This window comes from Indicator indicator, chromosome Z (genome assembly GCF_027791375.1).
Source record: "Indicator indicator isolate 239-I01 chromosome Z, UM_Iind_1.1, whole genome shotgun sequence".
Taxonomy (NCBI): Eukaryota; Metazoa; Chordata; class Aves; order Piciformes; family Indicatoridae; genus Indicator; species Indicator indicator.
Window position 1 is genome coordinate 58,920,367 of NC_072053.1, and position 129,464 is coordinate 59,049,830.

At 39.9% G+C, this 129,464-nt stretch overlaps 1 protein-coding gene across 2 annotated transcripts; it reads right to left on the bottom strand.

The window, feature by feature from the left end:
* Nucleotides 1–14,844: 14,844 nt before the first annotated feature.
* Nucleotides 14,845–108,812, bottom strand: CDC42SE2 (CDC42 small effector 2). Of its 2 annotated transcripts, none has more exons than XM_054397434.1 (5): nt 108,768–108,812; nt 52,110–52,423; nt 22,285–22,386; nt 17,857–17,974; nt 14,845–17,439 (listed from the first exon to the last, which is right to left on the bottom strand). In XM_054397434.1, the coding sequence occupies exons 2-4, from the start codon at nt 52,161–52,163 to the stop codon at nt 17,876–17,878; spliced, it is 255 nt and encodes an 84-aa protein (XP_054253409.1). In that variant the 5' UTR covers nt 52,164–52,423; nt 108,768–108,812; the 3' UTR covers nt 14,845–17,439; nt 17,857–17,875. The 2 variants fall into 2 exon arrangements, with proteins under 2 accessions (XP_054253409.1, XP_054253410.1); XM_054397435.1 differs by lacking the exon at nt 108,768–108,812 and adding an exon at nt 60,651–60,684.
* Between the last annotated feature and the right edge of the window lie 20,652 nt (nt 108,813–129,464).

Genomic DNA, 129,464 nt, shown 5'->3' on the forward strand with positions numbered 1-129,464 from the left:
AGGAGAGTGCATGTGAGTTGCAGAGATGCTCAGAAGCCACTAAGAGAGTGATCTATAACAAAAGAGAGAACCGAACAGAAGGGGGGTTTCTTGGGCAGACAACTGTTCTTGTTGCTTTCATCTTTCTGCTGCTACTGCTGTTCTGTGCAAACCAACAGGTTCCTCCTTCACTGTGATTTGCTGCTCCTGTAGCTATCACAGCACGTAATTCCTTGTTTCTGGCACAACTTCTTCAGCTGTTTCCTGGCAAGAGCCTTCCTCTGGCACTGCTCGTGGCTCAGTTTGTAGTGGAATGATTGAAACGTGTGCTCTTGGAAAGGCTCTGTAACGATCCTTCAGGTCTCTCACTGGTTGCTTTAGGCAAAAAAAGGACAGTGTGTGACCAAGACCCAGTTCACATTTTGTGCTCTTGCTATACCACAGATCACAGTAGCGTTTACAAATTTTCCATAAATGAAAAATACTTCAAGCACGTAAGGTGGTTTTTATGAAACTTTACAATATATTTTAACTTTTTCTTTAAAATCTTCATCTTTATTCTATATGGATTATTAACTTTGGTTGTCTTTAACACTGTGAGGAAGATACTATAAATTGTTTGGGGACTAAACACATTCATGTTGAGATGTAAAGTTCTCTGCTACCAAGCTTTCTGCCTCATGCTAGGCCAAATTTTTTAATCATGAAGTTCAAAGCACTTTTCATGTGGTGCGTGCAAACACAAACTGATGTTGTAAGACGCTTTTTAAATCTGCATTTGTATTTGCTTTAAAGCTCTACCCAATTTTCTGTCTGTAACATTTCTGTGTTTTAGAGCACTAGCCACATGGGAAAATGTTTCCAGTGCATGTTGCATGCTGTGGCATACCTTATTTTTCAATAACTGGACATGGAAAAAAATGTAATTCTTGATACCTGCTGAGCTTGCTCTGTAGCTTTTGGCTGTTTTGGAGTAAGTCCTCTGCTTAATGTTTCATAAAATCAGCTGTTTCTGCTAATTCAGATTTTTTGTGTCAGATTTTATTAGCAAAAAGGAAAACAGATTTAATTATGTTGAATGATATTTTCTCTGATAAGCTCTGTGCAAAGAGAAAAAGAATCTGCTGCTTTCACTGTCAGAAACCTCTCTTCTATTAAAAAGCTTACTGTCAAAAATCATCTCTCAGTTCATGGAAAACAGTATATGCTGGGTGACAAGAGTGAATTGCTGTTGGGCTAAAACATACTTAATATCCCCATTTTTATCTTTCATGATGAAAATAAATGCTCAACTTTTTACAGGGCTGCAGGGAATTCACAATGAGAAGAGATTTTTTTTGGTGAAAACATCACTGCTCTTCACATTTATGCATGATTTTACCCAGAATGTTGATATCTTCATCCAGTAAGACAAATAACTGCATTGTTGCTTAGATTCTCCGGCCTATTCTCTTTTTATTGTTCTGTTGCCACATAGGAACCTGACACCCAGACAACTGATTTTTCAGGAATTCTATCTTCAGAATGCCACAGGGTCATTTCTTGCCAACACGAAAATAAATGTTAAACTACTTTAATTAAAATAATGCTAATATAAAAATAAATTTTATACAGATAGATGCAAATCAAATATTGAACCAAATCCTCCTGATGGCAATTACATCACTGTCACAACTGATACTGTAGCAGAAGTTGGAGACTGGACTCAGTGGCAGATAGGAACCAGATTCAAGAGCTGAATTCTGGAACTGGATTCAGGAACACCTGAGTCAGGATTGAAGGCAGAATGGAAAAAGCCCTCTTTGGAAACCAGCTATTGAACAAGAGATGACCCTCGTGATCCCTCAGCTTTGTGCTGAATATGACATATGTGGAATGAATTACCTCATTGGCCAGTTTAGGGCCAAATACGGGCATGTGGTACATGAAGCATCTCATCAGCTACTGGCCAATGAGTTTACATTGTTCACCAAACTGCTCAGTCCTGGCTCCTGTTGACAAAAGTATTTGTATATGAACAGTTCATCCATATATGAATTATAGAAAAGGACTTTTAGAAGCCTGACTGTGCCTGATGTCATGGTAGGGCCATGACATGGTCCAGTATAAACCCAGACAGGACTTAAGATGTCTAGACAGGGTCCCTTCTCTCCCCTCCTTCCTGTAGAAAAACAGGGCAACATGAGAAAAAGAACAAAGGGGACATGACTCCTGCCTGTCTGGGAAACAAGATGTTTACCTGGGGTGAAAGCATGTAAGCTGACACTACTCCCCCTGATAAAAGGTCCTTGCTTCTGCCTTTTATGGTTATAGCCTGGCAGAAGGCCTTTCCATTGGGCAGCTACACGTTAGCTTCAGTGGCAATTTGTATATATACAAGTGACTGGGTAGTCTGCCTTGCCTCGCCTTGCCTCGCCTTGCCTCGCCTTGCCTTGCTTCAAATCTTGCTTCACATGTGTTGTCCATATGCTTATTCATTATTCCCTGCAGAGAGGCAAGGCATAAAGAGGGTAAGGCAGCTCAGATCTGCTGTTCAGACCTCAACAGAGATTATAAAATACTCCTCTTCTGGTGCCTTCATTCAAGCCTCTTCAGTCATGTTTTGTGCAGTGCAGCTCAAGAGGAAGACTGGCCTGGTTTTACCAGTGTAGGAGGAGTATGGGAGCAAGTAGAAGGCTAAGAGAGAAACCATTTTTTGCATAAATACCTTGAAGTACCTAAAGACTGGCACAAGAAGACAAGTTTTATAGTTAGATTAAATGCATACGTGATTTTTTTTTTTATCCCCTGTATCTTCAGCATACACTGCTCTGCTTTTTATTTTACTGTGCATGATCTTTATTTTCTCTTTGCTGCAGGGAGCAGAGACCTCACTGGGTAATAAATGTGCCTGGAACCTTCTAACAGTCTGAGGCATGCGGACAGGTGTGCATGTTTAACAGGGAGTGGAAAACTGGGTGGTGCAGAGATTGATGGGTCAGTTGCACCCAGCAGTGGCACTGCTACCATATTCTGTGTGAGGGAAACTGAGAAGGCAGTAGAACTGGATGAAGCACAGGGCAGCTATTCCCTTTGTAAGGAGAGTATCCATAAGGGAAATGTCTTCATCAAGAATCACAGCAGTTATTGCCCTGTATATTGGGCAGGCAGCTTTTGCATCTATTTTCAAAATAACTGTTGAGCTTGCAGAGCAGATTTCTCATCCTAGATGACAATTTGGGAAAGTGTGCCTGTGAATTTGACTGTCGTACAAAATGTACATTGTCAGGGCTGCATGATGGGGAAGTTTCTTTCCCCAGTGTTGATAAGGAGATACAGACATAGCTTGTCCTTCTGGGAGAGCAGCGCAAAGCAAAGCAAGTGCAACACCTGAGAGTGGGAAAGGCACATTTCCTCTGAAGGAAATGAGAAATGGCCCAGTGTCAGAGCAGAGTGAGGCCCTTGGGCTACTGTCTCCCAGGCAACCAGCAGCAGAACGAGGGGACACAGTCTCAGGTTGTGCCAGGGGAGGTATAGGCTGGATATTAGGAGGAAGTTCTTCACAGAGAGAGTGATTGCCCATTGGAATGGGCTGCCCAGGGAAGTGGTGGAGTCGCCATCCCTGGAGATGTTCAAGGGAAGACTGGATGGGGCACTTAGTGCCATGGTCTAGTTGATTGGATAGGGCTGGATGATCGGTTGGACTGGATGATTTTGGAGATCTCTTCCAATCGAGTTGATTCTATGATTCTATGTGATGCGTTCCACACGGCACTCACTTCACAGCTTTGGGCTGTTCATGTCATTCTGCTACTGTGTACACTACACTGTTAGGATCTGCTTTGGAGCAAGAAAGTTGGGAGTTGGATATGAGAACAAAGCACTACAGGAAGACCTGTGCTAAGACTGCAAGCTAGTCATGCCCTCTAACAACTTGGTATCATCTCATGTAACCTCTCTCACAAGCAGCTCAGTGCCGGTGAATGATTTGAAAACCAATACCAAGCTGGAGCATGACCTGAGAACCAGGCATGCTTACACATGTACTGTTCTGTGCTATGTACACTCTTCTTGAGCAGCATAGTTGAAATCCAGTACATTTCCTCTCTAGTTCAGAAGAGCCTCTTCTTCCACTAGTCAGAATAAAGGTGTTTGCATATAACAGCTCTTTGAATTTATTTACAGGGACGTAACAGAGATGGAAGGTGTCCAAGACTAACAGTGGTTCTCAACAAGTCAGCTGCTTGCCAGATTTGAAAGGAAGCAAGAGAAGGAGATGCAGAATTTAGCCACAACAGTTAATGAAAGAGAACAGCATGGTAGTCTGAATTATGCATTTTCTTCTCCCACCCCCATATTTTTGTGCTAACTAGTCCTTATTTCTGAGTGACAAATGCAGGAGAAAACATGTGGCTTTTTTTTTTTTTCCCTACTGTTTATGTGTTTGTCAGAACTTGTTACTGTATTGCTTGGGGGTGGGGTGGGGGGGTGGGGAGAAGCACAATCTTTAGTTATGTACTTGATTTGATCTTCAGAGATTTAGGACTCTCTTAAGGGACACACAGAACAGGTTTTGATTTTCTTCTTCTCAGTGTGTCTGGTGGTAAATGGGAAGGTCGTGGGCTCTGGCTGGATCTGGAGCTAAAACTGAAGGCTCACAGCTAGAAGCAAAGCAGCACCATGCATCAGAAGGTAGGCTTGCCAGCAGAAACCTATGGGCACCACCAGCTAGAATTTTTAGTTTCAGCTGATGCGGAAGAGTACAGCAGACAGTAATACGGCACGTATGGCACTGTGTCAAACAGCAACCTTGGTTAACCTTTAGGGAGGACGATGCTTTTTGCTGCCTTTTTTTGCTTGTCTTGTGGGCACCAACAGCATCATCACAGAACTAGCTATAGTAGGTTGCTAAAATCTAGCTTCTCTGCTGAAAGGTGTAACCCAGGAGGAAGAGGGGCTCAGTGCAGATGGAAGCACAGAGTCCTGATTCTTTCAGCTCAAAATGAGACAACCGTCTTAAGTTGATTTGTAGCAGAGAGGAGTTTAAAGAGTATTGAGGATCTAGTGAATAAACAATATTACACTGTTTTTTTTCAAATACATGATTTTTCAGGGCTGTAGACCTTTTAAAGACTGAACGCCAAATGCTCAATGGGAAATAGGGTTGCTGTGAGTTTGGCACCTGAGACAACCTTTACTGAAGCTGCAGAGTATTCTGCAATAGCAAGGAAGGGGGCTGAGAGTGGTGAGGGAGTTGGGGATGGAAAACATACACAGTTTTGTTAATTTTGTCCAGATTCATGTTTGTTTGTTTGTTTGTTCATTTGTTTCTTTCTTTCTTCCTTCCTTCCTTTCTTCCTTCCTTTCTTCCTTCCTTTCTTTCCTTCCTTTCTTCCTTCCTTTATTTCCTTTTTCTTTCTTCCTTTTCTTTCTTCCTTCCTTTCTTCCTTCCTTCCTTCCTTTCTTCCTTTCCTTCCTTCCTTTCCTTCTTCCTTTCCTTCTTCCTTTCCTTCTTCCTTTCCTTCTTCCTTTCCTTCCTTCCTTCCTTTCCTTCTTCCTTTCCTTCCTTCCTTTCCTTCCTTCCTTTCCTTCTTCCTTTCTTCCTTCTTTTCTTCCTTCCTTTCTTCCTTCCTTCTTCCTTCCTTCTTCCTTTCCTTCTTCCTTCCTTCCTTTCATTCCTTCCTTCCTTTCTTTCCTTCCTTCCTTTCTTCCTTCCCTCTTCCTTTCCTTCCTTCCTTCCTTTCCTTCCTTTCCTTCTTCCTTCCTTCCTCTCTTTCCTTCCTTTCCTTCTTCCTTCCTTCCTCCCTTTCTTTCTTTCTTTCTTTCTTTCTTTCTTTCTTTCTTTCTTTCTTTCTTTCTTTCTTTCTTTCTTTCTTTCTTTCTTTCTTTCTTTCTTTCTTTCTTTCTTTCTTTCTTTCTTTCTTTCTTTCTTTCTTTCTTTCTTTCTTTTTCTTTCTTTTTCTTTCTTTCTTTCTTGGAACAAGAAAACTATACACCACACTGGTGTGCCTCTCACTAGTCTGTCACACTGACCCAGGGACTTGTGTAGAGGACTAAGGGCAGCAGCACACCACAGAGACTTACACTGTGACTCACATCACCACTCAGAGTATGCTGGGTGACCTCTGAACCCACGTATGCTGCCTTGCTAGGTAAAATCACCACCACTCGGAGGGAAGACAGCTGTTAGCCAGTATGAATGGGACTAGCTGACATCTTACAGCACCTGTTCTATGCAGTGTCTTTAAAAAAGAAAGCTTAGCACCCACCAGTCCACCTTGTGTGAAAGGGGATAATGTCTGCCCACCACATATTTTAAAAAAGCCTCTCAGGCATAGGGGAGGGAGTAATGCCAGGGATGTACTGGTCTGTTTGGTTTATGTAGCAAAGTTTTGAAGGTGGGGTCTGGAGGGGTGGCTTCTGTGAGAAGATGTCAGAACCTATCCCCAGACAGATGGACCTGCTGCTGGCCAAAGCTGAGCCCTTAAAACAACAGTGGTAGCATCACTGTGATAAAATATTTAAGAAAGGATTAAAAAAAGAAACCCTACTATGCAACAGTTATCTACCAGCTTAGGGTTTGCACACTGCCATGTGTTCATAGTCCAAAAGGACTAGGTGTCTGCCCCAAAAGTGTTCATTCCTCCAGGGATCAGCTGTGGGCCTACTCCAAAGACATTTCCTGTTTTTCTCTGTCTAAGCATGTTTACTTGACCAGTGAAAGCTATGGAGCCTGCAAGTGCAGAAGCTGCTGAATTTTCCTTTTCTTACTCCCAAAAATTGCTGCTGAAGCCTGCTTATATTTGTGGGCTTTTATACTGAGCCTTTTGTTGTTCCTAAGTGCAGACACTGTGAGTCTGGCTTTTAAGAGAACCACTGATCCTGCAGCACACATTTTCACCTCCACACAGGCTGGGATTTTTCTATTGCTCCAAATAACCCATGAATGCAAACATCAAACCCACTTGCTGATTGAAGAACCACAAACAAAATCAATATTCACTTTGCATTTAACTGTAACAGCAAAATGGCAGGACCTGAAGCACTGAGCTCTAACACAGACATGTTCCCTATAGCATTCCTCCATTAATCACCCTGTCTGTAAAGAAAATTTGTATGATTTTGACACCTCTGTTCTCACAGATAAGGGCTCAAGATAGTATTATAGGAGTGACAATGCTGCATCATTGGGGGTGATGAAGGGAACATCTTACTGTCATAAACAGCCTCTGAAAATCACAGACAGACACACTCACAAAGGCATATTTGTTGAAACCATGCAGTGTTGCACAGTCAGAGCTCTCTCAGTTACAGCAGGTATGACTGTGACACCCCCTCTTCCACTCTCCTCCCCACTTTCACAGAATCACAGAACATTAGGGGTTGCAAGGGACCTTAAAGAATCAAGTCCAAATCCCCTGCCAGAGCAGGATCACCTAGAATAGGTCACACAGGAACATGTCCAGGTGGGTTTTGAAAGTGTTCAGAGAAGGAGACACCACAACCTCTCTGGGCAGCCTTTTTCAGTGTTTTGTCACCCACCCATAGTAAAGAAGTTTTTCATTATGTTCACAAGGAACCTTGTCCTGTCACTGGGCACCACTATGAAGAGCCTGGATTTTCCTCCTGATGCTTGCCCTTCACATATTTATAAACATTAATGAGATCACCTCCCAGTCTCCTCCAAGCTAAAGAGACCAAGCTCCCTCAGCCTTTCCTCATAAGGGAGATGTTCCACTCCCTTAATCATCTTTGTGGCTCTGCACTGGACTCTTTGAAGCAGTTTCATTGGAGGTGTGGCATGTAGGAACTAGAGAAAAAATTATCCAGTCTGTGCAAGTTTCTTTGTCTTTGCTTTCTTCCATCATGTCAAGGTGTTGGTAACAGGACTGTCTCTCTGCAATACCTTGGCAAAGGACAGATCTTGTTCCTATGGCCCATCAAATGATCATTTATGATAAGAAGTGGCTAAAAGCTGTATCTAAAGCTCTACTAGCTCTACTAGAAGTGAGAGATCCTCTCTCTGTTCACCCAAGTGACACTTTATGGACATAAATTAGCAAAGTACAAGTAAATTGCAAACACCTCTAATGAAACAAGTTGTCCTATCCTGGCTTAGTTCCTGCAGTCTTTGTTCAAATACATTCTTTGATTAAAACATATGAGGTTTTTTGACAAGAGTGCAACCTTACTTTTTACTTTTCTCAGATCTGTATTTTGTTACCTTGTGGTAATTACTTGAAGCAGTAGAGAATTCTCTTGTTACCCTGCTGCTTCTGAAGCAGTCTTATCTTTCTGCTTAAAGACACAGGCAAGGGACAGGGCAATTTTATATATATACACACACACACTAGCTGATCTATGTAATTATTACTAAAAAATAATTCAGTTTTTAATTTTCATAGTGTCTCTTGTACCCTGTGTGCTTGTGCACTCCCTAGAAAGCTCTAAAATGACCTTTCAGTAAGTATTACTGACTGAAGTGGGGATGAGGCCTAGGATGGCATCTGATGCTATGCTACAAAAGAAAATGTCACTGCTGTTATCCTTTAGAAGATATTAGGACTCTGACCAAAATCAGAAAACTGCTAATGCTATTTCAGTAGTTTTCCAGAAGATTTTAGGGACAATTTTCCTAGGCTTGTTATTTCAAGTCTTACTTAAATTCATTATTTCCTGCTGCATACTTCTCATACTGCTCCTAAATGTAACTATAATGCTATCTGTGATGGAAGGATTAAGACTGACCTAAAGTAGGGAACAAACAAAATCAGTAACCTATAAAGTCTTAGGAAATAGTTCCTAGAAGCAAAAACCCTTAAATAGCACACTGTGAGGGAATAAAAATGAAGGTATGTGGTGTACCAAAAATTTGTGCAAAGGGCTGTGCAGAGTTAAATGCAAGGCAATAAAATTCTGAACCATGCAACAGTATTTTTAGTTTTGTAAAATTCTTTAAACTCTTTGAAGGCTTCTGATTTTGGAACTTCTTGGCCTGATCAGAAAAGGCTGTTCTCCTTTGGAGGTTCATTTATGCTCAGAGGGTCAGACTGTAGAGAAATATTCCAGTGAGCTGTGAAACTGATTTTACCTTGGAACAATGAGCTATCTAAAGCAAGTGCCCAGCCAGGGAGGCCACTGCCCAGTTTCCATTATCCATAATTTAACTTTTTAAACATCTCATAATGTGAACATCAAGACTGATAATAATGGATGTGGGGGTTATATGCCCTGTGGCAGGGTTTATTGTACTGTGGTCAGTTACAGAGAAGCTTAAATTTAGAAGGCATGTCAGTCTTGTGGAAGAGTTTAGTTCATGGGTGTGGAAGCCTTCACACTGAGGAAAGCTATCCAAGGGAGCAGCTGCACATATTTGATCACAGTTTTCCAAGCAGTGACAGCACTGACTATTGTATTGATAATAACCAGCTCCAGTTGCCCTTCCATTAAGTGATTGGACTGCCATAATCCAACTGAATGTGGGCAGGGAGAAGAAGGATCTGACTTAACTTTGCACAGTTAGCTAAGCATCTCAGAAGATGTGAGAAAGGTTTTCTTAACACAGTGCAACGCCATGGAGATTTGCACTTGGGAAAGAAGCAGTGCTGCCCAGCAATGTGATGCAAACAACTCATTTAATTTAGGGTGAGGCTGGGGCTGTCTTAGCTGCCCTGCAGTTGCACACGTTTGAGGGAGTCTTACTCTGGCGACCTTACTGGCTCAGACAACAGCTGACCTGGGGCATGGTGCTTGCATCAATTTCCCTGCTGGTGGCTGCAATGCCTGTAAGGCCTGATAAAAACAGTGTCAAATCCCTTGTGCCAAATGGCTTTGGCACTTCGGGCTGTCCTAACAGCCCTGTGCTGCCCTCTGCATTGTTGCCAGGTGGATCTGTGACGTGCTGCTGTGCAGGAGGCAAGGGGATGTCTTGCACAGCAGCTAAGAATTGCCTTGTACCCCAGAAGCAGTTAAACATTCATTCTTTAAGAAGAAATCATTATGCCTTCTTTTAGAATGTGCACTGGGTACAGTATGGGCTACTTCGTCTACGTAAGTCATCTCAGTTTCATTTTGCTCTGTTTGGCTATGCAAGTGTGTTTTATGAGGCTGATAATCACCTTTAAAATTGTTTTAGTAAGAAGTCATCATGATGTAACTTCACAGTTCTAAGTTTTACAAAGCCGTTGCACGAGCCATAGCATTTCCTTCTGTCATACATTTCCAGTGCCCTGGTTGTGATTCAAAGAATGGCTGAGGAAGCTTTTAACCAAAGCATGGCATTGCAAATCAGTTCGCATCCAAAGACTGGGCTGGGTGCGTTTTGGCAGTCACTTAGGAAAACAGCATCTCTGCAATTGTGGACAGATGTAAGCAGATAGAGGTGGGTGGTTCTAGTCAACAGAAAGTAGCAGCAATACCATCCTCATGATGCCCAGCTCCAGTGAATAGGTTTAGGAACAGACTCCTTAATGCCTTTTAAGAGATATGGAGCTGCATGGGCATGCATCACACCATCCTATGTGTTTGTGCATTAATACAGTCTTCAAGAATTCTCAAAACCGAGTCACGCTTCCCAGCTTTGTTCCCTCTGCAGCTCTGTTTCCCCAGGCTGCTCCTATCCTGCCTGTTATGATGGATCTTGCTTATGCCAGCTGGAAACCACATGTCTGCTGCAACTTACAGAAAGAGTAATTGGTTTGGAACCCACTAACTAAAACAGTGAAAAACAAAAAAGCCTTGCTGAACTGGGCTCTGTTTTTCTGGCTGTTGCCAATAGCTCCCTCTTGAAAAGAGTACCAGGGAAAATTGGCCTAGGTACAGTACTTGGAGACCTATGAAAGCTACCCTCCTCCCCCACTAACCCTCCTTTCTTTTCACTCACTCACCATTAATATCTGCCCTTCCCACAGACCTCCATCATTCCAAACCAAGAGTGCTGCTTGCTGAAGTATGATTGTTGGTTCCTTATTTCCACCCAAAACGTTTTTCTCCTTTATGGACACGTATCAAAATGCTGCATAAAGCTCCCACATCTATGCATTACACTGCTGCTTTGTGTATACACCATACATGAGATAATTGTTACTGTTCCAGGAGGTAAAATTGTGACAAGTGGAAAAAGCTGCAGAGTGCCAAAATGTACATTAGCATTAACCACCTGGAAAGTGTGGTCCTCCGCAAGGACTATGATTCTTCATGTATTTTATTGCTACTGTAAAGACCCAAGGAAAACTGTGTCAGAATAGCAGTTCTTTCATGTTGCCATATTTAATGAAATCTGAGGACTTCACAATCAATTCCACGTAATACTCCTCTTCCTCTTAGAGGAACTGGCCTCTTACATTTGGTTAGTGATCACAGTGACTGACAACAGGTGCAAGACAAACCTTAGCTCATGTGTGGTGCATGAGGGATCCTCATACCATTGCTGTATCAACAGGAGTCATTCATCCAAACTTCCCACCAGGAAAAGCACAAATACAAACCTAATTTATAGTGCCTAGAAAATACTTCAAATCAGTTATAAACTACAAATGGTGACAGAACAGTGAGAGACTTGAAAACAAAACAAAACAAGCGAACAGCCCCTTCGTGGCACTCCAGGCACAGCATGGACAAACAAAACACATTCCTGGGAAACAACTGCCCATGACTGATAATGCAGAGCACTAGTAGGAGACCAACACTCCCTGAATACTGACATCTATACATGAAATTTTCTCAGTGCTTGGCATTTTGAGGAGAAAATTATGTGTATCCACAGTAGGTGGCTCACTCAGCATGTTGAAACATCTCCTACCTTCAAAGTCATTGCTCAACTAATAAAGCTTATCGTGACTCTTTCATATACCAACACCTTCTTGAACTGCTGGAAAATCAGAGTAAGCTAATTTCAGTGTTATCTGCCAGATCTCCAGCCCTGCTTTGCACATGTGTCATGGCATATCAGGAGTGTCTTCTACTACAATCCAAGTCCAAAAGTGAAGCATACACTTCACTTGAAGAAGCTAATAAATCAAACACAACACTGTGTGTATTTTCTGCTAGCAGGCTCTGTATCTAAAAACCAGACAACCCATGCTATGCAAAGTTCCCACAGATGCTTAAATAGCTATGTTATAACAAATGAATGTGCCTTTTGCATGACAGCTCATTCATTCATAGATGCAGTTATACCATTCTGCATCACGTTAAGTAAGCAAGGTTGCATGCACCAGCACTCTTGTGTCTTCTGGGCTTAACAGGAAACCTGATTGAAGTCTGAATTTATAATTTCTATTAGCTTGCTTGAAGGCAGAAAGTCATGTCTCATGCAGTGGTGATAGATGGAATTAGCACTGAAGGCAGAAATGAATCATGTTGCCTGAGGTTGTCTGACTCTTGGTGATGATGTAGTTGGCCATTTTGCAATGTGTTCAACATGTTCTGCACTCTAAGCCAGCACAATTAACTTAGACAAAGCTGATGAGCTCAATTCATGAAAATACAGCTCCCCAACAGCAGAATTAGCTTTTCAGTAGATACATTCACAGCCCCAGCTATGGCTAAGCTTTGCTACTAAGTTGAAGTTCTGTGGTTTGTGTTTTAATTCAGAAAGCCTGATGCTTTTCCACAGTCAGGTTAAGCTACCAATATTCCTCATAACAGAGCATTTCTAATGCCATTGCTACTCATCCCATACTTACTGTGGACAAGCATTAAGAAACTGATTTGGGTTAAAACAAAACAGTTTTGCCCCCAAACCACCTATACGTCAGTACGGTCAGCTGAGAAGCCAAACCAATGTCAGTGCTAATATGGAGGATTGTGAGAGTAAGTAGATGGGACCAGTGCCCACTACTTTTACTGGTACACCTTTCAAGTACTTTTACTAATCATTGGCAGAAGCAGCACACTACTTCCAATAAAGCTTTAATGTCACAATCACTTGGTATATATGGATCTACAATCAGGAATATATAATTATAATTTAGGATATTAAATACAATTAAGCATTAATTGGTGATTTAATAATGTTATGTGATGAGGCACAGATGCATGAGCACTTTGGTTCCTGCCATGAATACAGTGGGATAAAGGGTTCTCTTCTTCTGAAATACTGAAGAGCAGATTCAGTTCTTCTCCCTTGCACAAACTTTCAAATATGCTCACCACAATACCATTTTATCATCTGCCAATACTGCATAAGGTAGGACATCTATCAAGAGTGAGAAGGATGTTTTATTGTGCTGTGTCTCGTCAAGTATTTTGCTGATCTTCAAGGAATCAAGCTGGAGCTATGCATTTAGTGATGATTCAAGAAACATGGCTTGCACTTAGTATTATTTGATGAAGTTCTCTTCGATTTCTGCTGGCTAGGCACAGAGGTAACTCTTAATCACCTAAGAGCAAACTTTAAAGATCCATCTAAAATTTACCTATTGCAGGTAATTTAAAATTTACCTTGAATGCACAGATTTTTACCAGCAGGAGATGTTTACGTTTTCATTACACCTCATTCTGGGGAATCTTGTTCACTGCTCAGCAATTCCCCCACTCCATAGTGTTTAGCTTCCCAATTGCATATGTCGTCAGTGACAGGCAGGTGGATATCTTCAAAAATATGGCAGTGTTTACGTGTTGATGATCATTTTCACCCCTTCATACTGTCAATAAAATAGTTTTATAGGGAAGCTGAAGCCTGCGGCTGCAACCAGCATCTATTTACTGACTTACTACAAAATAAGCCACAAACTGTTACCCCAGATACTAAGCCTACGTCTTTTACTCTGAAAGTGTTTTGTGACCTGATGTAACTGTTTGTTCTCATGGAACTGCATTATACCACTAAATCTGTAATTAAGTCCAGGTGGCACCATTCTATCACCAATTAATTTTTTTAAAGGAATAAGTAAATGGTAAGGAGTAAATAATAATAATAATAATAAGTTGTGTACAGTCTTTTGTGATTATCTGTGATCATGGAAAAAGGTATATGGAATAAGGACTGGAAATTTTGCTGTTGCAATGCAGTACTCCCAAACTACAAAATCCAAGATCACGACCTGTGTGAAATGTTCACCAAAACCTATGGATATGTGTGAATATGTACTACCTGAAGCCTCTTCCATTAAACTGTTTTCACAAATATAAAAACCTAAGACACTTTCCTTAGGAAACTCTATTCTACTTCCTACTAGTTTCAGAAGAGGTTACAGTAATTTTTTTAAAGGCATATAAAGGTGACATGACATTTTTTGAGTGGCATGCAGAGATCTTCATAGACAGAGATCAGGAACTACATTATAGCAGCAAAGATCTATAGAATCCTTAAAAAACCCATCACTTTCCACTAGGATGGGGCCTTATTCACATCCACACAGAGGAAAAAGCAGTAGCTTTAAAATGAGACTTTGAAAATCATTATTGTATTTAATCGACTCTCTTCCCCTGCAGCGAAAAAATAAAGAACACTGAATTTAGAATAACTATGTTGTGATGAAACATGTATAGTAAGAATGTGTCATTATGTAGATAGGAAATCTTGCCCTAATAATTTAATTTCCTGGATCTGAAGGGTGGGGTTCTCTTCGGTATATGAAATCATGGCAGAGAGCACTGCTACTTGAGACTAAGGCTATGTTCAGAGACTTGGCTGTTAATGCAGCACCTTCTCACTTATAAAAGCCACAAAAGGGATTAACAGACTCATGCAACTGCTTTGGGCAGAGTAAAGACTAGGTGAAACAAAGCTAGCTCTTTCTTTAAGAGGTCAAACCCCTTTATTTTTGTAGATGTTTTTATTAAAACATATGCTTTTCAAGAGACACTTTTGTAAACAGTATAAGGTTCTATAACCTCAACAATTAAAGAAAATAACTCTTTAGATGATTGATATATCATGGCATTATCTTTCTTTTCACGTAGAACTAACTTTTTACCTCAACTGGCAATTTCAAGAATTTGTCATGAGCAGAAGAGTTCTTTATCAGTCTTTTGAACAAATTGTCATGCAGTTTAAAGTAGCAAATCCATGCTTAATGATTTAACTTTTGAGAATGTCAAATATAAAAACTAAGCCAAATACAGAGTAGACAATATTGTGCCTTACAGGTATATTTAATGCAGATGTGCATATTACAATGATTAGTCATACAAATTTGCATCACAATCAAGAAAGTAACACACATATCCGTCACAGTGAAAAGGACAGAAATCCTGTACATGAAGGTTTCAAATTTATTTTTCAAGAACTCTTCCTTTGAAGAATCCTTGCAGAATCCCCAAGTATACATGCTAAAATCAATGCAAAAGAACTGCCAGTAAAATTACAGCTTAATCCTCTTGGCAACAAAAGAGTCAAGGGCATGAAAAAACCTCAAGCCTGCAAATTCCTTATTGACACTAGGAGGTTACTCTTCAGAGAATTTTGACCACAAATTTATCTGTAGACTGCAAATGTTTTTCTAATGCAAATGTAATTTATGAAAAAGAAAAAGGGTAGGCCACCAACTGAAAGAAACATTTACTGAATCAAAGTCAACGCTTTCCTTTCAATATCTACAACCCAATACCAAACTGGCTTTATTCAAGAATGAACACAATGTAAAAAAAAAATGTATGTCATAAAAATACGTTAATTTCTTTTTCCTGGCTATTGAGCTGAAAACATTTTGACAAGATCGAGATAGGTTTGGCAAGCAGGTTTACGCTGCTATTACCAATGACAAAGTTCAAATAATTTTGTAACCATAGTATATTTAAGACTCATTGATAAAGTGGCATTGGAAACGTTGACCCTAAAAAAAAAAATTAAAAATGTATCACTGCACTGCTATGTGTTTATGCATCCAGAAAACTGAATGTCTTCATGTTCTGTTGTCATAAATCAGTACCTTTATTGGTGAAGACTATCCAACCTAATTTGAACTATTTAACCAGATAATTGACACCCACCACTGGAATAAAAATTAGGGAAGGCAAACTACCTCCATGGCCCTGTATTTTCTATGTTGTTCACAAACAGAGAGAAAAGTAGGTAGGTTCATACATGTTTAAATTGATAAGACAGCTTTTGCAGTAAGAAATCAGGGAAAGGATGGAAAAAGAATAAAGAATCATTTATGACTATGATCTGTATTTATGAACGCATGCTGTAACACGTAAGTAAACATAAGTGTTTACATATAAAAATGGATCTGACTAGGCTCAGTCATGCCTCTTTTGTTTGGATGTTAGTTTTGGGGGGAGGGTTTTGTTTTTGTTTTGTTTTTTAAACATAAGAACTTAATGAGGACTAAAATCATTTACTTCTCTCAAAGGATCAAGAGGGAAGGGAAAAAAGGGATCTGAAAACAGTGCAATATTAAAACACAGTTTCTCAAAGTATGAAAGAAACATGCTTTGGAACCTGAGCTAAAGGCATTTTACTGACTTAGTTAAAAAGTCACCCTGTATGTTGTTTTCATTGGCATCAGTTCAGCCAGATTAGTATGTTCCTCTTAGCAACTTCCACGGCCCCAAAATAATTAGTACACAGGAACTGCCAACTACTCAGAGAGGTCTACAAAGCCTTTTCAGCTAATGTTGCAGACAGTCTGACATGCTGCTATTGGGAATGACCATACAGCCTAAAATTAAGAAAAACTGTAGAAAGTAAGAATAGCAGGCAAACATGATGCTTTTCTTTTTTAAATAGACTAAATCGCTTCCACAACATCTAGATAGAGTACTACACTGGTTTACAGTCTCAAGGTCAGCTCTTTTAAAATAAATATACTAAAAATTTACAACAAATGCCTCATAAATGCAAGCTCTCTCTATTATTTCAAGACCAGTTAGATAAAAACTAAAATAACAACGTAACTCCAAAATAGATAAACTGAAAGTCCTTTTTCAGAAACAGGCACGACTCAGTGCCAACAGCAAAAATTTTCACCAGTCTGCATTAAGCAATTTTAATTTTTCCTCTTCTAGCACCAAGCAGGCCACCATACAATATAACCTCACAAAGCATGCAGTCGTCTGCTTTGCTGATTTCCTATGAAATAATCATTTGTGCTTGCAGGTCCCAGAACCTGCAAAATTCGGTATGAATGATAGATGATTGAAGACAGTAACGTAAACTCACTCATTTCTAGATTACTTGAGTGGATAAAAGATGTAAAAGATTAAAGAGCAACACAATGTTGCGCATTAGTATTTGTGAAGGATGAGGAAAGCTAAGGTTGGTGCTTTAATTTAAAACAAACAAAAAGCTAAACCCGATTCTAAACAGTCCTATGACCATGATTCTGGTAAAGGCCAATGTGTGCATGCCACTGAAAGGCACAGTTGGACCAATCTGATAAATGGCATCATCAGAGCAGAACAGCAACTTTGAACTGGAGTAATCACAACAGGTGAACAACGAGCCATCATTTCTCTCATCATGAGCACAGAAAGCAGTCACCAAGGCAAAAAAGGGCACACAGGAAAGAAGATACAGGAACTCATGTAAACCTGGAAGACAGAAAACACATTGAGTTCTGAACATTCTGAGTGACCATCTTCTTCCTGTAACATTGGTATTCGCTAATTTCACACCATACATATTATTATTAAATGGATAGAGCTGTCATAAATATGTACCCAAATCACATAAATTTCAGAAGAACGTTGTGATACAACTTTGGAAGACTTCCTTACAATATCATTCATCTTAGGTATAAAAGGAGCCTGCAGACAGATTGATGCAGTCAGGACAATCTCTTGTTCACTGCATAAAAAAGTCACATGCTTGTATGATATTGATTTTTTTTACTCCAAAATGCATTTTAGAATTGGGCATCACTGAGACACATCCAAGTAAGTATGAAGTATTATGATTGCTCTCACAAGTACTCCAACAGTGCCTAAAAAGTGGAGCACAGTACTTACTGGAAAAGTATCCCCAAGGTTATCCTGCTTTTGTATCTACAAGCTGCATTTGAACGTTTGCAGACATCCCACCTCCATATCCTCCCTTGGACTGCATTTGGTTCTGAATTGAGCTGACCTGGAGACAGAATAAACAAAGGCAGTTAGTGAGCTACAGCGTCTTCTCGCTTCCAATTTTATTCTTGTTCAGGTTTGGTTCTCAAACGCTCCTTTACTGTTAAAGCTACACTACTTTTGCAGGAAGACGTGCAGTGTAAGCTTGATGGAATTTTCACTTCTGCAGGCAGTTCAGCAGGAAAGATGAGAACTGATACTGAGGCTGGAATCGTTCCTCTCTCCCAAAGGTAACTGACTGATGCAGGCTTTCACTGATGCGTTTGATGACTAAAAAAAAATTAATCAAATCTCTTACTGCTATCCAATTATACTCCCTAAGGCAACTTATCTTGTTATGTGCAAAATGTTCTTTGCCAAATGTGATAAAACCAGAGAAGTTGACAGCACTACATTAAAAATATAATAGACAACTCACAGAATACCTGGATAGTTTCTGCAGTATATGGCTAACTTCAGATAACTAAAGGACTTTCTGAAACATGAAAAAACAAAACTTTTGGTTTGTGGAAGATTTTTTATTTGTCTATGTAACAGTAAACACTGCTTTCTTTATTTGCTGCTATTCCTTTAAGTGGCAGGGCATTCACTGTTTAAGTGACCACCCATCAACTTCCCTGGAAACAGCTTATTTGAAGGTATTTTTAGCATGATGCAAATAAATACATCACAAACCCCCATACACATACACAAAGACATGCACATCCGTCTGTGGCTTCTATTGCATTTATGAACAAAAAGGAAGGGAATTCATAGTTCTTTCCTGCTTGTGTTGAATAAGTCAGGCTAATAATCTCCAAGTGCCTGGAGGAAGACAACTCCAACCTTCAAGGTTTGGTCTTTTTCTCTCCGTACACCAGAGCATACATAACAAATAAACAACAAGCATACAATAGAATCTATTCAAGGTTTGTAGCAAAGCCTATGCCTGCAGGGCTATCACTTGCAATTATTATATGTATGCTCCTTCGTGAAGACCTCAAAACACCACTAGAAAGTTGTATTAAAACAGCACTGGAGAAGTATTTCCAAGTAGCTTGCATGATATCTTCCCTGTCTACAGGGAAATTCTTTTGCACAGCAAAGCAAAACACAATCAATCAGCACAATTCTTTCTTAGACACTTTCTCATACCAGGATGAAAAAACGAACCTGTTTATGGATCTTTTGTCTTCAGCTCCATGGCATATTGCAGTGTTGTGCAAGAGATATGATTTTTATGTATTTAAGCCATGTCATGTAAAATCACTTCCTACCTTGGTGCTTTGCTCACAGAAGTGATACAGCTGCAGGAAAGAAATGCTGTATTCACATTTTTCTTTAGGGAAAAGTGTTCAAAGCCAATATTCTGGTGGGTCTGACATCAGAGACTATAAACACAGTGAAGCAGTGTGGAGAGGTTCATCCACATTCATGTGGTAGTGTTTAAGAACATTCACATTTCACCAAGCTGGTTTTCTTCTTTACCAAACATCTTCTGTTGCTCATTGGAACAAAAGAAGATGGAATTAAATCTTTTTTCCCTTTAAAAAAAAAAAAAATAATCGACATGTACGCATAACACTGACTTGAGGATAGAATTAATTTCGTTTGAACGAGCCCTGCCTCTAATGAAAAAGAGCTTGAAAAACATCTCCAGGTCATGTCACCTTCCAGCCTGACAACTTGCCTACATGAAATTCTTGAGGAAAAAGGAAACAAACACAAATTTTGAGGCAAAATATTTCTGCTACAGTTTAGAGTAATTTCTCTGGTACTGAAGTCACACATATAGATGTTCATGTTAGTGGGGAAGGAAAAATCAGTTTAAAATGCAGAGGGTATTTATTACATCTAAGGTGAAGAGAAGACAGAAAATTAAATGCAACTTTATAAACAGTTCAGTAGTCATTTTGTATATGAAAACTTATACAGGAGACATACAATATTGAAAACACTAAGCAAAAAGCAAGCCTAACAATTATAGGCTTATAGGGTGGTATTCTTTCTGAAGCATCCTCCTTCTGAGGCAGGCTGAGCTACAAGAGCAATATCCATGAAACATTTTTTTTTTTCTTTCTCAAAGGTGTCATTGTCTTCCTTTGATGACACATAACAGGAAGATTCCTCTCTCATGTCCAATTTAGATAGGAAAAAGTTTTAAAGATTTTGGAAGAGAAAGAAGATTGCACCAGTTAAAGATCGTGCAATCTGTTCTGCTTATCTGTCTCATTAATTTTCTCCTTTCCTTTTCTTCCCCTGTTTTAAAACTAGGAAATACCACAGATGGTCCTTGAGAAAGAAAACAAGGGAAACTAATCAAAGACTAGAATGAGGAATATGAAGTAGAAAAACAAGACATTTTACCATGTAATAGGAAGGTAAAATAAAAATTAATGAGGAAGAAATATTACATAGAAGGCTCCTACTCTTTAAGCATACCTTTGACAAAAAAGCAAAGGGCTCTCTACAGAGGTGTCAGTCAAAAAAGCAAAATATTTCAGTACTCAGAATGCTACTGTACTCAGAATCATAAAGCTATATAATGAAGACAACCCTGATGAAAGAAAGCACAAGGCAGGTAGTGGATGAAGAACTAAATATTTATGGGAAAACCTAATGAAATCACAGGAGGTCTTCACGTATTCAGAAGAGAGAAGGCACAAGAAGGTTCATGAAGGAATGTAATGTTCATACCATAAAGGAAATTAAACAGCAGAAAAACATGTGGACGTTAATGCTATCATCTTGGTGTTTACACTGAAGAAATCAACAAGGAGACCACAGTATTACCACAGAAGTAGCAGGATATAAGTAGTAGGAAAGAGATTTATGCTTCTGAGAGTGAGAAGAAAGGAAGGATTATTTTTTGCATACAGATCCCTTCCTATCTGGGATCAGAAAGGCATCAAAATGATACCTGCTATCTGGAGATGAATTGGATATTAAGCAAGACAAAGGTGAGGGTAAACAGGGGCAAAGTCTGAGGTGAAAGACCAATGCTTCAGGCAATCACCACAAACCTCACACAGGGCAGTTCAGGCATGAGAATGAGGAAGGGTCTTACAGGAGAGAAAACAAACACTTAAAGTAAAAAGATATGCTTTAAAAAATAAACAAACTGCTCACTTTATTATGACAGTATTATTTCAATTTATAATGGCTTTAAATATTAACGTAATATATTATATTAAATAATTAATTTTAACTGAATTTTACGAAGTGAAAGCTGTGTTTGTCCCTTTAATGTGATTACAGATGTTTCAGTTCCAATCCATTGTTGTTGTTTCTGGGAAAATGTAGTACATTGTTTGTCATGTCAGATTTTCTGTCTTTGCCCTTCTCCAATACATACCGAGTTACAAAAGTTTGTGTTTGATCTAAGTAAGCTGTAAGCTACTTGGAACTAAAATAACCTCACTTGCTTACATTAAAACTATCTCATTTACAGCTCTGCTCTCTATTCTGATACCTCCAACAAAATACTTCCTTCTACTTTGTGAAGAAGTGATTTTCATCATTTTCCTCCCCAAACATTTTTTTTTCTTTTAAAGATAATTACTAAGATGAAGAAGTACTTTTTTTCATCGATATCCACATACAATCCTTTCCTAGACTGCATCTAAGTGACCCTAAAAACATGCCGACATTTCACATCAATACAAAGTTGCAGAAAAGAAATCTGTCCACATAAGCTGATTTTCACTATCTGTCTTATCCTCTGTTATGCAGTTTCAGAGAGATAAAAATATTTATTGATCCCATCATATATAGGAAGCTACAAGGACCTCACCTGTGACATCATTGTTCGCTCTGGAAATTGTTCACACTGCAAATAGGGCTATAAGAGTACAGAAAAACCTCAACAAGGACACACAAAAATATTCGTGTGCCTCACAAACCAGAGTTTACAGAGTTTAACACCTATGGAGTTCAAAGTTCCATGTGAATTATATTTAAAATAGCTTAAAGCATTTCAGTATGGAACCTACTCAATTTCAATGTACTTTTCGAAGTCCTCTCGAAAATATTCTGGTATTTTTTCAAATATACCCCTATTTTACTTCATACATGCCATCAAAATAAATTTTTTTAAAAGGGTTTTATACATAACCTGTACAATATATACAGTATATACTATGTACTGCCAGTAAATATAGGAATTAAAATAATCAGATTCCATAATACTAAGGACAAAACTGTTAGGACTTGGAATTTTGATGCTAACAAGTTGTTCCTCGGTTTCAATCCCATAAAGATTCATTGCCTCATCCACAATACTCATACACAGTGTTCCTTATTCTGTCTAAGTATTCTTCCTCTGCTCAGGCTTACCGAATTCATTCCACTGAACAGGTCTCCCGATCCTACATGAGCTGTGTGAACAAAGTTTGTAGGCTCACCAATCATGCTTCGGTCAATCCGCCGTCGTCTTTTCTGAAAGGAAGGCAAAGAAGCTATCTGAGAGCTTGGCAGTGGCAAAACCTACATCTGTCATAAATGTAAGAGTTAACTCTATAAAGAATATTTCACAGAGTCAAAAAGCAGAGTACAGATTCCCAGGTTAACAAAGACATTGGTAATGCTGTTCTTTTGTGTTTTCACTGGGAGGATCTAGAGCACATCACTAGACCAGCGCTGACACCACTCCTAACATTTAGGATAACAACACATTTCTAAATAACCTTAGTACATTCCATCGTTTACTAAGCAACATTTGCAACATTCCATACAGTAACTTTGGCCTATATTTGTGTTTTAAACATGATGTGACAGATTAAATTTGACATTTAGTCACTCAAAACAAGAAGTAAGGGTTAAAGAGCATTAGTATAGACTATGAAACCACTAACTTAACAGAACTTATGATTTGCATGGACTTATGTCACTATTTGCAATATACTTCAGTGGTGCTCAGAACAATGGTTTGAGTTTGATCAAATTTACTTACAGACGTATATTTATTGAACCCCATATACTCTGTTAACTTCCAATTCCTGTGCCAGAAGACAGAAGCCAGAGTTGGGTAACCTCTGCCTCCCCTGAGTCACAGCTTCATTTTTTATTAACGTAATAACACACAAATAAAGAATGGAGGCAGGAAAGACTGGCTCTGCTTTAGTTGCCTGCCTCCAGCTAAGCTTTGCATCTAAAAGAATAAAACAAGAAAACTTCATTCTTGTTACTTAGGCCATTTCTTAGAAGCTTGCACAGACTAAATCATGCAGTATGTAGTCACCACATGTCCCCATCCTGGATTTGAAAAAAAACAATAACCATGAAGGCACAGTACGAATTTCTCAATTCAAGATGTGCCATAAAAAAATATAGCATAATAACTTAAGAAACTCACTCATAATAACTTAAGAAGCTCACTTAAATGCTTCCCATTATCCTAAAGTTCACTCACTCTCCTTTTTAAAAAGATCTCCACTTTTAACCTGCAATGAAATAGTAAAGACCACCCAGACTTAAGACATGAAAGCACATGCCTCATGAGTGGACTAGCTGCTGTTGAAACACAGCTGCAGATTAAATCTTCATGAATCAGAGTCCACAACTATGAGAATACATCATGGTGCTTAGCTAGCAAGTACAAACCACATTGACTAAAACTAAAACCAGGTTTCAGTAGGTTTCAATACCCTAATGCATCATATTAACAGCTGGGCTGAGGAGAAAGATGACAAACTCCCATAGAGACAGCCAACTAAAAAGACCCAATCTATTCCAAAACTGTTAGTGAATTCTCTACTCCCAACAAAGCTGACAAGATCAGCTAAAGAAAATAATCATAGCTATAATATCATTACATAGTTTAAGGGATTTTACAAAGAAAATGCTTATGGAAATTACCCAAGATTCCTTAGTTACAGAAAATGTTAGTAGAGTTCATAGAGCCATAAACAGTCATCAGAGAATTTATTACCATGTACCACCAATGCATTCATATTTCAAACCAAGCTCACTTATATGTACTGCAAACACTAAGTAATGCATACATGACTAACTTGGGAGGAGGGACCCCACACTAGCTTTATGCTTTCAGTGGATAAGAACTGCTAATCTGATTCAGGAAGACGAACATCTCCACCAGGTGTGATGATTATTTTAAATGCACATTGCTGTGTTTATACAATATAGTATTGTGATACGCTGTGACTCTGGCACAGAAAGAAGCTTTAGAGAACTGTACAAAACAACTACTCCATTTAAAACACTTAAAATTGTTTCAAGTCTGCTTCAACTTGCCTCTCTCCCCCTTTTAAAGAAGTAATAGCAATTGAAATTCATTTTTTGTGTCTAAACAATACAGCCATGATTTCTTGGTTTTAGTAGAGCTTTGAAAAGCAGAGTTTTGATGCAGAGGAGATGCAGACAATCTCAAATCTTTGGGATTTTTTAAATAAATTTTGCAAAAAGCCAAACTCTTCTTTGGGCAACTCAGCTTATTTTTCTCCATTTGCTAAGATCATGGCATACCTGTAACAGAACTGGAGTCCTGGATCTTGTGAACTGTAAATGTTTCACTGCTAATAATCAGCTTTTTCCTAGCACAAGTAATGTACCTGAGTTGACTGAGCCCAGCAAAAATGAATTCCCACTAGCCTGCACTCATACCCCAAACTCCACTTGATAACATACCATAATTAATCAGCCTTGGGATAGACAAACACCACCAACCACTGCAACTAACAAGATCTGACTATAAAGCAGATGTGTAAAACAACTGCATGTTTATGATGCCAGTGTTAAAGAATTCAGCATACACACACTTGAAAATCTGTGTCATTGAAAGGATTCTTTTAAAGGTGTTTCTGATGGAGCACATATATGTACCAGGTCTATCAGCCCAACTACAGTGAGGCCCCGTGTCCTGTGCCTGTTTCTTGTGGATGTTTCCTCAGTGGGGTGGGGAAGTAGAAGCAAGCTCACTTTATGGTTAATGAACCTATCTGTTACATTTCTTGCTAGTTTGGGTCAAGATACAATACATTTTTCTATCAACAACCAAAAAAGTTTGAAATATGAATAGCAGTATTTGCCTTCCTCCTCCCACTCCTCCCCTACCCTTGCTTTGTCCTAAGGCACTTCTCCCTTTATTGTGGGGGAAAGAAGTGCCAAGGAGCTTATAAAAGGTGAGATGAAAGAAAAAGACCTGTAGAGGAATCCCAGAGTGGAATATGAAGCATCACCATTTAGTAGCTTTACTCAGCTTGTTCCTGTAACAAGAATCTGCAGCATAGGGATTGCAAAGAACAAACCAGGTAATCTTTACACTATGAAAAAAAAATCTTCAAAGAAAAGAGATGGAAGCAGTCTGGAGACCCATTTCAGAAGCTTTGCTTTTAACATACAGTTGATGAAATGAAACTGGACCACATTTCAGTTACCATAGTAATGAAGTAAATTGATGTCTCTATTCTTAATCTGTGGGTGGTGTTTGGCACCCACAGCGAGTAGCACCTCTTTCAAAGTATCAGATCAGAATACTGAAAGCCACCAATAATCCTATCACATAGAATTTATTTTAACCCTACATAATTCTTGAACCTTTTGATAATCAGTTTTAAACTTCTGTTTAAAAAAAGATATATACAATATACTCTACCTGGGGAGATCATAGAGCAGATTCTCCAAGGTCTGATAAGGCACATGGAAACAGGAAGGTGATTAAAGACAGCCAGCATGACTTCACTGAGGGCAAATCCTGCCTTACCAACCTGGTGTCTTTCTATAACAGAGTGACAGCATAAGCGGACAAGGGACGACCTATGGATGCGACCTGTCTGGACTTCTGCAAGGCCTCTGACATGGTGTCCCACAACACCCTACTCACCAAGTTGGAGAGATACGGATTTGATGCATGGACTGTTCAGCGGATAAGGAATTGACTGTATTGTTACATCCTCAGGGTAGTGCTCAAAGGCTTGAAGTCCAGATGGAGTGCGGTGCCAAGTGGTGTCCCTCAGGGGTCTGTACTGGACCCTGTGCTGTTTAATGTTTTTATAAATGATATAGAGAGTGGGACTGAGTGCATCATCAGTGAGTTTGCAAACGACACCTAACTGAGTTGTGCTGTTGATAAGCTGAAAGGACAGGACGTCATCCAGAGGGATCTGGACAGATCAGAGAGGTGGGTCCAGGTGAACCTCATGAGGTTCAACAAGACCAAGTGCAGGGTCCTGAAGCCAGGTCAGAACAACTCTCACTATCAGTACTGGCTAGGGAAGGAGGTGATAGAAAGCAGCCCTGCAGAAAAGGACTTGGGGTGCTGATGGATGAGAAGCTGAACATGAGCAGGCAGTGTGTGCTTGCAGCCCAGAAGGCAAATCACATCCTGGGCTGCATCAAAAGAAGTGTTGGCAGCAGTTTGAGTGAGACGATTCTGCCACTTTGCTCTGTTGAGACCTCACCTGCAGTACTATGTCCAGCTCTGGAGCCCTCAACACAGGAAGGACATGGACCTGTTGGAGCAGGTCCAGAGGAGGGTCACAAAAATGATCAGGGGGTTAGAACACCTCTCCTATGACAGGCTGAGGGAGATGGGGATGTTTAGCCTGAAGAAAAGGTGTCTCCGGGGAGACTAATAGTAGCCTTCCAGTACCTGAAGGGGGCCTACAAGAAGGATGGAGAGAGACTGTTTTACAAAGGTCTGTTGTGATAGGACAAGGAACAACGATTTGAAATTAGAGAAGAATAGATTTAGATTGGATGTTCGGAAAAAGTTCTTTACAATAAGGGTGGTTGAGCACTGAACAGGTTGCCCAGATAGGTGGTTGGGGCCCCATCCCTGGGGTGAGGCTTGACAGGGCTCCAGGCAACCCAATCTAGTGGAGGATGTCCCTGCTCACTTCAGGAGGCTTGGACTAGATGGGCTTTAGAAGTCCCTTCCAACCCAGGTGATTCTACGATTTTCAGCATAGCCACAAGCACTTTAATTGAAACACTACTTTCATAGTTCAAAAACATACTTATTGCAAGAAATAATTGCCAGTGATTGGTCCAGGGACATGAAAAACTTTCTTTTTACTCTCTTCTAGTTTTGGCTTGCAGTAAGATGTGATCTTTTTTGACTGTCTCCAAATTTTGTCCAGAGGCTGGGGTGTACTTCTCTAGCTCAAGTGTACTCACAAGTGACAGTGCAGTTCTGAATTAGGCAAGTTCTCTGTCTCTGTACACATAAAATGAAAAGTCTTGAAAATTTTTTTCTCATGGGTTGGCTATGCATCCTTTTCTGCCCTTCAAGATAGCGGCACTGTGGGTGCAGGCGAGGAACGTGCTTTCTGAGCATAAAGTGATACATTGTGGAAGCTGAAAAAATTCAGAGGGGATGATAGGTTATTGCCACATTGTGAACATGTAGAGTTTCTGGAAACAATGCTTCTTTCCTAATATTCCTGCATATGGCACTTTTCTCCTACCACCTACCATTTAATTTATTTTCACTTCAGACAGGAAAAGCTGCCAACTCTTTCTCTATATAGCAACGCTCTTTACCCAGCTGTATGTTGTCCTGGTTTTTTATGTATTAGGATCTCAGTTAAGTAGACTGCAATAAATGAGGCAGCATAACACCCACTGCCCTCAATGTGAGCCTACTGAAGGGAACAGAACATGTCTATCTAGCAACAAATTAGTGGCAGGGGCAGACTGGAACTTTGCATCTCTCATTAACAAACATCAGTAAATCTTTGTTTTGCTCATTCTTCTCTAAACTAATGCAGACAGTTACTTTTTTTTTTTTTTTTTACTGATGAGAACATTACTATTATTTATTAATATCATGCTATCACAAGGCAAGGATAACACTTTTCTAATACTGACTTTGCAACATTTACCAAAATGTTACAAGTGTAATTATCCATCACTGTATGTTCAGAAATACAGTTTTGTCTTATGTGCAGTAAAAATATGTTGCACATAATGATATATATTGAAATATCAAACACTATTTCAAGGCATTATTTTGTCCCTTGATATTTATCTGTGCTTGAAACAATCTAGGGCACAGCAAACTAAATTAGGAAGGAAAGAGCATTCTGATCTACGTAGTTTAATGTTGTGAAACAAGTTTCCAACTAGATCCAAATCAATATAAAGAGATCCATATCTAAAATGGCAAGTGAGGCACCTTCTTCTTTGGCACAGCTCTTTGTCTTCCATTGTAACTACCTGTAGAGGAAGACCATCTGTTGGAATTTATCATCATTTCTCCTTATTCTGCAAGACTCTCTTGATTATTTTTCATCACAAGTTATTTTGGCACTTCAGTGATTTCAATACAAATTTTGTAAGCTTACCATAAGGACTCACATGCTGAAGATCTAAAAAGTGACATTTATTAAGGCATAATTCTAATGCTTTATAGTCTCCCTTTCTGAATGAAATGATAAGAACCATAGAATGGGTTGGGTTGGGTTGGAAGGGGCCTCCAAAGGTCATCTAGTCCAACCCCCTTGCAGTGACCAGGGACATCCTCCATTAGATCAGGTGGCTCTGAGCCCTATCAAGCCTGACCTTGAATATCTCTAGGGATGGGGCCTCACCTACCCTCCTGGGCAACTTATTCCAGTGTTTCACCATCCTCATAGTAAAGAACTTGTTCTTCATACCCAATCTAAATTTACTCTTCTCTGATTTTAAACCACTGTCCTATCATCCTATCACTCCAGGCCTTTGCAAACAGTCCCCTCTCCAGCCTTCTTGTAGGCTCCCATCAGGTACTGGAACGCTGCTATTGATCTCCCCAAGCTTTCTCTGCTCCAGGCTTAACAACCCCAGCTCCCTCAGCCTGTCCTCTTAGCAGAGCTGTTCCAGTCCCACCATCATTTTTCTGGCCTTCCTCTGGACCTGCTCCATCAGGTCCATATCCTTCCTGTGCTGAGGGCTCCAGAGCTGAATGCAATATTTCAGGTGAGGTCTTTCCAGAGCAGAGAGGCAGAATCACCTCTCTTGATCTGCTGACCCAACTTCTTTTGATTCAGCCTAGGATGCAATTGGCCTCCTGGGCTGCAAGCACACACTTGCCTCATGTCCAGCTTCTCATCCACATGCACCACAAAGTCCTTTTCTGTAGGGCTGCTCTCAATTTCATCATCCTCCAGCCTGTATCGATATGGAGAATTTCCCCTACATAGGTACACTTTCCGTTGTTGAACCTCATGAGATTCTCCTTAGCCCATTCCCCATGGATGGCATCCCATCCTTTGGGCTTACCACCACAGCACTCAGCACCTGCAGATTTATCTGAGGGTACATTCAATCTCACTGTTAATATAATTTATGAAGATATTGAACAGTACTGTTGATATAATTTATGAAGATATTGAACAGACGCCTGAAGGGCAATAGTTGTCACCAGTCTCCATCTAGATGTCAAGCTGTTGACCACTACCCTTTGGATGTTATCATCCATCCAATTTCTTATCCACTGGACAGTCCAGCCATCAAATCTATATCTCTCCAGATTAGAAAGCAGGATGTTGTGGGGGACTGTGTCAAAGGCTTTACAGAAATTGAGACAGACAACAATCTTTTGTATTTCAACTTCAGAACAGCATTGATACATTATCAGTGAAAAGCAAACCACCACACCACACTTTGGCACCTCAGCTGATACACAGTTAAAGGAAGAGATTCCTGAGACTCATTTTCTAGTATCGATCTCTTCAAACTATTTTTAAAACCCCCTATTTCTCTAAAAGGAGTGCAGACTGTATAAATCAAGGTATTAATAATATTCCACATTATGGGCTATAGTGGGCAGCAGCATTTCAGGCTTTAGTGGGCCCCATTCACCAGCCAGGATTGCCTTCATTGTCAGCAGTGCTTACTGCTGGATTACAGGCTCAGTAGCCTAGCCAAGACAAAAAGTAGTTTCTCTCCTTTTCTTAAAGGATTGCTGTCATAAAACAGGCTTATCTGTCTTGGCAAGATGATAAGTAAAGAACATTTAATTCCTCTCTGAAGCCTGCCTCAAAACTTAACAAATTTACTTGCTAACTCCCTACTGCAGAACTCTCCCTGATGAAGAAAGTGAACAATCCCTCTGTATGCTATAAAGAGCCACTTTGCAGACTGAGCATCTGTGGTCAGAGAATTACATTTATTACATAAAAAATATTTGCTCTTTTGAAAGCAGAAAGACCACTAGAAACTTACTTGGCTTTTAAACTTGTCTCCATAACATGAGGATTGTTTTTTTCAGACTGCTCAGTCACTGCTGCCTCAGTCAGTAAAATTGCATCAAATACAGCAAAATGCAATCTACTCTGTACAACAGCTCCTTGCAAGCTTGACTTTTAATAATCGTCAGGGTAATTTGAACATAACGAGGTATAATAACTTTTAACCACACTCAGAGATCTAGATTTAACACATCTTTCCATAAGAAAACAATACAATCACAAAATCTCCTCAAATAAAATGAATCCCAGAAGAGCTACCACAGCTGCTGTCCTTACAGTAGATAGGACAACTGCGAACACTGAATACATTCTTGGTTCTCCTCTGTACCTGCCTAGTGCATTTGTTCTCATGATTTAGAGCTACTACTCTGCTCATACATTCAACACTGTATGGATGCATTATCAAGACGATGACAGGTAAGTACATGATTTCCCCTTTAAAAAAAAAAAAAGAATTATTAGATTAATATGGAGTCTCACAGACCTTTTTTCACAAATAATCCTCAAGCTCTGACCCTTTTTTGGTGAACGCCTTTCTGTAACCATTCATTCTAGTGCAAATTCCAAGATAACCTAATGATAGACTTGCTTTTTGCAGTCTGCTGATTTATTCCCTGCATTCTTTGCCACCAATCAAGATAGGTCTTTCATAACTTTTTACTGAGAACGAAATAATCTGTTAAGCTCTTCAATGACAGAACTCCCTGTTGAAACACAGCTGTTTGATAGCTTTGTATTCAAGGACTCAGCTGAAGCTTCAAAAGCAGTACAGGATAAAGATAAAACTAAGATAGAAATCTAAGGAAAGGATTTAATCAAAGTCAAGACAGCCTTTGACTATTTCAAGATGGGGGATTTGGACGGTTACAAGAGAAAATGAAAGACAGAATAACATCCTTCATGTTACTTTACTTCTTTGATCTCTCCTGCCTTTTGTATCTGCTTTGGAAAGAGAACCAGCAGGAAAGTCCCAGTGCTGTGTGACGCAGCTGATCCTCCACAGGCCTTCACACAGGAAGAGCCAGGCATTTGCTCAGAATAGGAAGTATCAGCTCACTCTATGGAGATGGCTTTCTGTCCTCCCACATACATGCTGTTCTGCTCCTAAAATGGTCTGATGTGCACAGAATGGCTGACTATCTCTCAAGAAAAGCTGTGGTCTGAGTGACATATCTGGGTTTCCAATATAGGCCTATCAAAATTTTTGTAACACTGAGCATATTGAATTGCAGGAGACCAAAAATTCTGAAGTAAGGATGAAGAACTTCAAGTTTCAAATGCTTTATGTCAAGAGGTCTACCTTCTACAGAAGATATACAGAGAAGCACAATTAAGATAATATGCAAGAAAAATTAAAACACTAGCCACTCCCCAGAAACCACCATATTTCAGTGGCAGATATATTCTAAAAAAGTAACATCTGAGCCCAGGGTAAAGACGTCCTGACAAGCACTGTGATCTTTTTTAACTGTGAAACACCGAAGCTGCTACCACTCCTAATGCATTTCTCCAAGTCCCTTACACAGTGGGCAGTTTCTAGGGGATTGCTTAAGTCTTCACTGCTTATGGATTTTACTATTACAGGAGAAGCAGGAGAAAAGTAGCACAAGTTTTCACGACAGCTCTTATGCAACACATCTAAGTAGCAAGCCTCTAGTACACTCAGCTTCCATTAAAGTCTCCAAATATACAGGATGCTATTTCCGTAGCTGCAGGAGAGTTAGGAAATTGAGACAAAGGACTGAAAAGACCTAAGTTTTATAATAATGTAAACTAACTTAAGTGTACAACTGGTTTTAGCCTTTAGGCAAAATCACTTGGCGTTTACTGGCTGACAAGTGGCAAGAAAAAGAAGCAGCAAATCTGATCACTTTCTGAACTCCTGAGCAAAGGAACTGTCAGTTCCATTCATATTTAGAAAAAGACAAAAGGGAAAAAGAATCTACAAAGGTAAAGAAACTGACTTCATCAAATCTTCCAGCTTGATTTTAAGTACAACTTCACATCTAATTAATCTATTTTTTAAATATCTTATATTGGATTGCATATTATCTCCAACAGTTCCTTTGCTTTTAGCAAACTCAGCACCTTCTTGAATCTTTTGAAGTGTAAGCTTTTTGACCTGTTTACACAGTATTCTATTCTGTCATGGTGTTACTCATCACATGACGAATCTGGCAATTGAAGCCTATGTTTTCTAAATAAATAGGAAAACTTGCCAGATGAGGTCAAATGACTGAAAGACAAAAGGTCTTTTAAGAAGACACAAATTGAATGGAATTTATTCTATTCCAGATGCTTAAACCAACTTTAAGCTACATAGTAAATCAGAATCCATTTCCTGGTATAACTAGTCCTTTTCAAAATACACATTAGCGCATTTTTTTGATATTTACAACTAGTAACTCGTCTGTCACATCACACCAAACCTCAACCCCTCTTTCCAATAAGTTAGTTTTCATTACTTTTGGTAATTAATGCCTCTTTAATGTGTTTTTTTCGTTGCTTTATTTTTAAAAAAAGTAATCTAAGAATATTACTAGGTTTTTACTATAGAAGCCATACTTCTTCGATGTCTCTAGATAGACTATGCAGTGTAATTATAGAGTAAGAGGTGATTCACTGATGATTAGGACAGCAGGGAGTGATGAAAGGGGCAAGTCTGTGTGATACAGGTTTTTGGTACCACAGTTTAGCACATCAGTTTTTAAAGTGATCTCAAGAAGGGATTTCAAGCACTACAGCTTACTAAATCTGACTTCTGTGGGGCAAGCTATTACATACTGTAATAAATAGCAGAGCTAGTGAATGCCTGTAACACTGTGGAGAGCTCTTTGAAGCACGTAAGAACAACACGAAAGAGAAGAACATATCTGGATTTCCAAAAAGTTTATGAAAAGGCATTTCAGGAAGTAATTACTCTAAAAACTGATCTTCTTGGAGCAAAAGGGAAATTTGCCTTGTATTCTAACAGGTTAGATGTGGGACTGACCTGCCTAGGAATTGTCAGAGTTCAGATTTCTCCAGTAGGAACTTACAGGTACCTAATCTATTAATAAACTGCTTGCAGAAGAGACAAAGTGTGTTGATGATAAAAAAAAATTATTCAGGATAGTTTCAAAAAAAAGCTGCCTATAAAGGGAAGCAGCACAATCTTGCAATACTCAGTGACCAAGTAATAAAATGGCAAATGAAACTCACTGTTAATAAATGCAAAGTGATGTATTTGGGGAAACTCACCCTAACTATACATACATATGAACAGGTCCAAATTTGCTATTGTCATCCACTGACAAGACCTTGCAGTTCCAGCTGATAGTTTTATGGAGGTGTCAGCTGAGTGCACAGAAGCTGTTAAAAACCAAATATTACATTAGGAAGAAAGTAATGGAGAACCAAACAGTTGCCACACTACCTAACTTTCAGCACACTCATCAGCTATTGCTTGGAACACATGCTTATGACCAGTCCACACTGCTGGAAACAAAGCTTATCACTGCACCACTTGCAGTAAACCCACATCTGTAACACAGTTATGGGACAAAAACTGATGCACAGTGTATAGACAGAGAGACTGAAAGAGTGGTCGTCTACTATCTAACTTGAGTGTACAGAAGACAGACTTGGAAGTCTGTGATGGTATGAGATCACACTGTCAGTGATAGTAAGAGAAGCTACAACCTGAATCTGCAACATAGAAAACAATGATTAAACTTAAAAAGTAATTATGCAGGTGGCTGAATACTGGACCACGAACCCAGTGATTCTGAATGTTCATCTTTGCTGAGATCTCTATTCTTTCACTTGACATGCTCCAACAAGAACACAGGAAATACTTGAAAGGTCACCTGGCATGACGAGAGCTGCAGTTCTCTTTAAAGGACGTGTCAGGATGACAACATGTTAGCCAAATGACCTGCTGGAGAGCAGTGAAGGGGCAAACATCATGGGGGTCCTAATGGATGGAAGGTTGACCATGAGCCAGCAATGTGCTCCTGTGGCCAAAGCGGCTAATGGTGCTCTGGGTTGTATTAGAAGGGGTGTGGTCAGTAGGTCAAGAGGCGTTCTCCTGCCTCTCTATTCTGCCCTGGTGAGGCCACATTTGGAATACTGTGTCCAGTTCTGGGCCCCTCAGTTCAAGGACAGGGAACTGCTTGAAAGAGTCCAGCGCAGAGCCATTAAAATGATTAAGGGTGTGGAACATCTTCCTTATGAGGAGAAACTTAGAGAGCTGGGGCTCTTTAGCTTGGAGAAGAAGAGACTAAAGGGTGACCTCATTTGTGTTTATAAATATGTAAAGGGCGAGTGCCAAGAGGATAAAACCAGGCTCTTCTTGGTGATGTCCAAAGACAGGACAAGGGGCAATGGGTGCAAGTTGAGGCATAGGAAGTTCCATGGAAACAGGAGGGAGAATCATTTCACTGTGAGAGTGACAGAACACTGGAACAGGCTGCCCAGGGGGTTTGTAGAGTCTTCCTCTTAGCAGATATTCCCATCTGGATCAGTGTGATCTGGTATAAGTGATTCTGCTTTGGCAGGGGTGTTGGATTAGATGATCTCTTGAGGTTCCCTCCAGCCCCTAACATTCCATGATTCTGTGATATGAATGTTCCACCCTCACCCCCCCAGTTACAACACAAACAACAGCTTCAGATGTCTTTAAATACAGTCTTGAATTTTGCATTTGAATTTTTTTTTTTAACTGAAATTATTGAAATCACATTTCATGATTGCAAATCCTGTAGTAAAACATCCTAGAGGCAGCTGGCTAATACAAACAGGTTTGTTAGGTGCTGCGTATGCAGGCATGTGCACATCTTTGCATCTCTATGGAAGCATATATGATGCATAAAGTACACTCTATATAACCCTTCTGTACTCCTATGTACACTCTGTATAATTTTCTAAATCCAAGTAATATGCAAAATGTCAAACTCTATTACAGACAAGAACAGAAAATAAACTAAAATATTACCTCTGAACAGGTAATAAATAGACTCCCACAATGTTAGGGCTTGGAGGGGAGCTCAAAAGATGATCCAATCCAACCCCAGTACCAGAGCAGGATCACCTACAGTAGGTCACACAGGAATGCATCAGATTTTGACTGTCTACGGAAGAAACTCCACAATCTCTCTGAGCAGCTTGTTCCAGTGTTCTGTCACTCTCACAGTGAAAAAGTTTTTCCTTATGTTTACATGGCATCTCTTATGCTCCAGCTTGCACCCATTGCCCCTTGTCCTGTCTTTGGACGTCACTGAGAAGAGCCTGGCTCCATCCTCCTCACATTTACCTTCACATATTTATGAACATAACAAGGTCACCATTCAGTCTCTTCTGGAAGTTAAAAGAGACCTAGCTCCCTCAGTGTTTCCTCATAAGGGAGATGTTCCACTCCCTCAATCATCTTTGTGGCTCTGTGCTGGACTCAAACAGTTCCCTGAAGTCCTTCCAGTTCTGGGGGGTCCAGAACTGGACACAATATTCCAGATGCAGCCTCACCAGGGTAGAATAGAGGGGGAGGACAACCATTCTCAATCTACTGACCACACTCCTTCTAATACACCCCAGGATGCCATCGATATTGAGTACTTTGCTGGCTCATGGTTGTCCTTCTCTCCACCAGGATCCCCAGGTCAGTTTCCCCTATGCTGTTCTCTAACAGGTCTGTCCCCAAGCTACATTGATATATAGGGCTGTTCTTTCCCAGATGCAAGACTTTGCACTTGTCCTTGTTGTATTTCATTAAATTTCTCTGCTAACTCTGCACCTGGTCTAGGTCTCACTGAATGGCAGCACAGCCTGCCAGATGCAGGATCCTCAGTCACACTTACCATACAAAAATCATAGAATCATAGAATCAAGAAGGCTGGAAGAGACCTCAAAGATCATCGAGTCCAACCTGTCACCCTAAACCTCATGACTACCTAAACCATGGCACCAAGTGCCACGTCCAATCCCCTCTTGAACACCTCCAGGGATGGTGACTCCACCACCTCCCTGGGCAGCACATTCCAATGGCCAACCACTCTCTCTGTGAAGAACTTTCTCCTCACCTCCAGCCTAAACCTCCCCTGGCGCAGCTTGAGACTGTGTCCTCTTGTTCTGGTGCTGGTTGCCTGGGAGAAGAGACCAAACCCCTCCTGGCTACAACCTCCCTTCAGGTAGTTGTAGACAGCAATGAGGTCTCCCCTGAGCCTCCTCTTCTCCAGGCTAAACAGTCCCAGCTCCCTCAGCCTCTCCTCATAGGGCTTGTGCTCAAGGCCTCTCCCCAGCCTTGTTGCCCTTCTCTGGACATGCTCCAGCAATTCAACATCTTTCCTAAACCGAGGGGTCCAGAACTGGACACAGTACTCAAGGTGTGGCCTAACCAGTGCCGTGTACAGGGGTACAATGACCTCCTTGCTCCTGCTGGCCACACTATGTCTGATGCAGGCCAGGATGCCATTGGCTCTCTTGGCCACCTGGGCACACTGCTGGCTCATGTTCAGGCGCCTGTCAACCAGTACCCCCAGGTCCCTTTCCACCTGGCTGCTCTCCTCTGACCCCAGCCTGTAGCTCTGCATGGGGTTGTTGTGGCCAAAGTGGAGCACCCGGCACTTGGATTTGTTGAATGCCATCCTGTTGGACTCTGCCCATCTGTCCAGCCTGTCAAGGTCCCTCTGCAGAGCCCTTCTACCTTCTAACAGATCAACACCTGCTCCCAGCTTGGTGTCATCTGCAAATTTACTGATGATGGACTCAATCCCCTCATCCAGATCATCAGTAAAGATATTGAACAGGATGGGGCCCAGCACTGATCCCTAGGGGACACCACTAGTGACAGGCTGCCAGCTGGATGTGGCACCATTCACCACCACTCTCTGGGCTCGGCCCTCCAGCCAGTTCCTAACCCAGCGCAGAGTGCTCCTGTCCAAGCCACAGGCTGCCAGCTTGGCCAGGAGTTTGCTGTGGGGGACGGTGTCAAAGGCCTTGCTGAAGTCCAGGTAGACTACATCCACAGCCTTTCCTACGTCCACCAGGCTGGGCACCTGATCATAGAAGGAGATCAGGTTGGTGAGGCAGGACCTGCCCTTCCTAAATCCATGTTGGCTGGGCCTGATTCCTTGGCCATCGTTCAGGTGCGCAGTGATTGCCCCAAGACAATCTGCTCCATGATTTTCCCTGGCACTGAGGTCAGGCTGACAGGCCTGTAGTTCCCAGGTTCTTCTGTCCATCCCTTCTTGTGGATGGATCACTTAAGTCTCACACTTTCTCTGGATCATCCAGTTAAAACATCTACACTGCTCTGAAAATTAATAGCTCTAGACACATGGTCATCCGTGCTCACAAGCAGCGGTTTGGTACTGCATGTTGTGATTCATCTCCAACTATGAGGACAAATCAGGGCACACGTGGTATTTTGAGAAAACCTCTGCATGCAGATCGTAGTAGTGCCTTTACTGGGAGAAGATAGATCTTCAGGTGTTGTGGTGTTGAATTGTTTTTTTTTTGTTTTTTTTTTTTTTTTTTTTTTTTTTTTTTTTTTTTTTGGCAGTAGGTTTCATGGTTGGAAGCTCTAGCACTTGAACTACAGGTGAAAAAAATGCCATAATATTTAATAATATCCTCAACAGTCAAAAAGTGAATTCATCAGTTTATAAATACTTCTGTGATTACCACCTTAAAAGGCTGACATTAGCTTGCAGCACTTTCTTGTTTGTTTATGTACACACACAATGAAACACCTAAATACTCAGCTGGTTTTCCAGTGGTGCATTGTAGTGCTTCTCAGTGAAGTTCTGTCAAAATGAACTTGCTCTGAATGAAGATACTGCCCTTGAGTACAACTCCTTTTAAGGGAAGTAACCGCATTACAGTTTTGTTCATCCATAAGACACACTCCTCTCTGCTGACTTTTACCAGTCTTTCCATTGATATTTTCTTGCTAAGTAATTTGTCATCTATGTGAACTCACCAATATCTCTGGATTCTTCTTGTTGCTCCAAAGGTATTCTGACCACTCATACCATCAACATATGATCACTGTCACATGGCCTCAAGTATTTTGCAGTGGGGAGAAGCATACATGAATATGTAATCATGAATTTCCTTCAATTGCCATCCCACTTTTCCCTCCTGTGAAAAGTTCTGCAAAGGTCCCAAATCTGTCTGTCAGCATTGGAAATCTGTTCATCCAATTCAACTTCAGTAAGTCACTGGAATAAATGCATCAAACTACATTGTGATATAGTCTGTCTTGAAACATCAAAGTAAAAACACAAACTATGCAAAAGAAGCAGGAGCTCCTCTCCCATATTCTTCGCATATTACGAAAAATAGCCACAGATTTGAAATGTGATCCCACTAGAGGAATTGGAAATGATGGCATTATACACACACACACAAAAAAGAGACAATACAACAAGTATCCAGTACAATTCAGTAAAAGATGGCCAGGTAGTTATTTTAAGAATGCTTAGATGTTGATCCCATACACAGCATGGCTAGAAACATGTCTGGAAGAGTACCATTAAGAAGTGTTCAAATCAACAGCTGCACTTGGTCTTAAAAATAGCTTTCTACTCAGCTTTTGACATCCTCAGAAGAGTATCTGACAGAGTGCAGCAGCACAAAAGCCTGTACCCAAAGTGTGGCAAATACCCCCAAGATACTGAAGGTATAAGAAGATAAATTGTTCAGGAGCTAATTAAGAAGTCCCAAGCAAAGCATGGGGGCAAAGCAAGAGTAACATGGTGTGCAATGCAAACCTGTAGGCTTGAAAGAGCCAACGAAGAAAAAAAGGCAATTGAAATTTCTAGTCAAGCACTGTATTTGTACCTATTCAGTTCAAGAAGGAAAATATATTTCTTTCCCTGGCAAGAAAAAGCAATCCTTGCTGCCTTGTGCAGCCTCCTATCAAAATGAAAACACCAGGCACTTTTGCAAAGTCTAGCTGAGGCATGTCACATTGCAACACAGAGCACTATAGAGATCTCTCAGGCTCCTCCAGGTTCTTGCATTATTGGAAACATCAGGGCAACTGCTTCCCAGTTCCACAAGTGTAGTCAGCTTCTATCAAAACCAAGATACAGCCAAAATCAGCTGTTGATTACATATCTGTAGTCACTGGCAGTTTAAAAACAAACAAACAAAAACAAAATAACAACAACCAAAAAAGCCCCCAAAACCAAATCAAACCCAAAACAAGAGAGTCAAAAAGGAAGAGAAGAAAAAGCAGTAAACATACAGGACAAAACCAAGTTTTCTAAAGAGCCACAGGCTGGGAATTTCTCAACTGGGTGCACAACAGTAAGTGTAGACTATTTGCAGCAAGTATTTTTCCTTCAGAAATGGACTCATATGATACCTAAGATGACAGGTGTACAACTCCATCTTCCCAAAATCTAGAGCTATGAACACAGAGATGAATTGTAATTTTTGGTAGAAAAATACCTATTGTTTCTAAATTACAGAAAAAATCCACCAACTAAGCTAAAAAACCCACTCCCGCCAGTATGTTTCATAACCTGAGTGTCAGGTACCTTTTAGCAAAACTCATTTCCAGTAGACTCTGGCAGCTATGCTAATAAAAGAGTTGGCTTTGAATAGCTGCCTCACCAGTGTAACAACTATCAAATTCCAATTGTACCATATTATTTCAAGAGCTCACTATGCTACACCACTGAGAAACAGGCTTCCATGTTCATGGCACAGAATTTACAAGAAGCTTTCTTCCCAGATTTCCTGCATGGCTTCTATGCCTTGCTTTGCCATTTCACCACATTTCCCTGAAAGCCTATGAAGATGTACAGGCCACTAGTAAGTGGCCTACAACTGCCACTCTAAACAGACATTGCCACTTAGGACCTTCTCAATAGCTTCCAAGTTGTACACTAAGAGCTTCCTTCCCTCTGGCAGATACTTGCTACTGCTTCTGCCGGCTTTGCCGAACTCAGCTGTGTTCTTTGTTGTGGTTAAGTACTAACAGCAACTGTTTCTCTCCTTTACAGGGTGGGGAAGGGAGCAGGGAGGGGGAAGCTATCAGTAGCCCCCTGTTTTTTGTCCAGGGGGGATCTTATGTTGTTCATAAATTGTAAATATATGTTAATATTCTATATTTTGTACATACTCATTGCATTTCATATTTCTAGATGGTAGTTCTGCTTATAAATACAGCTTCATTTGCTTTCAACTCAGCTGGTCTGGCAATTTTATGCTGGGGGGAATTTCAACCCACCACACTACCCTTCTCTAGTTTAAAACCATTGCCCTCTGATCATTTTCCTGTCCCTCCTCTGGGCCTGCTCCATCAGGCCCAAAATTCTTGAAATGCATCATTAGGAAAAGTCTCACTTTTAAACTGGCAGAATCTGAGTTCTCTATCATGGAACTGGTAAAACACCTGTTGTCACACCCTATGGAATTTCTCTGGCCCTCTTCATTTACTTTTCAATTCAGATGTCTAGAAATCGTGCATTAGAAATCAGAAGGTTGTGGTAGTCCTGTTTGTCCCTCTGTTGTTTTCTCCACATGCCCTTTCTTCACTGCCTGCTGGAATGAACACATGCTCAGGCATGGACAGTCAAAAATTCCATCCTTTCAGGTGTCTGGCATTTACAGCCCACCTTGCCTCTGATCCTTCTCTTTGCTATTACGGTAGCTTGAACTGGTTCCCCAAACCTATCAGTTAACTTTGTTATTTGACTGTCATCCAGGCAGGAATTTTACTTACTGGAAAGAACAACTGATTCACAAGTTACCATGACAAAGGATGGCAAAGGCTGCGCTCTGGAAGACGATAGGGAAGTATTAAGAAATCCTGACACTTTAGACTTCTGGCTATTCCATCACATTTCTTTGCCCTAGACCATCTGTAGCAGTTACATTAAAGTCCCTCCTGAAATGAATTGCTATAGCTCTTCAGAAGCTTACAAATCTTGTCCTCCTAAAAAGCAATGTATACTTTGTTTAGCTCCAGTTGCTTCTATACAAGCATTACAGCTTCAGAAGTGACATTAGTTCTGTCATCATTCTAAACTATTTTAAACATAACTTCTTAAGTTTTAAAGTACTAATTTTAGCATCATTTGTGTTTTCAGTGTAAGAACACTTTATTAATCTAATATTCTTTAAAACCCAAGAGCAAACATAAATTTCTTTACCAAGAACAGCATGAAGGGGGTTTGTTTCACAGCTGCAAAGCTAAAAAAAGCCAGAAAGTAGAAAGATGTATTAATTACCAAGACATTCAACATTCCTTCCTTGGGATGACCAAGTTAAAATCTGAGAAAGCCAAACCTTTCTGTTCTTCCCAATTGTTTGCCTGCAGGCTTCATTTTCAGAATGCCCTTCTGTGTTCTGAGATTGTATAGTTACAGTTCATTTTTGTTTAAGAAACTAAATTAAGTAGAACAACTAAAATACAAAGCAAAACCTAAAAAATAGGTGTGGCTATTTGGAAAAAAACCACAGTACGAACCAGTTAGTGCACCCTGCAGCATTTCTTGTCTTACATACTGCAATCTTAAGTGTCTGCTATGTTTGGTCATAAAAAATTGTCAGTGATACTCACTCCTGCAATGCCTGCAGAGCCAACATCGTTAAGAGCCTAAGTTGAATTCTATTCCTTCTTGGGCATGACCAAATTATTTACTAAATTCCAGTGAGCTGAAGCAAAGGGATTACTTGCAGAAAATTGACTGTACCAGTGTGGGAAAAAGATCTGGCTTGATTCTCTGAACACAGAGAATGTAGACCTGGCAGTTAGTAGATGTGGAAGTTTTACTAATTTTCAAAAGTGCTTCCTTGTAAGAGTTGATCACTTGGTGTAAATTTTATTGACCGATGAACAACTATAGAATAAAACAGGGTTTAGAGATGCATTTCAGAGATGTGCTGCAAAGGGAAAACTTTGTCTGTCCTTTTGGATAAAAAAAAAAAATACAAGGACATCAAAACCAAATAAAATCCTCATGCCCTGTATCAGTTTTCTTTCCTTTTCACTGTGTAATAACGCAAGCTGACTAATTCTGGAACACTAAATTACAGGGTATGCCATGTAAGACACTTCAGAGTACCTGATCACTTTTCTTATTTTACAAAGTAGAGACAGATCAGATTGACGTAAGGTCTTCTTTTCACTGATTGAACAGAAATTAGTGTTTACACTGGTGTAAAGTTCAGAGATACTGAGCAAAAGACAAAGATGTTGCAGAAAATCATTTTGGTGACACGAAGCATGCTACTAATACCATGCAGGACAACTAACCTTACTGTCTTCAAAAGATGATCAAGATGCCGTCACATTTGTAAAACATCAAATCAGCAGATATTACAAAGCAGTTATTTCACATGAGTATTGCACACTTCATTCAGAAACTTCTCTTACCTTTTAATCTTTTTAGATAAGGAAAAGGTGTTTACAATGAACATCAATTAAGTAGCTAAGCCTAAAACATTAATACACAAGGAACATCAACTGTTTTAAAAACTAATTGGAATAATTTTTTTGCCTTAACATTGAAACTTGTGTAAGTATCACACTTCTTTAAGTCCCATAAAAGAATGGCATTTTAAAAAACTATCTAGGGACAGGATCATACAAAGAATTCTTGATTACATGATTTCTGCTCTTCCAGCACTCAGTTTAATCCACACTGCTTTTACTTTAATCACATCGCCTTCTTCATATTCACTACTGCTGTCAAGTCTAGCATTGGTGGCAGTGTTTTAAAGATTTGCACTGTCTTTGTAACTAGCTTACAGAAAAGGTAACACATATAGCATAAAGAGCTTAGAAATCTTTCATAGGTTTAAAAATAGATTGAAAAGGCAGTAATTAAGTAGCCCCAGTTCTTTTCTCTCACATAAATCTACTTTATTTTCTTAAGTACACATATTGAAGTTATTTTCTTTCCTCCCCCATATCTTCCTTTCTTTGCAATACAAATTTCATTTTCAAAGCTTAATTCTGACATTAAAAAGGCAAGAACATATGCATTTGATATTTTCCCAAGGGCTGGTAGGCTCTTTTGTTTGCTATTCTGTTCATCGGCATGCCTGTTCTTGTGTTGGCATTTCTTCTCTTTACAAGTTCAGCAGTGCCAAGCTGCTACCACAAACACAAGCAATGCAGTGTGTTACATGCACATACACACGTGCATCTGCATATCCTAGCATCTTTCTGTGGAGTATGTGCTTAGGAGGATTTATTGTCCTGATCTAAAGGCAATGTATTTTTGCCATCGTCACAGCCTGCAGTAAAGCAAGCTGTATTTAAAGTAGTATTTTTGTTTCACAGCTAGGCAACATATTTTCCTGTATTAATTTTACTCAAATCTATCGCAAGTGGATTTGGCTTGAAAGCCCTCTACATCTAAAGGAACTTGAGGAATCATAAGAGTAATTTCCTTTCATAAATAATACGCTCCTCTGACACACAACTTTATTTTCCAGTTCAACATAGCCAAGTGTGCTTTCTTTAGATAATTTAATTCCTCAAAGCATCAATTTTGCAGTTCATAAAACTGAAAGCACACCAAAAGGCAAGTTTTATGCAAATATAGACAGTGAAATAAAAATTAGTAACTACAATTTATGCAACTGTATTTTTGAGAACCCTGATACGACATCTTAAATTCTATCATTCTGGAATAATCCCCAAGGGAAATCTACTCAGTCCTGTTGAAGTCTTTTCCTCCAGTTTTCTCTACCTACAACATCATCCTGTATACTCCAGGCTACTTCTTCATTTAAGGGCAGAGGCTCTGATGCCACCATACAGCTCTCCAAGTAACCTGCCTGACATTTTCCAGCTGTAAAACAAAGATAGTAATGGTAAATTCCCAAATGAGTCAGGCCTAAGCTGCAAGAAAACTGAACTCAGTTACATAACTCAGAGGTTTCTGTGAAGGCGTCACTTTAACTTGTTCTTAAATCAGTCTGAGGCCACAATAAGAGACTGCCACAAATTTCCAGAGTGTTTTCCTGTGCTCACCAGTTATTGCCTATCAGAAATATTTTTGGACCTTAAGCAAGTAGAAAAATTGAAAAAGGTCACAGTTTCTTTAAACAAAGTGAAACTAACAAGTTCTGTGCTGCACCACACTCCCCCAGGCAGGGGGAAGGCAACCTATGATAAGCAACAGTAGTTCCTGCTGCACACTGATAGGAGCTCTGTATCTCTGCTCCAGAAGTGGAGAACTCCAGATCACCAACACCTATGCGGGACAGTATTTAAGTGACACACTACACCAGCAAAGAAGTGCTGGTCTGGGTAGACTTGAACTAATCATGATTTGGTCTCAATTTGTTTCTTAATCCTTGGAGATAAGGCAGCCACATATCAAGCTGGAGCCATCTGTTGCGGGTACCACACCATCTTATGCAGGTTAGAAAGACTACAGCATAATGTAGGCCTGTCAAAGATAAGACAAACTTATCGTGGTTTGAGACCACCCCAGAACTAAAATATACAAATTATGAAGTATGTTCTCCTTTATGACAAAGCATCAAGCAGAATACGAAGAGTAGTGACATTCACACTGAAAAACAGTCATACCACAAGCAAGCGAAACAAACAATTATGAAGACCTTGGGCCTGCTGAAGACAGAATATTATAAACCCACACTATTCTCTGAAAAGATTGAGCTGAATTCAAAATTGCTAGAAAAGAGATAATGCAGCTTAAAACTATTTTAAAACACTCCCTGTGAGTCTCTCCCTTTTGATGTTAGGTCACTTTCAGAGCATGACACGTCAACAAATCACTGTCACATTTATTTGAAAGACAGAAAACAAAGGGAGGTAGCATCTGTTTTCAGCTCCCTTGAGAGTACACCTAAAGCAGGTAAAAAGCCCCTCCCTATTTATTTGAAAAACAAAAATAAAACCAAGGGGTACAGAGGCATTACTTCCCTAAATCTGCATCAGGGTGCAGGTCATGGCTTCAGTTATTCTGTCCATCTCTATTATCCTCACTCTGTGGCAGGACATTAACCCATAATTACAGAACTCAACATTTTAGAATGATCAGCTAAGCCAGGCTGAAGGTGAAAGTGAGAAAATAATTGCAAGTGATCACATATTAAAAGCTACAGCCTAATGGATACCTTACAATTTCAAGATCTCTAGGAATACATGAAGAATAGCTATAATGTAATTTAATGGGAACTTTTATATCATTGTAACAGTCTTAAAACCATCACAATTATTGTCTTCATTTAAGCAGTGGAGGAAGACAGGCTCTAAAACTACTCCCAAAGTAGTTAAAGAAAACTCCACAAGAGGACTGAATAGAAATACAGAATATATTGGAAGGTCAAATGGAAGTGCTATTCATAAACTACAATGCTACAATGCGAAGCATATAAAATATGCAAAAGCCATAGTCTGGGGTTAATACAGAAGCCCATTAAGCCAAAACTTCTACACATCTCCACCCACCAGGCCAAAAACAGGCCAAATGCCTCCCCAGAGTAGGTGTCTCTGCCCTCCCCCCACCTCCATTACTGAACCCTGTGTGACAGCAAAAAATTCAGCTCACCTGCCTGGCCTCTGCCAAGGCCACTCTTGGCCTCACTCCCCTGCAAATCTAAGGGAGCAGCATTGTGAAGGAGAGAATGGGGGAAGGGAGGAAGAGGGGAAATAAGAAAAGGGGAAAAAGGGGAAAGAGAAGGGAAAGAAGTCCAGAGTCAGCTGGTACTCCCCATTTTATATTGGATATGCAGGGTATTATGGGAATGAAATACCATAATTTCCTGTGTCCACCCACTGGGCTGGACTTTTTGGGCACTCTGGGCCTCCTGGAGGTCTCAACTCTGTGGGGTTTTTTAGAGATACCATGTCAAGCCATGACAATCAGGCATCTCTCCTGGCTACGTAAGAGTCAGGAACTGCAGAACCAAAGGTTTGAGGAACAGTTCTGAAAGAGGAAAATTTTCTTGTATTGTGAAATGTTAATGTTGGGAATTAAAAATTTAAGTGCACGCAGAGCTTTAAAATAGGCCTTTAAAAGTGTGCGTTTTGTGAGTTGCATATTTTTCTTAAGAATTCTCTCAAGCAGGGTAACTTAGACCAATTACAGAAAACTTAAAAAATACAGTACAATAGCAGCAAAGAAACCTTCTGCTCTCAATATTTTAATATCAAAACGCAGGCTGAACATTAAGCTTTAGGGCAATGGCTGGATTCTCTATTCATTAGCATAAAGCATACTTCCATTTAGTCAGTGAAAGTGCACATCTTTCAGGTTATGTCTAAGTTACCTCTTTCAATAGTAGCTGGCAAGTAGAAATGCCTCTAAACCTAGTTACAGTCTGAACTATCATAGTTTAGAGTCAGAGCTGGGGCTATTCAGTCTAGAGAAGGGAAGGCTCCGAGTATCTGAAGGGGACCTACAAGAAAGCTGGTGAGGGACTTTTTAGGGTATCAGGTAATGATAATACTAGGGGAAATGGAACAAAAATAGAAATCCACAGATTCAGATTCGATGTTAGGAAGAAATTCTTCTCCATGAGGGTAGTGAGACACTGGAACAGGTTGCCCAGGGAGGTGGTGGAAGCCCCATCTCTGGAGATTTTTAAGGCAAGACTGGCTGAGGCTCTGAGCAACCTGATCTAGTGTGATGTATCCCTGTCCATGGCAGGGAGGTTGGAACTAGATGATCCTTGAGGTCCCTTCTAACCCTAACAATTCTATGATAAACCTACAGGCTTGCCCATCTCCTCTGCTACAACAGCAAAAAGCAAGACAAAGGAAAAAATAGTTCAACAGCCAAGCATTAAAATTAAGGCACACCAAAAAGTCTTTGCAGTCTTAACTTCCATTAAAAAAAAAAAAAAAATCAAAATTGCGGAAGTTGCGTTGGATTTAATTTCAGACATGTTACAGCACAGTCTCCAAGGGTGGCTACAAACTACCAACTACTTCTTGTGGTAGATTCTTCTGTCACTAGCTCATACTGGGTTTTGCTCTTGAAGTCTTTTCACTGAAAAAAAAGTGAGTAAAACAAGCAATTCAAGGGCTTTAACACTGATGTCCAAATCAAAGAGTACAAACTACTTCCTCCTCCTGTCTACGCAGAAAGCCTGAGCTCTGAAGAGCTTCTAGATAATAAAATGGCAAGATACATTCTCAGCAGAAAGCTGGCACAGTTCTTGTTTTCACCCCCACAGAGAGCTATTTTCCATCCCATAAACTGGTATTACATTAAATAAATAACATCAATGCAGTTATGTAAGAGCTCCTAAAAATTTACAGCCATAAAGGAAGGCTCACAGAATATTCAGTTAATTTTCATTCAGGCATTTATATATAAAAACCACAAACTACTGCTTTTTTTTTGCTTCCTCTGTAAACTTGTTAATACTTGAGAATCACAATAGAGGTCTTAAGGCAGGGAAGGTGCTAATTTAAAGGTAAAAGAAAAATCTGAAGTATCTCTATCAAGCTGAAAGCAGTACAAACAAATCAGATTTAAAAAATAAAAAAAGCCAAGCATTCTGCTGCCTGTTTAGCTCTGTCCTCTTTGATAAGGTGTTCACCTGAGCTACTTATACAACAGTACTGAATAGGAAAATGAAGAAATTTGAAATACCTGAACTGGTAGTTCAATATGTAACTCAGTATGACTACTCTGAAATTTGAAGACTCACTAAATAGTGGTCACCTTTCATGTGTGAATCTTTCAATGCTTACTGAATGAGGTCAGTTGATGAAGTCTCAAATATCTTAATCAGTGATCCGGAAGAGGGCATTGAGTGTACCCTCAATAAGTTTGCAGATGACATTAAATTATGTGGGAGTGCTGATCTGCTCAAAGGGAGAAAGGCTCTGCAAAGAGATCTGGACAGGCTGGATCAGTGGGCTGAGGTCAGTTGTATGACATTTAACAAGGCCAAGTGCTGGATCCTGCACTTGGGTCATAACAACCCAAGGTGATGCTACAGGCTTGGGGCAGAGCAGCTGGAATACTGCCTGGCAGAAAAGGACCTGAGAGTGCTGGTTGACAGTCATCTGTAGTATTCAATTTTGTTGATAAATGCAGAAGTATATGCATGGCTTTTTAGCTAGTGTTTTAAGATGGGCTTACCTACTCTAAATACCTCTCAATCCTCTTTCATACAGCAAAGACAGCATAAAGAAAACCTTACTATCCTAAACCAATTTATGATATAGTATGCAGAACTGTAAAAGCTCTTTGACAAAACATAAAATGGAAATAATCTAAACAGACAATCAACAAAACAGAAACTAACTAGAGAATGAAGCTCTGAGCAAGAAGAGGAGTACAGCTTTTTCTTTTATAATAGAGCAGTAATTTTACTGCAAGGTCAAAGGAAATAGAAGAGCTCAGCTATACTGGGCAGTGGACCAAACCAGGTGGGAGTACACCAGATTGTGACCAAAGGTTTCTCAGACCAAAAATGAACTTTGCAAGTTAAAAAAAGAACAGAACATGAAATAAAAAAAAAACAAAAACCAAAGCAAAAAAAAAACCAAGAAAACCCACACCGTCACAATCCTGGAAGAAAATAAGATTCCTGGTGTAGGCGACAAGCTCAGCCTAAGAAAAACCACAGAGGTATTCTCTGAAAACTTGTAAGATAAAAGGGTCTCTAAATTTGTTACCAAGTAACACATCTGGTAGTGGGGATTTGGCAGTGTTTACTGAAATGGATGGGATGGTATCACATAAAAAACATGGGAAGAAAAACCTTATCACGAGGGAGTGTAAGATCAGCTTACAGAACCCATAAAGGGTACTGTGGGAGGTGTAGGAAACCTGGTGCAATCACAGAAAGTGCTACTATTTTCATAACAAAAAAGTTTTGTGTCAGACCACAAGAGATTGAATCCTGGCTATTTTAAACAACAAAAAAACCTGAACATAATTATTGAGAGATTAATATCACCTCCTTGGTATCACAAAAACAGATAGGAAACCAACTGCTTGTCTGAAGTCTTAATTGTGATAAAATAGCAATCCAAATCTGGCAAGAGAAAACTAGAAGTTGATAAGAGTATGTGTCTTTCTTTGGCTTTTGTATAGACCTTCAGACATTAGGAAGCAAGAACTAAGCCATCATCCGGAAAACGTGTCATTCAGCTGTATCACTATTTAGTTTTATTTCTTCATGTACTCAGTTTCTTCATTTAAAAGACACATTTACGCCTACATTCAAATATGCCCCTTCCATGTGGAAACACCAAGTTTATTCTAGCAATCAAAGTACCATTAGGACAAAGAGTGGAACACTGCTTTCCAAGATGTTTAGGTTTTATTTCACAGCAACATGGTGTATTCTTTTACAACCGACAACAGCTGAAAAGCAGAGCCATGATTTCAGTAGAAGATGATAGTTAATACTGTCTTTTAATTACAGAAGACATCATGTTGCTGTGAAATAAAACTGCAACTCTGTCACTCTTCTGCTCTGGGGTATGCTGTTAGGGACTTCATAGCATTGAAATTACATCAGTAGTTTCCAAATCTTAGCTAAAAGGACGTGGTCCAAAACTGTGGTATGCAAGCCCAGAAGGCATAGAGAATACTTGCAATAACATGGAAAGTGCCTTTGTGTACACTGAATAATATAGTCTCCTACAAAACTGACTGAAAGGAGTCTGTGCATGTACGCATTTTTCATTTTAAGTGCACTACAGCTGCAAACAATAGAGATGCTACACTGAAGATCCCTAAGATAACATGCTAGAATTTTGCCAAAAGAGACAGGCAGTTCCTGCACCATAGATTTCAAGAAAATAAAACTCCTTTGCTCAATAGAAGCTATAAATATCACAGAACCACACTGCTACTAAAAGTTCCATTTTTTTTTTTCCTCCACTGAAGAGGCTTAAAATTATATCACTATCCATGATAATAAAGGTGTCACTGATATCAGCACTTGGCAAGGATAATAAAGAAATTGTGTTACAGAAAACGTAAGATTAAAAACAAAAGCATTGATCAGAACAAGTGACTGCATTCAAAGTCTTTATTCTGAGAGGCTGGTGGTTGTCAGTATTGCTACAAGACCACATTAGTCCTTCCACAGAAGAAGCTTGCTATAATGGCTAAATATGAAAGTGATGTCTGGAACATTGTTCATCAGACCACAAAGAAGTTGAGATGCAGGAGGTAAAATGAAAAAAGGCATGTGAAAGATGAAACTGGGCAGATGAGTCCTTTTTCTTGAAAATGCACATTGAATACACAGTAGGGCACAGACAAGTAGCTTTTATAGAAGTTTTTGTGTTTCACCTATCTTCTGATACAACAGGGTAGTACGTACCAGTGTTTTGGGGCTGAAAACAGAGAGTATTTTTCAGCATGTATGTCTGTTAAATATGTAGTCACACACCTGCAGAGACAGGGGAAACTGCTTCTTTACCACTTGTCTGATGTATCAGTTTGCTTACACTGACAGTACATGCTCCACTACACGTTGCAGGGAAAAAACACGTCTGAACTCACTCAGATGTACATGTATCTGATCAAATGCTCCACTTGCTGCAACAGTGCATGGCAGAACAACGGCTGTACAATGCAACAGAGCACAACCAGTCGAGCAACCGCGAGAGGACAATGGAACGCCTATTGTCAGGCATACCAGGCAAGGCCGAGGGCTCTTTTTTCTGAGATGCACCCTGAAGAATATTATTACTTCCTAACAAGGAAGGCTCCTACACTGTTTGAAAGGCAGATTTCAGGAACTAGGTCAGTGCTCAGCAACATGGTATTTGCATCTTAAGGATGGCTTTAATTTTCTAAGCAAATGCACACCACCAGATCAGCAGAAAATGGGCAGTTCTTTCCATCATCTCCATTATTCAAGTGCATTCTCCACCCTTTTCAGGAGTCATGACCTACAGATCACTACATGCTGCATTAACATGCTATGTATGTCTTGGGCAGTAACTTTAACAGTATCATAAAACTTGAGTCAAGATTTTATAAAGACAGATTCAGGATTCTTGTAAACAAGCAGAACAAGCCATCTTCTATCTCAAATATTTTTAACAGCCAAACCTTATTTTTAATTGAAATGTATGTTCCAAAATACAGGGTATATATGGATGTATATGTTTATGGACTGCATGGCAAGCAACAGGAAAGAATTGCAGCTTCCCATGTTGGTGTATCAGAGTTCACCTCCAATAACTAACTTGACTAGGAGTGACAAACTCGTATTAGTTTGTTATAATTGTTATTGGTCACACTTTAATATTTGCATTCCTGCCCAAGTATCAGCCTGGCATTTAGGCTTTGTACAATAACAATGGCTAACATTAGATTTTTTTTTTCCTTTTTTTTCCTCCAAGCCTGTGGCTTAGCTAAAGCCAAGTATTATCATCTGAGCATATTAAAGTGAGTTTGCTCTCTTCACTCTGGGATTTTCTTGGTCACTGTAATTTTGGCATATCCTGTATTAGTAATTGGCTTTCTCACTTAATTGTAAGATGTCTTTCCTTTTTATACATTCATTTGGCTTGTTCTAGATGCCTAGTATGAGTGTATCCCTATGTTCTCCTAAGGTTTCTTCTAAAAATCAACAAAACAATCTAAGATGAAATCCTTAATTAAGGTGGAGGAGGACTGTGAATCATTTCCTTCCTTCACCATTGTCCAGACACACCTGAAGGCAGGATTTAAGCCATACAGAAGTCACTTAGATCTCCACTCAAAAATTACTTATTTTAGAATGATAGTTTAGGTCTTCTTCACTCTGGTCTTCCTTTCACCTCTCAATTCAAACAAAGCTCTTTTCAAAGACTTTGGATAGATTCGTTCTTAAGGACAGGAAAATCTGTATGACAACAGTCTAGAACAGAAATTTTTTTGTCCCTGCTAAGCCAGGATGTTAGTTAATTCCTTAATTCTTACTGAGCTTGGCCAAACAGCACTAATTGAAAAAGCTGTAGGAAACACAGCAAATGATGCAGATAATTATAAAAAACAAAGCAGTGCCAATATTCGTACTTACAGGCTGAGGCTGCTCCGCAATACAGCAGTTGAAACACAACCAAAACTCACTCATTGTTTACAGTCTGAAGTGGGAACGCAGATGAAAAGCAGGAATCAATCTGTGTAAATCTGTCTCCAGGTAGCAAGTTATTCAAATAGGTTTATTTATATTCCAATGTGAAAAAATCTTCTCTGTTGAGCTCTTCTTCAAAGACAAGTCAGTCCCAGGACAAAGAGCTTGAAGGCAAAAAGTTAGAATCTTCTTTCAGAAGGCTGGTCCCAGCACCACAGAAATATCACACATGCTTCTTTGGTCCCTAGTGTTATGTGAACCTGAAAACAGAAGTACATTACATCAAAAAGAAAGAACATACAGAATCTCATACTCCCAGACAGCCACTCACACCAGTGCTTTTTGGTAATATCTTGAACTACAGACTGAAGAGACACTGGCAAGCAAGTCACATGCTTCTTTCTACAGTGGCTACCAAAAATGGCATATAGTAGAAATCCCTGTGAAGCTTACATTCCAGTTTTGGTTAGACGAAGCAATATCAGGAACTGATATCCAAAATTTTTGCACATATCTGTTTGATCTGTTTCTAACTTCCAAATGTCATTTTCAAAAAGTGATGGCTGCCCATACACCTCTTTAAACTTCTTAGGGAATTGTGCTTATTGACACTTCACCTTTCTCAAAGAAAAATTCACAGCATGAAGTTTGAATATTATTTAACCCCTGCCCTGTTGCACAGCTGTCAAGCAAAGACATGCTTTTTCAAATGCTGAGGAAACAAATTTCTATACATGGAAAATGTGCAAATGACTGGACATGGCCAGTTCAAGGTATTTTCCTTCCACTCTCTACCTTCCTGCTGCACATACAGTTGGCTTCAACACAGGAGATTACTTGTAGCGTTTGAAACTGTTTACTTAAGTCTCTAAAATTGCTCATGTGGAACAACTGAGGCTCTAGATTCCAACCATTCCTTTGCTAAAATAATGTTTATTGGTTAATCTCCAACCCAGTTTCTTTCAGTAAGAGTGCAATAAAAATTCCTGTGAGATTTCCCCTTGCTTGTTTATCTGGCCACCTATCACAGACTTTACTTGCAGAGAAAGTAAGACAATGAGTATTCAGAAGTTTTTACATGCATACTCCTTAATTTTTAGGTACAACTGCATTTTTATTCATAGAAATGTGTGCATAAATAAGCATAATTATTTGTATGCAATTCCTCACAGTGTGAAGTGGTCTGGAGGCTCCATGGGATACATAAACTAAATGCATGCACATTCTGTAGCAGAGCAGTCCCACTTAGCTACTGCCTTCAGTTCTCTAGGTCCCTTGTTAGGTCCCTTGTTTATGGCAAACATGCCAGGTTATTGCATTATGCAGTCACTACAAGCCAGGTACTTTCCAAGACTGCTGGCTACCACACACACATACAGAAATACAGTAGCACCTTTCCCATCTTAAGTCCAAAGCTTCTGGGGAACTTCCCTACTTCTTCCTTTTAAGAAACTCAAAGGCTTTTCAAGAAATAAATTCATTCTGCAGTATCACTGTCTGAATAGCAAAAGCCCAGCTAAAGTACTTGTATCTCCTAGTTTTCAAAAAGCTACTGGTAGTGTTTAAACTAAGTCTTTGTGTTGGGGCATTTCTTGCCTAAAGCTCTGAAGAGGAAGGGGTTAAAAATGGTTTTCTAGATTTTCCTACCACAAACACCGTATAAAGCAACACAATTTTATTAACACAACGCCTGGAGGGTAAGAAAAAGCCTACAAAAAAATTCCCCCAAACCAATAAACCTTCTAACACAACCTTTCCTCTGTTAGATAAAACATTAGCCTCAGAACAGTGCTAATGTGACATTTTCACTATTTAAAGGGTTTCTTTTCTACCTCGAAGATGACAATCTAAATCCTATGCATGTGTCAAGAAGCTGCAAAACCCACTGTAATTATCAAGTAGTGTGAAATCCAAGAAAGAAAATATAATTAGAAGTCTCTAAGGAAGTTCTCTATTTCATAATTGCATAGCTTCACATAAATTTCTCAATCCTCATTACTGTTAAGTTTGATCAAGGTAAAATAGCAAGAGCTGAACTAATGCTGAAAGTTTAATAAGAAAATACTGTTCTCTGCAGTCTCAGAATTTGCATGGTACACAGTTATTTCTCTAAGCTTGATTTAATATGGAACATAATTGCAAGTAAAAGGTGGTTAATGCCTGTTAATCATGTAACAGCTGACAATTCTAGGTCAGTACTGTATGTCTTATTTATCCTTAAAACTTGGTGAATTTTGACTTCTGAGAGGATAGGCTCCAAGTTGTTCTGAAATGCAGCAATGCTCCCCCAGTGCCTGCTGCTCAGATTGAGTTGTGAAATTGTGAAAGCAAGTACTCACATCATTTTGAAGTCTAATATATTGCAACTGCTGGAGTTGTATATAGATACGTTGCAATGGGCTTCTCCTGCTGAGCAAGTGACCCAATACTCTGATTTGAGCTCCTGAAATTCTGACATTCATATTATTCCTTCCCCACCATCTCTTTTCGATGAAGTCCAGATTTAACATACCAAATTTTTGTTTTCATAGAAGGTTAACTTTCATCCTGCTTTTATACCCGTGTACAGAAGAGATACAAGGAAAGTGCAGGGGCACCGCTCTGTCGATCTAACTCACTTGTTTGCTGGATTGCTGGCATGTGGCTCCAGCTCGCTGCGGTGTTAAGCACTGTGTTGAGCTGAAGCCCTGGGAACAAACAGAAAGGGCTGGTGCACGCTCTTGTGAGCCTGGAAGGCTCTTCCTGGTTGTGAAATACCTAAGGGGAAGAGTTTCTCCATCTAGCCACTCTCAGCATGCACAACTTATGTCCTCCAGTTAAGAGTTATTTTTTCAACTCACCTCATTAAATCAAAAGCTACTGAATGACAAAGCCAAACTAGAAATGATGATTAAATCTCTGATAATACATTCATTCTTAAAAACTTATTTTGCTTTCTATAATCTGTGTAGTGTCACATTTGTCTTCAATTTCACAGCTCTGCTGTCAGACTAAGCAATTCCTCAATTTGTTGTCTTTCAATTGACAAAAAACCTAAACCAGCAGTGGTGGGAGGACATATCCTTGAGTCTAGAGAAAACCTAACAGTAGCCACACCTCTTAAAAAGGCAAAACTTTAGCTGTATTTGTTAAGAGACTGGGATTTTATACACCCCTGCTCTGCTAAACAAATTATTTTTATAGCAGCCAAGTTAATATAAAGGATCAGGTATAAATTTGCCCCACTGAAACGGAAAGAAAAAGCAATTAAACTGAAAGCAAAAAGGTGCATTGGCACTGTGATGTCAACAGTAGCAGGCTAGGACTTCTCTAACCCTGTTAGTTGCTTGTTTAAGGAACATGTTTAAACAGGAAAATTCTACTGTCCTTTTTCAAATTATTGGTAAGACAGACTGAAGCAAGCACCATACCAACCTACAGTTACCCAACAGGTAATTATGTAGTATCAGACTACCAGCAATCTCGAGAAAGAGTTCTTGCAAAGCCTGGACTGCACCCCAAACCTAGATGCAATTAATGAGATCTCAAACAGATGCAATACTTCACGGATAGTCTTTGCTTTGCCATAGGATCAGGCTTTTAATATAGTGCTGTTCACAAGCCTTGCTGCATTCGGCTGTGTGGACTCGTCATATGAAGAGGACAACAAAGGCTAAAGACCACAGATCAAAACAGATCCATCACTATTTTTGCTCTTTGGAGTTCATGGTACTCAGAATGGCACCAGTCAGAAAGACAAGATGCTTATTCTGTATGAAGATGAAAGTTAAGAGTGATGAATGCTGAAACTTTTTGCCCATTTAAACTTTCTGAACCCTAAACGAAATTTCTTTTAGAGAGCATGATTCACATTGTGAGAATGTAAGACTATCATGCTGCACAACTTTGTCACATTTTACGGTTTTTAAAACTTATGTACAACTTCAGTTTCACCTCATTCATAGAAATTCTTAGTATGAAGAAATGGCAATATTTAAAAAGGATACATTCTTTAAAAATTAAAGTGAAAACCAATAAGGTAATTTAAAATTACTCCAAACTGATCCAACGCAAACCCCCAAACTACTGCTTATCATCAAATACCAGTCACAAAGGCAATACGAGCAAACAATTGCATTAACAGATAGTGAAAGTGAAGCACATTCTCTTACAGTAACAGCATTTTTTCTTGTTAAAGCAGTATTAACTTTTCTGTAGGAAATAAACAGGGCAGGAAATGAGGAGGAGTAAGGAAAGAAATTGATCTGCCCTCCAAGCTGTTCATATTTACTGGCAAAAAAAAAAAGCAAACCAAACCCCAACCAGCAACAAAAAAACCCCAAACAAACCAACAAAAAACAACAGAAAGCACCAACCACAAAACAACACCACCACCAATACCACCACACCCCAAACAATTAGAGAGTGTTTACCTTAGCTGGTCCAAACAGGAGTATGCTTCATGTTGTGTAGGATGGGTTAGAAAAAAGCTACTTATTAATTACATAGCTTAAGTACAGACTGCTGTGTTTAAAAACATCTATGAAGTTCTTTTCAAGGGTGAACCTTCTATAGCCTTTACACACTATTCACATGGCTTCAAACAGGAAGTGTGGTAACACCACTCTACTTGACGCAAATAAAACCACAGGAAGAGAAAGAAAATTTCTGCAGGTGTTAACATCTGAATTTAGCTAGATTTGCTCTAAAACTGAGACTACTATTTAAGGAGAAAGGGAGGAAAAAATAAAAGTCAGACACACCCACCCCCCAAAAAACCCAGTAGTGAAGCATGCACAAAGTCACAATTAGAACTACTACTAGTTTTTTAGTATTAAATATTTCGAGAAAGACATTTCCAGTTATTCTTAATATGGAACTGCCATTCCATAAAAGACTGTTTTTTAAGACTCTAAACACCTACAATTTGTTTCAATACTGCAAGCTCTAAATAGAAAGTTATCATTTAAGAGTGTATTTTTCACTTGAAATCTGTATTGTAGTCATACTGTTTCCTCTTGTTGCTCAGCAGGTATAGTCAACTGGCAGCAAGAAATGAGGGGGGGGAAGGGATTAAGGTGTGTCTGAACCAGAGAGACTAAACTGATGAACACTCACACTTACACATACCTACAGTATGGAGGATACTTTCCTGCTTTAAAAGAAAATTAAAAATGTTTACTCCCATGCCAGCCTTGTTTTTTGAAATAAAACAATCTGTGCAAGAAATAGATTTGTGGACAAATCCAACCTATAGGGAAAGCTGCTTTCATACATTAAAGTTGTATCAGAAACTTCATCCCACCAGGGCAATACACTTGCACAAGCACTCCTCTTCCCTAGTAAAACAGGCACTTCTGAGCACTTTGGCACTGTTTTTAATGCAACAATTTTCTTTTTCACTTTCAGACCCTGAGAAACCTGAGCCGAGCAACTCATCAGAGAAAGAACATCCACATAGGCTGAATAATGTTGAAATCCCTTTTTTACTTCCTCTTAACTTTCCCATAGCTATTCAGCACACTGCCCTGCCCCACATCCCCCACCAAAAAAAAAAAAAAAAAAAAAAAAAGAGTGCGGTTTAGGATTTACTTTCAAGATACTGAAACACTTCAAATTCTGAGTTAGACTCTCCTTGTGCATTTTCAACCTTTGAACACATAGGTTCTGACTGTCTTTAAGATACAATTTTCACCATTATGACTACAGCTATTTATAAGATTTTATTATAGGGTTTTATTATAGGGTTTTATTTGGGATTATTGGTAATTGGATTAATTTCTCTCTTCTCCCTGTGTACAATGAAATGGTTTTCCATAGCGTATTTCCTTAAGTGGCTGGTAGGTGAGGATGACTCTTACAGAGTACTTAAAGGAGAAAGACAGTTTGGGGGTGTTTTGTTTGCTTGGTTTTTTTAATTCTGTTGTTGCTAAAAGAATGGAGTATAGCTTTAGGAAAAATCTTGCTTTCCACTGGAACCAAACCATCTCCAGTTTGTGTTTTCAATTTGCAGCGAAATTTGTGGTGGTTTCCTACAACAAATGTACTCATCTAAGATAATACAAGAGAAGTAAGGAAAAAATACTGGAAGAGAACCACAGTAAGTTTGTAAGAAAATATACTAGGATTTTCACATCTGGTCCTCTTCAGAGTGATAAGGACCTGTAAAGCAAGTGAAGGTAGGAAAGCACACCATTCTGTGAAGCAAAGAACAGCTCACACAGGGTGACAGCAAGCATGTTGTTTGTGCCTGCCAGCTGGGAGCTTAAAGCAGAAATCCTTTAAACAACCTGAAAACATCTGATTGCGTGAAGCTCAAATATTTATCATTGACAAATGTCTTGCTCCCTTCTCCCCTGCCCCAAAAGTGCCTAAATTACTGTGATGCTTTGAAACTGTCTTTTTAATTTTTCCTTGCAAAGTTCAGAACAGAGAAAGTGAAAGAGTGTAAATAAGTCACTATTGGGTGTAAGAAAGCAAAATACTGATTGTTCTAAACACTTCCATTGGATAGATAGAAATGTTTAAGAACTACTACCCAAAACAAAGTGGGCACTCTGCACATTCTGCGTTCTGCAGTGGGGGCAGTTGCTGGGCTGTCTGGCTGCTGTTTCTTCTTCTCTTCTGGCTGAAGATAACACACACTGACCTTGGCAGCTAAGTTAACTACTTTCTGCTTAACTAACTCTGCTTCTCAGTCCAAGGGGGTCTGGGGGGAAGCTCCTGGGAGAGAGAGAGGCCCCTTTGGGAGGGTCCCCTTGGGGGGAAGCAAAGGGAGATCAGTTGTGCTTTTCTGTTGATCGTATATATTTGTAAATGTTGTGAATTTTGTATATTTGTACATATTCATTGCATTTCTCTGCTTGTAAATACAGCCTTCATTTGCTTCCAGACTGGGCTAGCCTGGTTACTTGTTGGTGGGGGGAAGGGGAATTTCAGCTCACACCGACACACACTTTTATTTTTGGCACCCAACGTGGGGGTCAATTGCTTGTATGATTTATTTCTGCTCAGATTAGGAAGCAAAATGAAGCTGTTTTGGATTCTGAGTCATTTTATTTCGTCTATTATCGGTGCAATTGTCTACAGATGGGCCGTTTCCTGCATGACAGACAAGATTGTGAAATATGTGGCATATAAGTCGTTTCTTTGGGTTAAGAACAAGTTACTGAATGTTGGTGAATTCTGTTGTGGTCTTATTGGGCTAAGAAGATATGGTAACTCAACTATGGATCTGCTAGCAGACACATTTGAATTTGTTACTCCTCTTACAGCTACAGAGGTTCTTTGGTACCTTAGACATCTTGTGCTAATCTTAATTTTGTTGCTTCTTGGAATAATCATATGGCTACTGATAGCACTGTGTCAAGAAAGATATAAGGCTACTTGCTCTTCCAACTCTGCTGTGAATGTGAAAACCAATCCAGTAAATTCGGTAAGCAGAAAGCGTAAAGGAGCTGCAGGAGGAGATGCAGATGCTGCAGGAGATGGCGCAGATGGAGATGAGGGTCCTTCTACTCAGGGTCCCTCTGTTAAGAAAGATCCTTCTGGTGAGGAAGAGAGGGTTAGCCTTAAAACTCTGGCAGACCTCTTGAGACCCCACATGGATGATGGAGATGTAGGTCAGGATGTAGACCCTGGTAGATTAGCAACTGCTGGCAGAGCCTCTGAACTCAAGGAAATTCAACGGAGGATTACAATAGGATTATAGGGACAGTGACCTCAGGATGATGATGAGGATGACATACAGTCAGCTAATGCACCCAGACAGGAAATTAGACATGTGAGGAAGGATTACATCAGAGGAGATAATGAGCCAGTCCTGTCTTGGCTAGCCAGGTGTTTTGATATGGGAGCCCCAGCATTGGTGGTAGGTGACAAGTCGGCCTCTCAGTTGGGGATGCTCTCAAAGGATACAGGCATTGACAGACATCTAGGCAAGTGCATTGGTAAAGTCAGCTCACACTGACACAATTTCACTCTCCACTATTCTGTTAAATTCAATGATTTCAACTAACTATGAGAGTAAGATGATTACTATTTTGTGCACAAAACCCAACCAATGCAACAGGCAGTATTACATTGGTTCTATTAAAATACCCATGTCCAGTTTGAAACAAAATCAATTTTTCAGGACCAAGCCAAGTTTAACAGGCAGTACTGTGTCAGTAACTGAGACATGCAGGTAACCCTTTGCCCAGCACTGACATATCAAAGCCTCTTGTGCCTTCAATTAATAACTGCTTTCAACATATGCAGAATCAATGCAGCTTTGTAAAACAGCTGATACACAGCTTGTACTCTTTCCCATACACACATCCAGACAGGAACCTACTTCTCTGAATACCACTGTACCAAACATTCAGCAGTTCTGCACTAGGAAAATATATAAAGATTAACAGAAAACCAATGGTTCAAACCTATTTACAAAGTAGCAGGAAGACAAACCAAAGACAACTTTGTTTTGTCCTGCCTAAGACAGTTTAGGCATAATATATTTTGCCATACCTATAAAATCAGTAAGTTAAGAACAGGTGAGAAGCCTTTACAAATTCACTCCTATGTTTTCAAAAATCTGATTTCATATTGCCTGCCCGTCCTCACTGAAAAAAAAAAAAAAACTGTTAGTCAAAGTTCTGATTAGTCAATAACTTTATCTGCTTTAGTATCAAGTCCTGCTGAAAGCAACACAAAAGAACATTTTTCTCAGCTGCTATCTGTTAGAACTAACAGGTAATACTGGCAAGAGAGCGAAAAACAAAGCAAACTAGTGGTCTGAGGCAGGCTCTGAACAGTGTACTATTCCCAGAAAGAATGACAATCAACCAAACAACTCAAACCCAAAACAAAAGCACCACCACCCCAAGAAAACCAACAGCAACAAAACCCAAAACAAAACAGACCAACCACCCTCTCACCCCTGCCAAAAAAACCCAACAAATAAAACCAGAACCAACAAAACAAAACATATACACACAAAACCTCTCTGAAGAGCCTCAGTACTATGTGTAAAGTAATGACAGAAAATGCTCACCATTAGCATCCAGACAGCGTAGCATTAAAAGGAATGGAATACTCTGTGGCAAAAAAACAAAACCAAAAACACCTCAAGAAACACAATAAACTACACGACATACCATACAAGATATTCGATGGATCACTACCTGTTTTTTCTGTATAATAACAGGTGAAATACAGTTTTCCACAACATTTGTAATGTTCTAACATTACACACTAACACACCAGGGCAATTTCCAAGGAGGGTTTAGAATAGAGGAAAGCAGTAAATGAGAACAAGGAGAGCAAAGGCCATTAAAACTGTCAGGAGTTCACAAAGGCAAACTCTCACTAGTACAGTAAGGGTTCCATGGCAAAAAAAAAACCCAACGTGCCACACTCCTACCACAAATTTAGGATGAGACACTCTTGCAACAAAAGTCTGCCATTGCGTCTAAAGACATTTTAATGTACTTCAGTAGGTTATAGCTGTCACTTCCTCACCTCACACAAGTACAAAGCAGTTATGAGACCAACTGCAGTAGGGAAAGCAGCAGCATGTTTTGTGGGACTGGGCAAGTTTATTCAGTCACCCTGTAACACTAGCCAGGGCGCACATCTACCTGTTTGAAAAGCCAGATTAATCATCTTTGTTCAAGCCTTCCTTGGCACATGGCACTTCAAACCAGAAGAATGCATCAACTCAAACAGCATGTTTCTGCATTTGCTTTCAATTCTGTGAGATTATAAGCAGCAAAACCTCTATAATTATCTGTTCAAAGTGCAACAGAAAAGCATGTTTTTCATCTGTTAGCATTTCAGGCACTACCATTCTCTAGCCCTTTTATCACTTCTCTACTATTAGCTGTTCCAGACAACTTAAATTCTACATGCATACCTGCATTTATAAACATGGGAGATTGCTTAAAGAAATTTGAAAATTAAGCCAAATAATTTTTTCAAAGATAATTGGAATAGAATTGGAATTTAGGAGATTTGGAGTATGTACACTCATATAAATGATAGGAACAGACATTAGTCAATCTAATCCACCTTTGGTGTACCAAATCCCAGGTAGTCTCTTGTAATGTGCAGCAACAACAAATTGGGAGAACTTAATACAGACCCCATCTGCTGACCTTAGCTTCTACCATCTTCAGTAGTGGCTCATTTAAACAACACTCACACAACCATCACACAAGTCCAAATTAGGTTATGAATGGTCTGGAGTGGTGCCATTTTTTTCCTGACTAGACACTTCAAAGCAGTGTATTAAAATATTTGTTTCATTCCATAGGATGACAATCTACGGACAGAAAATTGTGCAGAACTATAAAGCCACCTAAGTGTTGGGGAGCTTGCTTGTCAGGAACTTGTCAGGGAGAACCCACGGCGAGGGCAGACCCGCACAATCAATATGATTGATAAGCAAGTCTCAACTTTATTGTTCAAAAGCACAGCTTATATAGCATCTTTGGCTAAATATGCACAGGTGGCATAATTCTATTGGTACATCTTAATTGAATATACCAAGTGTCATCATTTAATTGGTTTAAGGTAAAAAGCTCGATTATAATGTCATGCCTACTTGCAATTAATCCTATGTGCAGTTCCACAAACTTCTCTCTGATTAGGTACTTGCTTTCATCCTGTTAAACACAGCTGCAAGGACAACCACAAGGCCATAGTAACCTTGGCACATCCTGTAGTTCGATAACACAGCTGCAACACATCAGCCTAAAAGCTATCTGTGAGCAATAAGCAACAAGATGGAGTACGGCCTACACATTTTGCTCAAACAGTTGTTCCATAGATCCATGTCCCTTAGATTCGAGCCATTCCCCAACAATTCCCCCGCTTTTCTTTTGTACGAGAAAAGCTCAGGATGTGACCTCATTGACACTTCGCATGGTACATCCATATGCAATACGCAAAATAATCAAAATCAACAAAACAATACCAATCCAACATAAACCTTCCTTGAGCAGGCCCACTAACCAAGGGGACATATTCCCAAACCAAGATTGAAACCATTGATCAAAAGGATTTGCATTTTTAACAATTGATTTGGTATGGTTTTCCAACCAAGCAATCTTTCGATGAATTGATTGATTGTGATCATACAAATTAAAACAACACATGCCCTCAAAATCTTCACAACCGTGACCATGAGCTAAAAGCAAAAAATCAACAGCAGCTCTATTCTACAAATATGCATGTCTTAAACTATCTTGATCTAAAAGCAATTGGCTCAAAATTTCAGTAATAACATTAGCTTGTTTAACTGACCAGCAAGCTAATTTCTCTTAAGAAATCAATTGATTAAGCCTTATAGACATTGCAATATACAGGGTAAAAAGGCTATTGCCTTTAAAAGGAGCAAAACAGCAAAAGCATAAATGATTGTTTTAGCAAGACTTCGAAGCTAGCCAAAAATGGTTAAAGGACCGAGACTGCGAAGTCCTCCTCTGATTCATGAGGGCAGAGCTGGCCAGGCTCTAACCCCATAAATAAGGAAAACACCTGCAGGCAGACAATGAGGATGGCAATGCCTCTTTACTTCTATAAATTCAGCTCGATTGCACCATGCAGTATAATTTCTGTACCTCTTCCCTGCTAGAGTAACATCCTGAATATCTGTGGCCTTGTCTGATGTAGAATTAAGCACAACACAGTAATGCATTCTTACCAATCCTAACATACTTATCTCTTGAGGCTAGTCAGATTTGTCTTTTCAAATCCTTTACACCCAAAACTATGAAAGCCTTTAAGTGTGCCAGGAAGCACATGTAGAATGATCTTTTCAAGTTCAGTGGTTCAGTTTTTTTCAGTGATGTCCCTTTACCCATTCACTGATATGCCCACCAGACAGGTGCTGAAGGGATTGGCAGGTGTTGATACGGAGCAGCACAGCATGTCTCGTCCTATGGCCTTGGCAAGCATGACCCACACATTTTGCTGTGGTTGCTTTGAGATCTGCAAGGCTGCTGCTGCAGTCAGCATCCAAAGGATGATGAAAGCACTGGGACCCAATATGGTCCAAAACCTGTTTAGATACAAGCATATCCTCCACCCGAGGTTATTAATGCACTGGTGGTAGTCAAAGAATTAAAATGACGTGTCATTGGGGTTTCCTGGGAATTATTAGGAAGCTGTAAAAAAATTAAATTTTAAAATGTAATACATATGTTTAACCAGGCCTCTGAAGAGGCCCCTACCATTCCCCCTCTTTAGTTTTTGCAAAAGTCACTTCAGTGTACTGTGTGAGGGAATAAGGAATACAGGGAACATGAGCGATACCCCACAATTGCAAGAATGAATTAATTTTACCAGATAGATAAGCTGGGCTATTTGTCTATTCCTGGGTAACCACTGTTTAACTAGAACATTCTGGTGAGTTAACATATAAATCTACATAAACATATTCCCTAATTACATAACATTAAGGCATTGAAACATTCAGTCCCAAATGAAATGTTTCCTCCGGGGACACTCGTGCAGTCAGCTTCAGATCGGTGCTTCTGATCTCAGTTAAACAGGCACTGTGGTCAGACTCAGTGGTCAGCTGATTGTCAGCTTCACGGGCACTGCTGTTTGTCCCATCCTTTGAGTCTGGTGTTCTGCCATGCTGGCATCAGGAAAAACCTGTAGGTGAGAAAAGGTGAATCCCTTTCCTAGCCCTGAGTTTTCCCTAGGGTAAACCTGTGTACCAGAAAGGAAAAGAATTTGTTTGTTTGTTTTTGTCACTTTTCATAGTCTTATAACCTTATCTTAAAACCTTTATAAGCACAAAAACCAATAGAACACTCTATAACTTTCCTAAAATAATCTTATGTCCTGCTAATATCAAAAAAAGATCCTAAAAATAAAAAAAAAAACTACATAAAAATTAAACCATCAATATAATATACAAAAAACCACCAAAAAAAAGATAATGCGCGCTTTTCAAAATAAAAACTTATTTACCATATAGAGCTCTTTTTAAAATTTTGCCGGCAGACTCAAAAAAAAAAAAAAGAGAGGCTCGAACCAGAAAAAGAGAAACCTTAACCTATAAACTCATAAAACCAATAACACTTATATGATATTATGCTTGTTGATTAAAAAACATACTTTAACATAATCACTAAAAACTTATAAACAAACATCATTTTCTATAATACTCAGTATACCTTATCACAAGTACCAAATTTGTTTTTTGGGTAGTCAATAATTATCATACTTATAAAAAACACAACAATTACAAACACTAAAATAATAAACTTCCAAAATGCCTTACAATCAGAATTAATGATAAAAACAATACATAGATATCAGTTGCATTCATAAAATGGTGAAATACGTTTCTTAAAACTTAACACTGTTACTTTAAAAGCAAAACACAGCTTTCTGCAGACCAACAGCTGCAAAACAAGGGAGTGAGATAAGGAGGAAGAAGGGGGGGGGGGAGAGAGAGAGGGGGGTGACAAACGCCAGTAGAGACGCTTTTTTCCTTTTTTTTCTTTTCGTTATTCACATGCTGTTGTCTTCAGAAATGTGCAGATTTTCAAACTTTGAAGTGAAAGTTCTGACTGCATGAGCACTGCCTTCAGCTCCAAAGTTGCTTTTTCACTAATTTCTTGATGAAAAAACTGTGACATTTCTTTAAAAAATCAAGCGCTGTAAATGCTACTGCTGCTGCTGCTATAACAAAATCTCGGGGACTTTTCCACTTCATAGGGATTTTAAGTTGCTCATTAGGAAGAGGATTTTCTACTCTCCAGCACCCTTTTCTTCTGTCACTGACAGAGCAGCTGGGCAGCTAGGGGCGGGGGGTGCGGAGACTGCTGGTATGTCATCCACTGCTTTAGTTATCTCCCCCACGCCCAGCTCAATTCCCTTTTCTTTTGTTAGATTCTGTCCAATTATGTTCCTGGTGGCTCACCTTAATAGGTGTCAAAGTACAAGTCCGGGCTGAGGTGGATTCCTATGATGCAGGCTGGGGGGCTTCTCCTGCAGGGCCGCACGCCTCGGGGCCGGGCCACAGCGCAGTTCTCTTGGCTCAGGGGGCCCCCGGGTCCCTTGCCCGTGGCAGCGGCGGTGGATCGGTGCTGCCCTGCCCTTGGCTGGACTGCAGCTGCTGGAGGCTGGTGGCGAGGCCATGCCAGGGCCAGGCCGGGCAGGCTGGGCCGTGGTGTCGCGGCTTGTCCAGCAACCTGCGTCTGTGTGCCCGTCTTGTCTTGTCTGCGGGGCTGTGATAGGGTCAGTGCCTCCCACTTTTAATCCCATTCGCACTCCATCTAGGGCAGCTGTCGCTACTGCTGCAACCTTTTTCTCAGTCTGATATCGATTCAAACAGTCCATAACAACTTTATCGTCATCAATTTCCTTATCCCACAAAATATTACCTACTTCTCTCCACACTTCAACACTAAACACATCCTCTGACACTTTAAAACATCCATGCTCTTTACCAAACTGCAATAAAAATTCTGGATGTTTCTTTAAATCCACATCCCCTACTCTGCATTTCTCAAGGAAACTTTTAAGCAAACTAAGGGCCACTATGCTCTCCATACCCCGGGGATTTCCTAGTGCAGATTTCAACCAAGCTTGCAGCCCTTACCCAGATGGCGAGCGGAACTTCTGTAGAATTCCTGCCCAGGCGATACTAAATACACCTTGCGTACGAACTTCCTACGCCAGCATCAAGTCGTACTTCGCCCACCGGCCGCTGCAATCCTAGCCTGACGCCTCTCCGGGCCCGCCGTGTGCCTCAGCAGCCGTGGGGTCTCCGACAGTTCCCTCCTGTCCTTGTTGCTCCTTCACGTCCTGTTGATCCTTCGTGTCCCTGTTGATCCTTCATATCCCTGTTTGGGCGCCACTTGTTGGGGAGCTTGCTTGTCAGGAACTTGTCAGGGAGAACCCACGGCGAGGGCAGACCCGCACAATCAATATGATTGATAAGCAAGTCTCAACTTTATTGTTCAAAAGCACAGCTTATATAGCATCTTTGGCTAAATATGCACAGGTGGCATAATTCTATTGGTACATCTTAATTGAATATACCAAGTGTCATCATTTAATTGGTTTAAGGTAAAAAGCTCGATTATAATGTCACGCCTACTTGCAATTAATCCTATGTGCAGTTCCACAAACTTCTCTCTAATTAGGTACTTGCTTTCATCCTGTTAAACACAGCTGCAAGGACAACCACAAGGCCATAGTAACCTTGGCACATCCTGTAGTTCGATAACACAGCTGCAACACATCAGCCTAAAAGCTATTTGTGAGCAATAAGCAACAAGATGGAGTACAGCCTACACATTTTGCTCAAACAGTTGTTCCATAGATCCATATCCCTTAGATTCGAGCCATTCTCCAACACCTAAGCTTGTCAGGAAAAGCAGGGTGATACTGGGGAATGTGGCAGAGACAGGAAGCACAGAAGTTGCCACACGGATGGCAAGTGCTAACTGGACCTGTTTGGATTTCACTCAAGATTAGCATGGAGAACTGCACCAGTAGGCTGACAAAAGTCTCAAAAAGAACGTTCAAGTCAGAGATGTGTATACATATAAAAATGCTCATGTGTGCTTTCTGACCAGAGAAAGTGGTAAAGAAGGAAAAACTGGTAACTGTCTGGGGTTTTCCTCTTTGACCATCAATAGCCAGAGATCTGCTAGCACAGTACTAATGTGTAGCATGCAGCATGATGTGACACCCAGACAGAAGGGTCAGGTTTCATCTTTATCTAGGAGCATACAGCAAGAGATGGTTCTCTTTCTCTGCCTATAGACATTCACTTAAAGGAAAATCTAAACATAATTGTTGTAATTTAAATATGCCATAATGCAGAAGAGTGTCCTAATTCTATAATTCTTAAACAACTGCAAAGAAAACCATGAACTGAAATATAAAGCAAGGACTATGCACAGACTGAGACTGGACTTTAACAGTGCAGATAAAACTCCTTCATCCACTTCTATACACAAGTTTACCAAATAGGATGCATCTGTATGAAGACACTTGCACCACCTACAACTCAGTAACTGTATCAATGACAAATGTGATTGATGTGATTGTGGCTGAGGCTATCAACACTATAGAAAACAAGGATGAAAAGAACCAGAAAGCTAACATGCTTTGCCTCTACAGATCTCAGATAGCTAGTCCAGTTGTTCTTCTTAATACACAAACTGAGGAAAAAGTTTGACTTTTTCAGTTGATGCTAGTAACAAAAAAATTCAGATAGCTTCAGTCAGTATGAAATGACATTTTACAGGTCAACAGCAATTTCCTTCTCCCCCAAACAGATCATTAATTTTTCGCAACAGAGTGAGATTTAGGGAAGGGAGGACAACGGACAAAAACTCCTCAGCAAATTTTCTTTTCCCCTTCATGTTTCTTCCCACTAAGCCATTACACATATACATATAGATATAGCTCATTAGTAACAGTGAGACTAGCAGGCATACAGGGATGTTTCATAGGAAATCCTGTAATTCAGTATCCTGTTTTGGGACCACCTCCAGATCGCAGATTGACACACATACTACACATGAAGTGACAAGAATTACTGCTTTCCTTCTCCCTGCCTGTCAAGAATGATAGTTGGGTTGGTCACTAAATGACTGTCAGTTGCTCTCTATTAACCCCTCTCCCTTCCCTAACAGAAAGTGAGACTTACAAATTGAAAGATAAACTAAAACTGCTTTAAACCAATAATAAATCTATATAAATACATGCAAAACAAATATTGAACCTCACCCTCCTGATGTGTTACTGTCACCTTCTTGTTATGTTACTGTCACCACTGATGCTGTGACAGAAGTTACAGACTACACCCACAGAAAGATGGGAAACGGATCCAGGAGCTGGATTCAGGAACTCTGGATCAGCATTGATAGCAGAACACACAGAATCCTCCTCAGATGCTTGACCCTCCTGATGCCTCAAGCCTTATACTGAATATGGCATATATTGGAATGGAATAACTTGGTCACTTTAGGGTCACCTGAACTGTCCACTCCTCCCTGCTGGTGCTGCCTTTTACTCTGCACCACCAGCGTAACACAAGATCTAGCAGTTGACCTTGGTCTGCATACCAATCCTTGGTGTTCTCACTGCCAGGCAGACACTGCCTACGAAAACATGCTGTTAATATCAGAAAGTGCAGTTACTTAGAGAGACTGAGCTGAAAACTGAAATCACTGCACAGAATTCTGTTCTAACTCAAACTATGACACTCCCCTAAGATAGGAAGTCACTGCAAATGATTATCATTGAACCACAGAATTGCTAGGGTTAGAAGGGACCTCAAGGATCATCTAGTTCCAACCCCTCTGCCATGGGCAGGGATACCTCATACTAGATCAGGTTGCCCAGAGCCACATCCTGCCTGGCTTTAAAAACTGCCAGGGATGGGGCTTCTACCACCTCTCCGGGTAACCTGTTCCAATGTCTCACCACCCTCATGGTGTAAAACTTCTTCCTAACACCCAATCTACTACCCATTTCTAGTTTTGCTCCATTTCCCCCAGTCCTGTCACTACCTGACATCCTAAAAAGTCCCTCACCAGCTTTCTTGTAGGCCCCCTACATACTGGAAGGCCACAGTAAGATCTCCTCAGAGCCTTCTCTTCTCCAGACTGTTACAGTTGAATTTAAGCATTTAGAATTGAATTTAGGCATTTACTGTTTGGCATAAATACTTGACCAGAAAGCTCTTGCATACCTTTTGCAAAACAGCGATAAATATTTATTTCCACAACGAAAGGCAAGAGTATGAAAAAATATTTACTGCAACAAAATCTTGAAAATGCTTACTGAAACGTCCTGCCTATCTTGCCAAGAAACACTGATTTTTATTCCCTGTGTACCCACAAAAAGTTTAAAGCAATTCCTGTAAAAATGACTCTTTGGACACCACCCAAGGACTGCAGCCCAGTGGTAGTGAAATCACCTGGAGTTTTACTGTCAGTGAAGGGAAAGGGAGGTGCCTATGCTGAACATAAATGTGAATTTCTCATTTAGTTGATGCCAATTACACAGCTTCCTACCTACTAAGTATTTTTTTTAAAATCACTTAGAGCAATTATGGTATCAGTGCTGTGATTTTACTAATGAATAAAAAAAATGAAAAAGTTAGTTACAAAGAATAAATGTGAGATCAACCAATCTAGCTTATTTATCAAACATGGCAAGTTTTTATTTGCATGATCACAATTTCGGATGATAGATGGAAGCATGAAACACACACTTAAATAGAACAAAATCATCGTACTTTACCAAGGGCAAATTCTGCCTGACAAACCTGATGGCCTTCTATGACAACATTAATAGATGAGGGGCGAGCAACTGATGTCATTTACCTGGACCTGAGCAAAGCCTTCGACACATCCTGGTCTCCAAGCTGGTGAAACATCGATAAAGAACTGGCTTGATGGCCTCACCCAAAGAGTGGCTGTCAATGGCTCCATGTCCAGTGGAGGCCAGTGACAAGTGGAGTCCCTCAGGGATCAGTCCTGGGACCAGCCTCGTGGCATTGAGTGTACCCTCAGCAAGTATGTTGATGATACCAAGCTGTGTGGTGCAGCAGACAGGCTGGAGGGAAAGGATGCCATCCAGAGGGACCTTGACAGGCTGGAGAGGTGGGCACAAGCCAACCTCATGAGGTTCAACGAGACCAAATGCAAGGTCCTGCATCCCCGTCGAGGCAATCCCAAGCACAAATAAAGACTGGGCAGTGACTGGCTGGGAAGCAGCCCTGAGGAGAGGGACTTGGGGGTGCTGGTGGATGAGAAGCTCAACATGAGCTGTCAATGTGCACTTGCAGCCCAGAAAGCCAACCAGATCCTGGGCTACATCAGGAGAAGTGTGGCCAGCAGGTCAAGGGAGGTGATTCTCCCACTCTACTCTGCTCTGGTGAGACCCCACCTGGAGTACTGCATCCAGTTCTGGAGCCCCTATTACAAGAGGGATATGGACATGCTGGAACATGTCCAGAGAAGGGCCATGGGGATGATCAGAGGGCTGGAGCACCTCTCCTATGAGGACAGACTGAAAGAGTTGGGGCTGTTCAGTCTGGAGAAGAGAAGGCTCCGAGGTGACCTTATTGTGGCCTTCCAGTATCTGAAGGGGGCCTACAAGAAAGCTGGGGAGGGACTTTTTAGGATATCAAGTAGTGACAGGACTAGGGGGAATGGAATAAAGCTCAAAGTAGGTAGATTCAGACTGGATGTAAGGAAAAAGTTCTTCACCATGAGAGTGGTGAGAGCCTGGAATGGGTTGTCCAGGGAGTTGGTTGAGGCCCCATCCCTGGATGTGTTTAAGGCCAGGCTGGATGAGGCTCTGGCCAGCCTGATCTAGTGTGAGGTGTCCCTGCCCATGGCAGGGGGTTGGAAGTAGATGATCCTTGTGGTCCTTTCCAACCCTGACTGATTCTATGATTCTATAAAATCCATATGGGGAAAAAAAATAAAGTGGAAAAACCCAACACACACTCTAGGTGTTGGATTTTTTTGTTTTGGTTTTTTTTTTGGTGGGGGTTGGTTTGTTTATTTTGTTATTGGTAGAACAGCGGAAGTTCCAGCACATGAATCATTTAGTACTAAACTGTACAGAGCATCAGTTAAGCAAAACAACAGAACAACACTGCACACATGAATAGTGATATCATGAAGAAATTAACAGAATGTCACGGGTTCAGCCATGTTTATGGGTAAGTTATGTTATGAATATATTGCAATGGCTGCAGTATTCACAGATACTACTTGCCTACTGGACATGCAATATGTTAGTATCCACAAGGGGACTTAAAAGTAAGATACCTATCAAGTTTTGTACTTTTAGTAACTTCATTCCCCCTATATCAACCTGATCTTCTATATTTTAAAAAAAAGCTCTGATGTATATTCAGCAGCTCTTTGACAAAACACCTCTGTACAACCTTCTTAAAAATCCCATATGGGTACAGAAGAGTTTTCTTGAGGTAACAACATATCACATAGATGGTTGTTATATCTGAAGTTTATTTGCCAGGTACATTCAAGCAAAGATAATCCCCAAAACATGAAAGAGAACAAGATATACCTTCATTGCTACAATTAGGCAACAACACAGGACCACAACTGTGCCAGGCAGCACTGCACTTAATGCTTATTAATGCCCAGGTTATGTGAATAGATTTTCATATGATGTAACAGGATTTTAAAATACCTAACCTTTTTCTTAAGATACAGACTTTATAGTTAAGGCTTGAGATCACAAGTAAGAGGTAAAAGCCTTGCAGATGAAACAAGTTACACAAGAAAAATAAAGTATAGAAAAAATATGGTAGGTAAAGAAAGCTGACTTACTAATGCTAACCTACAGAATATACCTGGAGAAACAACAACATCCTGTTTACTGATGCATGCATTTTCTACTCATTTACCATGTCAGAAAACTGCATTTCTCTGCCTGACTGTTCTTTACCAAGGGCTATTAAGATTAAAGTAGACTCTTATTTTTAACCCGTCAAAAAACCAAATAAATATAAAATTAAGGCAATGATTAATTTCTGGTCACTAATATGCTTCTACGGTTTTGCATTTAGCCCAATTTTCAATCTGGTTTTGTGGGATTTTTTTTTTTTTTAACTAAGGGGGGAAAAATAGCTCCTAAGTTTCAAAGTTTGCTGTGCAGATGAATGCCAGCTCCAAAGATGGCCTGCTTTAGAATGTCTAGAAACAAACAAAGCAGTGATCAATGGGCTGGTGGTTATTCCAGTCTGAAGAGGCCTCTCCAATGCTGTTATTCCAATATTCTACACAAAGACATTAATGTCCTAGTTCAATGAAAACTAAGATCTTTAACTTCTATCTGTTTCATGATCTTTTTTGAAAAATATGCATTCAGATACAACTAAAAGAAACAAATCGTATGGAAACTACTATTACCGTTAGAGAGTTATTCTGATTCAGCAAGCTGGTTTTAGAAATATGCCCCTTTGTTTCTATATAATTCAGAATTATCTAACCACACTATCATCCCCTCTCCTTAACTTTTTTCTCTCCCTCTCAAACAGAATTTCTCAACCTCCTCACTTTTCAAAAGGCAACATGCAGGAAGCAGTACAGGTAAGCATCTGTAAAGTGTGCACTTCGAGGAAGATAAATCACTTGCAAGTGAAGACATCCAATATATTGTTTCCATATTAAATAAATTAATCAAAGTTTTGTAGAAATTCTCTAATTCACAATCTACCTCCACATTACTGCCAAGCATGTGCTCTATTTGCTGTTTTGTTTGGGTGTTTTTTGTAGTTATTGTTTTGGTTTTTTTTAATAAATAATTCTGATGGTCTAGTCTATGTATCTGGCTTCTGTATGATAATCTACTTGTAAGGCCTTAAGTCTTAAAGGAATAAAGATAGTGGAGTGATAAATAAATCAGGAAAAGTGAATTCCAAACTAGCAAATGTCTTCCTCCTTAACCCTTCCCTTAACATACTTACACCCTTATGCTGCTGGTAAGGCTGAAACCGATACTAGCTAGAATTTTCTGCACCTTTAATTTTTCTGCTAGTATCTCAAACAAACAAAAAACTTCCCTCAGTGTGTGCCAAGCTGCTAGATACTCAACTTCAAGTGGTTTTCTTCTTTGTGCTGCCTCCATTCTCTCTAATTACTGCAGATTCACTTTGCAGTGTTGAATCCTGGGGGCAGTGGGGATACCAGCCAAAAATCATAAAACAATATAGAATGAACAACTCAAGTGACACTAATGTGCTGAGTCTACCCCTTTCATACAGTGAAGGTTAACACCAGCCCTTCAAAGTGATTTGAACCAGAGGCTTTTTGCTACAGAGTCCTTTATGCCTGTTCCCAGAACTTTTGCTGAAAGAGGCCATGCTTCCTGCTCCTGCTCTCTGTTGTCAAGGTCTCCACAATAGCCTGGTGCGGTCTTCAGACACTGCACCTATTTCTTGCTTTCTCATTCCTTCCTCATGAATATTGACACTTTTCTCCTTCATGCACACATACAGTGAGGAAGAAAGGTTTGTTAAACACTTCATTTTGTAAAGGTCAAAATAGCATCACTGTAAGATAGCACAGCAATGAAGTTACATTCTTTTTCCCATTGTGGGCACTTCAGTTCCACCATCACGTTACCCAACACTATTTGCTTATCCACACTGAATGAGCACTTTTCAAGCAAAAATGTCAAGGGTTGGAATGAATAAATGATAACTGAAAGACCACAGGTCTTATGAAACAATGAATGAATAATTGCTGAAAGACCATAGGTCTTAAGAAACATGAGGAAAAGCCTTGAAATAAGAGATATGTCTTCCTAAACAGACCATATCAATTTGGCAAAATAAGTGGGTTTAGTCATTATAGACCAACTATAGATGATTTATACAAACTCATACTAATGTGATTAACATCTAATTTGCATGCTCCCTCTTGAGCATGCATCTTAATTATTTTGAGTACTATACCCTTAAATCAAAGCAAGGAATGGACTAAATGATAGAGGAACTAACAACCCCACCTGAGGTGCAACAGCTTCCCAGCAAGCCAAATGGGACTGTGCTATCAGCCTTGCCTGAATTGTCTTGCTGTACCCAATGGGGAGAAGTGATCTGACGACTCCAGTGCATACCAGCCTGCTGATAGGGATTCCATTGGCTCTTTCCTGCAACCCAGTGTTTACATTGATGTAATGCCATGCGTTAGAGCTATTTTTGAAGTTTGGTAAGCTGGAAGGTGAGAGGGCAGCTACATTTTCTGCATAAGACACAGGAGAAACGTATGGAGCAGTAGCACAATCTTGTTCCATGCTGGTTATCAAGAGACATAACTGGTTTCTGTTTGACATAATTTTGTTTTATGGAACATTGAATTATTGGTACCACATGTTCATCAAATTTCTGCCACATCCAGAGAGGTATCCCTTTGTTCCCCCTTTGGATGAATCCTAAAGAACTGGGGTAAATGTGGAGGGAATACTATGACTAAAAGATTAATTAAAGCTGGATTGTACCCAATAGTTGTAAATTATAAATTAGACAATTACAAGCTCTGGATGGAAAACAAATCTTTCCAATTTAATGCTATATTGTAATCGATGTTGTTTTGCCTTGTGAAATGTGCTGAGGTTCTCTGTGTGGATGTCTTCACGATTTTGTAAAGAAATCCAGATATTCAGAAAAAATGTAAATGATGGAACATGTTAATAGCACATATTGAAGAAGAGAAAAGCAAGAGATTATATGTTGTGGAAGGACCTAACAGAAAGGTGTACAGATGCTGGCTCCCTCTTTTTCATCCTTGCATAGCACAAGGAGAGGAACAGATAAAGAACAGGAAGACTAGGGGGGTAGATCAGGAAAAGGGAAAACAGGAGATAGGAACTTTAGCCCAGACATAAGCAGGCCTCAGGAACACTCCCAGATAGTACTACAGACACCCTAGAGACAAGCAGTGGGGCTTCAGAAAGGTCTGTCAGGTTTTGTACCTGTTCTATTCACTACTTCTGACTTGTTAAATTGGAAGTAGTCTGTCATTTCACACCAAGAAATCCCTGAAGGAATACATCCTATTTAAAAACTATTATGCTGAGTCATCATTCTAATTGGAGAGACATGCAGGCTCTAATAAATGCCTTTTTCACTGCAGAAGAAAGGAGAATGGTGTTAGACAAGGCTGGGAAGAGGCCCTGCATATAAGTGAAGGAGTGGACAGAGACCCGTTCTAGGAAATTAACATGCCTATTGTAGGCAAAGGGGACACTGGAAGACAGAGGGTCCACATCTCCTAAGAACTTTTGAGAAGGGAAATGATGCCAGAGACTGAGTTAGGCTGAAGGGGACTAGAGGAACTCCAAGTTTCCCCAACTAAGCCTCCAGTTCCAGTTCATCTGGGTAACAAAACGTTGGAATTTTTAAATAGATAGCAGAGGTACCCGTTTTGTAATTACTAGTTGTAAATTAAAGCAAATGTCAGGAGCGTTGTCGGTAAGGCACAGGATTCTGAGACCTTTCCTATAGCCTACGGAATTATCTACTGGAGAGACTAAATTAACACATAAGCTTACAGAATGTCCCTTGCCACGCCTCAGATGAGATTTATTGTGTAAAAAATGCACAATTAACCTTTTCAGAAGATTGTTTCATTGCATATTCCTCCTGCAAAGTGCCTGGAAGCTCAAATTCATCTACTGTTAGAGAACATCCCCAGTGAAGTAACAGATTCCATGACACCCCTGGTATGGGCCATGGGAGCATCTAAATGAACTAGGAGCATAATCCCAGTGAAAACTGAACTGAAAGCCCTATAAAATTGGAAGACAGCCATATTACTAGAAAAAGGTGAGGCAACTCTTTCCATGAACTCTATCTTGAATCTAGTAACCTTGTTTCCCATTTCAGAATCTGGTGAATTGCAAAATGGTTAGCTGCTATTGAACAAGTTTATTTCAGCAGCGCAGATCTATGAGATGAAGAATTGTCTGGTGAAAAGCTCCATTTCAGCATCAGTGAGAGTATCTATATGTCTCAAGGAAAAAGATAGCTGAGTACACAATGGTCACAAACACCCAAGTGCTAGAAGACTGAGCACTTCCTGCTACCACTTTTGTTCAAAAGGTAGAACTGATAGCACTTACCTGTGCACTAGAGTTCAGTGATGAAAAGATAATTTGTATATGGATTCTAAATATGCCTTTGGAGCAGTGCACACATGGGGCAATTTGGAAAGAAAAGGAATAATTTCCAAGAGGCCCTCGTAAAATATTGCTTTTAAAAACAGTATCAACAATTGTGGTATGCATCAAATGCACGCTGTCTTCAAGCAGCCTCTCTTACATTATTTTAGTTAGTTTCCTTCCTTACCTGTTTGCAGGTCAGTAAGCACAACACAAAAACCACTGCCCTCTCCCTTCTAATGTAAAAACCACCCATAAGGGAAACAGGAAAAATGAACCATGTTTTGATCATGGTATTTCTCACATGAAACAGTCACTAGACATATAATACTTCTGCTGATAAATGAGAGAAGTCCTGGATAACAAATATGAAGTGTAATGCTTGTGCTTCCTCACTACTAAAAGAATTCTGCTGCTGCACAGAGTAAGAACATCTATAAATATAAACAAGAACATTCAAGTGTTTCTCACATCAGTCAAAACCATTCATGCCCTTCAAAGCAGGAAACTCAGGTTCCTTTACTCAAGACCAAAGGAAGTTTTCCTGAAGGTCAACACAACAGGCACTCTTTTTGTAAGAAACACAATAAAGCCATAAGGAAAATGGCAGCAGCAGCCATTGCAGTTCTTCCTATCAAGACAGACTGTCAGGTTCCTCCAGGAGCTTTTTTATCAACTGTGCTGATGACGACTGCAAAAGAAGCCACAAGCAGTTAAGTGAATTATAAGACTTAGCTCATGGTGGATTTAACATCATGTTTCCAAATTTAAGCTTAAAAAACAGGCAAGCAAGCAGCTTTGCCACCACCACCTACTCTGTTCTCTTGTCTTATTCTTGATGGATAAGCTTAGTTAAATCAGAGTTATTTTTCTTGATGAATACCTTAGTTCTTTAGACCACAGGGAAAACAGATATCCAGAGGATAATCCTGGCTCCAAGTATTATTACGCAGAAACATGACAGACCATTAAAATTTCCTAATATGCAAACCCACTACCCTTTCTGGAACTGCCAGGGTCAGGAAAGCCTATGAATACTAGTATATGCTACCCTTTTAATGAGACTATGCTTGTGTTTCGAACAGTGGAACTTTGTTCTATGCTGGGATCACAGCAATTTGTAGATGCATAGCACAACAGCTTCATTTTCTCTCAAGAACTGCTGTGGCAAGTGACCAAAAAACAGGAATTATACAGACAAGTTTCAGAAAGATAAAAATAGCCCAAACTAGCACAGTGCTTTTTTCAAAAGGGGTAAAATGACAGATATGTATTTGTTCTGAGAGAAGACGCACTATTTTGTTTAGTCCTATGGACGCTTTTGCCCCTTTGCTCAATTACCTTAATGATCTGAACTTTGCATCCACCTTTGAAGAGATGGTAATAGCTTTAAAGAATATACAGTTTGCAAATATCTTCATACTAACCCTTAGCAATGTTGTGGTGAGAGCATTCTCTGAACACAACGGAATTGCTGACAAACTCCATTATCAACAGGCAGGGTAGTCTTGTTTTGCCTTTACATTTCTCTTAGTTCTGTTTGAGTTTGTTCAAATTTTGGTTTATTGTCAGGTTTTTTGTTTGTTTTGGTTTGGTTTTTGGGGTACTTTTTTGTTTGGTTTGCTGTTGTAGGTTTTTACAGTTTTGGGTTGTTTGTTTTCTATTATCTAATACCATCATAGGATTTCATTTGTATAGTCCTTTCCAGTGAGCAGTTTGGAGGTGAGTCACTGCGGTTTTGCTAGAGTGCAATCGAGTCTGCATGTAGAACTGACTTGAGCAAATCAACTCAAATGAAAAGCAAGCAGCAACTACTTTGACTAAATTATCAAAGTTATAAGTTGACAGTTTACCATACAAAGTTCACAGGATATTAGGGGTTAGAAGGGACCTCCATAGAGCATCAAGTCCAATCCCCCATGCCAGAGCAGGACCACAGAATCTAACACAGGTCACACAGGAACATATCCAGATTGGTCTTGAAAGTCTCCACAGAGAAGGAGACTCCACAACCTCTTTGGGGAGCCTGTGCCAGTGCTCTGTGACCCTCACAGTTAAGAAGTTCCTCTTCATGTTGAGGTGGAACCTCCTGTGCTGTAGTTTACATCCATTGTCTCTTGTCCTATCACAGGGTAAAACTGAGCAGAGCCTCTCCCCTCCCTCCTGACACCCAGCCCTCAGATATTTATAAACATTTATTAAATCCCCCCTGTCTTCTCTTCTCCAAACTAAGCAGCCCCAGGTCTCTCACCCTCTCCTCATCAGGCAGTGCTCCAGTCCATCATCCTCATAGCCTTCCATTGGACTCTGTTGAGAGGATCCTTGTCCCTCCTGAACTGGGGAGCACAGAACTGGATGCAGTACTCCAGTTGTGGTCTCACCAGGGCAGAAGTAGTGAGGGAGGAGAGCCTCCCTGGATCTGCTCAACACACTGCTCTCAATGCGCCCCAGGTAACAGCTAGCCATGGGAAAGGGCAAATGACATAGGGAAAGTAGTAACATGGGATGTATGAAATAGGAGACAAGATTTACGAATAAGTTACTTATTACCATCCATTACCATCTATATCTGCAGCAGGGAAAAAACACAGCTAAGAAGATTTGCAGGTTTGAAAAAGCTACTGTTTTATGATAATATCAAACACCAAAAATCTTTGTTGTGACTTAAGTGCATCACAGAAGGTTATGTAGGATCTGATTAAACCAAAATAAACATGCATTTGAAAACTGTCATTTATGTGGCTGGATGCTTTCTCAAAGGCCTATGGATAGCCTGTTATTAATCTTATTAATCTCTGGAAATCAACTGTGTTTCTTACAAACATAAATATACACTACTTATTACATTTCCAGACTCACTCAAGGTAATGCAAGCTGACATGCACCTTCTGTGAAGTGTTTTAATTGCTAGATAAACTCCTAATAGTTTGCTTTTTTTGGTTAAATCTCATGCAGATGGGCAGAGGCCAATGGCATGAGGTTTACCAACTCTAAGTGTCAGGTTCTACACTTTGACCACAATAACCCCTTGCAGTGCTACAGGCTGGGGACAGAGTGGCTGGAGAGCAGCCAGGCAGAAAGTTTCCCTACTCCAAACAACAGCCTGTCTCCTCCAGTCCCACACAATGTCCTTTTCTGTGTATCTTGGGGGGCATTTTCCTTGAATCTGCTGAGAAAGATATATCTGTATATGTATATGTGGAAACAAACCAAAACTAGACACCAATTCCTTTGCTTGGGATAAAAATTATCTGAAAATTAAGATTAAAGTACAAGAATGCATTTAATTGCAGTTACTCATTAATGTGTTTTTCCTTTAAAGGATAAAAAAGAAAGGGCTACTAAAGAGACTCTTTAAATTTGTAATTTTATTTGCAGTTACAACTTCTACAAGGAGCATAAGCTCATGCAGTTCTTGCTTTCCACCCAGCTCCTGTGTGGGACGTAATTGCCTGTGTGGCAGAATTAGAAATGAACATGTTCCTAAATTGCAGTTGTCCCAGGTCAGCACACTGGCCTCAGCAGAGAGCATCCAGGAATCATCCCTTCTGCGGCTCCGTTTGCCCTACTATCCCTCCATTTGACATGCTATCAGCTTATAGCACAGATGTTAGAGGCTATGTATAGGAGATAAGAAAGTGGAAAATAAAAACAAATATATCTGTACTTATTTTGCCAAAAACCAGCTACTGTATTTGTCAGAACACTGGAAAATAACTAAAATAACCAACTTTCTATGTCACCATTCTTCATTGCAGTAACTAGATGAGCTCAATGCCACTAAGAGCACCCTTACGGACAAGGTGCACGGATCTGATTTACCCTTTTCTCTCCAAAAACAAGGGGCAATGCCTCATGTGTGAGGTTCTGCACAAAGGCTAGATATGGCTGCAATCCTTCCACCAAGGATAATCAAGGCACTTTCCCAAAGCCCTCTGTCTGCCATTCATCCAAAGACCATTTCGTTTAAGGTATTCATTATTCTGTGTTTTGCTCAAACAAACGCCACCCTCTGCCAAATGTACAGCCAGAACTGTAGCTGGTGAATCACTATCCACAGCTGGGTAATTAACGAAGCCTATTGTATTCATGTCAGGAGAGTTATCTCAGTTCATTCACAGGACTTCCCATGCAAGCAGATCATCGGATTGCTGCATCTTACAAATGCAACACTGAACTAGAAAACATTTTTCTAGAAAGCATTTGTCACAACAAGCATAACCACTTTCGAAGCACCAACGAAATATTGCCAACAGTCCTGTGAATATATATATGCATTTGTGACAATGAGTTTCTCAGCCACTGCTTAAGGATTTTGTGTATCTATACTACAAAAATCAGCTCAAATGGAATTCCTTCAGGTTTAACTTGTGACAATTAATTGTGCACTGTCTCAAACAGGACTGTGAATCCTCCAGGAAATACACTGTTAAGATTCTAAAATAACAACAAAAAAAAAAAAATCAAGGATTTTTACTGGCTGTTATGAGAATAAACTTGAGTTTAATAGAAGAAACTTCTAAAGCCTAAACCAAGATACAGTCAAAAGCAACACAAAGGTAAGTCTTAACTCTCTGATTTGTCTACATATTAAAGAGCACAAATTGCAGTCTAAGGGTTAAAACAAAAACAAAACAAACAAGCAAAAAAAACCCCAAACACCACCCCCCTCCAGAAAGCCTCCTCCCCCCCCCAAAAAAAAATCCCTAGGATGAACACAGGTTCTTTTAAATAATATTCCTAGTTTAATTTGCTCATCTTCAAATGTGGGCATGCTCTGTAGGGAAGCTGCCCTTGTTTTTTTTTTCTCCAGGCCCTCATTGCTTGGGTTGCAGCTGCAAGGCCCATTCCTGGGGAAGCACCCATGCTTGTGGAGGGGGCACAAAGGGTTTCATTATCTGCTCCTCTAAGCTGGCACAGTACCACTAGAATAAGCATTCTCTCTTCTCTCCCCACCTGCCTCTCCTTTGTGACCATATGATAAACTGACGAAGGCATTGGGAAAAGAGTAAAAAGAAAGGATATGGGGAGCATTTGGATCCAGAAAATACAGCAAAATAAATACATAAATTTTAAAACCAAATTCAAAATAATTTGAAAACAATTGCTTGCTTCCTGGACTGGTTTTTTTTACCATTTTCCTTGCTAGTATATTGTCACCAATTTTCTATAAAGAGGTTGTTTAGCATTCTTAATATCAGAAGAAATAAAACAGGCAAAGATAATTGGTTTTCTATTTGGACTCTTCCTCAGGGTAAAAAAATAGTTCAACAGCAGAAAAGAGAAAGAAATTAATTCTTTATGAGAACCCTGAGTATTGATACTTAACTCATAAAACATGTTTTTGAGGCTGTGTGTGAATAAGTTTAAAACAGAAAGATTTTTTTTGTCCTGGAAAGCAAACTAAAGTGATCATTAGTCTTACATGTAGAGGCATATGTAGAAGGTTAGTGAGTTGCAAAAACATTCTTACATAAGCTGTCAGATTACTGAAGAAATCAGTTTTTCTAGGACTTAAAAGTCCTAGAGTTTGTCACTTGATGAGAAATCAGATTGGAGGTACTGTACCTGAAGGTCTGTCTCTTTTGCAACAGTGGAGGAAACATCTGGAATTTGTGCTGGCTCTCCATAGAAGTCTCCAAGAAGGTGATAGGAATTGAAGCATTTGCTGCCTGTAGGACTACCAGAGCATCCTGGCAATTCATCATCCACTCCCAAAGAGGCAGTAGACGATGACTTCCAGACAACCTGAAGCTAAAAGGGTGTTACGTGTACCATGGCACTTGGAGCCATGGTTTAATTGTCAGGTGGTGTTAGGTGATGGGTTGGACTTGATGATCTCTGAGGTCTTTTCCAACCTAGTTGATTCTGTGATAAGCTGACACCTCGGTATCTAACACTGGAAGGACTACAGGTAGTTGTCTTGACACAGGGCATATGCAGTCTAGTCTATTTCATGGTAACCTTCTCAGGAACAGATTAGATCTTCCCTAAGGTGTTTCCCCTTGTACTTCTGCTGAGGTCTTTGAGCTCCATGTGATTATTTTTGAACAGGTACAAAGAAAAGCAAAGATGAACATACGTAATTTCTGCAGGGAAATATCTTTAAGAGAATCACAGAATTAACTAGGTTGGAAAAGACCTCAGAGATCATCAAGTCCAACCTATCACCCAACACCATTTAGTAACTAAACCATGGCACTAAATGCCTCATCCAGTCTTTTTTTAAACACTCCCAGGGATGGTGACTCCACTACCTCCCTGGGCAGCCCATTCCAATGGCCAATCACTCTCTGTGACAAATTTCTTCCTAACATCCAGCCTAAACTTCCCCAGCACATTGAGACTGTGTCTTCTCATTCTGTCACTGGTTGCCTGGGAGAAGAGACCACCTGGCTACACCCTCCTTTCAGGTAGTTGTAGACAGCATGGGCCTCCGCTTCTCCAGGCTAAACACACCCAGCTCCCTCAGCCTCTCCTCATGGAGCTTATGTTCCAGACCCCTCACCAGCCTTACCACCCTTCTCTAAACATGTTCAAGCAACTCAACACCCTTCTTAAATTGAGGGGCCCAGAACTGGACACAGTACTTGAGGTGTGGCCTAACCAGTGCTGAGTACAGGGGCACAATGACTTCCCTACTCCTGCTGGCCATGCTATGCCTGCTACAGGCCAGGATGCCATTGGCCTTCCTGGCCCCCTGGGCACACTGCTGGTTCATGTTCAGCCGGCTGTCAACCAGTACTCTCAGGTCCCTTTCTGCCTGGTCACTCTGTCCCCACCCTGTAGTGCTGCCTGGGGCTGTTGTGGCCAACGTGTAGAGCCTGGCTCTTAGATGTGTTAAATCTCATGCTGTTGGACTCTGCCTATCTGTCCAGCCTGTCAAGGGCCCTCTGCAAAGCCCTCCTGCCCTGTAACAGATTGACACTTGCTTCTAGCTTGGCGCCATCTGCAAACTTAGTAACGGTGGACTGAATTCCCACATCCAGATGATAAATAAAGATATTAAACAGGATGGGCCCCAACAATGATCCCTGAGGGACACCACTAGCAACTGGCCACCAACTGGATGTGGCATCATTCACCACCACTCTCTGGGCCCGGCTCTTCAGCCAGTTCTTAACCAAAGAGGTCAAGTTTTGAAAAAAGCAAAAAAAAATCTAACTGTCTCAATTATGTATAAAGCATTTAACCTGGGCAGGTGGAAACAGTCAGGATATGAAATAAAGAGATCCTGAAGAACAAAACTGGCACTATTCAAGGACCATGACTCATACTTCTAGTGCAAACTGTTTTTCAGCTCTAGAATTTGTGATGCCTTTACCTACAATGTGGGCTGTCTTCCATGTGACCATCTTGCAAATATTTAAAGCAGGAATACAAGAAGATAAAAAAAAAGTAGAAGTGTCATGCTTACTTGCAATACTATGTTTTTAGTACTTGATTCCACCTGATCTTTTACCTAGCCTTATCTCATACCTCTCTTCATCTCCTCTTATATAGGTTTGTAATTTATTGGACAGCAAAACAATCAGTAGGAAGAGCTTCAGTTTCCCTGTTAAAGATCTACATTTTCTAGAATTAAAGAAAACCAAACTAATAAAACATATGTGTTTCACATTAGGCAGCACACATGCCAGAAGTAACTAGAACAAAGGGGAGTAAAAGTCAGAAACACAGCAGAATAATGCACAATGGTGCTGAAGTACCTGCAACTCTTGAACGTGCTGATATTAGTCAGAATAGAGTGAATCTGCTTTTTACATCATTAGTATACCTATTTTTGAACACCTGAAAAGTAACTAGTACATATATTTTTATATAGATAGATCTCAAACATTTAAATTGCTTTAGTGAGATGTACACAAAGTTATCACCCTCAGCTTCAGAATAAGACTTCTAATCTAATGCTGATTTAACTTGCCTTATAATACGCTGATGTCACAGACAGTTGCAAAATTTAGACACCATTGTCAGCAATAATAGGGCATACTGTCATCAAATTACACTCAACTCTGTACTGGTACTTCAGTAGAGAGAGATGGCGTTTGGAATTTTTGAGTAAGTTCTGAAGCAATCATCTAAAATACTTCTTGTCAAATATTCTCTTATACTGTAATATTGAAAATGCAGTATCTCAAAAATAAAAATGTTCTAAAAATATACAAATACTAATAGCAGGACAATGGAATAGTGAAAAGCCTTTCAGAAGCTTTTCTGAGAGGTTACTGCTCTTAATCTGTTAAGTGATGGACACTTTTTATAACTGTTTGTTATTTAAAACAGTGTTGATCATTTCCTCAGAATATAATTGGTTTTTGCAATAGATATATGTGAATGTACTTTCCTTCCAGAGAATTCTCAGCTATCTGAAAAGAATGCAGAAAAACTAAAACAAAAACAAAATAACACTCCACACTTGAGTTTAGTTTGAACTACCAAACTAGTAAGAGTTGCAGCGCTGCTACCTTACGGAACAGCCTTCCAGTACCTATGCAACTTTGGTAAACATACGTAGCAATTAAACATATCAATCTCTGGAGACTGGAACAAGCACATGCTTTTTTGTTAGTCTTGGGACAAAGTCAGACTTTTTGCAACAAAGCTTTACATTTGGGAATTTGATGCCCAGTTACAAGAGTTTACCAGACATGGCAGTGCAAAAAACATCAGAGATTAACAAAGAGCATCAAAGAGACCCACTACTATATTAGTAAAGCATATTAAGCCCTTCATCCTTAAAAGACACTACATTTCACAGAGAGAGCAACTTTTTCTAAGGCTTTTAGAATGGAAGTAGTTTCTCCTGTGCAACCCTACTACAAACTTCATATTCTGTTCTCCAGCAGGCTTCAAAGTCTGGGTCGTCTAACAGCATCACCACAGCAGTACCAGCTACAGCTATTTTGAGGTACAAGCACCTTGAAAGAACAGAGAGGCAGAAAGATAACAGGAAAGGTTACAGTGTTACATTGGGGGAAGGAGGGAGAGAGAGGCAAGGCAAACCAGAATTCAAGAAACTATACTCATGAAACAGACCTGGAGTTTGCATAATATAATATTAGTGAGTGGAGATGGGTTGTTTTTAAACAAATTTAAAAATTGAAAAAATAGGAAGTAAAAGCACTTGTAATGGTACCACAACAGAAAACTCACTGCATTAAGCAGCTTTGCTGAAATACACAAAAATATCCAGAGGCAAAGATAGTGCAGGAGATACTGAGGAGATGAAGAGCAGAAGAATGGGAGTACAGAAATAAACTATTGTATTTATGTGAGAGAGCTTGTTAACAAAATAACTTTCCAGACTGGCTTATCTGAAGGCAAATAATGAATTTTTGACAGTAAATCATATTTTTCTTCTATGGCAACTGCTAACAATGAGAAATTTCAGTGATCTTCCCGGAGTCTGTTTTCCCTACAACAGGTAAATCACCTAATAGCATCTGTGTACAAACTGGTTTGGGGATCTGTACTTTACATCAGCTGGGACTACAGATATTCATGTCACAGTGCGGTTTTTCATTTACTTAAGACAGAGTCCGTTGAAAGACAGAAAAGCATTCAAGACCACACCATCACAGTCTCTTCTGGCATCTCAAATTAGGAACTTTATGTTAGAAGCTTCTCAATAAACAAATGGTAAGTTGGGTAGCTAGATTTTCAGAAGCGTCCAGTAGCTAACGATTTCCACTTAAAGCCTGTCAGATTTGAGAAGCAGCTGCTACTCAACTACAGATTCAAATGTTTTAGAAATCAAACAATTCCTCTGCCAGCCCATCTCCCAGTAATTACAATGCTTCTCTATGCCTCCACTCTCTTTTCTACATAAGGAAAAATACCATCTTTTCATACATGTCTACAGCAAATTACTGTCACCCTTGCATTCCTCTTAAGAGAACTTCACAGTCCCACCTCATCACAGTAAAAGCATTTTCCACAGTGATACTGGCACTAACTTGAAAAGACTGCTCTTAAAAAAGGGGCTAGGTTGGCATTACCATCCAAATTTAATTCCTTACACTAAAACAAACAAAAGGTCCAAGAGCTGCTTAACTTTCCCACCAGTATATTCCTGCCTGAGTTGATTCAAAAGCAGCATTCCTCTTTCGCCGGTTAATGGGTTTTAGGGAAGTTATAGCTTGAGGCCACTCTACCAATTCTTCAAACTCCAGTGTCAATCAGTCCACATATTCAGGATGCACAAGAGCAGTTCAATCTCTGCACAGGATATGCACTTAAGACTAGCTGATCCAACCTGACTGATGGAGTAACTGCTGGCAAATGAAGTCTAACAAACCAGCCTCAAAGGAATGGTAAATCATGCATAAACCAGACAGAGAGAGGCACAGATATTGAAAAGTCCTGGCAGTCAGGTGAAGTCCCTGGTGACTGGAAGAAAGTAAACATCACACCCATTTTTAAAAAGGGTAGAAAGAAGGACCTTGGGATTTGATGGGTGAATTGTTCAGTGGATAAGGAATTGGCTGGATGCTCACATCCAGAGGGTGGTGCTCAATAGCTTGAAGTCCAGATGGAGAGCAGTGACAAGTAGTGTCCCTCAGGGGTCTGTAATGGGACCTGTACTGTTTAATAATTTTATCGATATACACAGTGGGATCGAGTGCACTGTCAGCAAGGGTGCAGATGACACCTGTGCTGTGCTGTTGATACACCAGAGGGACAGGATGTCATCCAGAGGGACCTGGACAAGCTGGAGAGGTGGGCCCAGGGGAACGCCACGAGGTTCAACTAGAGCAAGTACAAGGTTCTGCACTTTGTCTGCAACAACCCTCACCATCAACACAGACTGGGGGATGAGGTGTTAGAAAGTAGCCCTGTGGAAAAGGGCTTGGGGGTGCTGATGGACATGAGCAGGCAGTATGTGCTTGCAGCCCAGAAGGCCAAACATATCCTAGGCTGCATCAAAAGATACGTTGCCAGAAGATCCAGAGAGGTGATCTGACAGTGGGCTCTGGTGAGACCTCCCCCAGAGTACTGTGTCCAGGTCTGGAGTCGTCAGTATAGGAAGGACATAGAACTGATGAAGGAGGTCCAGAGGAGGGCCATGAAAATGATCAGGGGGTTGGAGCACCTCTGCTACAATGACAGGCTGAGGGAGATGGGGTTGTTCAGCCTAGAGAAGGCTCTGGGAGACCCAAAAGCAGCCTTCCAGTGCCTGAAGGTGGAGCCTACAAGGATGGAAAGAGACTGTTTACAAAGGCCTGTAGTGATAGGATGAAGGGAAATGGCTTAAAACTGGAGAAGAGTAGATTTAGATTGGATGTTAGGAACAGGTTCTTTAATATGAGGGTGGTGGGAACACTCGAGCAGGTTGCCCAGGGAGGTGGTTGGGGCCCCATCCCTGGAGATATTCAAAGTGAGGCTTGACAGGCCTCTGGAGAACCTGATCTAGTTGAGAATGCCCCTGTGTGCTGGTTTAAGGCCAGGCAGATCCTCTCTTGCCCCGAGAGGGAAGAGAACAACACTCACACAGATGGATTGAAGAGTAATGGAAAGTTTAAATGGAAAAGCAGTTGGTGAAACTACAAAAACTACAAAGCATAGTGGCAAAGAATATCCCAAAGCTTACAGAGACCCTTACACAACACCCAAAGACCTCCCAATTCTTCCCTTCTTCCCACCTGAGGGTATACCCAAACCCCCCCAGGGCTCTTTCTTCCTCCCCCACTGCTAGGCTAGCCTCAGGCTGGCCAGGTCTGAGACTGCTCCACCCCATCCTTTCTCCTCCTGGCATTAGGCCTACACAGGCCTAAGAGGCCTTGAGATACTCCCCCACCGTTACCTGATAGGAAAGCATCTCCCACAGGAGCAGAGAGGGAAGAAAGAGGAAGGGAATGACTTTGCAGATGGATTGATAGGGCACTGGATTTATGGGTAGAAATATGCCGTTTCCTGTGTCCACCTTATTGGGTTGGACACTGGGGACACCAGAGGTGTAGCTTATGTGGCAGTAACAGGAGGCACCCAGCCTGAACTGCCACACCCTGCTTGCTGCAGAGAGGTTGGACTAGATGACCTTCGGAGGTCCCTTCCAACCCAGACCATTCTGACTCCATGATTATGCAATAGGAGCAATGGGAACATTGGCCTGCTTACCCTTCACCCCCAATTTAGTCAGTAACAGCACTCCTGATAAGAGTAGTAACTGGGAATCAAGAAAGTCTAGAAGGATTAGAGCTTGATACACATTTCAATACAGAGACAGAAAGACAAGATGTGCTGCTTCTAAACTGCCACAGTAAAAAGAATGAATAAGATTCTTTACAAATGCTGCAGCTACTAGCTCATGTTGAAGGAGACAGGAGCAGCAAGAAATTACTTCACTCATTTTTAGGAAAGAAAATGATGTTGCAGAACAGTGTCTTCCAAGAAGTCTAATATGATTTGAACGAAGTATATTCCAAGGCATTAGATCAGTCACTCCTAGACACAGGATAGCCTCCAAACAGCTCAACCAAACTATAACCATCCCACATATAAGTAAACACAGACTAGGTGTCTGTAAAAAATACAGAAAGGAAGCAAAATGTCTGAGAAATCTGCTGCATATTAGTACATAAGCTGTCCATAATGCTAAAAACCAAACCTAGAAAATAATCCACTTCATGTCCTTCAGTGTGCTACAGCAACTGTTGGTCCTAAAGAAGAGATCAAAATGGAAGAGTATTTTCTGCGGCAAAGATGAATCTCAAAGTTAAACTGGGTACAAAGACAAACCTGAAAGTTAAGTTGGGTCATTAACTAAAGTCTGTTCATTACTTCCTCCTTCCTTCTTGATACAAGATAGAATATTATCATTTTCTGTCTTTTGAAGAAAACAGACAGTTGCCATTGCTTATAACTTCTGCCAGGAATTCAAGAAAAAAACTTAGTCATTTGGGAAGCAGATCTCCTTCAGTTGTATCTACTTTTGCATCCAGCCTGCTGTGAAGATCAGATTCTTACACTTCGTAAGAGCTCTTCCCAGCCTCTGAGCTACCTAATCCACTACATTTCATGCTGCAAAACAGCACTCCTTAATAATTTGATACTATAGAGACTGTATAGCTCAGGTACACTGTCTGGTAACTTTTCTGAATAGATAACCATTACACTTCAGAGGGTAACTGCAAATCTGACATACAGAACCAGTAAGCACTGAACAATTAGTGCCAAAAACTATTAGCACACAGGCTGGGCTCTCCAAGGGAACAGGATACCAGCGTTCAAGTAGTCCCAGGACATTTGCCCTTGGCATTCTCACTGCAGAAACACTGTCTTGAGCATTATGCGGGCTTGAGGTATTTTCTGTGGAAACATTCATGGTGGTAAAATTAACACTCTTAGGCCTCTTAGGCTTTGTGCCTTATTTACAAAATGACAGCTTCTTTTTCCTTGTGTAAAGACATACGCTAGGTGATCCTGCTTTGGCAGGGGGTTGGGTTTGATGATCTCTGGAGGTCCCTTCCAACCTCTAATTTACTGTGATACATGAAAACAAAAAAGACTGAAGCACAGCATGTGGAATAGGCCAGGAAGCACGTACAGGTTTTTCAAGATGCTGTATTTTCACACTGCACATAAGCTTAGCTAATTCAAGGAAAAGATGAGAGCATATTACTGTACTTGTAGGAGGGGAAAAAAAGGATAGAATAGAACTTTCAATCTGTTAGAGAAACTTTAAATATCATTACAAAGTACATTCTATAGCTAGTCAGAAGTTTAAATATAAAACCTCAAAACTGAAAAATCTGTTGACATTCAGTATTTCAAACTACAGTCACTGAACACCATGGAGGTGTACTTTCTAGTGTTATTTCTTTGTGGGCTTCATGTTTTCCTTCCCTTTCTCATTATACTGCAGGATGTCGCACCCACAAAGGAGGACAAGCCAGTTTAAGCATATATTTTAGACACTAACCAATATTCCCAACATGCTTTCCTATCCCACTTTGTTTACTATTCTCTTCATACTGAAAAGCACAATAAAACTTGACTTCCATGACAGCAATTTTCTTACTGACAGTCTTTCTTCTGTTTTATGGTTTCCATTGGCACAAAGGTTCAGTGACTTTGTTCCTAATGTTCCACTTCACTGTGAAAAGTTGTTCTGTATTCACATCATTCAGTTGGACCTGCTACGTTCTAATTCAAAATGAAATAAAAGTGTTTCAGGGAAAAAATTTTTGAAGATCTATGTATGAAGCTGAAGCCCAGTTTAAACAATTAAAGTGGAGAATAGTCAGATACAAACACAGATCATGCAAGAGACAGCAGTAATGAAACATTGTACAAATTGGCATCTGCAATGGATTAACAGAAGAGCACAGTTTTGCACCTGTGTTACTTCAGAGTTATTCTACAGGGTTGATCAAAACTCATGAGCTGCAGACAGAAGTTCAGCTAAACAAAAAAAAAAAAAAAAAACCAACAATTGAGGATGTTGGAACCCTGGAACAAGTTGCCCAGGGAGGCAGTTGAGGCCCCACCCCTAGACATATTCAAGGTCAGGCTCAACAGGGCTCTGGGCAACCTGATCTAGTTGAGGATGCCCCTGCTTACTGCAGAGGGGGTTGGGCCAGATGACCTTTAGAGGTCCCCTCCAACCCAAACTATTCTGTGGAAACCGGACAGCACATATAAACCTTAATTAGATAAGTGAACTAAAACTTGTTTGCCATTGCTCCAACTTCATGAGTCAACTGAAGACTGAGTCCTACAGAATATATGTAAGCGTGTTGGACAAAGTCTCAACACTTTCTGAATGCCATGAAAATCTTACTCAGAAAAGACAGCCTATGAACCAAATTTGAAAACACTGTAATACCAAAGCAAGGCAACAGAAAAGATGTATTCAGATTTTGAAAACATACAGACTTTTTTGGGGTGATATTCAGACACCAACAACACACGAATAGTCTACTAATGTTTTAGGTCAGGACTTTTGGCTTTGAGTATACTGCAGAAGCACCATAGAAGACTTTGATGCTAAATGAGAATGGAATAAGAGTTTTCTTGACAAATTCAAGTCAACTACTGGTGTAAAAACATTCATCTAAAATCCACTACTACTTTGAGACTATATCCAGAAGGGAGAACAGAAGGAACTTGAACATCTCTTCTATGAAGACAGATGGAGAACTGGGACTGTTTAGTCTGGAGAATAGAAGGTTGAGCAGGGATCTTAATAATGTCTATAAATATCTGAGGGGTAGGTGTCAAGAGGAAGGAGACAGGCTCTTTTCAGTGGCTCCCAGTAATAGGACCGGGAATAATGGATATAAACTAGAACATAGGAAGTTCCACCTCAACATGAGGAGAAACCTCTTTCCTGTGAGCGTAACAGAGCAGTGGAACAGGCTATCCTGATATGTTGCAGAGTCCCCTTCTCTGGAGAGTTTCACAGCCAACCCAGACTTGTTCCTGTGTGGCCTGCCCTAGGTGATCCTGCATGGGGGTTGATCTCTGGGGGTCCCTTCCAATCCCTAACATTCTGTGATTCTGCATATTTTCTTGCACTTCCACACCCACCCAATATTCTATACTGTTAATGAATCAAGTGATAAACAGTGATGTTAGAATGGAAAACCTAAGGAAAGCACATTTTAGTCTTCTCCCCCCTTCCCCAGCTTGTTCTCAGTTTGCTCTAAGAATTGGAAAATTTATGTTTCAGAATATCATGAGACCAGATGAGAAATATACTATATGAGCCACGAGTCATAACGCTTTCTCCTTCACATGGAGTACATCCACCCAACATGTGGCTAAAGTCATGTAGTAGGAAAAACTGGCTACATGAATGCAGGGAAAGGAACAGTTTCCGTGTTCTAGGTAAAGAGACAGCAAGGAATGACCCTGGTGCAGTCTTGCATATGTGGTTTGACTCTCAAAACACAAGTAAAATACAAGGACTTCAGGCATGGGTTTTTAAAGGGTGCAATAAGACATAAGATGTTTATGGAGATTTTACACTTAATTTCATAGCTAACAGTGAGGCAAGTCAGGAAGGCTGTACTTTTGACCTCTAATTGAAACTTCATGCAGAAACTCCTGGAGCATGTACAGAAAGGGCAGCCAACAGGTTGGGAATGCCCACTGTGCTGCTTTTTTTTCTGGCATAAAAATGAAATACACAGATTTTCACACTGTGGAGTTGTCTTTGCTTCCTGCCTTTCCCAGTTCCAGCAGGGATGACCACTGACTGATGCTAGCGCTCTAAGAGAAGTCTTGTCTCTTCCTCACATGGTCTTCCTGCATCAGCTTTCATGACCACACCACCACCTGCTGCTTGCAGTACAACCCTTATTTTCCTCCAGTAGTAAACATTCATCCTCTTTCTCTCTTAGTCTTCTATTTCAAACAGGCACCATCATTTTCTACCTACCCTTATCACCCCATCATGTGCTACACAACTGCCTGTTTCCTCTTCTAGCTCTTCATCCACCTCCACAGGGTTTATTTTCATTTGCAGTGTTTTATGGAATTGGTAGTTTTAAAATTTATTTTTAAATTATTTGATTTGGCTACCATACTTTCATTTTCTCTCCCACACCTGACTGTCTTAAGAATAGATATTCTTCATCTCCACACAGCATTCCCATTATGCAATGAAACTTTTTTCCCACAGGGTGTGTATATAAACATGTGAGGATGCTCCTGAGGCATAGAAGCAAGAAGTAGGCTAATGGCAGGCTGCAGCTCCTGCTCCCACTTTGGTATGTCATTTCTGTTTTCACTTCCACATGCTAGTAATATATATATATATATATATATATACACACATATGCCCCTGCCACATCTCTGGGTAGATTTGTGTGCAGACTCTTCCTTCCCTGGGCTGCCTGGCAGAAAGACAGTGAAATTTGAGTTAAAAAAAAGTAGGCGTGTTAATAGAAAGGAAGGGCACAACAAAGGATAAGCCCAAACATGCTTGGTATCATCAGCCACATTGAAAACACTTCAGAGTTGCCAAAGGAATGTGGAAAAAGGGACAGTGAGAAGGAAGGATACAGAAAATGTTAGACATTTATCACTATTTGAAAAAAAAAAAAAAAACTTAGCATGCTTTGAGTATTCTTAGCATAAAGCATCGAGTTTGACTGCTACTTAGATGATGTATTTCATGAATGGTGCAGAGAATAAGGTGAAACAGAAGGCAATACAATATCAGATAAACAGTATTTTGCAGGCTTCTCTCTCAATGTGGAGAATTGTGTGATGTGTTCCACAAGCTACATCTTTTTCTGAGGAAGTTGGATATGCAAGATTAAATGTATATTTCTTAAAGTACTATTACCTAACAGAATCCTTCTCTACAGTTAATTTAGATTTTTAAACAGTAAAATCTGAAATAGTAAAGGAAAATGTTGAAGTAGAATTTAGAAGCTTCCTAAATTCAAGTTGTTGCACAGAACTGAGCTTCTAAGAAACCAACAGTTGTTTCAAGGTTTAACTGTTCTAACTCATGTAATCCACAGAAATTAACCTTACATAAATGTGCTGCAATTTTATCACTTAAAGTCAAATGATAGATCTACCCCAGAATTGTGCTGGAGGCAAGTTCAGCTGATTAAAAACACTGTCCATTCATTTATGTTATTTAACACCATACCCGAGTACGTGTACTTAACAGGAATTATAAAGTAGTAATCAACCTGGGTGGGTCCTTCAAAGCTGTGAAAACCAGGATAAGCAGCAGCATATGATATCAAATTACGAGTTAAACAATTAAAATCGTGAAAGGTATTAAAAAGAACAAGGAGTTGTGTCATCTCACTGAAGGTATCAAATTATTTAGAAGCCTTACTCTGAATAAAGGAATAAGAGTGTGAAATTAACATAAAGAGCAAATATATTGAGAATATAGTTTAGTAAGAAAATTAGAGAAAAAAATCTAGGCAAAGTATACATGGCTGCACACATCATGAACACCAGAGTCTGTCGGGTCACAAGACAACTTAATGCTGTCAAAAATAATTCACTAAATTAATTTCAGGTCACAAAGCACCTGGGCCTCCTATCAAAGTTAATATGAATTAACTTCATACAAGATACAAGTATCAATCTTATGAGGAAAAAGGACATCTGCATATTATAATTCTGCTGGACTTCATATCAGGACTTCATTGCCATGGAATCACTTGAAATGCTGCTTATAAAGTTAAAAGCCCTACCATGCTTTGGTGGTTTTGGTATCACAGTGAATATTCAGAAATCTGGCATCTATATTTACCTCAACATTTAAAGTGAAAAGTAAACTGACAGTATTGCCTACCTGAATTTCACTACTTTCAGTTATTCCAGTCTTTTCTTTAAGCAGCAAGTTATTCAGTGAAGAGATCCTCAGCTCTTGAGAGCAGAGAAGGAGGAAAAAAATTACAGAAGCAACTATTTATTGCAACTCCTAAAGCAAATTATTTATAGCAAAGAGCAATGTAACTTCATTTTAGCAGGTGTCTGAACAGCTGAGCTACTGCCATTTGTGAATGAATTTAAGGATTAGAGGCTACTTTGCTCGCTACAGTGTTGGAAGAAGCTTTCAGCAACTTGAGAACTTTTGGCAGATTTATTCTTATCCTAATATGCTTACATACTGTTTGAAAAAAAATATATACATACATAAATATACTATTGATGTGTGTATGGCACAATTAAAGGAAGTAAATTAAGAACATAAGTTCAAAAGCAATAACTACTTAGCTTTGGATGTGCCTTTTGCTAAAGTCAAACTATTAGCAGGGGCTGGTGGAAATACCCTAAACGAGATATATATTCCAACATTTTTATGTGCAAGATTACTTAGATAATCCTTCTAACTAATCAGTCTTCAGAACACTGGCAATACCACATAGTTCAGTAAATAATTGGTTTGTATTAATAAAATAATAAAAATGTGTTACTTGGAAGTTAAGTTCCATGACATGTGTGAGATTTAGCAAACAAGTTGTTATTGAGTTATTTTCCATGACATCTGCTACCAAGTTCAGCAGTTCTCAGTAAAGGAAGGATGGATTCCAAGTACTGCAGGCAATAACAGAAAGAAACAAATTCATAGGAGCTAGCTCTGAGTGACAAGAATCACTGCTCTAGAATCTGCTGTTGAAGTAGTACAGATTTACTGCTGATAAACCAGCATTCAAAAAACCCAACTCCAAAACATCAAAGAGCATCTACTGTGATGACAAACTATCATGCAGCATTCATGTATCAGAAAGAGGCTTCAAAACAGACAGGAGCTGCAAGGAAAGCTGAAAACTTGGAACAACCCAGCTAACACTTCAAATGTTCAAGTAAAATAAGGTAGTAATAAATGAAATTTTTATTTCTCCTGTGCTATGTAGAGCATAGTTGATTAGTAGATAAAAATAATTAAAAAAAACCCACTAAACCAAAACCAAACCCAAAACAAATGAACAAACCCCCAAAACTCTCTTCTGCTCTTGATCTCCCTATTTTTATCTTACCGCTTGACAAGACATTTCCTTGCTGACCTTCACAGAGGACTTGGCACGTTTCAGCCCTTGCTCAGACTAGGGAACTAAGCCTTCTACTTCTTCTCAGACTGACATAAACCAGATTTTAAAGCATAAAATTAAAGAGTTTATCTTTATCTTTGTAGTTTTCATAAAGGACTGTGAGGAAAATTATGGACTATGAACAGAGAACTGAGGCAGATGAGAGCAGGTAAATTAGACTATAAATGAGGAAAACAGATAAATCAAGAGAAGAATGCTAGGAAGGAAAAGAGGAAAAAGGGAAACTTGTCTGGACAGAATTCCACGTCAAGAAACAGAAAACTTTGATCACCTGTTTTGTTAGGACAGAAATCCAAGCAATCAAAAAAATAAGGACTTCACAACAGTGGTTTACTAAGAGGAACAGTGTTAGGAATTGGCTATAACTGCCTTCATGGAAATAACATTTGACTATTGCATAGCCCTGACAGTGACCACAAGGAAACTATGTGGAAAGAACAAGATTTGAGACTCCTTCCTTTGGCTAAGGAATTTGACAACAGCTTTTTTTACACTCTGTTTATATACCTCAGAATAATGAGGAGGAGACAAAAGTAAACTTCAATTGACAGAACAATAAGCTTTACAGACTACATTGTAAATTCAGAGTTACTGGATGAAATGCTAGAGAACTACAGGTCCCAAAGATGGGCAATCTAGTCAGAGCAAAGCCAGAGGCTATCAACACAATGGTAGAGGCACACAGGGAAAATACTTGGGTTCCACAACCTATATTCAGAATACCCATTCTGATAATTTTTCTCTCACCTGGTAAAACAACTGTATAGGAATAAGCTGTTCCTCAGATAAAACAGCTAAGCAACCATCTCATAACATGACACTCTACTGGTTGCCTAACAAGTTCAGTAAGACAGCAAATAAAATCCTTAACACCAGCAAAGCAAATACTCATTTTTAGAGTAGATGACAATTTTGTAATTGAATCATCACTAGAAGTTCAACTTTCTAAAGATTCTGGAAAATATCTGATGCACAGATAGGAGAACCAACTTACTTAATGTAGCTACACATGGACCTCCTCGCTTAAATGCAATGCAAATGAAATCAAAGAGGAGAAAGATTAGTAAATTTTACTGAGAGAAAACTGAGACAATCTGCATGAGGTTAGCCCAGAGTACACATTAATAGCACACAGCATCCTAAATAACAGAGAGACTGCAATTCTGTATAAAACACTTCAATATGCAACATTTATATGAATAACATAATGGTAGCTATAGTAACACCTACATTTACTACTTCTAAGCAAGATGTCCTCTTCTTCCCCTTTCCTTAAACTGGAACAGAAAATGATTATACTTCCTAAACTGTTGTATTAGAAATCTAGGGCAATGCTGTCAGAGCAGCAGGATAAAGCAATGAAAGGCATCCTTGTACAGTAACATTTCAAAAAGTCAGTCGCATATGAGATCTGGACCAGTAGTTGTAAGTCATCCTGTCACAGCTATTTAGTCTCAGATGAATAAAGTGTGTAGGCTAAGCCCACAGCCTAATGCACAACTTAATTCACAAAACCTCTTCTACAAATGGTAGTCTTTCGGCTAGAAAGGCTATTAAATGAGCTGGCATAAAGTACCAGCCAGCAAAGTGGAAAGAACTGCTTGCAGGTATTACCAAGGCACACTACTAATCAAGCTGTAACCACTTCCTATGAAGTCTGGACAGCTTATTGCAGACTTGTCCACAACTGTCTTTCATTAAGAACATCAGTTATAAATAGCAATTGTCTAAGTGTTAACACTTGCGTGAGAATTTGAAGCTTTATGCTTGTTTGAAGTCCTGTTTTCGGATCTAAAAATCCTGTATATTTCTTTTATTTCTACATAATTAAATTACTGATGCAACCAGTTACAAGAAACCACTAAATATTAGCAGGTGATTTTTATCATTATTCTATCTACTCAGATAATTTCTTATTTTACTTAGGCCATCACAGCTTACAAGTCTTATTAGCCTTTTAAATAAGTTTAGTATAAAACCTCTATATGAAAACAAAGATGACATTACAAACCAGTGATAAATAACATATGGATTACCTTACAAAGATGAAAATTATTTATTAGTAGAATGCCTCTACTGAAAGGTAAGCATTCTTTTAGAGAACCTAAAAGCCAAAAGTCTATTTTGATGGGGCAAAAGTGACAAACATTATCAGCCTTGAGAAAAGTAATACTTGTATTACCAGACATATCAAATTCAGAAAGAACATAATTAGTGCAGCCCCATAATATTTTCTAATTACACAGAATAGGTTGAAATTAGATAAAGAACTTGAGGACATTATGCATATAAAATATAAGCTTTAAAAATACATTATGTCCTAAGAAAAAGTATTTTCCAGCTAAAAAAGCCACAAGTTCACAAAAGGTGAGGAGTTATAGCCTGTAAACACTGCATCCATTATATTGGAAAAAAAACCCACACAATCGAGCTTCAGTAATTTCACTAATTTATCTGTAAGAAAACGAGAATCTAAATTTTATATTGGATTTTTACTTTTACTAGAACATTTGACTTTTGCGTGCTTTCACACAAGTTATTAGAAACAGAAATGGAAAAAATACTAAAAATTAGTTTTGTACCTGCTATCTCTTTAGACATATATAGTACATACGAGTAGATTTACAATCATTCTTCCAAAAGCAAAAAATAGAGTAGAATTTAGTGGACAACATAGATGGAGGTTACACTTAAATGTGAAGGAAGGAGATCTGTATTCACCAACTTAGTCTACAAGAGAATAACAGCCTACTTGAACTTCTCTGAATACCTTTTCTCCAACTTAGATGCTGTTTTCAAGAGATCGTTAGAAGTCAGCAGCATTAAGACATTTCAATATTTTTATAATTTTTACATTTATCTATGCTGGCCTATAGAAATCTCCAAGAAAAAAAAAGGGCAAATAATCTTCTTGGAAAATCAGACACAGGAATGCTGACCTTCAGGTCATGTTAATCTGTGCTAGCATCAAACTTTCCTGTTTCCTCCCAGTTCTAACGAAATTCTTTGGCTCAGTGGCTCAGGTGTGTCCACTTGGATGATAAATGGACAACACCATATGAACACACAAAGGAGAAGACAAAGATGGCCGTACCAGAGGCTGGGAGTGTAGAAATTCAGCTACATGAGGCATGAAATCTTTTATTCCATTCCAATTTAAAAAAAAAAAAAAGATAGGGGGGAGGATGTGTTAGTATGGAGAAATTCAGTATGTATTACAATGTTTGAGAAGCTAAGCCTTTCATAAAGAGAAGAAAAATGTATCTGCACTCTGATACTTCTCAGATTATTTTACTGGCATACAACCTAAATCTAACACTGATCTCTTTCACTATAAAGGCTTTCCTTTTTCATCAGCAAATAAGTGAAAAAGGCTAATAATGTCAGGGGTTTTGGTGGAAGAATGGTACATTTCGTAGTATTCTTTTCAGAAGCAGGTAGTGCGTTTCCATAGCTGCCAACACAGTCTTGGAGAACTTGACATGAAAAACTTAACTGTCTTATCATATAACGGATGTATTCACTTAAAAAATTTATTTCAAAATCCAACATGAATAATCCCTTCATTGTCTGCTTTAAATCAAAGGTGACAATCAACCTGTGTGCTGCCAGAAATCCTATACATAACAGAAGTAGACAGCCCCAGGTAATCAACAGAATAAAAAAATGTCACCCCAAAATAAAACAGATTTGACTTTCTAAAGCTGTTTTCTAAAGCAGAAAGAATACATCCTACTAGCGGACATCAAATATCACCTTGTTCCACAAGCAAAGGACCTGGCAAGTCACTAGCTGTACAAAGAGTTCCTGTTTACACACAGTGGAGTTCAGCCTTTCCAAAAACAGCCTTGAAAAACTGCAACTTGTTTTCCTAAGCCAAAGAGTTTCAAAGTCATCACTTCCCACACTTGCCCTCTTGAAATGAGGACTGACATTTTGAAGAAAAAATACCACAGCAATAAGATTTGTTACATGCAGTCTGTCATAGTAACAAGTGACATAATTCTAAAACCAAAATACATAGACTCACATGTACTGATGGCTCAGACCTACAGCTGACTGTTCAGACTAATTACTCTGCTCTGACAGTGGCACAGGCAGCTTCCACAAACCTTCTCTAACTCATCTGAACCCTGATGAAAGAATTTAAACTTCACATCCCTCTTGATTGTTTTGCTACAGGGTTTATGCATGCAATAAAACAGTGAAGAAGATGATTCTCTCCAGGTCATCTAACAAAAAAGTCTTATAACTTGGTTTGCCTTTTGAACCAGTATAAATGCCTCTGCAATTCTCAATAGCAGTGGATCACTATTTTTGAACTACTAGGTTACTGCAACTCATTGAAATCTGAGACTATATGTTAATGATGAAAATAAACTGTCCTTCATCCCAGTCTCCCTTTTTTCCTCAGTTTTAGTCTACGTTAGTAAAGAACCAAGAAATGTCAGGTCCCACACAAAGCAATAGCCAGACTTCCCATAAATTAATAAGAATTTATAAGCTTTTGTTGTCAGCACAGACTGAATAAGGGTAATTATTAATAACTGCTTTCAGCACTCTATCACAGAACACAGTTCCTCTTAAAATTTTTATTTTTAAAATTTAAACTAGCATTGCTTACGCTTCACAACTAATTCTGTGTCTAAGGCAACCACTGCACATACAAAAGCACCCAGACAGGCTTACTCAAAAACAAGGACCTTAAACTTCACAATGACTTGGCAGAAATTAACAGAACATTAACTATCACAGTAGTAAGCGTCCTTGGTATGTAGTTTCAGTTCTAAAATACTGGCTTTTAAGCCCATCCGCAAGTTCTGAGAGAGACAACAAAGTTTTGAGCTTCATTTTCTAGTCTACAAGATTCTAGTACACCATTTCCTTAACAGAGAGTCAATGATGACCCACATAACTGATTCTTCTGCGCATTAGTTTCAGCATCAAAAAAATAATTAAAAAGTCAGACTATAAGCAGTATTAGCAGCATTGTATTACTTTTTTTCTGATTCAGGGAAGACCCTATCTGCATCAAAGAACATGCTAGTGGTACTGCACATATGTAACATTAGCAGATCCTGTTAAAGCAGATTCTGACTTTAGCCTTCCTCCCATGTGCACAAATACATTACCATAGTGATTTGCAAAACTCACTGCCTGGGATTTTGCAGCAGCATCTGAAATGTCTGCAGCATCTTTGAATAGATGCAAATGCAATTTAAAGAGACAATACACAACAAATAGTTTGATAAAGCTCACCTTACAGAACACTAATAAAAATACCTTAGTCTGACCTTAACCAGTAGGCACAAAGCAACAAAGTTCTCGCATTATGCTTTCTGTCCCTTGAAGAAAGGAAACATTTGAGTGGCTATCTGTGCAATTGTCACTTGCACAGCAACATTTATCTTTATAAGGGTTCTTGACTCATCCATTATTTCACTAAAATACACATTGTATTGTGTATTACACTGGAGTGTAACAGGTCTACACCTGTTCTGAGTTTGCAGAAGTGGGATCACTCTTGACAGTTTCCCCTTATTTATTAAAATTTACAGTAGAAATAATTAAAAAATAAAAATCTGAAGAGGGCCATCTTATGGCGATTACATATATATCTTGACAACATACAGTGCACATCACTGGGAAGAAAAGCAACAATTTTTGGTTTGGTGTGCCCCAGCCAAACAAGAGGTTAAACATTCATCATAACCTCCAGTATCTGTATTGTCCTGTATATACAGTGATAACATCTCGTACTGTAGCTTGTGAGCACCTCAGGAGACAACTAACACAATTATGACTCTAATGAAGAAAGTACAAGGGACAGGATTTCACCATAATTGCTTCTTGCACACAACAACAAATATCACCCTTGCAAATGTGTTCTTGCAGATAGGTAGTTGACTTTCTTCAGACACAACTGTAATGGATTTAGGACCTCAGTGAAGAGTTCACCATGAACTTTATCATATTCAAGATTTAATCTGAAACACCATTTAAAGGCATACTTCGCCACTCCTACTGACTTCCTGGAAAGGCCTGCAGCAAGTGCAAACAATTAACTTCAGACACGATTCAAGAAGCAGCAACAGTGCAAGGATTTACAGGTTCTTCATTAGAGCCCTCACAGGAGGCCTAGCAATTGTGGACACTGGGAGACAGTCCATGAAGTGCTAAGAGTCAATCTCACCTTTCACAGAAGAGTGGCTCTACTGACATACTGCTTCTTCGAATACATCTTAACACAGCCTTAAGTCCAACTAACATTTTTCAAGAGCATCACAATGCTTTACCCATTACAAAGACAACTTAGCAGAAAACAAGCTACAATTGCATCAAATAACAGACCTTGACGCACCCAGATTTATCTTTCAGAATAAGTCACTTTCAACACTGAAATAAAATACTTCACTACCCAACAAAGTCTCACTATACCAGTGACATGATCAGTGACACACTCCCACTGTAAGCAATCACCTAAACATTTGCATAAGATGGATTTTGGATAGAACTTAGTCTTCTGTTGGCTCCTCAAATTATTCTCCCTACAGGCTTGAGGAAAAAAAAAAAATAAAAACCACAACCCACAACCAAAGAATACATGAAATACCAAAACTGAAGCTGAACCTCCTGCCTCACCTTAAAGTTACTTAAAACAGGTATTTCTTTTTAATTATCTTAAGAAGCCATACAAAACTCAGCTTATTAGAAAAATATTTCAGTACTGAAAATCAAGGCAAGATAGCATTCACTTGAAGGCTTAAGAGGGGAAATATGTTGCTGAGCTCAAATGAAAAATATCCCTCTCAGGAAGCTTTGAAGGAGTAGGTGGAATTCCTTTAGCAACTTGTGTTTGATGAGAATAGCTGCATCACATGAGACCAATTAAGAGAGATGTTACTGGTCAGCAAAATAGTTATCCAACTTGAGCCACGAGATAAAAGCAACTAATAAATGTAACAAAAGCTTTCTGCATGCAATACCTACTAGTATGACTGTTTTGAGAAGGAAGCCAATTGCAATTTACGACAGTTCTATTTTTGCACAAGATTTAAATAGTCTCCAAATGCAGTGACTACAAAGATGACAAAAAGGTCCTCTTCGAAAAAGAAAGGAAAAAGTGTATCAAGCCAATACAAAGATAAGCCTGTACTTTATGACAGAAAAGGCACTAAATTTAAGACTGAAATCACCAACGTCATTCAAAAGACAAACATGTTTATTTCTTCTGTGAGGACAACTGGGATTTTGACCTGTAAGGCTTTGGTGGCAACATAAGTTCTATTCTGTGGAAATAAAACGTTTTCCTAAGAAAACATTTCTGAATTTTTTGAAATTACTGATAAAGTTCAAGGCATGTACAGCCAGCAAAAACACCAAAATATCCAGCAAACAATGATGCAGTCTGTAATCAGTTATGTGCTTCGTGCATTGTTTGGCCCTTGTACTGTGATTTATATACTGATATATCAAACAGCTCTCTGTTTTACCCTAAACAGTTAGGGATACTTACAATACTTTATCTATGCTTGCCTAAAGTACAAGTTTAAATACTGTCAGTGTTTTGCTGCAAAAAAATATTGGATCTGCAAGTTGAACAGCAGTTCCTAGCTCTTCAGGCACTGCAATGCTCAGCAGTTTGCTTTCTCCCCTGTACCACGCCAGTGCATTCTGGCATGTGCGGACAGAAGGTACCAGTTCTCCATGTAACATCTCATGACAAATATTACCAAAATCATTAGACAGAAAGCTAACTAAGTCACAGGAGGAAGTTAATACAGTATAGTCATTTTTCTAGGAAGAAGCCTGCAAAGCCTGTTGATGATTGCATTGATCTCTTAAGTCTTCCTCCTAACACCTCCCCCCTAAAACCTTCTGTTAATGTGACACTGACAAAGAGAAGGAAAGAACGTTCTGAAGTAGGTCTGCACTCCCTTACCTGTGCCTTCACTACTGGTAAGAAAGTTTCTTTTCCTCTTGGAGCTGGGAAGAAGCAATCAAGAGAAGATTCTGTTCCACTCGAGAAAACTACCCTCGGACTAGCAGTTTTATCTCAGACTCACATCTGACACCAAAGGGGTCCTCAGGCAGAATTTCCCAGATATGTAATAGATACTGAGAATACACCTTCTCATAGGACACTCACCAGCCTAACTTCCCTACTAAGAGCAGCCAGCTTTCTCACTGTTTAACTTCCTCTTCAACCTGTTCTTTATACCAATCCCCCACTTCAACATGTTCAGTGAAGATGTCTGATTGCTGTCCTACCCCCTTTCGTTTGTTTCAGGTTGCTTGCTCCTTGAACTAGCAGTTGTTTCTTTACATCTTCATTAATCATGCAATAAAATTAGATGCTAATCTCAGAAGGCAGATTTGTTTCATCAAAATATCCTGAAACCTGTAGGTGACTGAATACTCAAAAGGTTCCCTTTCAGATTTACTGACTTTTTTTAAACAAAAAGAAATCAAACCCACCCATCTCAGGATCAGCCTCCTACAAAGAAGCATTCCTGCTCTCTCCTCCTTTTATTTTCCTCCCAGTCTTGGCCACAGGAAGAAACACCATGTCCCTGCTTTTCTGACACATCACCATCTCTACCTAATATATTAAAAAATGTGTTCCCAAAAAGGAAAAAAAATTAGTTGTTCAATCATCATGATGTGATGATTGATTTAACGCAACAGTAACACAACAAAACAGATGTAATATTAAAAACAAACAAAAGAAAACCAAACACCCAACCTCTTTCATGTGAAACCTGCTAAGCAGACTTTCAAGGGTTGATAAAGTGGCATTAGAAGACAGGGCATACAACTATAGGGCCCATTTGTAGAGTAAACAGCCACTTCTGCACAATCCTTCAGCATACATAAGAAAGTATTTCTCTGATTTTTAAGGTATCAAGCAGGTAACTAATATTTTCAAAGTTGTTTTAAAACTCAGTTTTTTGATTTACAGGCCAATATTAAGGAGACACCACAAAATTAATATTAAGCAGATATGGTACTTACTAGCAAGCACACTTTAATGAATCCAACATAGCAAGGTACAGCTGGATTTTATGAAGGGTCACACTACTCTTCACCCATTTTCTCTGAGCACACAGAGAGGTGTACAGTCACAGACAGATACCCAGAGTGGTGACCAAAGATAAACATGTATCTGAATGACCCAGTTACGTAAGGCAACAGTCTTTAATACTAGCTAGAACTGTATCTAGCAAAACCACATGTTGCAATAATGAATATGATAAGTTTCTTTTCAGGTTTTGGACTCCGGTTGTCAGGTGTAACCATGAGCTGAAGCAAAATTGCTGAAAAATAATGTGAACAGTCAAAATACCACTCAAAAGTAAGTGAAAGTTAGTCATATTGTAATTCTACAAAAAAGTTCTCAATTACCCTGAGCTGAAGTCTGCAGGCTTCTGCACACAAAGCTAACATGAATCATGAGAGTTTGCAAAACAGACTGGCAAAATATTTTCTTTAGCAATATAGTATGCTAAGCTTACATATAATTTGCCACTCCATGCCAGCTTAAGCTCATCAAAAATGAAACGAGAGGTACTTCCAGGAAGTACTTCAACTGATTTTTTTTCCCCCACAATAAGTAATTTCATTCCCTGTTATGTTTCATGCCTAAACGTTGGTTATGTCAAGGAAAACAGATCTCAGTGCTGCTCTTAATATTTCAAAAAATTCTTAAGCTCCAAGAAACCGTCACCTTAAGTCATGTACCACAGAACAAAATTATTTCCTTGTAATTTACATACCTATAGCAGAAAGAAAAAGTGTTTTTCTAACAGTCCATTGTAATTCTAGCAAGAAAGCCTAACTGAAGAGACGAAAAAGGAACTCTTTCATGCCTCACTGTTGAGAGTAGAAAGGTCTGGCACAAGTATCTGCGGGGCTTGTGTAAGTTTACTATGAAAGGCTTGCTCAAGTTACCAGGTGTTACACAGACTCCTCCCATGTGGACAATGAATTACAGCAGCAACAGAAATGCTATCTCACCACCATGAACCATTACTTCTAGAAGTACAAGAGTGTCAATTACATTTCTTGTTCAAGAAAAATATGAGACATTTAACACTTCTTATACCTCCACAGGACATGATCTGATTTCTCACTCAGCACTACTGCAGGGTTAATGTTTATCACTGCAATGAAAGCTTGGATATCTACATTAAAAAGTCACAGTAAAAGAATTTAGAAAGCCACTTGGAACACACACTCAATTTCTCTTCTCCCCTTCCTGTTTCTAAACCTGCTCAACTTTTTTTTTTTTTTTGACAGCAGAAATTACAAGGGGGTGTTCAAAACATTTCTGTATTCTCCTTATCAAGACAAGCCACTGTATATAGAATGCTTCCCACAGACCACCATACTACAAGCCACGCAATTTCTGACACTCCCTTAAGGTCAGAATTACTAGCAAGCTTAAAAAAAATTATTTTGTTTAGGTACACAACAGCATAAGCGTCAATTATTTTCAGTGAAACAGCCTTTAAATTGAAGATCATGTATGACGCTGCTTTAACATTTCTGGACAAGCTACAATTAACAACAGTTTCAGAGCTCACCACTCCTCTACTGTACAAAGCTATTATAATGCTTTATACACTGTACATGGTCATTACTGATCTATACAACTTCAGTCTAGATACACAGAAACCACTAGGAAGTTTTTTGAACACAGAATAAGGAACTGATACCAAAGCAGAGGCCTTTACTCAAAGCAGGCAACACGTAGAAAGCATTATCCACTAGAGAGACAATTTTGGATAATCTAGACTGCCACATCCAGATTCTAGTTTCTCACTCAAGCTACTGGAGTAATTAAGAGCAATGATGCAACTACTGACACAATTAATTTATGTATATTCAAATTTCTACCTTGAATTATCTCATTGCTTAAGCTGCTCATTAGTTCATAACTAGTTGTAATAATTTGCTAAATCACTTTCTACAATATTATCTAACAGACCCTTTCACCCTTCAAAAAAATTTAGACTAGAAACCTAGTATTTAATTCGATTTTCAAAACTGCATCTGTATTTCAACAACAAAAAACAGCTTTCAGAAATGTATTTGTACCTGCACTGTGCTGCAATTAATCAGATTACCTCAGCAAATTAACTGACTAAACATTTCTTATGAGTGAGGAAAAAGGTTTGCTAATCTCAATTACTTCAGTTAAATATAAAGAAACATACTGTTAGACTTACAGGTGTTTCTAATACACTGATTTAAGCTTGAAAGGTGACTGTTAGCCCCTGAGGACTAAGTAAAACCAACCACCAGAAAGAAAGAAAAACAACCTAGAAAGAGCTCAATGCAACCCACTTGCCTGCTCTCAGGCTTTACAGATTTTCTTTATTTTTCTATTTCTAACCAATTATCACAGTTCAGGAGGGATCTATTTTGAATGGGCACAAGGAAAGTCTGCTTAGGGTTTCATTTAAATTACCTCAGAGCTGGGAAATTATTGCATTCATCCATCCAAGTTCAAAAACAAAGTCAGAAGACTTACAGTGTAATACACGGCCAAATTTAGAGTTAAAAATCACAGGCCCTTATGGTCTCCCGACCTTTGGAAGTCAGATAGAGAATTCTGGTAAGAGCTCAAGATTGCACACACCGAGGAAGTGTCCCAAAACCATGCGCTACTTTTCAAGTAAGTGATTTAGATACAACTTAGCCTCTTTGTATGCAAAGTCACAGCTATTGTACGCCTGAGCCCTCACACCCCACGCGGCCTTCTGCCCAACGCCGCTGCGTTAGTCTCCCCGCAGCCATCAGGGACACTGGTGCCCGCTGCCCGGGGCGGGGCGCCGCCGCATCCCCGGCGCGCCACCACACCCTGCACACGACAGAGGCCAGCCCGGGCCCCCTACCCTGCCGCGCCCGCCACCCACCACCTGCTAGCAGCAGGCACCTGCTCTCCCGCTATGCTTTGCCGGGGGGCAACGGGGGATGAATATAAATAACAAGCCATAACCCCTCTTCGTCTTTTTGTTATCGACCACCAGAAAGTCCGTGCCTTGCTCATTTTTCGCCCGAACATTACCGCTGAGCACCGCCTGCGGCACTGGCCACTACTGCTACCCGCTCCCGCGGCGAAGGGAGAGAGGCTCCACCCACAAGGCCCCGCCCGGCCCAGCCCAAATCCCCACAGCCCCGGACACCTCGCTTGCTACAACCCGGCCGCAGGGCCGGCTGTGCGCGAAACACCGGCGGCCTCAGGCGGCAGATCCTGCCCGGCCGCGCCTCTGCTGGCAGGACCCGAGCTTGTGCGCTCCTCCAGGGAAAGGGGCGGGTGCGGTGCAGCCCAGCTCGCCGGCAGGTACCTGCTCCGCGGGCCCGTCGGTGGAGAAAGCTAGGGAGAGCAGGGTACTCCCTACCTACTCACCCCTGCCCCAGCCACTCGCCGCTGCCGACGGCAGTGCCCACTCCTTTGTCTGTCCGCCGCACCACTGCGCCTCCGTCTCTCGCTGTCGGGCGCCCCGCGCCCCCTCCCGCCGCACTGGTGGCGGAGGAGGACGCAGACGAGATACGCGAAGGAGGCCCCTACCGCCCGGTGGTCACATGCAGCGGGAGGGCGCGGCGCTGCGCAGGGCCCCTCCCGCGCTCCCGGCCGGCTGTCGGGATTCTGGCTGGCAAGGGCCGAGGCAAGGCGGGGAGGTCAAGACGGCGAACTCGGCTGTGCGGTGAGGGAATCCCCAACCCAGTCCGCTCTGCGCTACCGCCTGGGCTGGGCGCGCCGGAGAGGGGAGGGGACAAAGAAGGCCGGGCGACGGCGAGGACGGCTGCCACTGCCTGTCAGCCCTATCGATGCCGCCTGCTCCTCCTCCGCCGCCGCGCTTTTAAACCGCCGTCAGGGGTCGGTGCCGCAGCGCCCCCTGCTTCTACTGCTCCCTGTCGGCATCCTCAGCGCTTGGGGGCTTCGTGCCGGGAGGGTCGTGGAGCCGCCGCGGGCCTTCTTGCGCACCCCAGTGGAACATCTGGGCCGAGTTGGCGCGAATGTGGGCTCTCCCTGTCCGGGGAAGCTCACGATCGGGGACCCACAGTCCTTAAAAGCCGGCGTCGTCATCTCACCTCCTTAGATGCATTTCCTGCCTTCGCTCCGTGAGGAGAAAGCACATCCCGGGATAGTCAGCACAAATGGCTGACCTTTCGTTGGCTGGCTGCCCAAAATTTTGTGCTGGCACTGCAATGTCTTGCAGAGGTATGTGGAAAGCAGGTCACAAAAGCTCTTGTGGTTGGGGCCAGACCTCCAGAAAAAGAGAAGAAGCTCTGGCTGCAATATGAACCTGACCTTGTCACAGGTTCTCCACAACTGTAAAAGGAGTTAAAAAATCAGGTAGGAAACCACTGTGACTCTTTTAAAGAGAGATCTCTCCACTACTTTTCAATGGACTATGTATTGTCTTTTAAAAAGAAAAAATGGGGGGGGGGGAAGCTAAAAGTGAGAAGCATGACTCAAATGTGCAAGATGACATGTTCCTCACTGGGTGCAAAGTACAGCTGGCAGCTCTACTCCGTGACACCTTGGTGCTGTCAAGCTGCGTTTCTCCACAGAAGACAGGCTGCTGTCCTTCTCCATCATTCTGTGTGCTACTTGACCTGGTTTTGCACATCATCTGTGGTTTAGCAGCATGGGTTAAAATCAAAAATGTGGCAGTGCTAATGAGTTGCCAGTAGGCTGAATTTGAATAGTGTTTTATGGAAAGAGGCAGGAGAGACCACAGAATCACAGAATTATTGAGGCTGGAATAGACCTCTCAGATCATCAAGTCCTATGACCTAAGACCATCACGTTGACTAGACCATGTCACTAAGTGCCACATCCAATCTTTCCTTAAACACGTCCAGGGATGGCAACTCTACCACCTCCCTGGGCAGTCCATTCCAGCATATAATTACCCTTTCCATGGGAAGTGCTTCCTAATATCCAACCTAAACCTCCCCCGGCAAGCTTCAGGCCATGCCCTCTTGTCTTTTCACAAGTTGCCTGGGAGAAGAGCCTGACCGCCACCTTGCTACAACTTCCCTTCAAGCAGTTGTAGAGTGTGGTAAGGTGTCTTCTGAGTCTCTTCCAGGCTGAATAACTTCAGGTCCCTCAGCCTGTCCTCATAAGACTTTCCCTCCAGTCCCTTCACCAGTCTTGTCACCATCCTCTGGACCCACTTCAGCATCTCAATATCTTTCTTGAAGTGAGAGGCTCAGAACTGCACACCAATTGCAGAGCAGAAAATTTCATGATCTATACCTAAATCCACAAATTGTTATAAAAGAGCCTGAAAAGGGTATCGGCATATAAAACACATTTTGATCTCTGATTTTAGTCTGTATGAATCCCTGATATTTATGCTTACTAACAATATAGCTTTACTGTGTTTAATAAGACCTGCATCACCTGACCACGTGGTTGATTTCTATTATTTTTCCAGACTCGTTTTCTCTTATTTTGGATGTTTTTCTAAGAGGTCATTGTTTGCACCCAAAAGCATCAAACACAATTATGTCTCACATGCATTCAGAACAACAGTGGTGTCTGCATCAGGCACCCCTAACCTCTGATCTCCCCTTGCACACACAATGGCACTGAAAACCAGTCCCAGACCAGTGCCATGCCAGTAGCATTTCAGCTGCACGTGTTAGGTGATGAACACCCTTATATGATGTCTGTGGTTGCACTTTCCTTAAGCTTCTCATTACTGTTACTGGACTTCACTAGACAAGAATCCTATGATGTAGAGAATGTAGTATTATCATCACTTCCAATACGAGAAATTTCATCTCAAGGAGGCAGTAGAGTTTACCTCAAATCGTACATGTTATGCAGTAAAACCATAAATGTAATCCAGAATTTGGGTGCAGATCCACTTGGTCCATAGATCCACTTGGTCCATTTTCTTTCTCAGGATCCATTTCTCAAGACTCCACTCCTGAAAAAAACTTTGGAGAAGCAACATTGAAGACACACTAATAGAAATTCTGTTAAGCTCATACAGAAAACTCCATGTAGATAAATTGAAATGTTGCATGTAGCCATATTTACACAGAAAATTTCCACAGAATCCTTGCCCTGGTCTGGTAAGTATACAGACAAAGAAGGAGAACACCATGCAGCATGTCTCTTCCGTATTGTGCACTGAAGACGTGATATAAGTAAGAACTTACATTCTTTGATTGGAAAGATTTCATGCAGGAACAGGTAAGTCACAGGAACGACCCAGGAATCTCGGGCCAAAGCTGCTAACATATTAATGATTCCCATGAATGCTAGTCCACATTAGGAGTATCACTGTATTCTGAAGAGTTGTGGCATTTTCATCAACCCCTGTGGTAACGCATGCTTTGAATGATTCCCTACAGCAGTTCCTCTCTAGGAATAAACATGTCTCAAGTACATGCCTCCACAGTCATGTGTCAGATGGTTCTCTGTCAGAGTTTCAGGCATCTTTCCTGCCACAAGTTTCAACAGATTAGACTAGAGTGCCCAAAGTCACACATGCCCAGTATCATAAACTGGTAAGAAGTCCATTTCTCCAGACCAGGTCCAGCAACAGAGACAGGAGATTCATCTACGTTGTTGAAAGCATGTGACAAATATTTGTCAGAAGACAGTCACGTGCCAGGTTGCTTTTGGCAGCAATGGTATGTATTCAGCTGCCAGAGTTACTAATAAAGTACCGGTCATGCTGTGTGAGAATAAACTGTGTATAAAGCCAGTCATGCTTGCAAATAAACTCAATTAAAACTTCAATAGATTGAACTAAGTTGGACAATTGTGCTCTGATCAACAGTTTTCTACTCTGCTTTAGTTAGTTTCTCAAGAGTGCAATCATGCTGTCTTTACAGCTTTTCAAGTATCTTGTGTCCTTCTGACTAAATACTGATCATTTCCTGATTTCTGTCTCCCAGTGACAGTCTTGCCCATATTACTGACAACTTTTACTAATTAGACATTGGCTAATCAGCTATATACTTAAATTGCCTAAGTTGGGCAAGTTTTCAAAACTATTTCTTCTCCTGCTGTTCTCAGAGCTTCATACCAAAGCATGAAAAAATGGTCAGGCAGAAATCAGTCAATATTTATATGAATCTTTCATGATAAATTACATCCCTAGCAGTACTTCAGATTGGGTTAAGCTCTGGGCAGCCTGATCTAGCTGGGAATGTCCCTGATCACTACAGGGGTATTGGAGTGGATAACCTTTTCAACATAAACCATTCTAAGATTTTTTGCACCTTGTGGGCCAGAGTGCTTGCTATTTAGCCTACCAAATACAAAAAATATAAATATTTTCTGGCTTTGATGATTTCTGTGAAAAAAAGATATATCACTTTTTAAAAGAGAAAAAATACTTTAACAATATGTGGTTCCCTTTTCTAAATTAACAATAAAATGAACATCTTAGCTGTGATTAAATAAAAGTCTGAGGGCATAACACTCAGAAACACCACAGGATTCCTCCATTTCTAATGTAGCTGTAAACAAATCAGTGAAGGTGTGGACCAGCAATTACAAGTGGTTAAGGTAGCTATTCACTGAGCAGCATTAGCTGACCATACTTGCTTTTGTTACCTGTGGCAACTGTGTGCCTCCATGCAGCAGCCTAGGCAAATATGTTTTGTTTTGCAGTTGCCACAGGCAAGGAACCAGGAGTGTGGTCCATTAATGTGGCTCAGCTAACAAGAGGCAGCATGTTACACTCTGCTCGTTCAGTTGCAAGGACCTGTTCATGACCCACACTGAAGGTGAGTCTAGTCATAACCACTAGCTTTAATTGGAGCTCAGCCCAATAACTGGGCATGGTAGGGTGGAGAAGAAAGACTAGCTTCTTCCTTCTCTTCTGCTAAAACAGGAAGCCACTGGGGATATTTACCTTACAGTTTTCTATAAATGGTTCTTCCCTGTGAATGAGTCCAGGCAAAGGAAAAACCTGCTTTTCACAGAAGAGGCAAGAGTTTCATCTAGAAATCCCAGCAAACTCTTTGAATCTGCATGCACATTGGATGCAAGCCACTCTACATGGTCTGATAGCTGTGTGGAATCTGATACACCACGCCTGCTCCCTTATGGCTGTATAGGTATAATATATGCCTGCTTGTGAATTAGATCCTGAGAGCAGAAACACAAGCCAAGGTACTCTTTCACCGAATAACATGAGGTGAATTTACTGGTCTACAAGAAAACATGGGGAGAATCAAAAAGAACGTGTGTCCTCTTGATTCAGTCATTTCTCACTTAACGTGTGAAGACCTGAACTTGGCAATGTAGCTCAGAACTTTTCTGCATAATCAAAAGAAGCTCACCAAGTGAAAATCCAAAGGGATTTTCTCAGATAATAATACTCTTTCTATCAGAAAGGAACTTTGCTAAGTAGCTGCAGTGATACAGTTAATTGATCATGAGCCTGAAGTGAAATATCTCTATGATAATTTATTTTTTTTTTCCTGACAGAAATACAGCTCCATAAAAAAAATATAATTTCTTAAACTGGCAAGAACCAAGGTTGGTAACTATGTTTTTTTAGATAGTTTTTGTAACTTCCCTGTGGCTTTTTTTTTTTCCTTTCTCACCCTCTACATACTATTGTGATACAAACAGTAAATAATTCTATACCTTAAAAATGTATTATTATAATTTCAGAAGGCCTAGGGATTAACTTTATTTTCCTGCTTTTGACAATATAGTTTTATTGGTTTTACCAGCAGCTGGGAGCGTTCTATTAGACACTGTAAAAAAGCAGGCTTTGTATTTTACAGGCTTTGCAACATGCTGCTATGAAACTGGGTAAAATGGTCCAGGAATGGGAAGAAAAGTCCTGGAATTCTTTATGACATCTAATTTTTCTCACCATTGGCTGTTAATATTTCTAGATGCCTTGCTAATGGCATGGAGAGTTTTACAGACTTACCTCATTAGTGCTGCTGGCTAGGAAACTTTTATTCGTCTGGGGAAAAGTCTGCTGAAGTCAACAGAAGATGTGGCTAAGTAATTTACTAGGTTTCTGATCCATTTAAGATCATCACTTTGAAAGCTGACATTGCTCTGTTGGTTTTATTCTTTAATTTAGTTTTCTTCTTTTTGATTTTTAAATTGCCACTTCCATTAAAGATTTATACTAAATTTTTTGTATGTGACCATAGCAGCCCTGCTCTGAACTGCAAAGCAGGTGAACTCACATGCTTGCTGCTGCCAAACTACTTGTCACTACAGCACAACCAGCTCAACAGAGGAATGGTGACAAGATATCAACTCCTCATCTGGTAACTATGTACATCCCCATTGCTTTTTCTTACTTTAAGCTGTTCAAACCCAATTTGCTCCTTCTGCTTATAAAGTAGAGTCTGTTCTCTCAACTTTTTCTTTGTTCCTAAACGCAGAGAAGTACAAAAATCTGATGCCAGCCGCAGAACTTGACTGACTTAGTGGAAGTCATGCCACTGTCTTCAGCGAGATCAGTTTTTTTACCTTGTATGCTCAGCTTCCTTACAAGTGCTTTGTGTGTCTGGGCCTATTTTTTCTTTATAACAGAAGCTTTCATTAGTTCCACCTTAAAAATGTCAGCCTGTATTTTCCATTGCCTTTTTTTTCCACAGTGTTTTTTGTGGCTAGTTTAATTTTATTATTTAATTTTAAGCAAAAGCTGATGGGTAGTAGTACTAAAAGCCTGCCATCAGCAACTTCATTATGATGCCTTCCTTGTTTATGTAACTGGCAGTAAATTGCATCAACTCATATGTTGTTGGTATTTTTGATCTGTTGCCAACTTGCTTGATTAATTTGGAACTGCTTTAGACCTAGACCACCAAAGACTTGACACCATTTGTTTTGAAAAGGACACTCATATTCATGACAATAAAAAAAACCCAAACCACCACCCTCAACATCTGAACAGTGACTGTACTTCCTGGAGCATATGGTCTTTGAACTTGCAACTGGGATTTCAGATAGTATTATCAGTAAGTACTGGTATTTATTTCATGTCCATAGTACCACTCAGAAGAGGTGTGGCTCAAAACAGAAATATGTGATATGTGTTTGGTTGGTTGGTTGGTTGGTTTTGGTTTTGGAATTTTTTTTTTTTTTTGGCTTCACAGCCTCACTGATTCATTCTTGGGGAAAGTGCAGTTTTGCACAATCAACTGCACTGCCAGACAGAGTGATGGGTGATGGGTGTCTGTACAGGGCTGAGCCCAAATACCTGCCTTTTCATTCCTGAATTAAACAAGGCCTCTGATGTAGCAAATGAGGTTCACAATGGGGTTCAAGTCATGGGGATGTTCCACATAGTATTCAATAAGGGAATGTTTTCCTGAAGTGTAAATGGAATATAACATCCATTCTGGATGGTAGTCTCAGATTTACCAAGGGAAGCAAAATTTTGATCTGTGTCAAAACTACAAAAGGAGAAAAGCGTGTGTGTAGGTTGACATATGACTAAGATGCACTAACATTAGAGAATAGTATGAAGTTTCATGACTGTTGGAACACACAAATTCTATTTTCCTAGGGTTTCTATGCTATGATTGATTCCCTGGTGTCTCACAAGTCAAATGACCGAAGTTTTTCTTGGAGACATTCACAAACTGTCTGCTTGTAGAGAAATGGCCAGAACATAAAAGGCTATAAAAGCCTGTGTCTTATGATAATAATTGTGGAAGATTCTGAACTCATATTGGGCCTGTGTCTTGACTCTGGCTGAGCAGGACTTTAACTCATATTGAGTCCGTGTCCTGACTCTGGACAATTTCCTACATCTGCTGTGTGATTACTCCACAATAATAGATTTATCTTATACAGGCAAATAGCATTTTGTAGCTTCTCATCTCCCAGGCAGGGTTTTTCTTACCTCTTGGACTACCTCTTTTAGTAAAACTTGTAGGTACTTACAAAAGTGGGACTTCACCTTTTTATGACAAACACAGAGATGTACACAGCATACACAACAACTAAGATAAGAAACACCTTACTTATGCAGACACAAAAAAAAAGAGAAACTCAGCATAAAATTGAAAAAGAGAGCAAAGAGAATAACAGGAAAACAGGTTTAGATAAATCTCAGATTTTCATGTTTATGTACTTAGGAGAGTTGGCCTTGAGAATGGGACTACCCAACTACCCAGCTGTCATGATGAAAATCTCAGCTGCCATAGGCAGCCAGAATACATTTTTAACAGCTTTATGCCTTTAGTAATATGTGGTGATAATAACTTCTGCCAGATAATCACACTGGAAATCCAAATATTTTCTGAAACTCTATCTCTTCTCTGTCTTGTATGACTGTCTTTTCTCCCCCATGGCACAGAATCGAGAAAGCAGTTCTAATTAAACATTTTCTTTCCCTTTACTAGTCTATCTTTAATCTTAATTTATTTCCTTTCCTCACACAACTCTGTGAAGATAGGAAGATTTCTTCAGATGTAATTGTTGAGCTCTCTGTAGAAACATTGCTGCCTAATATATCAGAGCATTGGAATATCTAACCTGAATTAAATACAGTCTTGCTATATTCAAAGACAAAATAAATATGTATAGATTTCCAGGATAAGGGGATTCAATGCCTTGGGAGTTGTGCTGCAAAAGAAAATAATTACTCACCTGTATGAATTAATTTGTAAGTTGCAAATGAGAAGATTATCAAGTCTGGCTTTCTGAGAAGTGTCAGAAAAAAATGGGTTTCAAAGATATGACCCCTCAGTGGAAGCAGCTTGCTGCAGTGCTTTCAGGGTTTTACGTGACAGCCAGCAGCAGTTTGGTACTGGTGTAATGAGGGTGAGAAAGCCAAAGCCTCCTTCCCACTGCACTGGCATTTGTGTCGAGCCTGTGTTCAGTGAGACAAGACCTTATATGGATTTTATTTTGATGACCAACACTTTGAGAGGTGTCAAAAGCTGTTTTAACTATAGTTTTTTGATCTGTGTTGTATTTTACATATTCCTGGAACCTCCTTTTTTTTTTTTTTTTTGTGAGACAGCCATAGTAGTGCAGCAGGAGGCAACTGGTGCAGAGAAGCATTTTTCCTTCAGAGAAATCTGGAGCCATTCATAATTCATCACTTGTACCCGAGTCTTACTTCCGTCATGTTATGGAACTATTTAAAGAAAATATTTGAGGTGAAAGTAATAAAACAAACACACTAATTCATAAGATTCTGTGAAAAATTACAGGATTGCCCACCTGATTTCCCTCTGTAAATAGAAGCATTCAGCTGCTGCTAATAGCATATAATTTTAGTAGAGTTTGGTGGATTCTGAGCAACTGCAAAGAAAAAGCAGGCACTGCACACCAAAACTGGAGTGACAAACTTCAAAACAGTCTAGGCTTTAAATGGATACTAAATGTAATTCAGGTTCCCAATTAGGAGCCAGATCTTGGAGGTTCTCCAGCTATTGAACTCCCATTGAAATTTACAGCAACTTCAGCAACATCTGTTATTAAAAAGCAATAGGACTTTTATTGTACCTCAGGAGATTTCAACTATTAATTCCAGAATGGTTCATTCTGTAAACAAAGCATTTTAGTGTAGCCACTATTCATATGGAAAGCGTGTATGCTTCCAGAGCAGGTTCAGAATTTTGACAGGCTACCCCTAGTTAAATAATATAACTGTTGTTTTTCTAACGCCCCAAAAACATTTATGAATTTTTTATCATCCTGAAAATCCCTGACAAAGAGACTGATTACAGTATGAATAAATATATGAAATATACCAAACATTTACATATTTAGGAAAGTTTCCGATTATTTGTATGCTCAATACCTCACTGAAACTGTAAAGGATCTTTTCCTCAAGCAAGGCATAGCTGAGCTGTACATGGCAAAGATGCCTAAGGAGGACTGTGCTCTGGAGTATATAAGGAGGTATAATTCTGAAAATTCATTATGTACTTTGATGCTTTGTGTCAATCACATGATTGCTTCCCATTTGGTTTCTCTATTTTTAGCCTTGTTGGTCCAAATACACATTTGGAAGTAGGTAAACCAACATTGGTTTCTCTGAGACCATATGGAGCCTAACTGTGACAAAAGCAAACCTGGAACCCATGGAGACATCCTGGTTATTAACAGACTGCATTGTCCTATCCAGGGAGCAAGGAATTCAAAAGAGGGAGTAATATCAATGCATTACAGAGGCTGCTGTTAGGGGCTTTGTTTTGGAAGCTTCATCAGCTAAAAGAGGGTTTGTAGGACACCAAAAGCAAGTCCCTTGTTTCAGTGTGTGAAGGAATGGGAATGACATTGTGTTTCACAACTCCCCCAAATGTTTACAGTTTTGTCACCATCCAGTTATATATAGTAGTTCTATTTTGAAGCCCTGTTCCTAGCCAAAATCTTGCTAGAAAATAGCTGGAAGAATTTATCCGTTCAATGTGGGATCACGTTTAAGAAACATTTAAATCCACTTGAGCACTAAGCCTTTGTCTTAAAGTTTTATTTTAACCTGTATGTTTCCAGTGTTAGGGTGACTTCAGTAATGCTGAGAACAAGTTGTAACAGCAAGGACATGCTCCTGGCAACCAATGCTGCTCAAACCTGTTCCACATAGCTTTCACAGATTTCCCTGTAATGGTGCACCAGTACATTCCTACTACTCAGGAATGGCTGGAAATTTTTGACAAAATACTTTTGATAGCCTCTAGCAAAAATTTACTGATGGGTATTGTAAGATACTTTTTACCTGAAGATAGTTGTAGTCGCAAACTGTGTTTAATATGTAGGCATATGTCAACAGAGGTTTAAAAAAATAATATTCTAACTTGCTTGGGTGAAAGGGAAAAGTGGCCTTCCAGGCTTTTTCCTCAACCCATTCTAGATCAGGAAAAAATGAGATATTTCCTGGGAAGTAGAACTCTTTACCTATCTCCCATGCCACTTATGATGATGTAACATGACAAAAAAGGAAATAAACAAAGAATAACACAAAGATGTACCCTAGAGGCTTATTTCTATTTCAAGTGAAATCAGTTTTAAAATTCCCACAGACTTCAGTGGAAACTGGATCAAGTGTAGTTTTAAAGCAACTATAATAAGGTAATAGATATCTGTCTTGGGCAAAGAGAGAATGCGGGAATTTTGCTCATGTTCCATTTATTATGTCCAGACAATATAATGTGGGAACAGGACAATTAAATATGCTCCGCTCTTCCTTTATAAATTTCCTCCTATTACTTCTTTCAAACAAGTCTCAAAAGGAACACACACACACACAAACCTAACTCTTCTCTGGAAGCTCTAAAATTTCTCTCGCTCTATCCCTCCCTCCTTTTACCCCTCCCTCCATCCACCCCTTCCCACAATGCCTTATCAAACAGTTCTTCCACGTGTGAATTTATAACCCAGGAGTAGGATAGATTCTCTTTCACAAAGTGCCTCAGCTTTGGCAAGAATGTAACGTTTACTTGCCACCATCATTACATGCATTCAACCACAATTATTAACTGGGTGGTGCTTGTCTTTCCACAGTCTCGGGCTAGGAGTGCACACTTATGCCATGACAGAGTTTGGATACAGCCAGGGATGTGGGAACACACTTTACTTACCTCTTGTTCCCAGTGATGATGCCTTGCTTGTTACACAGGGCTAACCAGGATTAGCAGCCCACTGGTATACCAGTTGGTGGACAAGAACAAGGGATGTGCAACAAAGCACACATATCCCCCAGAGAAGACTCAGCCTATTTGTCCCATACTAATGACAGAAAATCTCACAACTGGCAAATTTCAGTTCAAAAGGTTATTACTAATGATATGAATATGCCTGAGTAAGTGGCACCATTTAAGGTTTTCAGGGCAAAAACACTACAGGACAGAATTTAGATTACCACTCTCTCCAAACTCAGGAAAAAGATAGGGAGGGGAAGTAAGGTCTACAGAATTGGAAGTTAAGAAAATAATTTTAATAGATAATAAAAGGTATTTAGGGAAAAGGGATGTACAGAGAGAATGAGGAGAGGAATATATACAGGTACGTATAAAACCCAATCTCAGATGGCAATGAATTCCCCCACAACATGTAGATGTAGGCTCAACACCTGGAAGCAGGCCCTACCATGCGGCAGCAGCTCCCAGCCAGCAAACCAGCTCCTCACCAAGCAGGAAGGTGAAAGGGAAGAGAGGCCACTGGAACACCACTGGGATTGTGTTCCACCTGTCTGCCTGTGAACCCTTAAATCACAACAATAAGATACCAGTTTCTCTGGTGTTTCTGCCCAGTTGGAGTTCACCCATATGATTGCTGCGTATAGAATTTTTACAAGCACAACAAACTTATTCTGCAGAAGCAGGAAATTGCAATTCATTCATTTCTTGAGGTCGTCAAGTGCTTTGAAAACAGGGAATGGGAGCAGACTGAAAATGTAAGGGAAACTCAGGGCATTAAATATAATCACTATTACTATTGTTGCTCATTGTTTGCCTTGAGCCGACATCAAAAGCCTGCTATGTCATATTTAAAACCAAACAAGGAACTTCTCACATAGAAATAGATCCTCCCTTGACAAGGATGTTAGATGAAGAGCAGGATGGAGCAAGTAAAAGAAACAACATTAAGGAGGAGGAGGTATATATTTTATACCTATATACATAGGTATAAAAAAAAAGCCCAACAAAACAACAACAAAAAAACAAACCCAAACCCCAAACTTGGCCAGAGACCTGTTTTCCATCAGTTTCTTTATATCCAGTTATCTCTTTGGCTTATAATATTTTTTTTCTTTTAAAGTACTGAGGATTCAGGAATTTCTAATTATTTCACATTGCATTTGTCTTCCAAAACATCCATCACTGTGTGTAGTGTAGACATTGGGTCCTCAGCACTTTGCTTGACTGCACAGCTGCTGCTCCACCATGCTACTTGCTCATTTAGAAATTGTCTTTCTTAACTATCTTAGACTTAGAGTAAGCATCAGACTGTAGCAATTCATGGACAAAACTTGGTTGGAGTGTGTTGGGCTTTGTCTAAGCAGCTCTAACATACTGTGTACCCTATTATAATACCTGAATATGGATTTACCTATGTAATTTAGTCATCAAGGTTTGAAAGTGTCTTTGAATCTGGCTCAGAACGCAGGACCACTGGCTTCCCAGCCTGTACTCAAGGCATGTTACAATCCTGCCCTGCAAGTAAGATATTTATTTATTTTCTAATTTCTTATTTGGAAACAAGAATTGCTGGATCCTCATTTGGCAATACAGAAAAGGAAACTGCATTCATATATACTTGAGTTTCAGATAAACCTGTTGTAATACAGAGACCTCAAGATGGAGAAGTGCCCTTGAAATTAATTTAGGGCATCTGAATTCACTGATATATTGCAAAAGATGTAAATTGAACAGCTGGGCATATTGTTTAAAAAATAGACACTGGCTGTTCAAGAACTCTTTGACTGTAAACTCCTTTGAGGGTATAAAAATGGAGAATTGCCTTACAACCTGAGTCACTGGCATGTGCTAGCAAGAGCAGATTTGCAAATAACTGTGTGTAGATATAAACTAATAATTAAAATAACTTCTAGAAACTGTCTATAACAGGGTAAAATGATCATTAAAAAGATTCCCATTGTTTTTCTTTATTCTCTTTTGTATCAGTAGTTCTGCTGTAGTTCATTTTATATTCCTGAGTCATTGCCAGTTGTGCTATCTGGAGAGACACAACTGGAGCAACTTTAGAGATTCCTGTCTTTATATGGCCACAAGAGGCTAATCCTGCAAGGCTGAAAATTCTGCAAGCTGACTTTTCTCTAATTTCATATTTCTGTTATCTCAGAAAATGTTGTGCATAGCTCTGTAATTTCTCCTCAGGCTGGCAGCAAAGTGCTGCAGAAAATTATGCTGTGAGCTGCTTCTGCTTCTATGCCTCTTTCCCAGTTGTCTCTTTGTTCTGCTGTCAATGGCGAAGTAGGTCTGCAATCAGAATAGTTAGAGGCCTCCTGCAGCAATGCAGAAGTGAAAGGAAGATTGCTACTGACAGCAATGAGCAAAAGTATCTGTGGAAGAAGTAGAGCCTTCTTCAGTGTCCTCTTTCAGCAAAGAAATAATCTCCTTGGCTTGTGTTTTTGACTGGGTATAGCCTGAATGAATGCCCATTGATGATACAAAAGGTCCTTCTTTAACCACAAAAATGGAATGAAAAACACATTCCCTGACTCTCTTGAAACATGTTGTGATGGACAGACAAAATGTACCCCAAGCATTCCCCTGTGACTCAGACCTGCAAAAAAGCTCAGGAAGATGGCATAGACCACTGCTTATGTTTGGATCTCATGAGACTTCTGTAGGATTTAGCTTTAATTTTTCCCCTGAAAATTTTTCCTGAAACTAACATTAATATATTATTAAGGCCTTTGCTTTTCAGACACCCATATCAGACTTCACATAGACAACTTGTCTCTTTCATTTACCATGTTTGAAAATGCAGATACTCACATCTGACACTGCTTGTCACAGTGCTCTACCTTGCACAGCTTGCCCTCACCAAGTGCCTGTTCTGAAGGGAGTGCAGGTTGACCACCAGTTAAACTGTGACTACATGACTTGGCAGTCAGCCTCCAGAGCTGCAATTTCACCAAACACGTGACCTGTGGATATGTATAGAATAGCAATCTGCTTCACAAGTCTAAAAGATGGATTCTTCTCTATTCCCTTACATGGAAACAGTCCCTTCAGTGGGACTGTTCAAGAATTTGCATGTAGTTTGAAGTCCTGCTGTGCATGAAGGGAAAAACAGGAAATGTTGATACTGCTGTAAGTTGTTTCATTTCTTTGTATGATAGAAGAATTCAGATATATGTTCAGGGTTTTAATGTTGTTAAAAGCTTCAGTGCAAAAGCTAAGCGTGGAGAGAAGTCGGAATCATTCCATTCACAGTTAAACTGGTAAACATAAGAGGCTGAGGACATTGCATATTGTAACAGTATGAGAACTGAAATCCCCATCCCACACCTGCAATAACCAGGCTAGCTCAGTCTGGAAGGAAATGAGAGCTGTATTTACAACCAAAACTACAATCTATGATGAAATGCAATGGAGATGTACAAATATACACTATTCAAAACATTTACAAATATGTATAATCAACAGAAAAGCACAACCAAGCTCCCTTTGCTTCCCCCAAGGGGCCTCCCCACCAGCCAGAAGGAATCCCCCCAGACCTCCCTGGCAGAAGGCAGTCAAGAAGCAGAGAGGCTGTTAGACTTAGCTTGTCAAGGTCAGTGTGTTATCTTCAGCCAGAAAAGAAGAAACAGCAGACAGAAGCCGAACAAGCCAAGGCTCAGACTCCCCAACTCCTCAACCTTGTTTTGAGTACAGATTCTTCAGTATTTCTATCTCTCCAATGGAAGTGTTTAGAATAATCATTATTTTGCTTTCTTACATCCCATAGTGACTTATTTACATTTTTTTCACTTTCTCTGCTTGAACTTTGTGAAGAAAAATTAAAAAGACAGTCTTAAAACCATCGTCTTAAAATGTCTTGCTACTAGTTGGAAACTTTCAGTATGCAAAGAAACACTTTTTCTGCCTTATGTAATCTGACATGGTTTATTGAAAGTCCAAGTTTAACAAAACTATTTTTATTTTCAGGTAGTCATAGTTTATATGGTTTAAAACATGAATGCATGCAAGACAGCCCTGGGGAAACTAAACCCATATCTGGACATGCAACAAAGAAACCCTTGAGACAATTACCAATTTAACAATGTTTGTTTGCAGAAGTCAGAACCAATAGTGCTCATACTCCTAAATTATTCAGGATCATACTCTGCTCAGCAGTAAACATTGCTCTCTATTTTATTAGTGATTTTATCTTTATTCTCATAATTGACCATTTGTTGTAGTTCTCCTTTCTTGAAGCTGGAATTAAGCACCTCTGTTACACAATAAAGCAGATGTGGATAATGAGATGTCGTACAAAGAAAGTGTCACATAGATCAAGGTCATGAGATTTTTGTCTTCTTGTACTACATTCTCAGTTCTAACACTGACTTCCTCTAAGACCTTTGATAAATCACTTAACCTCTCTGCATCCGTTTTTCCGCCTGTAAAATGAGAATGGCAAAGCTTTCCAAGCTCACTGATTAACATTGTACAACATACCATGAGGACAGAAGGTCTCACAAAGTTAGGTGTAACTGCCTAGGTCTCAGTGAACTTGGCATGGTTCAAGGGATGGACACAGCTTTGGTCTGACCTGGGTGAGTATGCAGCTAGTTTGCCATGACTGCTTTTGCATGTTCATACTAGTGAAGGCCTACAGTCACTTTATTGTGCAACTAGCTTAATAGGTTTGTAGATCTGGAGGTTATTTAAAAAGTAATTTTGTAAGGAGATGTCATATACGAAACGGGCACAGAATAGTCTAAAACCCTAGTGTAAAAATGTAAGCAATTTATTTATTTTTTTCCCGCAGAGACTTAATCTGTAAAAATTCCCGGGCTTGTTTTTTGGTGTATATTGAAAATTAATGCAATTTTTAGTATAAATGCAATCTGACTCTCAATTTGAAGATTTCATGGTGTTGGGAAACATACAGAGTTTGAGGTAAGTTTAAGATTCAAAGTGGAGACTGATGCTGAGAAGAGGTACTTGTCACTCTGCAGTCTGCCCTGTCTCTCTGGCTTCCTTGATTCATCCTTCTCTTTTTTTTCTTTCTCCCTCTCCAGCCTTTTTCCCAAGATCCATCCAACAGATGGTCCCATGATGCTCAAGCACTGCTAGTTTTCCTGACACTAGCTAGTGACACTTCCTGACACTAGATAATGGGATTCAGTTGTTTATGTGCTGCATTACATCATTGTGCTGTAACACAGGGGGAACACCTGATGGAATAAAGGATACCTTTACATTTAACGATTTTTTTTAAATAAAACCCAATGTTGATCATCCATCATAGCTGTTTTATGAAAAGGGGTCAGAAAGGGCAAATAGTTCCTTAGAGATCTAGTGAAAGAGGAACAGACTAACCTTGGTACTTGTTTTTTCCTGTTTCTCACATAGTCTGATACTGAGCATTTAACAATTGAGGGCCTTTATAAGCCCCATTCCTTACCATATAGCTCATCTCAAGTACTGAAGAGAAAGTCAAGGGTACAAACTCCATTCCACTACTGTATTAGACATCAAAAATTTAAGGATTGCAACTTTCAAGCAGTGCAATAGCTTTGTCCCTCTGTGGAGATGCCTCTAGTCTTTTCTCAAGTGAATGCATCAGGAACATTTCCATTATACAGTCTAGGTCTTATTTAGGTACCTTACAGTAGAGAAAGGAGGTAAGGAAAAGAAGTATCAGTCACCAGAATCCTATATTTAATTTTTATAATGTATTTAAATTTTATTTTATTGGTATTTATTACCACCTACTTCTATACATGGAGGCTGCTATTAGTTCCTTTGATTTTTTTGGGTGTTGTTTTTGTTTTTATTTTTTTCTGTTTGCATGTTTGTTTGTTTGTTTTGTTTTTTCCCACTCCTCTACTCACATATTTCCTTTGCATCAAGAACGCCTTCCTGGCATGAATCAGTTTACTCCTGAAAACAAATACAGCTTTTAGAAGCCCATCAAATCCCTTCTTTCCTGAGGTACAAAGAAAAGCTAATGATATACAAATATTTTCTACAAGGTCCGCTATAGTAAATAAATTTAAACTATTTCCTATAGTAGCCAAGCAAAGACAAGAGTTATTTTTGTCCAAGGATGTTCACTTTACCACAGGGTAAACAAAGAAATATGAATCAACTTTAATGAGTGATTTTTCACAGATTCTATTGCTGTGAGAAGCAAAAATAATCAGAATGGTATTGGGTCCCTGCAGACATATTCTTCAGCTCCCAGATTTGATATTCCAGATAGCAAAAGCCCCCAGAATACTACTGGTTCACTATAAAAAAACCTTAAAAATAACCTTATCAGAAGAAGTGTGTCCATCAGGTCGAGGGAGGTGATTCTCCCCCTCTACTCTGCTCTGGTGAGACCCCACCTGGAGTACTGTGTCCAGTTCTGGAGCCCCTATTACAAGAGGGATATGGACATGCTGGAGTGTGTCCAGAGAAGGGCCACCAGGATGATCAGAGGGCTGGAGCACCTCTCCTATGAGGACAGACTGAAAGAGTTGGGGCTGTTCAGTCTGGAGAAGAGAAGGCTCCGAGGTGACCTTATTGTGGCCTTCCAGTATCTGAAGGGGGCCTACAAGAAAGCTGGGGAGGGACTTTTTAGGATACCAGGTAGCAATAGGACTAGGGAGAATGGAATAAAGCTGGAAGTGGGGAGATTCATGAGTGGACATGAGGAAGAAGTTTTTCACCATGAGAGTGTTGAGACCCTGGAATGGGTTGTCCAGGAAGGTGGTTGAGATCCCATCCCTGGAGGTGTTTAAGGCCAGGCTGGATGAGGCTCTGGCCAGCCTGATCTAGTGTGGTGTCCCTGACCATGGCAGGCAGGTTGGAAGTAGATGATCCTTGTGGTCCCTTCCAACCCCAACTGATTGTATGATTTTATGATTCTTATTAAGTCCAATGCATGACAAGGTACTGCTATTATAAAGACTTTTTATGTGTAAGATGAGTTTGTGCATGCATACACATTCGTGCAAACCACATACACAAGCATCAGTCTACTCATACAAGGGAGAAGGGTACTGAAACTTAGGATTACAAGAGGAGTAGCCAAGGTACAGTTCTTTGCACAGAAGTAAACAAAAGTAAGAGGGGTATGACCTCAAGCACTGAAATCTAATGAAACTACAAGCAGGACATTTGTCCCCCAATAGTATTGTTACATCCATTTCACATACACAGTGTGAAAAAGACTTAACCTGCACAACCTTACACCAGGTCCCAGATCTTTCTTTGCCTTTGCTCCAGGCTCTTCTTTTAGATCTTTAATTTGCAGATATGTGAGGGGAAGAGCAAGTAAAGAGGCAAAGACACACTTTTTCTTCTTATTAAACTAATGGACAAAAACCCATGTGATTTAATGAAGCCTTTTCTTTGAAGGCAAATCCATTTAAAGATGAGAGATGATAACTGCCTCTGTCACTACATCTCCACATCAGCTATGCAGAGCAGGCCATCCAGTTGCACAAGCAGGTTCTGGAGTGCGTACTAAAAACCAAGGGGTTTAAACAGCCTTACACCTGTCCTGATGAGACCCAAGTTCTTGATTCCTCAAATAAGGGGGAGATTCCTCAAATAAGGGGGAGATACTACCTTCCAAGGGAAATCTGTGATGACATCATAACCATTTTCCTTCCTTCTAGTTCATTTTCATAGGTCTGCTTGTGACCAGCAGTGACCAAGTGTTATCCTTCTTCTTTGGTTATGCATGTTTCATATTCTGTTCCAGTTTAAGAAGCATCTTCTTGTGTGTTATGTTAACATGCATAGCTGCTGATCACTCACATTCACTTCCACAAACCTACTCCCACCCTAGCCCACTGATTTGCCCTGACATTGTGCAGGGTATTATGGTGAATAACAGAGCAATCTCTTGTATTCTGTACAGCCACTGTACTAAGTACACACTCATTGCCCTGCTGCTTGTATATTGTGGATGCAAATGCACTCCAGTCACTGCTAAATTTTGTAGTGGTCCCATTCCTGCAGCTAAGTACAGAGGACCTTTAAAAGAGACACAGTCACTCTGAAAAGCATGCAGCTGTGGTATCAACCGAACAGCACAACATGACTGTGACTCTCTGCTGGCCATCTTGCTTCATATGCATTTAGGAACTATAAGGTGCTGTAGTCATTTCTGCTGATAGTCTATTTTAAACACTTAGCAGCCATTAATGCATGGGTCATTAATGCGCTGTGGATACACAGCCAGCATTCATCCCCTCGCTTAGCTGGACATCTGGCAGATCAGTGGCACCTGACCTCTCCTTTGTAGCATGGACAGGTTTCATTATGCTTCCTGGTGCTCCCATGCAGCCACACAGATGGACCTTCCAGACCCTGATGTGGATACCTCACTTGTGCCTTCGCCCTAAACATTTTCTTCAGACAGTACCTACAAAAGAATCAACAGCTCATTTCAGGAAGTGGGGAATGAAGGGGGGTTATTACTATGAAAATAATTTTGGTCTTGCATGGAAAATACTTTGGATATACAAACTTCAAAGTAGGACAAGAGTGATAAGAAACAGATCTCAATCAGATATTAATTTCCTGTTTTCTATTTGAAATAGTCCTACATCACAAACAGTGCAGTATTTCTACCCTAGCATGGCTAGAAAAATTTTATCCTAAAAACTTACCTGTTGTAATAAGCAAAAAAACAAACAAACCAACCAAACCAACACACAAAAGATTTTTTCTATGAAAGACATTAAGACCTGCTCTCTTTCTGCCATTCTGGTAACCAAATAGCAAGTATAAATTCCCAAAAACTACTACGATAATTACTGAAATTTTTTACCCTTTGGCTCTCCACTGTCATTTAATCTATAAAGAAGATCCTAAAACTGCTCACCTTGGCTGTAAACCTGACCTTGTCGACCCTCTTAATTACATGTAGCTCAAGGATGGTATTCTGACCTCCCAGTCAAGTGCAAGCCAGCTCCCCCAGGAACTCTGCTGCATCTCACCCTCCACACCACTGGGCTGCTATCCTAACACCACAATTTTCTCTTCCTGCAGACTCCCTCTGTCTCTTTCTGACCATATCTGGTTTTTCTCTTAATGAAAATTTCTCCTTTGTTCCCATTCTGTTTCATACTTCAGTCACAGTTTATGTGTGTTAACAAAATATGCATAAGTGTCCTAAAATAAAAACTTTTTGGTGTTTGGGCAGCTAGGTCAAGACTGTGTTGTACTCAGCTCCATTTCTCCCTTCATTCCATTATGGTTTGAATTAATTTATAATATCTTCTTTGTGTTTTAATGCCTCCCTTCTGGCATTTGCTTTTACTACTGTTAAAAATTACAAATAATTGTCATCATTATTAACTGACACAGCAGCTTTTTGCTTTGCAAGTTTGGTTTGAAATGCTATAATCTTTTTTGAGAAACTGAAGTACTCAAGTGTCACTGAGTAATGAAATTCAACAGACCACCATTTTTGAGACCTTACACACAGCTTCTTGTTACTGTGTCTATT

What these genes read in the sequence shown, in the direction of transcription:
- CDC42SE2 (XM_054397434.1), bottom strand. Translation starts at nt 52,163, where the DNA reads ATGAGTGAGTTTTGGTTGTGTTTCAACTGCTGTATTGCGGAGCAGCCT. An exon ending in TTGCGGAGCAGCCTCAGCCT is followed by an intron (nt 22,387 to 52,109) that starts GTAAGTACGAAT and finishes CCTTCCTTTCAG; the next exon opens with AAAAGACGACGGCGGATTGA. An exon ending in TGTTCAGTGGAATGAATTCG is followed by an intron (nt 17,975 to 22,284) that starts GTAAGCCTGAGC and finishes TTCTGTCTCCAG; the next exon opens with GTCAGCTCAATTCAGAACCA.